This window comes from Sus scrofa, chromosome 9 (genome assembly GCF_000003025.6).
Source record: "Sus scrofa isolate TJ Tabasco breed Duroc chromosome 9, Sscrofa11.1, whole genome shotgun sequence".
In the NCBI taxonomy this organism is placed as follows: Eukaryota; Metazoa; Chordata; class Mammalia; order Artiodactyla; family Suidae; genus Sus; species Sus scrofa.
Genome location: NC_010451.4, coordinates 108,722,541 through 108,854,483, shown reverse-complemented (window position 1 = coordinate 108,854,483; position 131,943 = coordinate 108,722,541). Strand labels below are relative to the sequence as shown.

Genomic DNA, 131,943 nt, shown 5'->3' with positions numbered 1-131,943 from the left:
GCAGGTTAAGAACCCAACTCTTGTCTTCCTGAAGATGTGGGCTTGATGCCTGGCCTTGATCAGTGGGTTAACTTAAGGATCCAGCATTGCCACAAGCTAAGGTGTGAGTCGCAGATGCAGCTTGGATCCCACATTGCTGTGGCAGTAGTGTAGGCTGGCAGATGCAATTCGAATTCAACCCCTAGCCTGGGAACTTCCATATGCTGCTAGTGTGGTCGTAAAAAGAAAACAAAAAAAGAAGATGAATTAAATCAAAGTAGTAATTTACTCAGATGGATTCAGAAGGATTGAATTAACATGGAGTCTACAGAGTCTTCACTTAGTGCAGAGGAAACTTATACTGGGGATGCTGGGCTGAATCCACTGGGCTAACTGGTGTGCTTACTAGTAGGGACCTAAAATTGAGGGTACTTTGCTCATTTTGCAGAACCTATGCCCACCATGACTTTGCTTCACAAACGTTTTTGAGATGTTTTGAATGAATAGCTTGTGTTATTTGTTCAGTAAAAGCATGAATTATCCTTTAGCTGAAGAATTGTAACTAATTTTCAGGTTTTTTATTTCCCTCTATCAAACACATTTCAGAATCCAAACATATGATACCCAAACTAAACTGTTTGTATTTTGTAAAAATTAATAATAAACTGCTCTGTCTCAAAAGCTTTAAAGATACATATCTAAAGCACAGATTCTTGGAGCATTGGTTCCAAAAGTGTTCTCTCTCAAGCAATAGCATCAATATCACCTAGAGCTTGTTACAAATTCAGATTCGCAGTCCCCACCTCAGACCTACTGGTTCAGAAAGAAGCTTCCAGGTGATCTTGGTACACATTAAAGAGGTGAGAACATTTTCTTAGGTTATCAACCGCATTTTTAGGAAAAGCTCTCCTCTATGGAAAAAGATGTTTTTTGTTTGTTTGTTTGTTTATTAACAGCCCGGGAAAGGTTGGGCATATTTTGGGTGAAGTAGTTTATTTAATCCAGTGTTATTCAAAATATACAAAGAAAGATTGTTTTAAATATATTTTATTACCATTAAAAATACTGATCAGTCTTTCCTATCTCTTCTTTCTTCTGTATTGCTACATGGTAGACGTGTTGGATTTTATGTCAATACTTTCAAAAATGTCTCTAGCCTAGAGGCCAAGTTTCATAAGGAAATTGCAGTGGTGAGTAATGATGTCTATTTTTACTTAAGGAAGATAAAGTAAATGACCATTTATTCTAGGAACAAATGAAATGGCACAGCATCATGCAAAGAATTCCCTCTCTTTCGTGTTTCTTTTAATAGTGTCTTTTACTCTCAGTAATATTTCTACATTTTTTTGTAGTGACCATATAGTTCTTTATATCTGGTTACAGATTTTAGTTTGTGCTCTCGTGAACCACTGTCTGCTTGTTTTAGTCTCACAATCTTTTTTTTTTCTTTTTCTTTTAGTCAATTTTTGTAGTTGGATTTTCAAATGATACTTTAGGCTGCAGACAAATTGATCTTCACATATTCAGATAGACAGCAGCTTTGTCATCAACCAATATTTTCTTAGTTTAGCAGGGTGGTTGTATGACTTCATCTCCAGTAGAATCAGCATAGATGATATGTTTTTGTTTGTCTGCTCTGTACTCTGAGTTATATCTATTAGTTTGTGTTTGTGGACTTACAGTTTTCCCATGAATTTTAATTTGGACCCTGTTCAGAAGTTAAACTATACTGAGACCATGCATACCATCATAAGATTCTTAGTTTTTCAACAAACAACTCCTTTCTGGGGGCAGAAGCCTGAATTTGCACCAAAATGATTTGCAGCTAATAGACAAGTGGCCTCTGTCCCCTTAGCTTTGCCACAAACTGTATGAAGTGATGACGAAACTTGGCGACCAGCACGCTGACAAGGCCTTCACCATTCAAGGAGCTCCCAGGTAGGCCATGTCTGTCAGAGCAAAGTTCATGTCTGTGCACCTTGAAGGCCAGGATTGCAGTCTGTACCTGCCTCTTTTATTCATGCTACAGAGACTTAAAACCAAGGAACCTTTCCATCCAGAGATAGACACCAGCCTTAGTTCTGCGCTTTTACATTGACTTTTAACCTTCAGATTTATCCCCAGGGGTTTTTGTCACAGTAGAGTTGCTTGCTATCTACCACACTCTGCTTTCTGGCAATGGTATCAGTTTTTCACATGTAATTTCTCATTGGGCATTGTTAACTTTACTTGGGAGGAGAAAGGAATTCCCCAAACTCATAATAGTTAGTCCAATACTTGGTGTTGACACCTTTAATGCATCTATTTTTGGGTAAAAAAAAAGGGGAAATAGATGAGACTCACCACCATCTTACCTCCTAACTTGACCTTGCAAGCAGTGTGTTGTTTTGGGTTTATTGAACATTGTTTTGGTTTTATTTTGAGTATGTCAGTCACGTAAACCAATGGCTCAGCGATCTGTAGGTGAATGGTCTGCGGTGCCAGGGTTTGGCTTCTTACCAGCTTTCCCCCTCGATTTGGAAGTCCCTTTGCAGACATTATGTACTCAAGTAATGAAGGCTAGTGAGGTTTGGGTTGGAAGTTCGAAGCTTTCGGGTTTATGACTCTGCAGTTAATTTGCTTTGTCTTCCTTGAGAGAGTTCTTTTTATCTATTAGTTTGTGTTTAGTTTAGCAACCTCTCTGATTAAAGATCTCCTTTTTTAAATCAATAGAACTGAAAAGGTGCTATTGAACTAAACAGCTTCTAAGGTAATATGCAGTTCTGATAGTCTATACTTAACGATTTTAACATCAATCAATGTAATCAATCAACACATTTATAAAGACACACATATTCCTACACAGGCACCACCACCTCCGCATGTTAGTGTTTGGATCTTTCTGGAAATAGCCAGTTTTCCTATCTGATGCCATTTGGTCTAGCTCTACTTGTAGTCTCTGTTCAGGCTGCTATGCTAAGGGAGCATTAAGTATATAATTTTCTAAGAGAAGGAACGTTGCCTAAAAGAACACAGGGAAGGGATAAAGCTACTGTTTCCAATACAATGTTTTCAGTGTGGAGCTAGAAACAGAGAGAATTGTCCTGAGACTATGGAAATGGCATTTGGGTGATGTAGAAATGAGGTGCATGGAGAAAAGCTGTTCCCTTATACAGAGATGAAAGGGACAAATGCACCTGGAAATTTCGATGTTGCTGAATAAGATAAAATGAAGAGAAAGTGGGGCCATGGCCACTTAACAAATGTTCCTTTCATTTTTTCCAACATTCCTCCGCAGACCCAGGTGGTGAGTGAGCTCAGGGGAACCTCCATTCAGCATAGATTGGGGGCTGTGCTTCCTGACAGAGGCCATGATTGCTGGCATGGCCCCAATCATGTGGTGTGTTCCCAAGCCTGTTCTCCTTGGGGACCCATTCCCTCAACCCCTTGAATATGTAGACCATGCTCCTGTGTATGTGCTCATTTATTCTGGGGTGCAGACCTTCTTTCCTCAATCTGTAGAGTTTAGAAATTCCTAGAGAGCAGGATGTGTCTTGAGTGCTGTCTTAGCATTTGGGCTGATCACAAGCATCTGGCCTGGGGCCAGAAATGTGGCCGGTTCTCAGTAAACGTCACAGACTCTCATCCATCACATAATTTGTTTGCACATTTCCAGATGTCTGAGATGAATCATTGTTTCATCAGGTGTTGAAGAGAAATAATGAATTAATTTCTCAATGTTATCTGAAAGCACTCTTACAAAATCTTAATGAATGTCATCCTGGGGATGCCTTTAAATTTAAATCCAGATTATAACTCGTGGGGTAGGTTTTTCTATAGATTACGCCATAGCAGAATTCTAAGTCAAAAGTGAAGTTAGTTCAATTAATTCAGCTTCTGTTTGGAAGATCCTTGCAGAGTCTGTTTGTACAGTGGAAAGAACAAGGGTTTGCATCACCAAGGCCTGAACCTAGATCTGCTAAATTGCCCAGGGACTTTAGGGCTTTTTATCTTCTCCGTGCCCCATTTTACTTACCTGTAAAGTGGAGACAATGATGCATGGGTCTCATGACAATTAGTGGTAATAGACAAACTGGGTCTGGCACATGGTGGACAATAAATGGTACCAGTTATCCCATCATCATTAATAGAAACCAGAATCAACCAGAAGCAGGAGAAGATAGCAGACCGTACCTGTGATGCCTAAGGGTTTCTGGGGGAAGGAGGGCCCCTGAGAAACAAGCACTGTCCCTTAGGAGGCGCCTTGCTTACTCTGCCTCCATCCAGCGACTCGGGTCCTCTCCGAATTGCAAAGACACCATCGCCGCCTGAGGAGCCTTCACCCATCCCGAGCCCGACAGCCAGTCCCAATCACACACTGGCCCCTGCGTCTCCCGCACCAGCCCGGCCTCGGTCACCCTCGCAGGTAGGAAGAGGTCACGGGTATTGGGGGGACTGGAAGGACTCGCCCTGAGTTGACCCACCTGGGATAATCCCATGGGCAGGGATATTGATGTGCGTTTCCAGCTGGGGAGACTTTGAGTCTTGGGCATCGTGATTGTCACCAAGGATTCAATTTCCTTGTCTTATATGAATTTTTTATTTCCTCACATACTTTCTGCTTAAGTGTGTTGAGGCGTCTTTCCAGGCTTCCTCGGGCTTGCATGGTCTCTTCTTCTCCAAATCCTGTCCTTTAAAGCTATTTAATCTTATCTTCTTCAGGAAGCCTCCCTCCTCTAGGACTTAAGGTAACACTGAGGCCAAGAAAGACCATGACCTTTATGTCATTTTATTTTTTTCTATTGCACACAGTATATTGTGCAGGCACTCAGTAATTAAGTGTATGGAACAGGAGTTCCCACCATGGTGCAGTGGGTTAAGAATCTGGCTGCTGTGTTTCTGGTCACTGGGGAGGCACGGGTTTGATCCCAGGCTCAGCACAATGGGTTAAAGGATCTGGTGTTGCTGCAGCTGTGGCGTAGGTGGCACCCGTGGCTCAGATTCAATCCTTGGCCCGGAAATTTCCATATGCCATGGTATGGCCATTCAAAAAATAAATAAATAAAAAGGTGTATGGAACTAATGATTGAAAGAAACAGGGCCAAGCAAAGATAAACATAGAGAAAAATTGCCACCCTTATTGTCCCTGCCTTTGGTGAAAATGAAATTCTGTGGGGAAACTTGAAGTCTCCAGTCCAGTTCAGGCTTTCTTGTGTACGACTGGAAACTAGGGAGCATTGTAAGAGGATTTATGGATAGATCTCTAAAGTGCTTACTTTCCAAAATACTGGAGTGCAGAGTGAGAGGTGTGCTGCCAGTGGTAGTCTCTGATTCCAGGGAAAACTTGCTTGGCTTTAGTTCTAAAATTCCAACATACTGCTGAAGTGAGAAATCGTTTTCAGTTGACTTCACAGAAGGTATTGCCTTAGTGTAACTTGAGAAGCACAGGTAAGTGGCCCTGAGGCCTGTGTCTGGTACTTCTGTTAAGACGGATGGAGCCTGATAGCCTGACTTTTTCTCACTGGACCAATGCTCATCAGAGCTCAGAGGGCCACCCACACAGGTGTCCTTTGCCTGAATCAGGTGGGCTTAGTTCTCTCTGCAGACCTACATGTTAATCAGTGATCAGTCTCTTCCCCTGGCTCTGTTCACATGACACTTCTGCACATTTCCCATGTCATTTTTGGCTGAATGAACTCCTTTTTGTTTGTGTGTGATGCTTTGTAGACAAGGAAAGGGCCTCCTGTCCCACCTCTCCCTAAAGTCACTCCGACAAAGGAACTGCAGCAGGAGAACATCATCAATTTCTTCGAGGACAACTTTGTCCCGGAAATCAGTGTGACGACACCTTCCCAGGTGAGTGCCCAATCCAGAGCTGGTATGTTCATGAAAGTACCAGGGTAGAGGGACTCTTAGGGGTCAGCTCTTAAGAAAGGGGCAGATGCAAGAGCCAATAATATAATTTCAGTTGTTTTAATTACTTAGTATGTCTGAAGTGTACTCAACTGGGAGAAATGTATATTTGAAAAGACACTTTGTCTATTATTAAGAGTTGTGCATCCTTACTATAGAAAGTTAGGAACGTATGGAGAAGTGTAAAATGAAGAATTTTAATAATTCCTTAAATCATACCATTCTGACATAGCCACTAATACACTTTGGTTTATTTTCTTTTAGTATTTTTTCTAGGTATACATCAACTTTGCAGTAGAAAATTCAGATTGCATTGTTACCTATTCCCGACTTTTCTGCTTAATCATATTGAGCATTTTTTTTTCATGTCATAATATTGTCTCTTCAAAAAAAGTGTTTGACCAGAATATTCTATCAGATGGAGGTAACCAACCCTGATTGCATCCACAGGTTACTTCCACTTTTTCTATTTTTTCACTCGAATTTTGGTGACTATCAGTATATTTTAATTCATGTTTGCACCTTTTATTACTTCTTTCATATTGCTCCTTGGTAGAGAATAAGAAAATGAAATTCGAGGAGGTGACTAATAAGTCTTTTGACCTTCATCAGGAGTAAATGTATCCATTTACATGACTCGGCACATGGAACCATCAGCATCTCCCCTGCTTTCAGACATCCAGGTGCCCATGTTCCACCTATAGCTGCCTCAGTAGGCTGTACACTTGTGCCAACTTCGTTGTCCTGTTGCCTCAAGGATAGGGTTGACTTCCAGAGCTGCTCTTAATGCCACCAAAGCCATCACTTTGTTAAGAGTGAACTTCCCCCAAGAAGTCATACCAATATCACTTCCTCCCAGTGTTCTCGGGCTCAGAAATAATGGTAACGTTTTGCAAGGAGTATGAAGGCAACACTGTAATTACTGAGTATGTCAATAACAACACTGCATACAACATCCTGATTATCACTTCATTCTGTCCAGTGTAACAGAAATGAGGAACTGAAAACAGGGAGCTCAGGAAATGAGAACTCAGAAGCAGTGCAGTAGCAAGTCACAAGTTCTCATTGCTTTTGGGGACATTTATGGATCGACACAATGCTTTTAGCTGTTGGTTTCCTTCTGTTATTTGAATGAGTTTCTGAATTTGGTAGGCTAACTAGGGCTTAAAATGTGTGACTTAGTAGCTCCTTTGGGGAGTGGGAATTGTGTGTTTATCAGTGCATGAACAGATTAGATCCACGGGTACACAGATGCTGCCAGGGATAGTGAGTGGTCTTAGAGCCAAATGATCTTACCAGCCTACATCCTGGCCTTGGCACCAAACTTGAGCAGTTTTCATTCCCAGGTTGTGCTCTCCCTTTGTGTTTCTAAAAGCTTGTTCTCTTTTTGGCTCCATCCGTTTTCAAAGTAAGAGTATTTTAGGGTGGGGATACCCTTACTTTCACCCGGACCCTCCAAGAACAGCCTGTCCATTCCATCAGCAAGAGAAGGTAGTCACCAAGAAGCCATGTGTACTTAGCTGAGTAATCTCCATTTAGCAACTGAGGTCACTGAAGTAGGGAAAACGTGACACATAGACTAGTTCTGAAGCAAAGATGGGGTTCAAAAATGTTCTTTCTGAAATTTTTTTTTTAATTTGCAATTTGCTGTCTCACATAAGGTCCTCCATAGTGGGGGAAAAAAGAATCAAAGCACTTTAGAAAATTACAAATGCCAGAAGAAGTCCCCCTCAGTACTTCTAAGAGCATTAGCTTCTGCTGGTATGGTTGAGTGAGAGTAATGGGCAAAGTCAAGAGTTAGGGGAGAGGGTAAGGAAGCACCTTTCAAAGCAGAAACGTCTCCAGCTGTGGCCACTGCAGTGACACAAGTAGTTGGTAGAGCCCCTTGCCCAGCGGGGCTAGTCTGTATGCATGACCCTAAGGTGGTTGGGAAGGGAAGGAAAGGGAAGGAGGAGCCGGTTCCCACCAGTATCTTTTGTAACTTACTGGCTGTGTCACGTCCATCAGTCAATCGGGTGATTTTGAAAACCACCAGAGACATGGGAGTGCATTTTATGGGTTCAGATTCATGTATATTGTTTTCTTTTAATCTGAGGGGTTTATTGTCTTTTTCTGAATCCAAGAGGCAACATGGCTCTAAAAGGTGGACCCCATAACTTGAAGCATCTCCATTGACTCAATGGCTAGGAGTTTCACGTCACAATGGCAAAAGAGGGGGCAGAGCAAGGATTTTTTTATTTCAGTCTGCTTGCTTTCTCCCTTATTGAGGGATATAATCTAGCTTTATTTATTTTTTCTTTATTGAAGTATTGTTTTACAATGTTGTGTTAGTTTCTGGTCTACAGCAAAGTGATTAAATATATATATATTATTATATATATTTATATATATATATTTATATTTAATATATATATATATATTTATATTTATATATTAATATATTATATATATATTTAATATATATATTCTTTCCCATCGTGGCTTGTTACAGGATAGTGAGTATGGTTCCCTGTGCTATACAAGAGGATCTTATTGTTTATCTCTTTTATATATAGTAATTTCTATCTGCTAAACCAAACTCCTAATTTATCCCTCCCCTCCTCCTTTCCCCTTTGGTAACCATAAATCTGTTTCTGTCTATGAGTCTGTTTCTGTATTGTCAATAAGTTCATTTGTATCATTTTCTTAAGATTCCACATGTAAGCAACATCATATGGTGTTTATCTTTCTCTGTCTGACTTACTTCACTTGATACCATAATCTCTAGGTCCATCCATGCTGCTGCAAATGACATTATATCATACTTCTTTATGGCAAGTAATATTACATTGTATATGTACCACCTCTTTATCCATTCCTCTGTCAATGGCCATTTAGGTTGCTTCCATATCTTGGCTATTATAACTAATATAATCTAGCTTTATTTAAAAATACACAGATGCTGACTTGTCCCAAGGCATCTTGACAATTTCCTTGTTGCTCATCCTTCTATAAATATAGACAGAGCCATTTGATGTTCCTTCAGCCCTTCTAGGTCACATCTAGTAGAGTTTCTGATTCAGCAGATCTGGGTGGGAGCCAAGTGTCTGCATTTCTGACAGGTTCCCAGGTAATGCTGGTGCTGCTGGTCTTGAGATCACACTATGAGAACCACTGTTCTAGGCCATCAGTGTTTCCATGTGGTACAAATATGTGGCCCTGAACAAAGTACCACGGCAGATTAACAGATTTCTTCCAGGAAAATATCCAGCTGAGCCAAGTGTAGGTCATAATGGACCATTTGTAACTGCTTCATTTAAAAATAGTATAGGGTAAGTGACAAGTCCTACTGTATAGCACAGGGGACTACATTCAATATCCTGTAATAAACCACAATGGAAAAAATATAAAAAAGAATATATATGTAAATATATATGTAGAACTGAATCACTTCGCTGCACAGTGGAAATTAACATTGTAAACCAACTATGTTTTAGTAAAATAAATTTTTAAAAAATGGAATAAAAATAGGGTGACTTAAAATGTTCCATATTTCAGGTTGTTAGACTTAATGTGTGCTTCCTTTGTTAAGTGTGTTGATCGGATTACATGTCAAGCTACAAACTACAAATGATTGGGTTATCTTATCTGGGCAATAATACTTTTGAACACACACAGAGAAATGATGAAAAACATAAATAGAAATGCCAAGAGAAAATGAGATGCCAGTTGCAAGGAAGCAGAACGTTGAAAACTGGAAAACAAATGTATTTGAAAAGGTGTACTTACAGAATACATACATTTATAGTAATATAGAGTTGACCACTTGGATTTTATTTTCTTTTTTAAAATGTTTAATGGTCATTTTAGATTTAATAGATAGGTTTATGTCCCCAGTTTTCCATTTTTATCATGAACTTAATGGGGAAGAAAGGCAGTTGGAGTGTCCCACCCAGAAGCTCAAGGTGTGATGAATGAAGCGTTCCTCATCTCTGCTGGATTTGTGTGTTTCATACACTATCTTAAGTGTGTCCTGGGGTTGGAAACAGAAATTCATTGGGCCTACAGGGCCCTCTAATGGTCCAAACCTTAGAGGTAGTGTGTATACTGGAAATATGTATCTCCCAGAATCTTCTCTGAGAAATAGCCTTATCTGCTTACAGGAAGATGCCTACTTGTCAAGACCAAAGGGCTGATTTTGCTTTTCTGGTTTTCTGTTTAAAAAAACCAGACCTTCCAAAGGACAAACCCATCCCTCCCTACTTTTTCCTCTTGTGAATTTAAATAGGAAGAAATTGTGTGTGTGTGTGTGTGTGTGTGTGTGTGGTGTGTGGTGTGGTGCGTGTTTTTTTTGTGTCAGTTTTCCTGTCAAGTGGCAGTGAAGAAGAAAAGATTGCTTGCTTTGGGATTTTCTTTTCATAGCAGATACCCCAACTATTTGGCCTAAATCTTTTCTCAGTCATGATGTTGTATCTTTTCTCTCTTTGATAATAGCTTTCCCATTTACAAATCTACAGAGATTATCTTTTGAACATCCCAGTTTTTTCCTCCTGCCACCCTGCTGGGCTGGAAGGCAAACAGCGGCACAGCCTTCAAATCCAGTGACTGTTGGGATTAAGTCAGCACTGTTTACTTCCAAACTCTTAGCCATTCTCTAGCCTGAGGCTGCATCTTATATTTTAAGTTCATGAAATCATTCTATTGTTTCTTAGCCAATTTCAAATGGATATAGATTTTCCAGTTAGCAAAAGAAGTTCATGAAATGGCCCTTTTTATCTTCTCAATCCTGCCTGCGACTGTCTTTATATGCACCTTTCAGTTCCTGGGTGTCTGTATCCTAGTTTTAAATACTGCCTTGGCTTTTCTTTTCAGTGTAGCATATTTCTGGACCAGATGCTTCTTCTTTTTCAGTTTTTTTCCAAAGTAAACATGTTAACATTCTTTTAAGACATTAAGAATAAGATGAAAGTCAGAAGGAGGAAAAAATAGTGCTTTCAAGGTCAAAGTCAGTCAGTATGGGTTGATGTTTATTTCTTTACATATGGATGTACAATGGTTGAAAAGTTTAGCCTTAACATAATTGCCTTTGTACCTTTGCAGAAAATTAGTTGGCCATGTGTGTATGCTGAACTCTATAGTTTTCCTTTGATCTTTTTTCCCATCTTTTTGCCAGTACCACACTGTCTTTTGACTGTCCTTTTATACTGTCTTGAAACCAGCTAGGGTTAGTCCTTCAACTTAGGTATTCTTTTTCAGAGTTGTCTTAGATATTCTGGGTTCTTTAATTTTCCATATGAATTTTAGAATCAATTTGTTGTCTCAACAGACTGAGGTTTACAGATTTGACTTTTCTTCTTTGCTTAAGTAGGGTTTTAGTGCTATAAATTTCCCCCAAGTACTGCTTTAGCAGCATCTAAAGCGGTTTTGTGTTTTTGTTTTCATTCAACTCAAAATATTGTCTAATTTCCACTCTGACTTCTTCTTTGACTCCTTAGGTTATTAACAAAGTTCTATTTTTGTTCAAATTTTTGTGGATTTTCTAGAGATAATTATGTTACTTACTTCTAGTTTAATTCCAGCGAAGTCAGAGAGCATACTTTGTATGACTGAATATTTTTAAATATATTGAGACCTGTTTTATGTCCCCAGAATATTGTCTGTCATGTTTCATGTTCACTCAAAAAGAATGTATTCTGCTGTTGTGTGGAATGCTTTATAAGTGTGAATTAGGTCAAATTGGGTCATAATAGTGTTGTCTATATTTTCTGTAACCTTGTTGATTTTTCTCTACTTGTTTTACTGTTGAAAGTGGACCATTGAAATTTCCCTTGTGGAATTGTACATTTCTCTATATCAGTTTTCTTGGTTCTTACTTCATGTAATTTGAAGCCATATGGTTGAATGTACAAATGTTTAGGAATTGACCCCTTTTATATCAGGAAATGAACTTCTTTACCCCAGATAATACTCTTTGAATTGGAATCTACTTTGATGTTAATAAAACTATTCCAGCTTTCTTTGGGTTAGGTTGGCATTGTGTATCTTTTTCCATCTTTTTACTTTTAGCATATTTGTGTCTCTGTGTTTGAAATTAATTTTTTGTAAGCAGTATCTGTTGAATCTTGATTTTTAAAAATCCAGCGTGACAATCTGCCTTTCTTTATTATCTTTTTAGGGCTGCACCCTTGGCACATGGAGGTTCCAGGCTAGGGGTTGAATCGGCACCATAGCAGCTGGCCTACACCACAGCCACATCAATGCAGAATCCGAGCCTTGTCTGAAACCTACACCACAGCTCACAGCAATAATGGATGCTTAACCCATTGAGCAAAGCCAGGGATCAAACCTGCATCTTCATGGATCCTAGTCGGCTTCGTTTCCACTGAGCCATGATGGGAACTCCCAATCTCTGCCTTTTATTATATTATTTAGAATATTTTCATTCAAGGTGATTATTCGTATGGTGAAGTTTAAATCTAGCATCTTGGTTTTTTTGTTTTATACCATTTATTTTAGCCCTTCTACCTCATTTACCTGCCTTCTTTTGAATTCATTTATTGTTTTAATTATTCTCTTTTATTTATTTTGTTTATTAGCTATATCATTATTTTCTTATTTTAGCAGTTGATTTAGGGCTTAAAGTATACATTTAATTCATTACAATCTACTTTCAAATGGTCGTATACCATTTTGGATACAGTATAAATACCTACAAATAGTATACTTTATTCCTTTCCTTCTGGTTTTGTACTGTTTTGTCATGGAGTTTATTTTACTTAATTATGTATTTCTTTGTTTAATTTTTTGGCTGTGCCCACAGCATGCAGAAGTTCTTGGGCCAGGGATGGAACCCAGGCCACAGCAGTGACCTGAACCACAGCAGTGACAGTGCTGGATCCTTAACCCACTGAACCCCAGGGAACTCCTGGAGTTTAGTTTTTAATATGAAGTAACTTCACATTACTTTGTCATTATTTTTGCCTAAGCAATAATTTATCTTTTAAAGAGATTTAGATAATAACTAAAGTCATATATACTTACCTACATAGGTGCCATTTCCATTTCTGGTGCTCTTCATTCCTTTGTGTAGCCCGTAGTTCCATCTGGTACCATTTCTTCTGCCTGAAAAATGTTATTTCGCATGAGTTGTAGTTCAGATTTGATGGTGATAAGTTTTTTCTGCTTCTGTATGTCTGAAAAAACTCTCCATCTCATTTTTGTGTTTTAAAAATATTTTCGAGAGGCACAGAATTCTAGGTTGGTAGTTTTCTTCTCTTGGTGCTTCAAAGATATTGCTTCACCATCATTTTGCTTGCATTATTTCTGGTGATAAATCTGCTCCTGTTCTTATGCTGTTCCTCTCTCTCTCACATGTCTTTCTTTCTGGCTACTTTTAAGAATTTCTCTTTAACACTGGTTTTGAGAAATTAGTTGTGATGGCTTCAGGTCTGCTCTGTGTATCTCCCATCCTCTTTGGCCAGTGGCTGACTAAAGCATCTACTTTTTGTGGTGAATGGCAGGAATCCAAACAAAGCCAATCAACTATGCAAGTGCATTTCAAACCTTTGCTTGTATTATGTTCATTAACATCCCTTGGCCAAAGCATGACACGTGGTCACCTCTGAGTCAAGGAATAAGGAAGTAAACTCCTTTTATCATGAGGCCAGGGCAAGTCTAGGCATAAGGATTATGCTCAAATTGTACATTTGTACAGGAAGAAGTCCAGTACCTTAATTGTAAACTTAAGATGTCCCTAGCAGAATACACTTCATAAAATACAGCACAGATTATTATAATTGATAGTATTTCCCATTGGATATTTCCCCCATTGTGGCTTTCACATCTAGTCTCCTTAGATGCCCATCCCAGGTCACCTCTTCCATACTTTTGATGCTAAAACCATAGCTGAGATCAAGCTGCCCCAAAAATTCTGAATGTTGGACCACATCCGATCTTCTCCACTGGTGATGCAGGTGTAAGGAATGATAAAAGATGAGTTTTCTTTTGTTATGTTAAGGGAAATTACATGTCACTTTTTTTCAACATGGAATGACAGCATTCAGTGTACATCTGTGTCCTTTTATAAAGGAATATTATGTAAATAGGCACTTACTTTTTTCACTCTTTTGTAGCTCTATTATATTACCCTTTGGTAGTGCCTTAAGGAATAATTCTCAACTTTAAGGGTAAAACTGAATAGAAGTTGAGCCTGAAGAAACTAGTTCCACATTTTGAAGATCACCAAACCGGTATGATGGGTATTTGATGACAGTCCTTTTACACAGATATACATCATTACTAGCAGTAATTAGTAACAGCACGGCTTCCATTTCCATTTTGAGTATCTCCAATATATTATGGTCAGTGCATTTCTCATCTTTATTCCTCATGGTCATTTTACTAGGTATTATTACTCTGATTCTATGCGTGGAGAAATAAAGGCTCAAAGAAGCTGAATGAACTGCTCAGAGAGAGACTTCTGGCAAATAACAAAATTGGGGTGCAAACCAGATGTATTTCAATCAAAGTCGAAGTATAGCTCATAATAGTCTAGTTTTTTTTTTTTAATCCTGATCTCTAGATTCCCATTTGAGCTTCCTCAAGAGGGTGCATTTGGCTCATAAGGGACTAATGGACATATTCATGTGCTCTAAATCTTTATAGAGAACTTGTAGGACATCAGGAATTCCTTTGCAGGCCTCAGAGGTCTCTGAAATGTGAGGTACCATCTCTATAGCAGCCTAGAATAGCATTGGAGTCAAAGAAGAGTAGATAACCTCATGTAGCCCATTCTCCCAAATTGGTGCCATTTGCCCCTTGATTTATTTTAAGGATTAGCAGGGCAGGTAAAATGCAAGTTTGGGGAATATAGAATAGTAATTCTTTCAGGCAACAAAATGCATTAACATAAGTTAATGTTCATGTGTATTAAGTTTTTTGAACAATGCCTAGCACATTCTAAGTGTAAAATAAGTGTTTGCAAGATTTTAAAAATATCATTTGTACCAATATAAAAGTTGATGAAAAAGAGAAGCCATGCAGATTTTGAATAGGGGCTAAGGGAATCAGTTGACACTTTTGTGATTGTAATTGTTGAAGAAAGAGAGATCTCAGAAGAGCATTATCCCTGGGAAATTTTAAAAGCTTATATGAGGAATGATCATGCTGCAAATCCAAGACTACAGCAGGATATATAAGCAGATTGCCTTCTACAGTGAATGTGTATATATGTTTTAAAAAAAGTATTGTTGTTCTGCCCCTAAGCTTTTCTTACATTTTTAAATTTTTAAGATTTTTGTCCATGATCAACATTAATTAAAATAATTCCTGTTCTTTAAATTTTTCTCTAAACATCTCTATTCTCATATAATACTTTATCCATTGTTGTGATCTTGTAATTTCTAAGCAACAGATGGTCAAAATTGAAGCTTATCTCAATACCAAACACGTTTAACTTGATTTGTGTGAAAACTGACCCCAGTTATCTCCACTGTGGTATTGTTTATGAGGGTGTTATTTCAGCTCTGACCTTTACTGTGTAACCTGAACTTGGGTTAAATTAACTTTAGGCCCATGCTATTTCTGCACACTACATGAACTAATGTTAGTATTAATATTGTAATTTGTTTTGCTGTTATTGTAGCAGGACTTTCATTCTCTTTTTGGCTTACTGTTTTTTTCTAATCTAAGGATGTTATTGGGGTAGGAACTCGTTTTGCAGTGAATATTGGGGGACATGTTTTTTTCTCTTTTGATCCCACATAAACACAGTTGGGACTAAGAGTATTATGGATGAAGGATGGACCATATGCTAACTGATTCTGGGGATAGGGTACCTCTGAGGGGAAGAGATAGGTGGGATGTGGTCAGAGTAGCTAATGATCCTTTCCTTTTTACATTTTATCTTCACAGGGAGCATCCCAGCAGCGGTGGCTTCAATGGGTCCAAGCCTTAGCCCATTTTATTTATCTGGTTCTTTGTAATTATTTTTATGTTAAAGTATAGTTGATTTACAGTGTTGTGTCAATTTTTGCTGTACAGCAAAGTGACTCAGTCGTATATAATATGTATTTCTTTTTCTCATACTACCCTCCATCAAGTGATTAGATATAGTTCCCTGTGCTATACACATCAGGACCTCATTGCTTATCATTCTAAATGTAATAGTTTGCATCTACTAACCCCAGACTCCAAGACCATCCACTCCCTGCCTCTCCCCCTTGGCAACCACAAGTCTGATCTCTATGTCTGTGAGTCTGTTTATGTTTTGTAGATGGGTTCATTTGTGCCATATTTTAGATTCCACATAGAAGTGATATCATATGGTATTTGTCTTTCTCTTTCTGACTTACTCTGTACTCACATCCATGTTTCTGCAAATGGCATTATTTCATTCCTTTTTATGACTGAGTAATACTCCACTGTGTATATATAACACATCTTGGAGTTTTCTGAGCTGGCAGAGAAGGAGATTCCTTAGATCTTGGTGGCATTAGGATGCATTTCTCAGACATTCTTTTTATTGCCTGGACTTGGAGCTAAACAAGGATAGAACTGGAGTCTGGGCCTTGTTTGTGAGCATCTTAGGTTGTACTTGGCCAGAATTGGTTATGTTCCATCTCATCGTATGTAACTAGTGACTCTGGGAGCCCATGGAGGAGCCACCTAAATGGAAAATCCGCTGAAATTCGAAGATTATACATGGATTAGGTCATGAAGTCTTATCAGATTCAAGCTAATGCATGTTTTGTGTTGTTCCAACAGAATGAAGTTCCTGAGGTGAAGAAAGAGGAGACTTTGTTGGATCTCGACTTTGATCCTTTCAAACCTGATGTAGCCTCAGCGGGCTCTGCTGGAGTGACCCACTCACCCATGTCGCAGGTATAAAGTAGATGCTGTGATGTTTGAAGATGCTATTTCATAAACTTGAATAAACCCAGTAAAGCCACAGATACATTTCCCTGACCCTTCTCCCTTTGATATGACTATTCATTTTTCTTCTAGCTTGACAAAGATTTCCTAATGGGAAGGAAGGGAAGAAAGAGGACTTTATCAACGTCATTTACTCTCAACCTCCCCTACCATTAGGTTTCTCTACCTGCAGAGCTGGGATAACCATAGACTGCAGTTTACCAGGATTAACCCATATCAGATTGGTTATCACAGTGCCTCCTTTACACTCAGAAGTTTGGGTGATGCATTTTATGGCTTCCCTAAATAAAACCCTTTCTTTTGGCTTGGGGTTTAATCTTCTTTCCGTCTTCTCTGCTTTCCTTTCTCAGGCTTTTCACATTAGAGCATGTTTGACCTAACCATGGGATTTTGCCCCAACATGAATCTTTTTTAGCTTTGATGGATCTGCACTTGGTGAGGGTATCTCCATCTTCCACATTGTAGAAACTTCCCTTATGTGATCTCGATTATGGCCTGGTGCCCAGTTGGCCTTGCTTATCCAAGCTTACCCCTGCTCATGGCTGCCTCCATCTCAACATTTTCCCCATTTCAGTAGTTATTATGATGGCATTACTTATCAGAGGGATCCTGGTGGAGGGTGCTGTAATGACCTGCAGGGGATTCCTCTGGAATAGAGTTACTTTACAGTTGTCTATGCTCATGCGAGGAAATTAACTCAAAATTTTGGCTCCCTGAAATTGCTTATGTCAGTATTTTTGATGTGGCTGGGGCCTCACATTTGAGTTTAGGGAAGTTCAAGGATTCTAGAATATACTTCACATTATTTAATCAAGGTGCACTGCCAGACTCAGTTTAGGAACTAAGAGCCAGCTCAACTTCCTGGTCTGGAATCCTTATTGTAAAGCCTTACAGTAAAACACTGGGGCACACTGTGACCTTCAATAGATAAAGCTTTTCTTTAAACCATACTTTGTTCCAGAATGTAATTGGATTTCTAAAGACCTCCACGTTGTGGTACAGGAACAGTAAAAAATCTGAGGTTTCAGTAAAGCAGGCAGTTGAGTAGATTACACCTGTCTGAAAGATATTTTTGTGAAAAAAAAAAAAGTGAGTCTTTTAGATGAATGTTTCAGGAAGTTTTATTAACTCCCTTTTAGGATATTTATGATGTGCCTTAAAGGCTCCAAGTTCTGCAATTAAAAAAAAGTTTAGATTTCTTTAACTTAATTTCCCAAATTTGATTGACCTCAGAATGTTAACATTCTTTTTTTTTTTTTTTTTTTTTTTTTGCTGAGACAAATAGGAAATTTATTCTATACTTTATCCCATTTTGTATGGCTTTCATCTTTACTTTTTAGTATTATCTATTACATTTCAATTTTTCTTTAAATATTAGCTTATATTAAAATAGTGTATTTTATGCAACTAAAATTTATAAAGAAGAAAGCCTTATATACCATTAAATATTTTATATAGCATAATAAAAAAATAACTGGTAAGAATAACAAAAATAATATACCCTCTGAAAATAAGTAAAATATAAAATGCATAAATTGGTTAAAAAACAGTGTAACTATATAAATATGTCCTCACAATTTGTTACATCTTATTGATTCTTTAATATAGGCATTACACCATTCTAGGTAATGTGATAAACAAGACATTATAGACCTTACATTGTACAATGGAGAGCAGTGGTTATTAATAATATAATTGTAGAACTGTATTATTTAATTATAATTATCCTAAATTCTTTGATGGAGAGGAAATCAGAATCAGATGTAAGAAGACTTCAGCATTCAAAGAGTGACATCAAATGACCCCCTTCATGGTGGATTATGCACTTGTTTAATATGAGATACATTTCTTCTCCAGAGATTACTTGTTTGTGTATCAATTGTAGATTTTGGTTTGCAGTTATTCTAAAGTTTTGATATAAGAGTCTATATGTATATGAGATTGTTTTAAGTTGTTTTTCTCGTAATTGCAAGTTCATCTCCAGTGTCCTGCATTTGTGCCCACCTCTTCTCATGATTTCGGATTTTGGCGGTATAATTGTGCATGGATGTTTTTGTATCTTTACTGTATATATACCTTTACTGGTGAGCCTTGTCATTTGTGGTATTTTTGTTTCTGATTGCAGCCTTTACTTTTCTGCCTAGAGAAGTTCCTTTAGTATTTGTTGTAAGGCTGGTTTAGTGTTGCTGAATTCTCTCAACTTTTGCTTATCTGAGAAGGTTTTGATTTCTCCTTCAATCTGAATGAGAGCCTTGCTGGGTAGAGTAATCTTGGTTGGAGGTTTCTTCCTTTCATCACATTGAGTATATCATGCCACTCCCTTCTGGCCTGCAGAGTTTCTGCTGAAAAATCTGCTGACAGCCTTATCGGGGTTCCCTTGTATATTATTTGTTTCTTTTCCATAGCTGCTTTCAGGATTTTCTCTGTCTTTAATTTTGGTTAGTTTGATTAATATGTGTCTCTGTGTATTCCTCCTTGGGTTTATTTTATATGGTACTCGTTGTGCTTCCTGGATTTGAGTGAGTGGTTCCTTACCCATGTTAGGGAAGTTTTGGGCTATTATCTCTTGGAATATTTTTTCTGTCCCCTTCTCTCTCTCTTCTTCTTGCACCCCATAATATGGATGATGGTGCATTTAACGTTGTCCCAGAGTTCTCTGAGACTCTCTTCATTTGTTTTCAATCTTTTTTCTCTTTTCTGTCTCACATCTGTAATTTCCACTAATCTGTCCTCCATCTCGCTTATTCATTCTTCTGCCTCCTGTATTCTGCTGTTGGCTGCTTCTAGTGAGTTTTTTATTTCAGTTATTGTATTTTGCATCTCTTCTTGTTTAAGTTTTATATCGTGTATCTCTTTGGTCAGTGTTTCCTGTAGTTATCCATCTTTGCTTCCAGTTTATTTCCAATGTCTTGCGTCTTCTTCAGCATCAACAATCTAAAGTCTTTTTCCTGGATGCTGAGAATCTCCTCATCACTTAGCTTATTTTCTGGGGTTTTTCTTTTCTCCCTCATCTGAGTTATAGTTCTCTGTCTTTTCATTTTTATAGGTTTTTGGTGTGGTGACCTTCTTACCGATAATAATAGAGTTGTAGCCTCTCTTACTTCTGGTGTCTGCCCCCTTGTGGCTGAAGTCAGTATGGGGGCTTGGTGTAGGCTTCCTGATGGGAGGGGCTGATGCCTGCCCTGCCCCGTGGTAGGTGGTGGGGCTTAGTCTCTGGATGGGATTAGAGGCAGTTGTGTGCCTGAGGGGTCTTTAGGTAGCCTGTTTACTGAGGGGCGGGCTGTGATCCCACCTCGATTGTTGTTTGCCCTGGGGCTTCTCAGCACTGGCTGAAGGTGGGGCCATATTTTCCCAAATGGCCCCCCCAGAGAAAGGCACTGCTGCTGAATATTCCCAAGAGCTTTGCCTTCAATGTCCTTCCTCACAACAAGCCACATTCACCCCTGTTTTCCAGGTGTCTCCAAGAATGGGTCAGGTTTGACCCAGATTCCCATGGAGACTTGCTTTGCCCTGGGACTCAGTGCACGTGAAAGTCCATGTGCGCCTTTTAAGAATGGGGTCTCTATTTCCCTCAGTCCTGTGCAGCTCCTGTGCACAAGCCCCACTGGCCTTCAATGCCAGATGCTCCAGGGGCTCTTTCTCCCCATGCCAGATCCCGCATGTGAGGGTTTGATGTGGGGCTCAGAACTCTCACTCCTGTAGGTGAGTCTCTGTGAACCAGCTGTTTCCAGTCTGTGGAGCTTCCCACCCAGGAGGTATGGGGTTGTTTATATCATGAAATCGCCCCTCCTACCTCTTGATGTGGCCTCCTCTTTTTCTTCTGGAGTAGGGTATCTTTTTTAAGGTTTCTAGTCCCTTTGGGTGGAGATTGCTCAGTCTTTAGTTGTGAATTTTGTTGTTTTTAGGTGAGAAGTTGAGCTCCAGTCTTTCTATTCCGCCATCTTAATCCTTGAATGTTAGCATTCTTAACATTCATTGAAATGGTCTCTAAAACTTACTTTGAGAGATGTTAATGGGATCATTGTCAACAAGTTTGAGGATTCTGTCTAGGTGGCCAAACAGAGAAGAACATGAATGTATATGTCATGCAGAATATCTCCTTTTCAGAGCTTTCTCACTGTGTAGACAGCCAGGAGAATTCATGGGACTTCTTCTGCCTTCCCTTCCAGCATTGATTACCTTACTGGCAGGAGGAAAGTTTCCACAGTAGAGTCTGTGATGTCAGGGGTGAGATTCCATAGCATTTCTGTCTGCAAATTTGACTCAGTAGAGAAATCTCTTTTATATCTGTTCATGATTAAATTAATCCAAGGATCAGGAAATTTAAGACTAAGATTCTTTCAAAATTAAATACACACATGAAAATTGGTCATGGTTACATCTTCAGATGTCTTAGTTTCTGAAGAAAATGCATTATTGCCATCAGGGAAAGCTGTGTATGGCCCTCTCTTGGTCCCCTGGGCCAGGTAATAAATTACTCTGGCTTCCCAGTGGCTGTAATTGAGTCACCTCACTGCAGAGTCGTCCTGTGATTCAGCCCTAATCATCTCTCTCCTCTTTTGCTAAGAAGACAAAGTCAGGCTGAGATAACAAAAAGCACAGAGCTGTTAAATTTTTCTGACTTCTCTCCCCTCCCTTCCCTAACACCTGACCCCATGTTTTATAGTGATGTCTTGCTGCTCACAGAGTAACTCATGTGATTTCTGCCATGTGAACATGAGCTAACACATCCTTTCATGATCCTGAGAAGTAATAAACACATTTCACATTGCGAGCCTCCTTTGGAGAATATACCTGCGCTGTCTGCCTTATGCCAGGATGATGCTTAGAAGCTTTTAGGAGCTTTGATTCTTAAGGGGCTGAGAAGAAAGAAAACATAAACCATCTGGATAATCAGAAAAATCAGAAAATGCATGTAAGATGCAGAAGGAGTCCATGGACAACTATCTGGCTTTCAGGAAGTTCCATGTGGCACAGTGGGTTAAGGATTCATTGTTGCTGCAGCTGGTGCCAAGGCACAGGTTGCAGCCGTGGCTTGGGTTCACTCTCTGACCAGGGAATTTCCACATGGCATGGATGTGGCCAGAAAGGAAAACAAACAAACAAATAACTGGCGTTCATTGAAGCTGTTCTGTACTTACTCATTCTACAAGTAGGTGCTAACCAGAGAACAGCCAGGCTGCCCAGAGCTGCAGGGAAGGGCTGTTAGAGGAGACAGACCTAAACAGGTCTCCTCTAATTGAGAGGAGGAGATCTAATTAACTCATTAATTTAATTGAGTGTGTGTGTGAGTGTGTTTGTGAGTGTGTGTGTGTGTGTGTGTGTGTGTTAAGTTGGTCTAGGTCTCTAGTTAGTTCAGTCAGAACCACGGGGCCCATCTTCTGTGCTACAGAACCCAAACAAGACATCTGTAATCCCACCTGGAAACTGTCATATGCTAAAGATGGGAGTGCCAGGCTCTCTAATTGTCTCTTCACATTTAGAGATCTGAAACAGGTACACAACTGTGCATCTGTTCTATTCACAAAGACAAGGATGTGGCTTTATTGGTACTTTTCAGTCGCAAAGGAAGTAAGAAAGAGAGGTCGCCCCCACTTTCCCCACACACAGTGGAAGTCACTTGAACCATCTGGATCCATTGCCCAGGATAAATAGGCTTCATAATTAAAATGCCCATAGAAAGTGTAATTCAGCCGCATGTCTTAGGGGGCACCCTGCTGATTTGCATGATTGCCAATTAACTGAGCTGTGTATTCTTGTCTAATCCAACATATTGAAGAACTACTTTTCTGGAGTTTATTTACCATCAAATGGGTCATTCTCTTGAATTTGGTGGGGGAGGGGAGGGGAAACAGCAGTAGCAATGGTGTAAGATCTGCATTTCCTCAAAGATGTGATAAACTAGTATATGGTCACCTTGTTTACTTCATTTTAATTGTGTGTGTGTGTGTGTGTGTGTGTGTGTGTGTTAAAGTAAAACCATTCATCATTTTCAGATACAGCTTTTCACTCACAGATCAAAAAGCAGATTGACTACACCTGTGCTGTCCAATATGGTGGCCACTAGCCACATTTGGGTATTTTAAATCTAAATTAAATATAATAATGTAAAACTTAAAATTTGATTCTGTGCGATCAGTGGCTACTGTATTGAACAGCCCAGTTGTGGAACATTATCATCACCAGAGAAAGTGCTTTTGGACAGTGCAGTACTAAGTATTTCAAAAGTGTTTATGATTTTATTTCAAGAACTTTGATCACCTCGGTATTTTTTACATGCTTGGGATTTGTCTGTTAATGGTATTTTTGTTTCTCTGTTTGCTTTCAGACATTGCCCTGGGACCTATGGACGGTAAGAGTATTAAAAACTCCGTATTTTGGTGTATGTGGATCGCTAGACATTTGAAGACCTTGTTATATTTTATTTCATTTGTGATGGAAAGAAAACCCAGATTTTTTTAAAATTAGAGTATAGTTGCTTTACCGTGTTGTGTCATTTCTGCTGTACAGCATAGCGACCCAGTCATTCATACACGTGTGAGTGAGTGTGTTTGTGTGATATATACATTCTTATTCTCATGTTATCTTCCATCATGGCTTGTCCCAAGAGACTGGATATAGTTCCCTGTGCTGTACAGTTAGACCTCTTTGCTTATCCATTCTAAATGTGATGAGAGTGTAGTCCCCTATAACAGGCATCAGCTCCCTGGTGGTTCTGAGCATATCCTGCACATGGAAACAGTGGTGGGGAAAAGAGAGTCAGTACCAGACCCCTGGACAAGCAAGAATTCAGTGTTGTGTTCCTTTGCGCATCTTCCAGTGGTTATTGGTAGCCGGACGAAATGTTATAGTGAAGGACATGCATACTTATTACTCCTTTTAAATAGGATACATGAAAATATGGATGAGGAAATGTAAAGGGTGAGCTAGTCTACACAGGGAACTGATTTTTGTTATTTTCAATGAAGCTTACTCCATGAGGATCTGAGCTTTAGAGCCAGACAGTCCTGGATTTGAGTCCAGACTCTACTTCTTATAATGATATCACTTTGAGCAATTTCTAAAACTCTGGACGCTCACTTTTTCTTATCTGTAAAATAAGGGTCATGACACCTACCTCAGAGGGTTGTGTGAAGGTTAAAAGAGACAATATTTGTAGGATAGCCCAATGTCAGGCATTTATCAAAAAAAAAAAAAGGTAGATAGCACTCCTAATGTTGTTTATTCACCTCATCTGATGTGTAAAGGTGAATACTTCCAGAATTTAGAACTGAGAACAAAACAGAGTTTTGTGGCGGTGATATCTGTACTGTGAAATTAAGAAATGGCTACACCCCTATAGAGCCTCACACCCGTGGGGAAGGGCCTTTTCTACACTGTCTTAGAAAAGCCCTTGGTCTTGTGGTCTTATGAACTCAACTTGAGTTTCACGTTTTTGTCTTTTTTAGTGAGACAGGAACAGGAAAGTTTGATAGATCTAACCATTCATGATCCTGGTCTTTTGAAGTGACACAGCTACTTTCTTTCCTTAAAACAGAAAGATTAGGGTGGAGGGATGTACTGGGGGCTTGGGGTTGGCAATGTCTGGCCAATGGGGACCTGCTGTATAGCACAGGGAATATATTCTGTGATAATCTTATATGGGAAAAAAATCTGAAACAGAATGGATGTGTATACATGTATAACTGAATCACTTTGTTGTACAACAGAAACTATCACAATATTGTAAATCAGATATACTTCAATAAATATTTAGAAAATGAAAAAAGATTACCTAAAGCAAAAACATGAACCCTCCCAAAACAGAAAGATGACTGTCCCTTTCCCTTCCACAGGAGCTTAAAGCATCATGGAAAGCTCTCAAGAGAAGAGCTAAAAAATGTTGGAATGAAAACACCTTTTACAGAGAGCTGGTTTTACTTACATATTCATAAAAAGGGATACATGAGTTGACATTCAGAACATTGAAATTCTAGCCTCAACTTTGTGCTAATATTTTTTTAATTAAAAGAGCAGTGCTAATTTTTGTTATTCCAATATTTGATATCTTTAGTTGAAGCTCTAACATGCCTTTCCTTCCCTAGCTGGGAAGGGTAGGGAAAGGGTGAAGGTACCATCCAGAAGGAATGTTGACTAATTCAGAGGACACACCTGCTAGGAAAGGTAACAGTGACAAGATGGTAAAACAGTAGCTTCCTGAACACAATGGCTTGTGTTTATTGATTTTCTTAGTTCCCCAGTGTTACTTCTTTGTGTGCAGACAAGTCTTCTGGGTTAAGAGAAGGGCAAGGACAGTCCTTCAGGCAGTCAAAGTGTTTAGTCCATCAGGTCATCCTCCATCCAAACACCACCTCAAAGGCAGAACCAAGGGCAGGATGAGTTTGGGAAAGATTTTATTCTGAAGTTGTATCAGAGCATAGGATGCGGTGTAATTTTGTGGCTGCTAATGCTTGCTCTTGTTCTGGCATTCTCAGGCTTATCTATTTGAAACATTTCACTTCAGAGTCTGCTAAAGCAAAAGTCCTGTAACAGCTGTAAAACATCTTTGTTGACATTAGAAAATGACAGAGGCTTTCTTCATGTTCCAATTGTGTAGTCTTAACAATAGTGGAACAAAATTCATTCCTATTAAAAATTGCAAAATTTAATTTCAAACCAGTAAAAACCAAAGCCTTTAGCAGAATGTTGACTTTGGACATCATGGGATTTTAATATGCTGGGAAACTTACTTCTATTGCCTTATGATTGTGATTATTATTATTATTTTTTTTTACTCAAACAGACAAGCACTGATTTGGTACAGCCGGTATGTAAATATCCAGAAAATTCTGGATTTTTTAAATTTAATGTGCATTGTATACTTCGTATAGTATCTATAATGAGCTTTTTTCTCATCACATTGCTAGTCAATAGATGTAGCCTTAAGCTATTTAATTTAAATATTCTCTAGCTTTGTTGAACTGGTGCTACCCTACTGAAGAGCTTTGTGTTTCTCATCAAATCTTACCATGATCTATTTCATCTTATGTTTTTGTTTTTTTTTTCCTTTGCTCTTCTGCATACTCTAAAGACTGATTCTTCAAAAAGTCTTTCCCTGTGTAACCTGATCATGGAGGAAACTCCAGAGAGTGGGTTGACCGAAGAAATTCAAAGATCTCAGATTGATTTAGGTGCAATTATTTGGGGCACTGATGTTAGTACAGACAGTGTCAGCCAGGAAGTTACCCATGGTGAGTCGCAGGAAGACTCTGCATGTCTCTCTGAAGCAGAGCAGGACTTGGGATTATCCACCGTCATGCTTCCTTCTGTTGACCTTGCCATTGCTGCTTGTGTGGAGATGGAGCATCCTTGTGATTTACCTGACTCAGAGACACCAGCCATGGAAACTGGTGGCCTGGTCAGAGAAAGTCAAGAAGATGTTAAAAAGCCAGAAGAAGAGGAAGAAAAGCAGAAGACAGAAGATTCTATCTGGGCAGGTGTGGAGACATGTGAAAAGGTAGAGGCTGAAGCTATTGGTGTCAGGGCACTAGGAGGTACAGAGAAATTTGAAGAGAAAACATGTGAAAGTATAGGAAACAGGATAGTAGGTCTTCTTAAGACAGTAGGAAAGCAAGACCAGGAGACCTTAAAAGTCAGTGAAGAGGAGACTAGGAAAGATCTAAGTGCTGAGTGTAAGGAAAGGATAAAGACCAATGAAAAGTATCTTGAGCAAACTGACATAATAGAAAAAGACATGAAAAGCGTAGATCAAGCAGATGAGTTTAGTGACAGAGACCAAGAGCTAGATGGAGGGATTCAAGTAGTAATAAAGAATTTTGAAATCACAGATGGCTCTGGAGCTAAACCTGCCAGTCACACAAATATTTTGAATCTGCCTCCCCATACTGACTTTGTATCTAACACTGAAGATGCCAACCCTGGGGGACGGGATTTAGCTGGAAAAGACATAAAGAAAAATTTAATAGACCCTCCTAACCATGATATAAAGGATCACTCAGCACAGGGCAGTGCAGATGTTGAAGATATTCCATGTGAGGCTGTGTTACATGCTCTTGGACGTGACAGAGATGGAAATCAGGCTGTGGTTTTATCAATAAAACATGAAGCAGCAGCTCATTCTAGGACAGACCTTAATTATACCCTGGAAACTAATACAAACAGAAGAGACTGGTGTTTGTGTAAGGTTGAAGATGCATTAATAAAGGGACCTGAAAGTACAGTGCCTGGGAACCATAGCCATACCATTAACTTGACAAGAATTGCAAAAGCAGACTCTTGGGGAACAGATCCAGGTAGAATCTGGCAGCCAGACTTGGATTCAGCAGTGAGTAGTGTGGATATATTGGAATTCTCTGGTATACCAGATGGTCAAGAAAGTGGATCTGCCAGTTGTCTTGATTCTATTAACCACTGGCCTATCAGAGATGTAGGAGGCATAGATAATTGTTGGGAGCATTCAGGTATAGTTGGGAGCAAGAAAGAGCTAGGCATGGACTTACTAGCAGATGTAGTGGGGGAACAAACCATTACTAGCTGCTGGGAACAAAGCCAAGAGTTAGCTAGAAGGTTGGTTCTGGGAACCTCCCATAATACTAGCACCGAAAGTTCTACTAGTTCCCAAGACAATGACACCAACAACTCAGATTTATCTGAAGATGAAATTGCTAACCAGAGATATGGATTGTTGTATCAAGAAATAGAGGCTGATAAAGAAGAGGTACTTATCCCAGTATGTAGTATAGACTAGCCAAAGACTTCTGTAGGCTCTGTTTTTCCTAATGTTTCTCATCTATTTCATGCATCACAGTCTTCTCTGAGGTCTGTCTCATCTCCTTAACATATTTTCATGTACCTCTTGAAGTCTGTGCAAACCAGACACAAATAGGTTGACCAAAAACAAACAAACAAACAAAAAGGAAACCCCAAACAATACCACAAAAAGAAAGATTACATTAGAACAAATGAGAATCTATTTTACCATCCCATTTACTGTGTTTATTCTTTCTGCTCTCATTTTTACTGTTCAAGCACTAATATGTATAGAACAGACTAATTTACTGTTCCTAAAATGATGCCACCCCAATGAAAACACATGAAATGTTTCTCTTCAGGCCCGCTGCAGCTATAAAGATTCCTAATAGCAGTTCATCAAAATACTGGAAATACTTCTAGCGTCTATTGATGTCTAAAAAAGACCTATTTTAACCCCTCATGGCTCTTATTTGAAATTATCTTATTCACCAAGTGGGCTTTGGTCAGTTCTGAGCCACATACCAGCAATAATGGTAAAAATAATCCTTTTTTCGTCAGCCTATTTAAAATAATACAGTATGGCCTCTTCAATTTCCTAAGCACTTTCATGCACAGCAGCCTTTTGTATTATTTTAAAATTTGTGGTGGTCTTTACTTTCCAGTTTGTCTAATAGACATTTACTGATACCACAAGAGTAATGACAAAAATAACATACTCTTGATTTCCATTTCTGTTTAGGCTTCTGGAGGTTCATTTAATGGTTTCACCCAGGTAAGAAATTGATTTTCTGGCAAAATACATCTGTTGAAAATGATGCAAAATTTTAGAATATGGACCTCTGGTCACTGGAATAGCATAATGTTTAAGAATGTTGACATAAAATTTGACCCCACTTCTTGTGAATTAAGTATTGAAAACAGTAATAGTAGCAACACTGCAGGGTTGTTGTGAAAATTAAATAAGATATGTATGCAGAGCAATTAGCTCAGCAGCCTTGCACATACTAAATGCTCCATGACCATAGTTAGCTATTATTAATATTATTAGATACTCCTAGGGTTCTGATGATTTCTCTACCAGGAATTAGAAATTGTCCTTATTTGAGAGCGCCCCTAGATTCTACTGTTCGAAAGAGGAGATAGGATTGTTTTGAATTAATGAACTGTATCTTTAGAAAATATAAGAGATTTTTAGGAACTTCCCTCTGAGGATTCATATAAGGGCCATACTACACAGAATCATATTTCTTCACTGTTTCTTAAGAACAGAGCCATTGAAAGGTAAGAAACCATAGGTTGGCTCTCGGCAATAGGAAGTATTTTCCTTAGAATGCTGAGAAAGAAGGGCCACACATGGACTGTCCCATACACTGCATATGTCCCAACGGGTGGACAGTTGTAACCCATGTGAAAGGCAGGCCACATGGCTATCAAATTCATGGAATAAACCTGTTCAAGAGAGACTTCAAATATATATTTGTCTGTGATGAGTGCTTTGTCTCAGAATTTAGCCATGAACAATTTTGAATTTTAACATTTAGAATTTTTTTTAAATGTTTAAATCTGTGGCTCAGACCCACTCAATTCTAACTTGGTGTTGGACATGCAGAGAGAAGCTGCAGATTGAAGATGCCTCTGAAGACACTGCCCTTTGCTTTATGTTTCTCTTTGTAGCATCAAATTCTGCTAGCTCATATTTATATTTAGAAAAGCTGCTGTCAAAAATTATCTTTGCAATTTTTGCTTTTTTGGATTTAAAATAAAAAGTGACTTTTAAAAAAATTTTGTAATCTATGTATTGACACAATTCATGGGAGCTAATTTAAATGATAGCTCTGTTGCTTTTTTTTTTTTTTTTGCCAAATTAACAGAAACCCTAATAATTTTGAATCTTCTACTTTATCCCCAATTTTCAGCCCCAGGACACTTCATTATTCACAATTCAAACAGACCAGAGTATGATCTGTAACTTGGTAAGTCGATTTTAGTTTGTGTTTGGGGAAGTGGTTACCACCGAGTGTTCCAAGGTCGACCACTGTGGGTTATTTAGAGCTTGAACATCCAGAGTGTGATTTCCGTAGAGCAGCCCCCTCTTTTCTAGCACATAGGAAGGAGTGCTTCTGAAAAAGCTCGGTGTGACTTTGAATGTGGTTGCTTTTGTTGATAAAGGCAGTGATGCCAGCAAAAATCAAGGTCTCCTAATTAGGGGCTTCTGTGGAATACAGTATATCCATCAAGAGCATGGATGTTTCTGCGTGACTCACACTACAGGATTGAAAATGAAATGGATTCAAGAATTCTTGCTTCAGAATAGATTCTTGCTTTTCCTTGAACCGAAAGCTACCTCATTTCTTATCTTGTCCTTTCATTTTGTGAGTTGTAGAAAGAAGTGACGCATGGTAGAAATGGGATTCCTACTTTGCTGCCAAGTGAGATGAGATCAATGCTTAGCTAGGGCGTGAGTAGGAAGCAGAAAGCTTACTCCTGGTGTTAGAGGAGATTCTTACAAGATTGGGCATCACAGGAAACATTTGCAGCAGCTGCTTACTAGTAAAATTGAATGAGGAGGCCTGGAGTGATGTCTCAGTGACACACTACAGAGAATTTGGACTTTTTGAGGATTAGTTCATGAAGGTTCTTTGTAGCTGACTGGTTTTCCCATGGGAATGGCATTGAATTATTCCAGCTTCTGGCTTTTCATTTGGAAATTTAGAATCGGGTTTAAATAGAACAGGTTTTTATTTTTTAGGTGATTTCACTTCTAAGTAAGGATTTCTGTTCTGGGGAAGTTTATTTTTGAATAAATTTAAATTTCATTAGTTTGACATTTTTCAAAGGTCAGTGGTTCTCTGAAACCTTGCCCATGGGTTTGTATTTTTGCCTTTCGGGTAACCAGGCAAAAGGCAGAGTCTGTGAGGCCGGTAAATAAAGATTTAAATGTTTAAAATTCAAATTACATTGGTCTTAATAATGGAGCGAGAGACTTATGTTTCATATACATTGGTGGTTTTCAGTCTAGGTGATGGAGTACTGATTCTGGAGGATGATATTTTTAATTATCATTTGTGAATGGGCTAAGAAAAATGGAGAAATACAAGAAAAGGCAATGGCTCATAATTAAATTCACACCTATTATTGTTGCCACAGTCCTGGCATAGAATCCAGTGGTCTTTAAGTTTCTCTGAACACCTCCCTGCCCTGCACAACTGGTTCTAGGAACTTCCATTGCTTGCCCTTCTCTCTCTTTTTGTTTTTATAGCTGCACTTGCAGCATATGGAAGTTCCCAGGCCAGAGGTCGAATTGGAGCTGCAGCTGCAGCCTACACCACAGCCACAGCAACACTGGATCCTTAGCCCACTGAGTGAGACCAGGCATAAAATCCACATCCTCATAGACATTATGTTGGGTTCTTAAACCCGCTGAGCCACAGTGAGGACTCCCCTTCTCTTCTCTTTATATGTGTTCTCTGAAGCATACACCTTTTTTCCATTGGGGAGCTTAGCTTTATCATGCCCAGCATTGTAGATGCTGATAATGTTGGCTCTGCCCTGTGAGGAACTAGAAAATCACTGTGAACCTCTCCCACTGAGTTGTGATCATACAGCATCTTTCCAGCAGCAAGATGATTTCCCAACATTGGTTCATTGACCAGTTTGAGCAAAGTGGAAGCTGAAGTTGGTAGTCAACTACACATCTCCCAGTCTGCATCTATGGCCCCACAGGACATCCCTTGAGTTCAAGTTTAAACCCTTTTGAATCTGCAAACCTTGCTCTGGGCTCATGGCCCTTTGAAGTTCTCACTAAATCAGCTCTCCCAAGTATGAAGAGGCAGGACCATAAGGCAGTCGCCATATTAAAATGTGACTATTAATCCCTCTCTCCCGTCACATCTACTCTTCCTCTGCATTGACCTACATTCCAGCTTATCAGAGGATGCCAGAAAATGTGCACCAAAGCTATACTACTGGTTTTGTTCTAAAGCAAGAATTCCATTTCCGAGTATCAAAACCATTGTGGCATCTTGCTGCCACTAATAAATACAGGCCTGTGCCTCTCCTTTGAATGTATAATGATCACTACTCCAGCAAACAATAAGAAGTCATTACCAGCACCCCTGGATGTGTGTGCTGTGGTATCAACTCATTTGCAGTGTCTGTCAGGGGAGGCTTCTTGTAGAAAAAAAGTGGTTAGAAATAGACACAACTTCTACAGGACTGCTTAAAGATCTTTCCCCAATGTTGATAACTTACCTTCTTTCTATTTTGACAAAATAGTTTCAATTTTATGTTATCTTAGAAGGATTAGAAAAGTGACTTCTATTTCTAAATTTGAGTTGCTGATTTTTATGCATAATCATGCTATCATGTTTCTTCTTTGCTCAACATCTAGTGAGTTCTATTTGTCCGCCCAGAATTTTAGTTGTTAACCTGTGATGCTATGTTATAATATTTGATGTGATATCATAATATAGTGGAAAATTCTTTGGACTTCCAATAAAGACTCCAGTGCAATTTTTTTTTTCATTTTAAGTTATCTTTGTGTTTGGTTTTTTGGGTTTTTTTTTTTTATAATGTACACAGATATATTTATTTGATACAAGTTTTGAAACTTGGTTCCTTATCCATCACTGCAGACTTTAGTTCAGGGGGACAGCATCTGCATATGGGTTTCTTGGTCTTGGTCAGAGTGCCCTTCCTATCCTTGTTATGTAGGTCATTTGGTATCACAGAAAGTTATCTTGACTTCCAAAATGGTAAGGTCATGCACTGAGAGCTTGCCTGTCTTTTTGCAGCCATGAAAACGTTTTGCATTATGAAGACAGTTCCTTTGGAATAATGCAAGTGAAATCTTTTCCCGTAAAGATCTCCCAAAAGTAGATAAAAGTGAATTTTATCTCATTCTTTCTTAAAAATTGTCTCAGATCACCCTAAATGTTATAAAAGCCCATAAAAATATCAAGTCTGTGTCCACGGATCTACTAAAGTGTCCTTTCATTGAATTGTGAGTTTTGAAGAGAAGGGTGGTGTGACTTTGGCGTGTGTCACAAAGGAGGATATGGTGGGGGCACAAGACAGATATTTTGCATATTTAGCCAACAGCAGGCTATTTTTTTTCATTTTCTATAATCTCAGCATAACTTCTTCATCACTTACCTACAGCACTTGTCTTGTCCACCAACCTCAGTGGACTTAGGGGAGAACTAGGTGGCTTTTGACAGCTTATGGCAAATGTCTGAGAGAGGTTGCTGATCTCTCCAAAGTATATATTAGAAACTCACTACTCCTCTAGGAAAACGCTTTTAAACTTTCTTATGGTTTCAGTGCTCCGATGGAAAAAAATCTTAACATGCCTTCCAGTGGCCATCCATTTCATGAAATCATCATGCTAAATAAATGTGCTTACTCCTATGAATCTATAAATTGAAAGAGAGGAAACAATTGCACACCCTGCAGTAACATGCATTGGATTGTGGTGTTTTTTAATAGTCAATTGCTATTTAGTCTTTCTAATTTTAAAACTGAAAAACGTTTGGAGCTAAGAGATTTCAGAGGCTGGCTTCTGCCTATAATTGGCATCAGAACGGTATAGAGGTCATAGTAGGAGGAAAAGACCTCACTCTTGTCCACACAAGAACAATAGTCTAATTGGTACTACAGAGAATACTGCCCAGTGGTTCCTTTAACGGGTTAGTTCATTATATGAACAAGACTGATGGTGAGGGATTTTTGTTGGAGGGAGAAGTGGAAAGAGGACTGAACAGGAATGGATGAGGCAGTATCTCTGGTTTATATCTATGATTTGTGGTGGCTCCTTGCCAGGTGCTTGGGTCTGCTCCTCCTAGTCAGAGAGGTGGCATAGTAACTTTATAGTGACCTATGCGTACACATTATTTGGATCTGAATATTGGGATGACCCTTCATTTTTTTTTTTTGGCTGTACCATATATCAACAGAGTGGAGAAGTCCCAGAATTGTATTCCCCTGTGAGCTCTTCTTTCCACCTTTCAAAGGAGGGAGTTCCTGGGATAGCCTCTCTCTCTCTGCTCAGTAGCATAAAGTACCTTTTTTAAGACCTCCTATAGATGTCATAAGGAAGCAAATACTCAGAATGCTGAAAGTAAGTCAAGTCAGTAACCAAAATGGTAAGTAAGCCTTTGCCCAATATCAAGGGAAATAGCAGTACTTGATGATAGTAATGTGAAACTTCGTAAGAGTTTATTCTTAGTCTTTTCATCTCTGTAAAGACCCAGGATGCCAAATGTGAGCTTTTCCCAGCAAATATGTAATGAAGCGAATTGCCTCTAGGATAATGAAGAAAACTATAGTTGTCTAGTATTCTGTCATGTGATCTATTCACATGTTGAAACTTCTTTTCATCCTCAAAACAAATCACCAAAGGCTGAATCTGAACAGGCTCCACCCACAGAGCCGAAAGCAGAGGAGCTCCCTGCTGCTGTACCATCTGCTCCTGGACTGGACCTTGGACTGGACACCCGGGCTGAGGAGCCAGTAGAGGGGGCAGCGGTAAGCATCACCTCCATCCTACCCTCCACCCGTCTCCCCTGCCCCAGCCATGCTCATCTCATGATCCCATTTCTCCCTTCTCCTTCACGCTTCACTGGGACCCAATCACCTCCATATCTGTCATGCCTCCCCAGGTCATGTGGCCTTTATTCCTTTGGCAGTGAAAGTTCATTCTTTAATTTTTTTAAAAAGGAAGATACCGAGAGACCTGATCTTACTCTATCATATAGTCATAGGCTTGGTTCTCAAAAAAGGGTGCCTTGATTCTTTCTAGTACTCTCCCATTCAAGGTGGATAGGTTGTAAAAACTCACAAATAACCAGACTCATTAGTGCTGTGCTTCACCTCTGATGGCTAAAAATGGGCCTTCAATTAGGGACCAGCCTGCAGATGATACAGAAGGGTAATCACTTTGTTGGTTGTGTCTACATATTGATTCCTTGCAATACTAATTTTGTAGATTGGTTAAGATCTCATGAGGGATCCCACATTAAAAATCCTTGAATTGCTGAGGTTTCCTATGTGTACAACCATTTGCTCAAAATCATGTGTAATCCTGGCTATTTTAATAAGAGGATATATTTCGTGTGAAGGAGGAGACTCATCTGTCTGCCTGGAAACTTTTTCTTATCTTACTCCGATGAGCCCTGTACCACACCACAACCACGCCACATCGCAAATTGGGATGGGCTCTGTATGCACCATATTGCGTTGGATAGTTTAACACTCATGCAAATGTAGAATGATATCAAGGAAGATTTAATCCATAATATCCATGGAGAGTGACATAGAGTTTATTTACAAAATGGAGTTAAAATATCTCCCAAGAATTTCAATCCCGAGACCATTTACTACAGCTTTCCCAGAATCTGTACAAAGAAGGAAACCATTCTCCCTAGTCCCCAAACAGCATTGCCTAGATGAGATAACTAGAGAACTAAAAGTTATATCTCTTGCTGTTGGTGCCCTAGATTGTTTTACTGGGAAAAGTGTAGGTTATCTGTCAAATTTATCATTTATTAATAGAAAAAAATAAATAATAGGGCAAGCTAGTGATGCAAAATGCAAATTAAGAATGGCTCAAGAAAAAAGATCGTATTTTCCATGTAAAGATACAGAGTTGGACCAAGTTCTCTAAGGAAAACAAGAAATGTGTTCTGCTAGATTGAGTCCCTCCTGGAAGGGCTTCTTGCACTGACTTTAGACTGGGGAGTGCTAAGGCTCTGTGTTTCAGTATCCTGAGTTTTATTTCCTAAGTCTCTTTCCCAGATTCGCGGGTGATCTCAGTAACTCAGTGCAGAGGAGACATTATTTTCTTTGGGGGTGAGCTTAGCTTTAAGATGATTTAAATAACCAAGGATGGGAAAGATACAATTGGATTTTTGACTACTGTTATAATTAAGAAGAACCTTGATTTTTAAAAAGAATATGGACGACACCAAGGAGTTAGAAAGAAATTGGCTCGGTTCAGATATTGATTTCCAAATTGTCTCAATTCTGAAATGTTCTCATTAAATTTCTATTTTGAATAGCAGCACAGACTCCATCTTTACCAGTGCTTTTAAACCACATTGATTCAATGCCCCAGGCTCTTCTGCGTAAGGCTTAATGCCATAAGGCCCATGGTTTTGAGCAAGGGCATTCTGAAGTTGTGCAATAGGGCGGAGGTGGAAATAGGTGAGCTAACATGTTAAATACAGGCTCAAATGTTGAGTCTTCATGGTCTTGGCTACAAATCTCACACCCTTCCTTACTTAAACTTAAAAGTATGTTTTTGTTTTTTCAAAATCTAATTTCATAGGTTTTAGATTGGTTAAATGTGTATAAAGATTTACAGGAGACTTTTCATCTTTTAAATCAGGGATGTACATATGGTATGTATAGTACAAGCATCAACCATGACTAGAACCAGCTTCCTAATGCTGGGGAAGGGGATATTTGGAAGAATTCTTCATTTAAAAAAATATTTGTCTCCTAAATCTTATACATGAACTTTAGAGAATAGAAAATGTAGATTCTTGGTGAAATGCAAGGCAATTTGGGGAATCTTATGGAAGCATTTAGGCGTCTGCTGAGACACAAAAGTGATGCAGAATAAGGTAAAGAGCACACCGTGTGAGCATCCTTTTGTGAAAAGAAAAATTTTAAGCAGTTCATTTCTCCATCCTCAAATGGACTAAAAAGTAACAGTAAGAGAGGGTGGTTTACAGCAGTGCAACTTGCCTAACGCTTGTCAAAGTGGCTACCTCTCACATTTAAACACATTTTTTCTTTTTTCTCTTTTGGCTGCCCTGTGGCTATGGAGTTCCCAGGCCAGGGAATCAGATCTCAGCTACAGTTGCAACCTACACTGCAGCTATGGCAACCCTGGACCCTTACAACCCACTGTGCTGGGCCAGGGATCAAACCTGTTCACAAGCATCCAAAGATGCTGCCAATCCCATTGCACCACTGAATCAAAAAGGAATTCCCCCCTTTTTGAAAATTGACACATTTGGATGCAGTCAATTTTTCCCCGTGTTGTTCCTTCTACTTAAGAAAATAACATCATATAGAATGTATTTTTGTTCTCTAATTTTGCTTTTACAGCTTCTTCCTTCGAGCCATACTTAATATTAGAGTTATTTTTTCTGAAGAAAGGTGTCTTCTGTTGTGAGATGTGTGGTATTTAGTTGTAAAGACATAAAAATCTGCACTATGACCTGAGCATTAATTAACAGGCAGCTATGGCTGTCATCAGTCAGGATGGGGTTGATGTGACCTTTTGGGGTCAGCATTTTTCCTGCTGAAATGTCACCACACGTTTTTATTTTCGGTCTTGACAGAATGCATTTCATTTGAGGTGAAATTTGCAGTGGTTAAAAAAAAAGGCAAATGTAATTTCAAAAACAGAAATTTCAGCAGTGGTTCACGAAGAAACTCCAGGCTTTCAAAAAAAGTTTAATAGTTACATTTCATTTTTGTTTGTTGTTTTACTCCCCACATAGCTAATATTGTCTTTAGTTTTTCCCTGCAGCACCAGATTTTACCAGTATATTTGCAGGATGCATTTTAAAAACTATCACTTGTTACCACTATGTCTTCTCTAGCTCTTTCCACGTTATGTAAGGACTGGACATTTTCTTTAGGAAAAAAAATCAATATTTGAGTTGATATGTATCAGAAAATTAGGTTTAAAAGCAGATAAAAATGATTTTTATCTACATTTTTTTCATTTTCTTGCAGAGAGTCCCTTTTAACTTTCTTTGAATTTCTGTCAGCTCCAATATTTTGCTCAAAATGATGTGAAGCAGACCAGTGCCTTTCCCCCCATTATTTTTAAAGAAACAATGTGGTATAATTACATTTAGGGTTAGCTTAATTTCCAAAACATGAAAGTGGGAGAAAGATCAAGGTAAATATTTTTAGAATAGTTTTTGAATCCTAGAAGAAGAAGCATTAACCTATTATTTGGGGTACTACTTTTGAGTTTTTTGTATTTTGTTTTCTAAACATTTCACCAAACTTAGGTTGATCTGTCAAGACCAATTTAAACCAACAAATATAAATGTGAATACACACACAGAGTTATGTAATGTAGTACAGTCTATCAACTTCATCTTTCCAGGAATATTTCTATCTGTGAGTAGAATGCATGTGCTACCTTCCTCCTCCATTCAGCTGGCATATATATATTTGAGTCCTCTCTAGATGTCAGGCTCTTTCTGGATCTGGGGCCTTCCATCCTGGCTGACACAGACTGATGCTGGAGGAGGCTGACATTGCACAGAGTCAGGGCATCCTTCTGTGAGGGGCATGAGCATGGGAAATGGCAGTGAGTTTTCTCCTGTGCAGCATGAACGTGAGAGCTCAGGCTTCCCTGTGCCTCTAGACTTGAGGTCCCACATGTCAGAGGAGGAACAGGAAGGCCAGAGGAAGCAAGAGGAGCTGATTTCTTGTCTGCCCTTCATTATCATAGAATTATATCCAAATGCAAAGTTCTCACTCTGAATCATGCTTTAAATTTAAATAAATAAAGTTTAAATAGATTTAAAATTGAAGTTCTTTGGTGGCTCAGTAGGTTAAGGATTTGGCGTTGTCACTGCTATGGTTTGGGTCACTGCTGTGTGCAGGTTTGATCCCCGGCCCAGGAATTTCTGCATGCTGTGGACATGGTCTAAATTAATAAATATATTTAAATAAATATGCATAATTATATATATAATTATATGATTATATATGCATAACTTGGAGATGGATGTACATTTTTACCTTTCTCAGAGAAAAAAATCTCACAGGAATGGTTATTTTCTCTGAGTTTGACTGCATTTCTGTTAGCAGCTAATTACATTCTCAGTGCCCCCCAGGCCACACAAATAGCTACCTTTTGTGTGTCCCATATTACCCAGCACAGATCTGGGTATATAATACATGCCCAGTAGATTCTGAGTATTGATTTGTTGATTGGTTTGACACTATAATCTATAGGTTCTGAAAGAGACTACATCCCAAGTCATTAAAATATGAATATTACACAGTCATTTTCTTTCCTTCCATTCAGATAATTTAATGCTCATATTTAGGAAAAGCAAGCTGCTTATTGTAATCAATGCAAGGCCAGCTTTCTCCTTATGCTGCACAGTTAGCCTTGTGACATCTGAGCCCTAGTTGCCACAGATGGAAAATGGGGTTAGTGACAGTTACCTTCGAAGTTTCCTGTGAGGGCTCTGAAATAATCTGTGTCAGTAATTTAGTGTCTGGCACATAGAGCTTCTTCCTCAGTCAGTGATAGTTGGATAATATCATTATTGTCATCATCTTCATGAAAAGTGGTTTTCCCCAGGATAAGCAGAAGTAGGTGCCGACCGTGCTGTGGGGAATAAGAAGGCAACCCATGTCGAAGATAACAGCCTCCCTTTTTGCCGCATGTCAGAAATATTAAAGGACTCTTATCTTGTTTAGACGCCTGTCGGCACAAATTTCCTCTTGATTCCCAAAGAAGCTGCATCCCATCAAAACCCTTTGCCCTTTCTAAGAAGATTTCCTTTCTTCTGAAGACCTTCATTTCAGATCTGTAGATAGGGAATTTTCCTACCTTCACTACAAGAAAGATGTGGGCATTCGAGCATGCATCCTCCTCCTCCTTTTGGTCAAAGAAGCAAAAAGGTAGATGAGCTCCAGAGATAGGTACAAAGTTGACCCGGGTGGCTGGTCCAAGATCTTTCTGCTTCCCATCACACCAAGTCCTGGGGGAGATGGAGTTGGCCTGGCTGAAATGAAGGTAACAAGGTGGTGGGCAACTCCCCACACCTCAGCCTCACACCTCACAGAGCCGGTGGACTTGGCTTGGGCAGTTCCATCTCTGGAAAATGGGGCCAGTGTTGTTTCCATTAAGTATTCATCAACCACTTGCCAACCACTGAGCAGCATACACGAGCCATCTTCCCTGCTTTCTGGGCTCTCCTATTCCAAAGCCCCTTCTCAAACAGACCCAGTGAGGATTGTATGATGTTATTAATTGTTCAGTGTGTTATAATTATATATGAACATAAACATAGGGTTTCAGATTGTTCTTCCACTTTTGAGGAGCCATTAGTAGATGATGAATACCTAGTGATTTTTTTTTTAATGTGTTACTTTGGGCATGTACCTTTATTTTTAGTTAGGGGTAGGTCACATAACATAAAATTAGTCAATTTAAAGTGAAAAGTTTGGTGGCTTTAGAACATTCCACCACCTCTGTCTAAACTCCAAAACATTTTCCTCACCTTAAGTTAAAACCTTTTACCTGTAGTCTCCTCCCCTAGGTTCTGGAAATTGCCAATCTTCTGTCTATACGGATTTATCCATTCTGGATATCTCATAAATAGCTTCACACAACATGTGACTGTTTGTGTCTAGCTTGATGTATAATACTTTATGGCATATACCAAACCTAGTGCTTTGACTTGCTGGGTTTTGTTTTGGTTTGGTTTGGTTTTTTTTTTTGCTTTTCAAGGCTGCACCCGCTGCATATGGAAGTTCCCAGGCCAGGGGTAAAATCAGAGCTACAGCTGCCTGCCTACACCACAGCCACAGCAGCACAGGATCCGAGCCACATCTGCGACCTACACCACAGCTCACGGCAACGCCAGATCCTTCACCCACTGAGCAAGGCCAGGGATTGAACCCGCACCTCAAGGTTCCTAGTCAGATTTGTTTCTGCTGTGCCACCATGGGAACTCCTGACTAGGGTTAAGTATCCAACATTGCCTTGAGCTGTGGTCACAGATGCGGCTCAGATCCTGTGTTGCTCTTGCTGAGACTGTGGCATGGACTGGCAGCTGCAGCTCTGATTCAAACCCTAGCCTGGGAGCCTCCATATGCCGCAGGTATGGCCCTAAAAAGCAAAAAAAACAAAAAACAAAAAACCCAGGTTTTATAAAAGTACATTTGCAGACCAATCTAGCGACATTGGGTTCACAACTGGGCTGAAATCTGTCTTTGCAGACACCAGAACTTTCTACAACCAGTCCTTAGACTTGGTGTCTATTCCTGGTTTGTAGCTGAAGGGTCCACATGAAACAGAAGTGCTTGTGAGGCCCCAGTCTTGAGCTTCTCAGAGGCGACGTGTGTCCTGATCCTCCCCTCTGGCTGCAAAGCGAATATCAAGGAGCATATATTGGAAAGATCCCTGAATTCAGAGGCTGAAGCACTGGCTCCATGGCCAACCAGTGAGGTGGTCTTAGGGAAATCACTTTACCTTTCTCTGCCAGTTTTGTCATCCCTCCTTTAAGAATTGTGTTTGAGGAGTTCCTGCTGTAGCCCAGCAGGACTGATGGCATCTCTGGAGCACCGGGATGCAGGTTCAATCCCCAGATGATCCAGTGTTTCGAAAGCTGCAGCATAGCTTGCAACTGTGGCTCTGTTTGAGCCTGGGAACTCCACATGCCACGGGGTGGACAAAAAAGAAAAAAAAATCATTTAAGGAGTTACCCTTGTGGCTCAGTGGTTTAAGGACTCCATGTTATCTCCAAGAATTGTGCTTGATAAGAGATATATTCTCTTCTCACCCTCAAATTTATTCCATTAAACAGCTGAGGATTTCCAAATCCTTGTGGTAATAAGAGCACCTTTATTCACATCTTCTTTTTCCACCTTCTGACGGCTAGGCAAACGGGGTCGTCATGGATCAGCATGGAGTAGGTGGTTTTACTTTCCAATGCCAGGGACCCGTCAAAGGCTGTCAAGTCAGAGGGTCTTCCAAGTGTGACTGTCAGCTGCCTACCCTTCCTCAAGATGCAGGCCTCCGACCGCCATCTGGTTGCCCAGGGAGGTGCATGTGGTTTTCTTAGCGGGGTCAGGATTGGGAGTTTTGCCAACAGAACGTGATGACATTGGGGTGGTGTGCAGGTCACTGTGTTTTGGTCTGGTCTCTGGGTGTGTTTGGCAGCCCTGTGTCTGCCTCTGCCAACCTGAGCCTGGACCTGCTACTCACGAGAAGGCAATCTGAGCAGTAGCAGCAAATGCCCCAAGAGACCATAGCAGACAGGGCGAAATGTTTATTGTGCAGTAGAGACATTTTCCTTAAACAGCCTCTTTAACAAGCTCTTTGCAACCCCTGCTGAGGCTGTCTTCTGTCGATACTTTAGAGACTAATAGCTTGCTCCTGCCATCTCTGAATGTGTACAGTGCACGATATTGACCTTTGCAGATGAAGCCACGTTTCCTACCTGCATGTTCCATACACTTGGCCAACAAATCTCTAATTAAAACTTTTAATGTTTTAATATGTATCACTATTGGACAGTCTGCCATGATTCTTAAAGGCCAGATCAACCAAAAGTTCATTAACTTTGGCATTCCAGCAGGGGATTATAATTTTTAAAGAAAGTATGGAGCTAATTCTGACAGATGTTGCCATGGCAATACCACTGCTGGCACCTGAGTTGCACCCAGACCAGGCTGCTAAAGATTTATATGGGGACTGCGGACAATACCAGAAGAGTAGATTGAAAAAGATGATTGAGATGAAGGCCAGGGGAAACAAAACCACTAAAATCCTTTGTTACAAAGGAAACACATAGTATCTAATGAAGTTGTAACCCAGCGCCTCCTGGACGGAAAGTAGATGAAAAAGATGATTGAGATGAAGGCCAGGGAAACAAAACCACTAAAATCCTTTGTTACAAAGGAAACACATAGTATCTAATGAAGTTTGTAACCCCAGGCCCTCCTTGGACGGGAACACCATTGGCGGTGTGGTGTCCCCAGGTGAGCTCACCCCTGCAGTCAAGGGAAGTTATGACCTGCCAGGTTCAAGTATAGTTTATATGAAGAGGAGTATCCCTTCCAGCCTCCGTCTTAGTAGAGGAATCATTCTTTGGGGCCGTAATGACCCAGCTGCCTTTTAAGCTTTTCTTAAAATGGGTCCTGTATCAACTGTATACCAACAAAATTAAAAAAAAAAATTCTATGTAATCACACCAAAAAAAAAAAAATCCAGAAGACTTTTGGAAATTTTGAAATAAATAAATGGATCCTGAAGAAATCTTGTGTTGTCATAAAATGCTTGTCTCTTCAGGCAAGTGCTCAAGTGGGATCCAGAATAAGGACTGGACAGGAAAAAGCAAGGGTGGCCTGGAGCCAGGCTTCCCACTGTGATGTTACCCTCCTTTTGTTCCTTTCCAAAGGCACTCAGGAGTCACTCCAGCTCCCACGCTTATTTGTGGAAGAGTTAGAACAAAAACCCAGGGTCCAGTTCATTTCCGGTGCCACTTCCACTCCATCACATTCCCTGGGTTAGGGGAGCCCTCTGGTCCTTCCAGCCTTGGAATCATATTAGTTTCTGATTTGTGAACATAGCTAGGACTATGTCCAAGTGCCCGATTTTTAACTGTTCTCAGTTGTCATTCTGTAGTGCACTGGATAAAACCAGGAGATTGATGGATCTTTTTCCACATTCCCTTTCTGTACATAGCTTTCTAAACAGAGGAATCTAGGGGTTCCTGCTGTGACACAGTGAATTAAGGATCCGACTGCAGTAGCTCAGGTCACTGCAGAGGTGTGGGTTTGATTCCCAGCTGGGTACAGTGAGTTAAGGATCCAGCGCTGCTGCAGCTGTGGCTCGGATTCAGTCCCTGAGCTGGGAACTTCCATATGCCACAGGTGTAGCAAAAAGTAAAAAATAAAAAACAAACAACAATAGAATCTACAGGACTATTGGAAAAAAATAATGTGGACAAATTCTATCCAATCAGATGCTTGTCAACAGCGTTATCTTTGTAATCATATAATGTGTATCAGATAAGAGGAATTTCACTTATTTGTGGAGTCTAAAATATGGCACCAATGATCCTATCTACAAAACAGAAACAGATCACCACCAAGGAGAGCAGACCTGTAGTTCTCAGAGGTGGGGGGAGAGGGGATGGATGGGAGTTTGGGGTTAGCAGATACAACCGGTTACATTTAGAATGGATAAGCGATAAGGTCCTGCTGTACAGCACAGGGAACTGTGTGTGATTGGGTCACTGTGCTGTACAACAGACATTGAAGAAATGTTGTAAATCAACTATACTTTAATTTAAAAAAAGGAATTTTATGACATGTTTGCTTAGCTGCCCAGATATATCATGTCTATTAATAAAAGTTTTGTTTATGATCTGTGAATCTTGTCTTAAGATAGCATTCCAAGAGTGTAAGTGAATGCATTGGCTGTTTGCAAGAACACGCCTGCATTCTTCAGCAGTCATTGCTCATTTGGGAGTTATCAGTAGGAAAGTGACAGGTCTGTGGAGGTGCCAGGTCTCTGTGGAGCTCTGATTTGAGAGGTACTTTGTCTTCTTGGATGAGGGTGTGAAAAAAATACAAAATTTAGAGTTAGACTGTTCCATTCCTGGTTTACTGATGGGCGAGTCACTTCAATTCTGAATATGAGCTGGCTTGTGTGGGAAATAGGAATATATCTTGTGGAATTTTAGGCAAATAATATGGAAAAAAATGTAAAACACCTAGGATAGTACCTGGAGTCTTGTTAACCTGCCTCCAGGACACCATTGCCCAGAAGGACTGGCTAGTTTTTGTCACCCATTGTGTCCCCCTGCTTTGCAGGATACCGGAGCTGATGTCACATTGCATTCATCTCAGTCCATTTCCGGAAAATCTTGCTAAGGCAGTTAGGTGTTTGAAAGGACTCTGCCATGTATGCCACGACTGTATTACTTTCCACCAAGAGGATTGCTGAGACAGAAGATAAAAAGGCAGTAAGATTTGTACAGTGTGATAAAGTGAGAGCCACTCACTTTATTAAAGAAGGGTCCATGCAGATCCCTGTGATTTCTCTGTGATTAATGTGCAGACTGATGATGGTCAGGGTGCAGGCGCTTCATGGTCCTTGTGGATACAAGATACAGCCCAAGGGCAGGTAGAACTTTGTCTCTCTTTGCATTAGATGTTTTCCACCATAAATCTGTTTGGCCAACAGATAGTACAGTTTGGGCAGAAGTAAGAAAGTGGTATTTCCCTTAAAATTCGAGTGAAGGGAAATTTTCTTTTTTTATGGATGCACCTATGGCATATGGAAACTCCTGGGCCAGGGACTGAATCCAAGCCTTAGCTGTGGCAACACTGGATCCTTTAACCCACTGTGCTGGACTGGGGATCAAATTGGGACCTCCACAGTGACCTGAGTCACTGCAGTCAGATTCTTAGCCCACTGTCCCTCAGCAGGAACAAATTTAGGAACATCAGCTATCAAGGGCATATGTGTTTTCAGCAGTTTCGTTCTTCTGCTGTCCCTGGATAATGATTTTTAAAAGCCCAATAGCAGCAGTAATCATTGTGATTTTTTCCTAGAAGGTATAACATCTAATGGTAGCAAGAAGAGTCTAGAAAAGACTAAATTTGGAGTTTAAATCTGCATTAGCTAACAAATTGGAAGGAATAAAAATAATCGTGAAAGGATAACTCGTAACTGAAAACCTTTTCATCTGTCCTTGATTTGTCTAGTGTTAACACCTAATCTGAACAAATGGATGTTTTTTGCCATTGAATTTTTATGTTGTTCTATTACTGCAGCTAGTAAATGTGCATTGGAAATATTTTGGGAAGAGTAGAAAATGTGGGAGAAAACCCAGACATAAAAGGAGGATCGAGGCAGCCTTGTTTTTCAGAACAATGCTGGACAGAGGCAGAAAGATTCAAGAGGGAAACAGGGGTTGACAGTCCTTCTCTGTTTCTGTAATGTTCTTAAGGTCTGTGAGACCAAAGTGTTCATTTCAGCTAAGAAATAGGACTTCGTGGGCCTGAGAAGAATGGAGGAGTGTTCATGTCTTCCCTTGTCCAAGTAGGTCATTCAAAGTGTTTGGCTTTTCCTCTCTGTAGTCAGAGTGCCAATTTCCTTGGCATTGTGTCTTAACTAGCATTGTTAATTTCAATATTTCAGTGATTTTTTATCTTCCATCATACCTATCAACAATTTTCCATATGCTCCATTCCTTTTTTAATGACAGCGACCAGGCTGCCATGCTGAAGCTGGGCTGTTATTAGCGAATATCAGAGCAGACAGCTAGAACCCTTGGTCTCCACCTGCTGGTGGCCAGCCTCACAGCAGCCAGACTGTCAATAAATCAGATCCAGCCAATGATGATGCCTGTTACTTATCAAAGGAAAGGTGATATATCTTGTACCGGTAAATCGAATACAACCAAATTGATACTTATCTGGAACGATAGAGATCCATGGACTCATTATTAGCATTCTGTTTGTGCAGAGTTAAAAATTACTTTTCGCAACACCATCAATACTTTACAGAAATATATTCTCTTCAGGAGATAGATTATTAGTTCATTTGCAAGTAAAACCCAATTACTAATAGCATGTGCTTGGACCATGTTTATAAGGAAGTATTTACGTATAATCACTTGGAGGAGTAGCCTGTTAAATAACATAATGGCTGCTTTTTTGATCTGTAACAGAATGTCTGTGTGTCCGTGTGTATGTAATGATATTCACTGCTCCGCCTCCCCATGCTCTCTGCATGATATAGGGTCCATCTGGTTTGAAGCTGTTGAAACCAGGGGGTATGTTCACTTTTTCCCAGGTGTGATTTTTCCAGACAGATGGAAAGCATATGTTATTTAGAATTAACACGACACAATTTGCTTTCTAAGTTCTTTGTATGCACATTGTCTTTGTATGCACATTGTCTTTAACTTTCTGATGTGGAAGAAACTTTGCTCCTCAGGCTCCTGGAGAGCGCTTCTTGATTTCTCCAACAGTAAATCTCGGTCTTGGAATTAAGAGGCCCTCCTAATTTATGTTCTGAGTTTTACTCCCTTAGCAATGGCAACAATGACATACATAAAAAGACACATGGGGAGTTCCTGCTGTGGTGCAGCAGGTAAGGGTTTGATTGCAGCAGCTGTGGTGTAGGTCATGACTGCAGCTAGGATTCTGATCCCTAGCCCGAAATTTCTATATGACATGGGTATGACTGAAAAAAGAAAAAAAAAAAGACCTGTGTTTATGTAAAACATGAAATGCAATTCTCTTCCATTTTTAAATTAACCTTTTTGATGGGAAGTTTCATTTGCCTAAATATAAATCCCCATGTACTTGTTACGCCACTTCAGTAACAACACCTATAAGTCACCTTAAACAAGAATATTACAGTTCATGCAAAAGGATTACTTTTCTGAGCTCACATGCTGTAATGACAGAGTAGGAAGAGAAGAAACGTCATGGTTGGTGGCTACATCTTGGATCATGGCACGATGTGTGGAAAGCCAAACTCTCATAGGAGAATGTTCTCCTAAGAGAGAGAAGTAAATTTCTAAGATATGAGCAGTACTTGTCCCTGTAACAAATAACTATAGCTGCTAGCATCTAAAGTAAAATGTTTTAAGAAATGTATTCGGTAACAGGTTATTTTATTTACTTTTTTTGAAGTAGAGTTAGTTTACATTGATGCATAGTTTCAGGTATACAGCAAAATGATTTAGTTTATATATATATATGTTCATATATGTGTGTGTGTGTGTGTATATATTTTTTCTTTTCCAGATACTTTTCCCTTATATGTTATTACAAGATATTGAGTATAGTTCCCTGTGCTGTACAGTAGGTCCTTGTTGGTTATGTTTTCTATTTAGTAGTGTGTGTATTGCAACAGGTTTTTTTTTTAATAAATAAAAGTACTTTTGAGTCAGAAGTTTTTTTTTTTTTTTAAATGCCCAAGGACTGTAGGTGAATGGCTCAGAATCTCCATGTCCCGTTTCTGAGGCCCACTTAGCATACACCCTCCATTGCCCTTTTCAGTTATTCTGGGTTTGACAGTTAACACCTGCAACATCAGAGCTTTTCCTAACATAATAGGACACACTGGGTAGAATTTATTCAACAAGGAAAAGGAATGGCTAATGGTAATCACATCCGCTAGCAAGATCAGTTTTTGAAATATGCTTCCCGGGGTGTATTATATAAGATCAATTTACAGTTCTCTCTCTTTCTCAGTCTTTCTGATTTTGAACCTCTCCAATCAAGACTGCCAAGCTGTCAGAGTTTGGTTAAAGACTTGGATTCTGTAGTCAGTATGTTCAAAACTAAAACTTCTGATGGCACTGTATTCCCTTACTGCAAATTTTAAACCCTACTTAAAGCTCTTCTGACTGCATTCCACGTTAGGGGAAAAAATTCTCTTTTTTTTTCTGTTTTTCCTTTCCTAGTAAAAGACTCCAAATCAGGTTTGATTTTGGATTACAATGACTAATTGTTGATAAAATGATTTTCCCTTCATTCTCAAGAGGTCTCATTGAGAAACTTCCCAGTATTTTTTTTTTTTTTTTTGTGAATGTTGTTTAGCTTCTGGGACCTTCTCCCATGAAGATTTGAAAGTTTATACTGAGATGCGTTTTTTTCTGAATTCTGACATTGTGCAATAAGGATGAAGAATGCTTTTAAGTGGCTTTTTCCCATGAAAAAGTGCGAGGCCCAGGTCCCTTCCATTTTGTCACCTAGATGTCCTCTAAGGCCTTGCTGTCACCTGCTTTCAGCTACCAAAGCTAGGAAGAGCTTGTGGAGGGGACCACTCATACCTTAAAAGCTATGTCTCAGGAGTGGCAGGTGTCACTTCCATTCAAATTCCATTCCATCTGCTAAACCCAGCTGCAAGGAAAGCTGTTAGGGGCTTAGGAGGATGTGCAGTCAGAGTACTGAGGAGCAGATGGCCGACTCTGCTGACCCTGAATCCCAGCTTTGGCACGGGACAAGGACAACCTCAAAGTCTGATGTGCCTCAGCAGAGGAGAGAGACACAGACAGGTGGAGTCTGACTCTCACTGAGGCCGGTGAAGAGACACACGTCCTGTTTGGTTTCTGGTTTACAGATCATCCCTGGAACCGATGTCGATGTGACTGCTGGAACCTTCGTGCCAGCAGCCGAGGGGGCCCCTGTGGAAGAGGTGGAGACAGATAAGGTGGCTCTTTCTGCTGGAGAAGAAGCAAGTTTGGAGGAGGCCAAGATTGATGCCGAGGCCACGGAGGCTGTAGAGAGTGACATATCTCAACCGGAAGAAACAGAAGTAGTGGCTGTTCAGGTGCGTGTGCTAGGTCCTGGGGAGATGGCACCAGCTGGAAGGCTCTGTCTGTTGGTTCATGGTGATGCCTCTTTGGGATATGGAATAGTGGATGGCTTGTGGTCAGTTTGCGGTACCCCACTCCACCAAAATGAAATATTCGATTCTCAGAAAGAGTGGTCTCTGCATTCTCTCAATATCAGCATGGTCAGGCTCCACGTGGGCCCCATTGCTGTGAAGGACCAGGCTTAAGCCCAGATAGGGAGACTGTGGGGTAAAGTGCCGGAGAAAAGGAATGAAGCCCAGGTGAGGAAAAGGATGAGAATGGAGGGATGAGAAAGAGAGTAGGAGAGAACCATAGGGGGATCCTATGGGTTAGGTGAGAAAATAGCCATGAAATGCTGGGCCTGGTGGCCAGGCACATGGTGAGAAGCCATTATTGGTAGTTAAGTCAGATTACTTTTATTACTGTTGTGTGGTTGTTATTATCCGAGTGCCCAAACGCACTGTCAGGCTCTGTTCACCAAAAGCCCATCCCTGGGTTGCACTTTCAAAAGGAAATGGGTCAAGACGGAGTTATCCCAGCTCTTCAATTCTGAGAGACACAGTCCAAAGCCACAAATGCCAATATTCCTAATGTGGGGCCTCGAACCCAGGTGCCAAAGCAAGGACAGCCCCTCTCAACCTCAATTTCTTCTCTTCTGTGTTCTCAGTAGAAACAGTGGCGAGTTGGTTTAATGTTAGGCTCTGCTTTGTCCTGATTATTTCACTCACAATAAATTTCCAAACATTGCTGCAGAGGTAACTTAAGCTGAATGTGAACGAGGCCTTTCAAACAGTGAGGAGCAGTAGCATTTAGAGAAATAACTCACAACCATATTCCATTTTTTCCCATAGGTCGTCTTGTCACCGTGTCTGGATTGTTTTGTGTATATTGTTAGGCTTGTTGCAAAAGTGTATTCTTTTCTCCAAATTGAAGAAGGGACGTGCATAGGGATACAGAACTTGACCTCCAGGCTTCCATTATGCTTGTGAGGTTCCCCTCAGTGCTCATTTTTGGCAAAAAATAGATGCGAGGTCCTGATCCTTTGGTTCGTTTTTGCCCCTGACAGTAGAGTACTTGGAGTGGTTGGTAGGAATTGGAATCCCTCACACTGTCCCTGCAGTGGGGGCTCTGATGACCATCACTGAGCAAAGGCCAGATTGCTTATCTCCAGACGCAGGCCAGACCTTTACCAACAGTGTGGTTTCAGGAGAAGAGCAATCACGGGAAGTCAGATGTCAGCCTCCAGTAGGTGTTACTAGTCAGTGGGACAAGAATGGACCCCTGCAAAACTAAGAGCATCCTTGGGAGTTCCCTGGTGGCCTAGCAGGTTAAGGATCCAGCACTGTCACTGCTGTGGCTCAGGTTGCTGCTGGGGTGCATGTTCGATCCCTGGCCCAGGACCTCTGTATGCTGTGGGTGTGGCCAAAAAACGAGCATCCTTGGAATCCATCAGGACTGTCCCCAAACCGTCATGACTCACCTTCTCTCCCCGAAGTCTCCTGTCCACTTCTTAATCTCCCTAGAAACCTCACTCTTACCAAACTGCCTGGTTGTTGAAGGATCCGGAAATCAGTTCCCATAAGGGTTTTGTCTCAGAAGAGACAGACAGGAGGCATGACAGGAGGGAGGCCCTGCCAGGTGCAAGGCCCTGAGGCCAGATGGTTTGGGGAACTGCAGGCATTGGCTGAATAGGGCTGGTGGGGAACTTGGAGCCCAGGAGGGTTCTGGGCAGCTCAGGGAGGGCGCGGAAGTCTTCTTTCCAGCCTCTGCTCTACTTTTCTTCCCCAGGAGAAGGTCATCCCTTCAGTCGTCATAGAGCCCGCCTCCAACAACGAAGGGGAGGGAGAACACGAAGTAACCCCGGGCGCAGAGTACAAGGAGATCACTGATGACGTGGCTCTTCCCGGCCCCGCCAGTGAGACACCTGAGCTGGCCTCCCAGCCGGCACCTTCGGCTCCCTCTACAGGCCTGGCCTCCCAAGAGGTGCCTCCAGGCTTCCTCTACAAGGTCTTAACGTTTCTTATCTTCTAATCTGGTTGCCCTTGTCCTTTGCGTGGAGGCCTTTGGTGCGAACCTTCTGTTTTCCGCTTTTTACTATTACTTCTGTTACCTCTGTTTTCTGTACTGCTTTCGCCTTCATCCCAGCATCACACTGTAACATGGCAAGATGGCCATGCTGCTGGATTGCAAGGACCACAGTCATATGTCTTTCCGTATTTTAACATCCAGTAATTAAAGAAAATTCAGCAGAGGGCAAATGGTATGCCCCTTGGTAGTGAATGGGGTGGGGGTTGCCTCCACTCAGAGTGCCCTCTGGAGCTCCTCATGGAGCCCAGGGCTTAAAACCATCCCTGTGCTCATCTGCTCCCTGCTGGATGCAGGAAACCCAGCCATTGGGTCAGCAGTCAGCTCTGGCACCTGTTTTGGTGTGTGGCAGAGTGGGAAGTCAGTAAATATTTCCAAAGTGAATAAATCTGTTAATGGGTTCTGTGATAAGGAAAACATCTTAATGAGAAAAGATTTTGCTCAGAGGAGCCAAGAGATGGCCACTTAGAGTTTTCATAAAGCAAAGGGTCCTTACCAAAAAACCCAATAAAGTACCTAAAAGCACTGGCTTAAGCCAGAGGTTAAAGGCCAATAATCCTACCTAACAGAATATAGTTGGAATTTTAACTTGGGTATATAATCCTGCTTTTCCAAATTCAGCTTTTTCTTTTAAAAAGTGTTAAATTTATCTATATTTGGGGAGATTTAATAGTAACAATCAGAGAGTATCTTTTCTTCTCTCCGTGTTGATTAGAAAGTAACTGCTACCTTGTCACCTCAAACGAGGACAGGTGGGCTCAATGGTTTGATGAATGAACGAACATGGAGAAAAACTAGACAGGTGGCTAGTGAAGGAATGTGCCCCCCTGTGTTCTGTTTTAAGTGGAGGGCAAGACATCAAGGGGTCAGGTGCCAAGCAAGGCCAGGCCTGGCATGGTCCACCCCGACTGCCCTCACTAGCTACAGTGTGAGCTGGGTAACTGCACTTACTTTCAGAGGTACTTATGTAACTAGTGCTAACTAGCTAGTTACATAAATGATGCTTATGTAACGTGCTAACTAGCTAACCACCATGCTAGTCATATTACCGTATATAAATGTATCAAGTTAACATGATGTATACCTTAATATTTTCCCCTTTTTTGTCCTTTTTATGGCTGCATCCGTGGCACAGGGAAGTTCCCAGGCCAGGGATTGAATCTGAGCCACAGCGGGGGCAACGCCAGATCATTTAACTCACTGTGCTGGGTGGAGATCAAACCCAAGCCTCCCAGCAACCTGAGCCGGGTTGGATTTTTAACCCAAACCCACTGCTGCATGGTGAGAACTCTCTGTTATACCTTAAATGTATACAATGTTATATGTCAAAGATGTTTCAATGAAAAACAGAAAAAGAAAGGAAACAGATTATCGTGGTTTAAAGGGTAAGATAGGGAAGGAATTTTATTTATAAAGAAATTGATTACAGGGTTTAATTAACAACAAGTCTCACATGACATGCAAGTGATTGTTTTTCCAATTGTTCATTCTTTTTCAGAAGCTGGAGTTAACTGGAACTTTTCACTTGGTCAGTTTTAGCTCAGTTTAAAAAAACCAAATAAACAGTAACAAAGCATTGCTGATAATAAAATGCAGATCTCTCACAAACATATAATGAATTGAAATTTATTAATGCTCCACATTTTGGCTCTCATAGAGGTATTGCTTTACTAAATATACATTCAAGTGGCCTCAGTATCAGTCTGTAGGATTCTGATGTTTTAAGTAAACGGAGATTAGGATTTCCTCTCTGTCTTCCAAGGCCTTCTGCTTTGGGGTGTGACACACATCTTCACCTTTTTTCTCCAGCTCTGAGATGCTACTAAAGAGGGCCTGCTGAGAAGCCACCTGGGAGACTTTGATTTTACATCTCCTTTTCTTTCTAAAATCAATCAGTTCCTTTACTCTCTTTCGCAGGTGGAAACACTGCATGATTTCGAGGCAGCAAATTCTGATGAGCTTACCTTACAAAGGGGTGATGTGGTGTTGGTTGTGCCCTCAGATTCGGAAGCTGACCAGGTAAAGGATGAGAGTGGATGGTCCTGCAGGCTCTGTTGGTGTTTCCTAAGTCAGTGGGGCACAGTGACCTCCTGAAGACATCTCCACTTTTTTGAGATAATGCGTGGAAGCTCTGGAAAGGGCTTAAGACTACAGCGCATCACTAACTAGGTTTTTTAGGACACTTCTTTAGGGATAATACTATTTTGTTTGTTTTTTATACAAGCAGATGACAAAGCATAAATTACTAATATCAGGTAGAAGTGTCTAGGTGTCTCAGAACCATTAAAAACCTCATTTATAAACATAAAATATACAAACATATATACTTAAAAAGATATTATTAAATATAAACGTACTTTTTTTGAATTAACCATTGCTATCTTTTCAAGAAATTAAGAGGAAAAAAGCTAGCCTTTTATATTTGCCAACATGTGTGCCATTTCCAGAGCTCTTATTTCTTCCTGTGGATCTGAGTTTACAATTAACTTGACATCCTTGTGCTGGACTACAATGCTCATTAAACCAATTATTTTACTTTCTTTTGTTTTTGGCCATGCCTGCAGCATGCGGAAGTTCCAGGGCCAGCGATCAAACCTGTGCCACAGCAGCAACCTGAGCCGATGCAGTGACAATGTGGGATCCTTAACCTGATGCACCAGAAGCAGACTCCTAAGCCAATTGTTTTATTAAGTGTTGGCGGTTCACATTTTTCCAGTAGTGTGTTGGACTCTGAAATCCCTGTCTTTTCTTGCAGGATGCAGGCTGGCTGGTAGGAGTGAAGGAATCAGACTGGCTTCAGTACAGAGACCTTGCCACCTACAAGGGCCTCTTTCCAGAGAACTTCACCCGGCGCCTGGATTAGGGCTGAAAGCATTGTAGAAAGAGCCTGATCACTGGGTTTTTAAACCTTTATGAAAACCTGAAGAGTTCACTTTTGCTATTACGCTCTTAACGATTTACAGAGACTGATGCCAGACAAAGCTGGGAAGGATATATCCGTGGAGCATGTGTGCAGACAAATGTAAGAGGGAAAAAAAAAAAAGGAAATTAAGGAAAAGGTCTTCATTGGTTCCCACGTTATTGCGAACAGATTTTGTTTGTGCTTTGTTTGAGCTGTGGAAACTCGTGTACTTGACCCCCCACCAGTTCTAAAGTAGCTTCCTCCAGACCTGAACCTTAATTTCTCTCCACCAAGTGTATTGAGTGGCTGCCCTGCAGAAGACGTGATGTGTTATCCTGTAATACGAGATTATCTTGTTCCCCTGCGCAGGTGTGAGCACGTGCTCTCTCTCCCTTTCACGTTTACTGTGTTTAAAACGAATCCGCTGAAAAAGTTTTCAATGTTCTTTTCCAACACACCTCTCCTTCTCTATATATGGACACACAGTCACACAAAGCTAGTTCCCATCCCTCCTGAATCTATGTGTATGCACAAGGCTACATATACATAGTTGCGCTCTCTCCTTTCCATTGTAGCTTTCAGCCTCTCCAGTGTCATTGATACATGCATTGCTCTTATTGTCTGGCATTATTACAGTAGCAGTTTTGCCTCTGGGCAAAACCTGCCATCCCATTGCCAAAAGAGTCGACAGTATCTGTGTTCAGAATGTGCATTTTTCAGGATGCGATTAGTCATCGCATGTCCGAGCTGCTGCCCCTTTGGAGAAAGCAGTCTGATGGTTAGGGTGTCCGGCTGCTGTGGCCGGAGGTAGGTGAGCTGGAATCAGCAGCTAAATTGTCTTAATTTCTGCCTTTCTGAGGTTGGCTAGATGATGGGGCATTTAAATCCATCCCCAAATAACGTTATTTCCAAAAGCTCCTATGTATTTCCACCTCTTTCTATTTATGCAGCTCATCTTCACAGATTGTCCAAAAATAAGATATAGTGACATATGCTGTATCCACCAGTCATCTGTAATGATTATGTTTTCAGTGCTGTGTCATTCCAAATAAACCTTTGGTAATCTCCAGCAATGACCTTAATTCCTGCTGAGTCATTTGTTTTAGGAAGATTGCTTCAGTCGGATGCACTCCTTGAAACAGTCTACCTTGGAGTTGTTATTTGTGCAGAGATATGCTTATTCCTCCAGGTTGTGCTCCATAGCCCACCTCCCTTCCCCAAACCCCTTTCATCTCAGTCATTGCTGGTCACTCGGTGGTCCTTGCTGCCCAGCAATCACTACAGCACAAATAACAGCTGCCGACAGAGGCCCCTCCGAGATGCTGGCTGTGGCTGCCCTATCTGTGCATCACAGAAATCTCACGATCTCCATAATCAGCAATTCCTTCTCCCACCAGTCTCATTTTTTGGTCACTTTTCTTTCTGACATGTTTATGTTTGTAGGTACGTAAAAAATAGATTAGATAACATAGAAAAGTCAATTCACTGGGCCACAGTTCTTAGAAGAAATTTCTTAAAGCCCTTTCAGTTGATCACTCTTCTCCCAATATAATTGTATACACTGTAAGCTGATCAGAATGGGTGTTAGTAGACTTTTAGGTTTTGAATCTATTAGTGAGTGATGATTTCAGTTCTTCTGGTGGATTACCAACTTGGACATTTTGTGGATGTTTAAGTGTTAATAGAGAAATAGCTATATTGACCCAAGACTTTTCCAGGGGCTAATTTCCAGGGAAGCTGGATCACCATGAATGGCCTTGACCCAGGGAGCCCGCTCCCAGTGTCCTCTTCATCTTTTAAGATTTCTCTTGCAAAGCCAGTGGCACTCAAGACCTTTGTGAACTTTAGATAGTTCAAAGAACCTTCAAAACATCAGGTAAAGGACACTTGTGATTCTAATTAAACGTACACCTATCTGGCATTCCTGCGAATACCACATGAGACTAAGTGATGTACATAGTTGCAAGACAATTTGGATTTTTAACAATATTTCAGTGTCACCAAAGCCCTGGAGATGGGAAGCACTGCATTCACCATGCTGTCACACTGCTTTTTCTGACAAAGTTGGGACGATCTGGACTGCCTGGGAGAGAAGGTGCTGGTTCAGATTTCTGAGTCCTCTTTACCACATTAAAAAAGCCTAAACTCAGGCTCTTAGAAAAATCCCAGCATGGCCCCAAGACCCATTCTGATGGCCCATTTAAGAAAAAAACACCTGGGAAACTGCAGAAGTTATAAGATCACCCACCCTGTGGTGACACTAGACACCTGGACACTTCAGTGGATAGCAGGCATAAAAGAGACCTTCAGCTTCCCAATAATCAGACCAAGTCTGATAATATATATGCTAAGAAGATACAGCTTAGTAGCCATCTGGTTGATAAAGATAACATAGCCCTGGTAGTATTTAGTGAACACATGTAGCCCTGGGTTACATTCTCAGGGACTTGCTTACAGCAGACATGAGGTCAGTCACAGCATAGCTCATATGGCCAGGAGGGGACAGCAAAGTGCCTGCCACTGGGGGATGGACTCACACAGCCCAGGGGAAGCAAGCTGTGGAACGCTGAGCAGCAGAGAGGAGCAGTGCACCAGGTAAGCAGACAGATGTGTGAACATGGGTAGGTAAGGTTGGCATACCATTCATATCAATACAAAATTACATTCCTCACAAAAGATACTTGCCACAGATAGGTAAGCTCACAGACTTTTTCACAGATACATAAGCTCGAGGGAAACACATCTAACAGACTGAGCATCTGTGGAGGAACTCGTTTAAGGAAAGAAGGGGGGAAAGGAATAAAATAAATAACAAACTATAAAACTGTATAACATGGCTGGTACAGATTAATGATGGCAGTGTGCCATAAACTGAGAAATAGGACCCCCCCCCCAAAAAAAAAGCCCAAACAAGAAAAACAACGAGAAGTCAGGTTAAAAATTAAGCGGAAGCAAAAAGAAATCAGAAAATATATACCATGGACACACTCAGAGAACCCTACTTCCAGGATAAGCCACCAGAACCTCACATTTGAGCTTGGAGCCTCAATTTTCTGCAACCCATCTCCCCTCAATCTCAAGTGCCAACTGGCAACTTAAAGAGTAACCCAAAGGGAATTTGTTCATTTTCTTCAGTGGCTGTGGAAGACACAACTTATTCCCTCTTAAGGAAAAACATTTGTGTACAGTGGCTACCAAATGACATTTAGCTAGATCTGACCATTGTGCACTGGTCATGGCATTGACCTGTCCTCAGGGGAATATTCTTATCCAGGCGATCATAGTAAACCCAGAATGAGGGCGCTCCTGCATTTAAGAACATAGGAGTCAGGCCCTGATACACACCCTTGAGGAGCTCAGTAATATGAAGACGAAGACGAGAGAAGGCAGGATAATTTAGGTTTTAGCTGAGATATTTTCCGAAGCATAGGAAACTCTGTATTCCAAAGTTTCCAAATATAGGAAACTCTCTATTTCCAAAGCATAGGTTCCTCAGAGACAGGCATATTAAGTATGTTGTTGATAATCTTTCTGGCTTTTAAAAATCATGAAATACTAAAATGTTTTAAAATTATTGAAACCTGGAAATGGTACAGACAGATTCTGAATATCCCTAAGAGAATTCTATTTTGAATGCATATTTAGATTCACTAAAGTTCTTCTCTGTTTGGAGGTAGAGCTAGAACCAACTACCTATGAGAATGTTACGGCAGCCGCCCAGCAGCCCTGCGCCAAACTTGAGGATGTGGCTCCCATCCGAAAAAGAGAAAAGATCAGCATCCAGTGCCTATTGTCCCTTCTTGGTTATGTGAGGGCATCCCCTCTCTTAGATGGAGCAGCTAGACATTAGTGGTCAAATATCCCATTCTACCTTAGGCTGACCAGAATTAACCACTCTTTACCAGCATAGCCTCTCTGCCCATCATCCCTGCCCAGTGCCTGTCTCTGGACAGAGGTAAAGAAAACCCAGGTGTACAGGCCCCGCCCTGATTTTTCAAATCCTAAGATGCTTGCTCTGACATGCCCTCTATTAATATTAAGCAAGTTTCTAAGCCACAGTTAACAGGTAAATTGGATGAACCAGCCATCTATTTCTCCAACCAGGGTGAAAGTAAACAGAAAAAAGCAAAACTGATTATGCCTAGGCTCTGAGGCTAAACACTTGGCCTAAGTTGAATGAATACTAGCTATGAACTCCTTTTCTCCCACAGGCATGGTAACAACTCAGGGTGGTCTTAACATCTAGAGGTCTGTTTCCTTTGCCCCCACAGCTCTATTTGAGGTAATAGCAAAGGAAATGATGAAAGATCAGATTCGTTTTACACCATAATCTTCAGAAAATCCCTTTTTGAAATCTTTGATCACACAGTCTAGGACCATGGGTTTAGATTTGGGCGAACCCTTGGTGTCTTTCTGTGGATCTTGTCTACGGCCTGATATTATGAGACCTTCTCTCACCTTGTGGGCGGTATCCCCAGTAGCTTTGCCTCTGCCACTCCTGAAAGCAAGACAGCTCCCACTCAGCTTGCTCTATGACTGGGGAGAGCACCTGCTTTGTTGCAAGTATCTCTGATCCATCTGGGCCCCAGGTCTTGGGAAGGCACTCTCAGACAAGTTCTAATGTTTTGGGCAAAGGACAGGGGACCTCGTACCTAATCCTCCATATACCCTGAACTGAGCCGGGGATGACAGGTTTATCTCCCTGACTCAGATCCTGGGCTTCCATGAACTGACAAAATGGGCAGTCCCATGGCTGGTTTAGAATCTGGGCCGGGAGTTCCTGGAGGCCCAGGGGCAAGGTCAAATTAGACTATGTCCTCAGAGGAATTTATGGCCCAAATGGCGGGAGCACAGAGGTCTCTGGCTTATGGGCTTCTGGGTTAGGTCCCACCCCATGTGGCCACCCTGTGCCGGTGTCGCGGACAAAACAAGGGAGGGTGCCCCCTTCTCAGAAGGTGGCCATTCAGATGTCCGCCTGACCGCCCCCCTCTCGGGAGTTTAGGTGCCTCTTAGCAATTGGCTGGTTCGTATAAGCCCCGAACTTGGATTGGACTCGCAGGGAGGGAAGAGAACCCTCAGAGTCCGCTACAGCCATAAGCCATATGAGGTCACCACGGAACTGCAGGTTAGGACCCACTCGGACTCCGTAGCCACTAAGACCGTGGAGCCACAAACTCGAACCTGAAGCGCAAGCGAATCAGGCCGCTCATTCACTCTCTCACACACTCAGAGGTTATCACAATGCCTCCCACTCCCTGGGAGTCCCTAACTAGTAGCTCGATCAAGCACAACTTTCAATCGGCTACGCCTGACAGTTGCTCCACCCAGCAAGAGGTTCCTCTGCTTCCAATCTGGAGCACTAGGACTACTGCTCAGGCAGGCACAGCTTCCGACCAGGAGAGTCTCCCTCAGGGGGCGATCAGTCCCCTCTTCTGCCCACTGGGGCAGGACCTGACTGGGGTTTGCCCCGGGCCTTACCTTGTCCGGATGCCTTCCTGGTGAGTTGGTCCATCTCTCCACTGAGTCCAGTCGGGGTTCGGTCACCCGGGAGTCAGGAATGCCGCTCACAAAGGAGGACCCTGAATACCGTTGGGTGGCACACCGCCTTGTTCAGTTCGAGGCTCCCCGGCTCCCGGGGAGGCCTTGCCTCTGTTCCGGTGGCTCAAGGGGCCTGAACGGTTGGAATCTCGCTGGGGCCTCCAGAAATGTTACAGCAGCCACCCAGCAGCCCTGTGCCAGTGTATCAGCTCTGGCGACAGCCCTTTGGCTTTAGTGTACCAGCTCCAGCAGCCCTGTGGCTGCAGCGTACCAGCTCTTTTACTTGGGGAGAAACCAAGCGAGCACTTGGAGAATTGGAGAACTCAGATTTATTACGACGGCAGGCTCAGAGGAGACCGCTCTCTGGAGTCTGAGCCCGGAAGAAGGGTTTCACAAGGCTTTTATGGGCTACCTCTTCCGGGTCCATGCTTGGCTAGTCGGACCATAGTGACGTCAGGCGAGGTAGTAGATGCGGAAGCAGATGTGTGGCGGAGGGGTGGTTGGGGCAGTTGGCTAGACTTTGCTTAGTCATCACGGCCGGGGTCTCTCCTTTCTACATTTTTATTCGGACATTTTCTCCTATAAGAATAAGCACAATTCAATTTTTGGTGTGTACTGTAGTGTGTGCGTGTGTGTGCGTGCGCATGCGCACATATGCACATGCACAAGGGTTCTCTCCAAGCTTCTAATGGTTGCATCCTGTCTAGGCAGGCCAGTGGCTATGCATTGCCTCACAACACACTTAGGCATTTGTGGCGTTTTTCCAAGGAACCCTCTCAGAATAGAAGTTTTCTAGAGCAGTTTTAGGTTAAGAGGAAGCAAGCAACATGCATTCTTATTGGATTGAAATTAAAATGATTTTTTTAGTTTCTTTTTCCATTTTCTTCATTCCTGCCACATCTGTTATTTCAATATTTGGGGCGTCTATTCAATTCAGAATCACAAATTATTGGAACCAGAAGAGACCAAAAACATCACCCACTCCTCATTTCAAGGCTGGGAAAATGGGAGCCTTGCAAGGGGGAAATCACTTGATTAAAAATACCAAGCATATGCTGAATGCAACTGACAAACACTGGTTTCCTGCCTTGCATTCCAGGGCCCTTTCATTCATCAGGGTCTTTGCTGTTAAAAGATGTCCCTTAACTGGGTCTCCTAGGCAGGGGAATAGAACATGTATGGTATACCTCCCATGACCAGCAGGGGGTGCTATAAGCTAGTGTAAGTGAATTCATCCAACTATGGCACTTAGTTAAGCTGGAGGCATGAATTGAAAACGAAGCACAAATATAGCCACATTACAATTTGTATCAAAATCAAACAGTCCAGTGAGGAGAGAAATTAATTCCTGAATCACAAACAGCCAAGCTAGTTACTTAGGGCACAGGCTCTGGAGACTAGCTGACTTGGCTTAAATTCTTAGTGTGTCTTTTTTTCCCAGGCAACCTCAAATAAATTACTTAACCTCCCTAAACCTCTTTTTCATCTGCAAAATGGGGATAAGCAACTCCCCCTTTATGCTTGCAAAGAAGAAATAAATATGTAGAATGTTTCAATAAAGGGTATTTTTTATCATTTAACAGGTCAATGATTTCTGTTATGACCTTAAAGAAAATTAATCTTTTTAAAAGGCCATTAGCCATTGACTCAAAAGTGGTAGAAGAAATTTCTTTTACTTTTTGAGGTCCACCGCTATGATGAAAGTAGGTCCTTCATGAATATCTTATGTTGTTTACTAGTGTGTGAGAGTTATTTTTGAGTTTCTGTAATCTTTCTAAAATTTTCTTCATGGTCACTTGCATATTATGATTTTAAGAGAAATCATATACAGAAAAGATAGTGGCACAGGTTTTGTAAATTGTTAAATGTAGGTTTGAATCCAAGCTCCATCACCTGCTTCATAAATGACCCCAAACAGGTGAAACTTTTTAAGATTCTGGTTCTCTCATCTATCAAATGTGGTTGAATAGAACTACTTTGAAGTAATATTACAAGTATTAAAATGTTGTAAGAATTAAATTGTGCTTAGGACTGACTTAGATAGTATTTACTTAAAAAAAAAAAAACCACTTGGCACAACCCCTGGCACAGGGTGGATGATGTAAGTTGGCATCATTATTCTCATTTACAGCAACTTTTCCAAGGACAGACAGCCTTCCAGAGGCAGTTCTTGGATTCAAGCTTTCATTCTGTCTTTTCCAAAGCAACATATCCTCGCAGAATTACAGGGTCTCATGTCAGACTTTGCAAAAGTCCCTTTTTGGTGGCTTCATCCTGAGAAGGACCGACTCCCCTTTCTCCACGGTTTAGCGGAGTACACTGTTGTCTGTCTGAGGAACTGGGCTCCCAGGCAGAGCTCCATGACCAGAATGTTCCCATGAGAGGGAGTCTGGAAGGCTGGCAGCTACGTGGAGTTGATCTGAACCAGCAGGCCCCCTCCTTTCCCTCTGAATCTGCCAGAAACTGTCCCTTTAAAATTAAGCCTTCTGGGGAGTTCCCTTGTGGCACAGTGGGTTAAGGATCTAGCATTGTCACCACAGTGGCTAGGGTCACTGCTGTGATGTGGGTTTGATCCCTCATCCAGGAACTTCTGCATGCTGTGGGTACAGTCAAAAAAAAAAAAAAAAAAAAAAAAGAAGAAGAAGAAGAAGAAATTAAGCCTTCTGAGGAGCCAGCAACTAAGCCCTTAATTTCTTAAAAATATCCTAAATGATTAAATGTCTTGGGTGAGAGAAAGAAAAATAGACTGAAAGGAAATGCAGGAATACAGAAAGGGGAAATCCTTTTCATAGGAGAAAAGCTAGGGTTTGACAGAGATATATTGTTCAGGAAGCTGATGGGAAGACATACATAAACCTGAAGTTTAAATGGAAGCTGACAAAGTGAAATGGAGTCTTCAGACGCTGAAGGTGGTTGGTACTGCTCTATACTGTACCTGTGTGGGCAGCAGAGGAGATGTAAGCAGATTATGAAACAAAGTCTCTCCAGCTGGTTACAGTTCTCTGTGGATCTGCAAGGCATAACACAGCCCAGATCACCCTCCTTTCTTCCCACCAACTCTGGCCAGACAACTCTCTGGGGTTATTGAGGATTCCTTCTGTGAAAGGCAGTGGGAGAAAAGAGAGAATAAATACTGAGTTTGTAGCATTAAGTCACACCATCTCCCCACTAGATGGCTCTCATGGTTAGGTGTCCTAGCATAGCATCTTTATTGCACCCAAAGAACTTGGCATAGCGCCTTGCACATATTGGGAGACTCAGGAATATCATTCGGAAAAATGAATCAGGTTGGAGTTCTCAGGTGGCCATGGGTACTGTGTGGTCTGTGCTAAGCTGGAGGACCTTGCAGTACTGTCATCACATGGAGAGGATGTGCTACTAGTTGGCGAGGATGCTCATTCACAACAAGGCAAGGGAGCCAAATGGAAAGTTTGACTTGGTTGTCTCATCCCAGCCACAATGGTTTGAGACTATTCTCAGCAGTGGTTCCAGGCTGTCCTGGAGGAAAGCATGGTTCATGCAGACATGCTGTCACTGTTCCAAGTGTTAACTCTGGTGGTCTTTGGGGCTTATAAGTTGCTTTCCTCTGGTTTTTGACACATGCTCTCCAATTTTGTCATAAAAAAAAATCCAAATTTGGCGTTAATTTACCCACCTCCTTTTTTCCCCCCAGTGTGTGTGGTTGGTGTAGGTCATCTAGATCAACCTCAGCTCTCCAGGACCAGAAAGCTGTCAAAAACAGCCCGCCTGGAACGCGTGGTATTTGGTGTAACAATTTCTTCTATGTCTGTGTACTGATATCAAGAAAGACCTAATAGAACCATGCGGCATCTGGGGCACACTTGATCTGAAAACACTGTCAAGATGGAATCGGGCATTGCATTGAACAAGGTTGAGGCAGACAAGGTACCCAAACGTCCACCTTGACCCTCACCATTCACAGTGTAGGGGAAGAAAACTTGGCCACCTACTCTTGTGCCCTCTGGGAAGTGCACAGCGGCAGACATTAGAGCCATGCCATTCAATAATTATTCATTGCGTTTTCATTCACTATTGTGAGTTAGGAAACCACAGTTACCACCTGTATGTGTTTGTGCAGTTTTCAAGATAAACTTTTATGTGCGTGACTCTATGCGAAATTGCCAAATCCTACATTTTCTCAAGGAGGAGACTTTGCATAAGTTTGTGCAAATAACCAGGCTAAAGTGTGCAGGGACCTATTCTTTCCACAGGGGGCTTTCCCAAGGCACTCATGTTTATTCATCTGAATCAACCTCCACTACTTTTATTTTCTGCCAAGATATATACACCACATTCTCTGTGCCTTCATTTGTAAGAGTCAGTTTGCATTACATTAGTGTTTTTTCTGATCCACTTATCTCCTTTGATTAAAATAATGGATATCAGATTAAATGCTATTCATTTTCCTAGAGGCTAAAATGTAACAAACGCACCATGATCTAACCACAAGCAGGGCTGACTGCCGCCATAAATTTATCAAGTACATGGCCTGTAATGGTGATATTTGAGTTTACACAAAGCTTATAAACTCTGCTATTGATTGAGTCCAAGTCCAAGGCGACTTTGGATTGGAGTTTAGAGAGTAGTTTATTTTCTGGCTTAAGATTTCATTTATCCAACAGTAAATGTTTGATTGACATTCTGAGCCAGGCAAAGTGCACAGCAGAAGTTGTAAATCTCTTATGCTCTGTCAAAGCTGGAGGTCACTTCTTTAGAGCCCCTTTTCTGTTGCTGGGCTGCCATTCCCCTGAGAAATGATAGTCCCCAAATTAAATACATCTCAGAGTTGTAAGTCTCTTAGGAATGCTGGTTACATCTAGGTCAGCTGATGGTTTACAAATTGTTGTTCTGCCATGACAAAACGAATGTGAAACTAAGTTTCGATAAGCTATTCCTTCAGAGAGAAGTTAACAGCACTGAATAAAACTTAGGATCATCAACCAATAATGGGAGATCCTAGCACCAGGGGAGACTGACTCAAATTCATCTGGATTCTCCCAGGAGGTAGATGGGCACAACAGGTCTCTGCTGGTATCAGGGCTCTGGGTCCTTGAAGAGTTCAGGCGAAGGATATCTGCCTTCTGGTCCCTTTGTCACTGGTCACCATACCTGTTGACTGAAAAAATATGTACAACCTAAAAGTTGAGAGTTATGTTTTATTTGGTGGACACAACTGAGGCCTTAAGCCCAAGAAGTAGCATCTCAAGTAACCTGGAGAAAACTGCTCCCCAGGCTCTGTCTTGACCACTTTCTCTCCCCTCTACTCTACTAACTTTTGCTTTTTATAAAATGAAATCTTATTTTTCTCTCCTAATTCTAACTGATTCTGTCTGGAAAAGGAGACACAGTGTTAATGTCAGGGTGGCTTATTGGGCTTGAATGTTTTTTTCCCTAAATAGTTTGACACTAAATAGTACAGATGGTGCCCAAAATATGCAGTCTCCCTATTAACACTGTGTTATGATGTTCTTACTTCCTTTATTTCTGTTTTGTCCAGATGTAGATGCAATGATTAGACCATATCAAGCCAAATGCACAATTCATGGCACAGGAGAGGTTTCTTTCTGCAAGGTTGTTTGGCACCTTTATTGCCTGAGAACGTGATCTTCCATGACCTTTCATGGAAGGTTGCTAGAAAATCAGCCTTAGGCGATCTTCACCTGGAGAGCAAGCAGAAAATAGATTTCCCACTTGGACTCTGTGATTGCCCTCCTTTGGGGCATGAATTTCTCAACCAGTCAAAGGAGATGAGGGGAAAGTGAGGAGTTAAAGAGGGTGGATTCTGCCAAGGTCTTCTGTTTTCTCCTCGAGATCCTCTCTTTATGCTTTCTGCCTTGGGAGGCTATCCCCTATGGATTATACTAATGGACAACTTTATTAATTTATTTTTTTTTCTTTCTTTCTTTCTTCTTTTTTTTTTTCTTTTGAGGGCCATACCCGTGGCATATGGGGGTTGCCAGCTAGGGGTCGAATCAGAGCTACAGCTGCCAGCCTATACCACAGCCACAGCAACGTGGAATCTGAGCCGCATATGCCACCTACACCACAACTCAAGGCAACCTCTATTTCTCAGATCCGGTGAGGGATTTTTTTTAAATTAATTTCCAGTGAAATAAGTGGGATAGGAAAACCAGTATTTTATGTTATCACTCATATGTGTAATCTGAAAAATACAACAAAAGAATGTGAATAACAGAATAGTAACAGGCTCACAGATATAAAGCTCAGAGAAAAAACTAGTTACCAGTGTGGAAAGGGACGTGGGGAGAGACAAGACAGGGGGTTGGGTTTAAGAGATACAGACTACTCTGTATAAAATAAGTAAGCCACAGAAAATAGGGTTATTTTTGTAATAACTTTAAATGGAGTATAATCTATTAAAATATTGAATCACTATGTTGTCTACCTGAAGATAATATAATACTATAACTATATTTGGGATAAAAATAGAATTACTATGTCACCCAAAAAAATAATGTTATATTTCTTGATGATTTTACTTTTTGTTGGAATTGCTATCCTTTTGTTTATGGTTAAAGTTTGACAGATACAACTGAAACAAACAAACATATTTACTTCAATGGCAGAAAGCATGCATTTTCACTTCAGGGTATTCAGGTATAACTTTTTATATACACACAGTGCTGACACTAAATCAGGCTTTTGAGGGTCAGACATTTATTTGAAAAAAAAAAAAAACCTGTTCAAGATCAGTTATAATCAAAGAATGACAACCATGGAATACTATATTCATATAAGAAGAAAAGGACACGGAGGCCTAATATAATGGTCCCTGGGAACCTACAGTATCATTGGAGCCAAGAAAATGAGCACACACTTCCCTTATCATGACTGTGACCACATCCTTCCCAACGTGGAGCAACCTTGGTCCAGAATCCAGACCTCAGCCCTGGCTAGACCTCAGCCTCAGCCTGCAGCACTTCCTGTGCTTCTCAGGTCATGCCTCACATCAAAGGGAAGAGGAAGAGAGTCTGATGGCTATCAATTGTACCCCTTCAGTTGTTAGTAACTGTGCCTTCAAATGTCTGGTTTGACATCATTTCCTATTGATGTGAGTTCTAGTTTAGAGACTATGTATGTTGAAATGGCCCAATTATCTCAGAGAGAAGAGAAGGCAAGGAGTATGATTTCATTTCCCAGAGATTTTCACTAATTTTGAAAAGCTCAGGCTAAGGTACCAACAATGAACATAATGGAATTCATATCCATTTAGCTCCTACTGGCTGCCAGATAATGTGCTACATATCATGTGTTCAGAAGCTCATGTGATTATCATAAAAACGCTGCAAATAAGTGTGTTTCATGGAAGAAGGAATTGATGCTTAGAGAGAGGCAGTAATCATTCCAAAAAAACAGTCCAATATCAATTTCAAACAGCACAACTAGTGCTGTTTCAATTGCACTAGTGGGACACTTTGAATACCCTTAGTGTTTATTAACTTTATAAGAATATGCTTTGGCATTTGTGAGAAAATATAGGTTGCCCCAAACCTACCACCCAGCCCTGGTCAGGACACAATGTATACTCACTCAAGAGGTCATGGCTAGCATGCCACCTTGGGGCACATCTTGAAGAATTCTATTTCTGTACTATCTGCCCTAGAACCCTTCCCCTCTGAGGGCAAAAGCCTAAGAAAATCTTCTAATGTGTTTTGTGGATTTGTTTTATCAAGAAGTATCATAGATGGGGTTGATAAAGATGGATCAAAATTTCATAGCCTGGACTTAAACAATTATAAGGTGTAGTGAGGATAATATTTTGGAAATTTGTAGCCAGAATATTTTTATTCTCCTACATAAGTTGTGTCTCCTGCAGCCCTTTTTTTATTAAGACTGAACTATGAGATTTACCACCCATGGAGGAGATGGTGGATGTGCCCAGAACAAACTCACTTTTTGCTTCCTTTATTTTATCTACTCTTCCTAGGTTTATTGAGATATAATTGATATACAAGTTTGTGTGAGTTAAAGGGGTACAACATGTACAATCAAGATTGGTAGGTTAAGCTCTGCTTATTGTACCAGCCATTTCAGAGGAAGAGACCAAATCCCAGAGACCAGCAGGGCAAAGAGCTAGAAGCTGGTGAGAGAAAGGAGGGCAGGAGGATGTCTGCAAAGAATTCATACTCCACTTATCTGTAGTGATGCCATCTAATGAATGAGAGGAAGGAAGAAAGAGAAGCAAATAAGATAAAGAATGTACCCAAAGGGACTAAACTAACCTGTAACAGACTGCTCTAAAATGAGTGAGACTATTTTAAATACTAAGGATGACTTAATATTTAAATGCCTTCTTCCAATATCAGAATGAGGAGGAGATACAATATGTTGTAATGTATAGTTATATACAATGATGTTCCCATACCACACACACATACAGTGGTAGCATGTTCTACCAATGTGTCTTGCTTAAGGGTCCTAGGACCTGGGTACCCTTCCCATGCCCACCCCTCTTTCTCCAGGATCAGGTATAAATCAGCCTCAAAAGAGCGCCTTTTTCTAATTCTGCATAAAGGTGTGTCTCTTTTTAATTAGTAAAAAAGAGCCTTATGTGCTATGGGATGGCCGGATTTAGAAGGTAATAAGTTCATCAGAGTCATGTAGACAAGAAATAGTGTTTTAAATAAGTGAATTTGGAGTTCCCATCATGGCTCAGTGGTTAACGAATCCGACTAGGAACCATGAGGTTGTGAGTTCGATCCCTGGTCTTACTCAGGGGGTTATGGATCCGTGTTGCCGTGAGCTATGGTGTAGGTCACAGATGTGGCTCAGATCCCATGTTGCGGGTGTGGCCCTAGAAAAAGACAAAAAAAAAAAAAAGTGGATTCTATGAAGTTTCCTAGCCCTAAGGAAAGACAACCATGAGGACGAGTAGCCTCGTACAGTGGGTTAAGGATCCAGTGTTGCTGTGAACTGTGATGTAGGTCGCAGACATGGCTCAGGTCCCACATTGTTGTGGCTATGGTGTGGGCTGGCAGCTACAACTCTGATTTGACCCCTAGCCTGGGAACTTCTATATGCCTTGGACGCAACCCTGAAAAGACCCCCCCAAAAAAATTATCAGAAAAGAATGGTAGAGTATGAAGACCTTGAGCTCACCTCCTCCCACAGGCACACCAAAATTTCAACTATTTTCAGAGTAACTATTGATGAGAAAGATCTAAAGACTAGCAGAAAAGACCTTCTACAACTTAAGATATAAAGGGGGAACAACAAGTGGATAGAAAGGGCCAAGATGAAGTATGGACAAGACCCATACTCCTGGGTGGATGGTCCACAAATGGGAGGATAATTACAGCTGCAGTGGTTCTCCACGAGGAGTGAGAGTACCAAGCCTCACACTGGGTTCCCTAGTCCTGTGCTCCTTGGAGATGTAAAGAGGAACCCCAGAAACTTTGCCTTTGAAAGCCAACAGGGCTTAGCTTGGGGAGAGCCAAAGAGCTGTGGGAAATAGACTCTACTCATAACAGATGTACACAAAATCAGGGGCACCAGAGTAATTTGAAAGGAGCCTGGATCAGGTTCACCTGCTGATCTTGGAGAGCCTCCCCAAGAAGGTTTTCATTTAGATTTGATGGAGATATCAAAAGTTTTATAGACCAGAAAAAAAAAAAAAGGAAGAGCTTGGCTCCATCAAACTAAGTTTACTAGAAATGATACAGGAACTTCTCTAAGTAGAAAAGACCACAGATAAAAATATTAACATTAAGAAAGGAAAAATCTTATTGATGAAATGTACAGTAAAAGTACAGTAAAAGTGATAAAGCCCATGTAAAGCTAGCAGGAAGGTTAAAAGTAGTCAAATCATCTCTATTCATAATAAACAGTTAAAGTATGAGAAACTAAAGAAGTAAGACGATGTCAAAAATAGTAAATGTGGAGGTGTGGAGGAAAAATACAAAGTTGTTAAAATGTGTTTGAACCTAAGAGATAAGCAACTTAAAATATTCTATATACAGGTTGCTATACATAAACCTCATGGTAACCACAAAGCAAAAATCTATAATAGATACACACACGGGAGAAAGGAATCCAAACATAACACTAAATACAGTAATTAAATCAAAAAGAAGAGAACTTAAGAACAAAAATGAACCACAAAAACTCTGTGAAACAACTAATGAAATAGCAATAAGTACACATGAATCAATAACTACTTTAAATGTAAATAGAATAAATTCTCCAAACAAGAGACATTGAATAACTTATATTTATACACCACAACATTGTGTTAATAGCCATATATCTGCAAAAAAGCAATTCAGCACTTAAAACATCAGAATGATAAGAGTTGTTGGTCTTGGTAATATGATCACAGGCATTTTATTATCATCTTTACACTATTTTTCTGAATTTCTTCAATGAGCATTTTACCAGCACGTGCCACCCATGAGTTGGGTGATTTTCGTTGAGTCACATCACTCTTCTGAACCTCATTTTCCTGATCAGATGAGAACTAGCAACATCAATATCCTGCAATTAGTGTGAGACGAAAAACATTTAGGAAAAAGAACCTAACAAATAGAAAGAAAATGCTCATTAAATATTTGCTACTATAAATGTCAATGTTTTACTTTTGGGGTCAAGGGTTTTTTTAATGCTTCCCTGTTTGCCTTTAACTTGAAATCACCATTTTTTCATTCAAAAGTGATTAAATTTTAGCTAAGAAATTTCAGTGTTTATTAAACACGCAATATCTTACAATACCATAGCTTAGAAATAAAATAGTGCCTAGGTGAGTAGAAACCATTCCAGTTTCCACAGAAATGAAGATGCTTCCAGGGCCCCCTCACGTTCATGCCAAATAGCCCTCCAGAGACCACTAGCCTTATCTGGAAAGCAGCAGAGCAAGCACAAGCCCCACAGAAAACAGGAAGCTCAGACCTGAGCAGCCTGCAGCTAGCACTAAAAGCCCAAGGACCTGCTAGACCCACCACTTCCTTCCCCTCCCATTTCAGGCCATGCCCTCTTTCCACTGACTTGGGGCACCCAGCCACTAGGTCCCACGTTCGTGCTTTCTCCTTGAGTTTATAGAGTCCGGCAGGCAGACAGAATGTCAGTGCTGGAAGCATTTACCTTCCTCTCCTTCTGGGCTCGTGAGTTATTCCTTGAACTTTCAAGTCTAGATGAGTGAACAAAGGAATTCTTTGATGTTTCTTACATTATCAGAACTTCATTGGAAATTCTCTTCTTTTACTTGCAGTTGGGCTTAGCTTATCCAGAGTGGAGCAGTCCCAGATATCTGTGTCCGCAGAAGTAAAGAAAAGTGTCGACATAAATTGCAAGATAGAGAGCACGAATTTTCCAACAGAAGCTGTTCACTGGTACCGGCAGAGAATGAATCAGGCTTTGGAGCATCTGATTTTCGTGAGCTCGGTAACAGTCCCAGCTCAAAGCCAAATAGGTGGAAAGAGCAACAAAGTTGTAGCAAGGAAAAATTCTCAAACGTTCACTTCAACCCTTACGGTAAATTTCATAGAAAAAGAAGATGAAGGCATTTACTACTGTGCTGGCTGGAACTCACAGTACTAGAACTGTGGAGACAATCCATACAAGATCCCCTCCCTGGGTCCGTGCCCAACCACATCCTTGCCAACAGTAGCAACCACACGCCAGGCCCTCACCCGAGCTTCCAGCCTCAGCCTCTCCTCTTCTGCAGCTTCCTGAGCTCTCCAGAAGTCCTCTTGGATCTTGCTTGCCCATTACCTTCCAACCGATCCCAGGAGGTGTGCTTTCAAAGCTTTATTTGACACTATATCACTAGGAATTAAAATCTTGTCTGGAGAACGAGGGCACACAGACTGTACCACTGTCCCTCATCTCAATATTGAGAGGCTTGTATATGTGGGCAAGGTATAGGTTGAGAGAGGGCATTGCCATGCTCCACCGTTACCATGTTCATGAGACTGTTATCAGGTCCAGAATGAGAAGCTGATTTCCATAGCTTGCTCTGTCTCAGGCAACCACTAGCAATGCAGTCCAGTTCTTTTGTGAAGGTACCTGATTATAAACACAGGGTGATTTCTCTGAGTTGTAGTTTCCATCTCAGTTAATTAAAAAAAAAAAAACAAAAAACACAGGAGTTCCCGTCGTGGCGCAGTGGTTAACGAATCCGACTAGAAACCATGAGGTTGCGGGTTTGGTCCCCCTGCCCTTGCTCAGTGGGTTAACGATCCGGCGTTGCCCTGAGCTGTGGTGTAGGTTGCAGATGCGGCTCGGATCCCCGTTGCTGTGGCTCTGGCGTAGGCCGGCGGCTACAGCTCCAATTCGACCCCTAGCCTGGGAACCTCCATATGCCGCAGAAGCGGCCCAAAGAAATAGCAAAAAAAAAAAAAAAAACAAACCACCAAAAAAATATATATCCAGTGCTTGCGCACATGGCATATTAAATAATGTCAAAGAAATGTTCCAGCGTCTAATTTTTTTGGAGTCTTACAGAAAAATAAAGGTCAGATTTCATACCCAAGTCCAGGATCGCCAGCAGGTCACAGAAAGATAGACATCAGGGCTGAACACAGCAGGGGTGTCCTTATATTTCTGAAGCATGTTACTACAGCATGGAATTTAAGGAACTGGTTGTATGGAGATGAGAACTATTCCTGCCCCAGATCTAGATGTGTGCATTCATCTCAGGCTTTTCTTTCTAGATTGTGAGCCCTGTTACCCCTTCTGCTCAGCACTCAGAGACAGGAAACACCCATGAAACCAGAAGTGCTCACATCTGTAACAGATCATGAAGAAACACAGAGAACCACCCCATGCTATTCACTGCTTCTCCTGAGACACCAGAGCCAGCCTAGTTCTCTTGCCATTGGCCTGAGACCTCCTATCAACAGAGCCCTCACTTTCTTACCTCCTCGCTGGGATCCAGTCTGGTGATATGATGGCACTTCTGGAAGCAGTCGTCTTCTCCTTTTTCTGGGCTGGTGAGTTGCCCCCACCCCCAATGAGTCTACAGGAAAGACTAAAGAAGCTCTTTACTGTTGCCTGTTTACATGTCAATTGTTTATGAGAATTTCTCTTTTTTGCTTGCAGTTGGCCTTGGGATGTTAAGGTTGGAGCAACCTGAAATATCAATTACTGCAGCAAGACAGAAGAGTGCCCTCATAGCTTGTAAGGTGTCCTCTGAAAATTTTAACGACGCATACATTCACTGGTACCGGCATAAATCAGATCAGGGTATGGAACATCTCATGTACCATGTAACAGTCTTTACTCTAAGCCACTTAGGAGAGAAGAAAAACAAACTTGAGGCAAGAAAAATTGCTTCCACTTCCACTGCCACCTTGAAAATAAATTTCTTGGAGCAAGAAGATGAGGCCACATATTACTGTGCAAGCTGGTTTTATCCACAGTAGTAGAATTTCTTAGATAACATCCTCAAGAACACAAGAACCACCTCTAGGTAGGTGCCACCCACATCCTCATATGGGCAACCGCAGAGGCTGCACAGCTGGGAGCCCTGCCTGAGCCTCTCATTACAGAAATCGAGTTTTGCACTTTTTTTTTTTTTTTTTTAACAATCCAGAGATTACTTGTAAGTTACACATCTCAGACTCAAAGAGGAAATCATCCAGTGCCAGGAAACATGCTGCTGATATTACGTCTTATGTAATCATCACAACGTGGTTGCCATGTAATGTTCATTTTGTTTCCACGTAAATACTAGTAATTTGAGGCTTAGCAAGATAAAATGACTTTTTAAACCCCAAATCCCATGTGTCATCAACACTCTCAGGCCATACTGGGATGAAGGTGGGATGAGGTTCTTGTACCATCTTCCAGGACAGGGGTTCATGTTCACTGTCACTGAGGGTTTGTGGAACAGCCTGGCCAGCGCACTTCCTTTGGCAAGGCCTCTGATCTCCTGGGGACATTAGGTGATCAGACAAGAGGTGGATATTCCTCTCAGGATCTTTTTCCCTGGGAGTCTGCTGAGAGGCTGATGAGCATCACAGAGGCCATTTATTCAGAGATGTTGCTCTTTCTCGGGCATGGTTCTAAATCCTTTGAGTATCAGTTTCCCAAGCTTGGGACAATCCGTTGACATTGATCACACTTTATACATGAGGAAACAGAGGCATGGATATGTACTTTCCTTCGTTGTCACAGTTACTGAAGGGGAGTGGAGGGCTGCTTTCTGACTTCAGCGTCTGTGTCTGTAAATCATGGTGTTTTCTTGTCTCTCAAACACAGGCAGTAGAAATGGCATCTGGTCTGCGGCTCCCACATGAAGAGAAACAAACTCTCATTCACTAAATTATTGCTAAAACTAATCAATTACTATTCTATGCTGTCTGGATTGAAGTGTTGTCTTCCTGGAATAGGAATTCCATGGCTGAACTGACTTTCAAAATATAAAACAATAGCAAAACATAAAAACAAAATATAAAACAACATAAAAGCAACGCAAAAAATCAAACAAAATCCAGAATAGAAGTTTCTCATTTTTCGAAATAACATAAAGAAATGCAAAATAATTATTTTCCTTTAGGGCATCTTTTATTAGGATACCTCCTAATAGGACTTCTACTCCTGACCCCTCTGGAATTCAGCCATGCTTATATATTGACATATTGTCTGTGACTGCTTTTGAGGTGGAAAGGTAGAGGCAAGTAATGAAAAGAGATTCTTTATGGCACACAAACCTTGAAACATTTGTTATCTGACCCACCATAAGAAAAAAAATTTCAAGCCCCTGCCATGCAACATGGGTTTAGGGAATGAGTCTGTAACTATTACTAAAATTCAAGATGCAATAAAAAAAATGATACAATTTATCACATCAAAACTAAAACAAAGACTGATTAGTGAAAAGAAAAAGTTAAATCAAAGGATGAATGATGAACCATTAGAAAATATTTCTAGCCTGTTCAGCAGATGAAGGACTATTATCCCTAAAATGGAAAATATTTCAAAAATGGAAGAAAAACTTTTAAAATATCCTATGGGAAGTGGCAAGAATACATGAAAAGCAAATTCATGAGGCGAGATACAAAAAGAGCTCTTAAGGCTTTTAAAATATGCTCAACTTTACTTATCATAAGGTAAATGTAAATTAATACCATATTGAGATACCATTTCTCACCCATGAGGCTGGAAAGAATTTAACTCTGACAATGTATTTGGTTGATTAGGCTGAGGAAGGCAAAGGGCACCATTATACATTGCTGGTAAGAATGTAAAATACTACTTTCTGTAGGGGAATTTGGAAGTATATATATATATATATATATATATTCTGAAACTTCATATATATTTACCCTTCAAACTAGCAAAAAACACTTTTAGGAATTCACCCTGAAGGAACATCTTCAATTATATAAAGATTCATATGCTTGAGGTTTTTCACTGTGTAAGCTACAAAACATTAGAAATTATATAAATATCCAAACACAGGAGATTAGTTGGATAAATCATGGAACATGCACAAAATGCAGTATTCTAACAGCTATAAAGTAGAGAGATGCAAAATATATGGTAATCCTCTATATGGGCAGTTAACAATTAGAAATTTAAAAAATAGTAGCACTTAAAATTGCAACAACTATAACTAAAAACTTTTAGAATACTTGAGATAAATTTAATCAAAAATGTGACATCACATCCAAACCTGTTAAGAGAATTCATCAACTGTGAACCAGGACAAGTAGTTGTCTCCGTGTGATACGACAAAAAGCAATTGATTTCTCTTCTGTTTCTTTTCATTATGATCCATATCGAGTATATGCTCATTTTATAATAGCAAATAACAATGGCTTTTGTTTTTTATTGTTTAAATTTTTATTTATTTTTTATATAATGTTCTTTATTTTTTTTTCATTATAGCTGGTTTACAGTGTTCTGTCAATTTTCTCTGTACAGCATGGTGACCCAGTTACATACACATGTATAGATTCTTTTTTCTCACATTATCATGTTCCATCATAAGTGACTAGCTTTTGTTGTTAAGCTATATTAAGGCACTCCTAGGGCATAGCATCTCTAAAGTTCCCATTTAATGGTCACAGTCAAAAAGAAGAGAATGTGAAATATCTTCTTTAGTTGGCTTATCTAAAGTAAGAGTAGGGTCATACTCAAGTAACCTCTCTCTTTAGCTTACATGTGTGATCGCCTGATACAGTGTAATGAGGGTCAGTGACAGTAGATTAGAAGTTACCCGTGAAGCTTATCATGTGTGGACCTTAAGCCTCTCCCTCCCTCCTCCCTCTCTTGCCTCCCCTGCTCTCTCTCACTCTCATTATCTCTGTTAGACCAGCAAAGGACTTTAGTCCTTTAACAAGGAAGGCTCCCTTACACCAACACCATTGGTTGGTAAAAATCACTCAGTAATGAGAAAAATCTGCTGATGAATTAGCAGACTGATTTCTGCAGGATGTTTTGAGAATTATTCTGAGTGCTTGCCCTGCAGTCTATGGTCTTACCTGGTGTGTTTCAGCACCACTTCCTCTCGCTGAATCGGCCCTCCAGTTTGCTCTGCACTCGTCTCATTACTCAATCACCTCTCCTGACAAGAGCTGGCAGCATGTGGCTCCTGCCCCAGGTCTTTGTGGTGGCCTCCGTCTGGACATGTGAGTGGCTCTACCCGAGGGTATCTCATTCATTCCAAGGGACAGATCATGGACAATCACATCAAATCTTTCAGGAGGACAATACCCACATGGTCATTCAAACCAGGCTGACAAATTTCGCCATTGCCCTGAATTTGTCAGGAAGACAATGTAAACAACAATCCCCATGCTTTTCATGAATAGAGAACAAAAGTATACTATGTAATGAACATCAAAATTTCATTAATTTTTCCTCTTGCTTTTCTTGCAGACACAAGTGGAGATATTCTAACAACACACCCCGTAGCATCCATTACCAAGAAAAGGGGAAATACGGCATTTCTTGAATGCCAAATAAAAACAGATACGTTAAAGAGGAATGTATACACACACTGGTACCGGCAGAAGCCCGACCAGCCCCTAAAACGAATTCTGTATATTTCCTCAAATGAAAATATTGTCTACGAGCAAGGGATTAGTGAGGAAAAATATGAAGCAAGAAAATGGCTGAGCAATTCATTGGTGAACCTCAGGATACACGGAGTTACCGAGGAAGATACAGGTCTGTACTACTGTGCTTGCTGGAATACACTATGGGGAATGACTCCACTGCCGTTGAGCAAAAACCCTCCCATGTCATTGCACCTGTGCAAACACCCACCTCCTCCTTTCTACCTCCCGCAGAGGGCTTTCCTCATGCACATGTGTCCTGAGCAAGGTCTGAGCAAGTTCATGGAGCCCACATGTGAGGCTTCTTCCAGTTAAGTCACTTTATTGTCCATTCTCACCTCTGGGGCATAGGCTGGCTTTTGCAAGTTCCCCAGATTGTCTCTGCTTCACCATCTGTGGAAGCCTCCTGGGAAGGAAGCCATAATCCAGTGCTCAATGTAATGTGTTGGCTTGGAACGAATGAATGAATGAATGGGTGATGGGAGATGCAAGTCCTTTTTAATGACGTAGGACTGGTTTCAAATTCCTGTGCACCCCCTTACTGATAACACAATCTAGGAGAGTTGTGGAATCCTTTATTTCCGTTTTCTCCATTTTAGGTGGGCATGGCGCCAACAACCACATAGGTGGCTTAGGGCGGAAGGAGGTTCACATAGGCAAGTTTCAGCACAGTGTGCAACAAGTCAGTGTCCTTTCCTACTAAGATTAAACCACTTCGTTGAGCCATTGCAACTGAAAGAGGAACATAGGACCTCTTTAAAATCACATCTTACATTGTCCTCCAAGCAACAGTACAGCATATAGCTTTAATGCTGAAAAATTAAGAATTGTGTCTAGGAAAAGATAGGGTAACAAACCAAGGGAAATTTTTTTCAGTGCCTAGTATCCTAGGCAAATAACTACAGTAATGGTTAGTATTTACCCAACTCTGAATTTTCTGTAAACTAATGATCTGTATAATATACAAACTTCCGCAAAACGATGTTGGGTTTTTACCTCATTTATTACTATATACAACATTTTCCTTCTAATTCTCATGACAGCCATACATAGCCACCCACATGCTCAGAAAATGTGGTGAAAAATCTATAACTTAGGGAGTGAAAATGAGCCCAAGGATAAGTGTATTTGAAGCAAGGAAAAGTAAGAGAGGGAGTTCCCATCATGGCTCAGCAGTTAATGAACCTGACTAGGATTCATGAGGATGCAGGTTCCATCCCTGGCCCTGCTCAGTGGGTTAAGGATCTGGCATTGCCATGAGCTGTGGTGTAGGTTGCAGATGTGGCTCAGATCCTGTGTTGCTGTGGCTGTGGCATAGGCCAGCCACTGCAGCTCCAAATCAACCTGGGAACTTCCATAGGCGGAAGGTTCGGCCCTAAACAGCAAAAACAGAAACAAAAACACAAACAAAAAAAAAAAAGAAAGAAAGAAAGAAAAGACAAGAAAAATGAGAGAACATTGCTCCCCAGGTGATATTAACTTATAAGTGTTTTTGATGAGGTTGTCAGGCATCTGAAAGCTTCTTTGTACCAGGAACATGATAAAAGTAACACTACAACAGATCTTGAGAAAGACTTTCATTGGTTCTAAAGCAAACCTTCCTCCCCCATCCCTGCCTCCACAGAACCAGGGCTGCCACTGCACCTCTTGTTCTCTCCGGATTCACACCCTACTTTTACTCATCACTAATAGTGCGAACCATGTGGATTTTCCTTGTGTCTTTGGCTTGGGTTTGTAGGTTGACTTTTCTCCTTTCTTGAATTTTCATTGTGTGTGTGTCCAGAATCAAAATTTTAAGTGCCTTTGGTTGCCTTCCTTGCTTTTCAGATGGAGAAACCAAAATGAGAATTTCTCAGGATCAACTCAGCTCTACCTGAAGACTAGACAGAACAGTGCAGATAAGTTGCAAGCTGTCTGGGGTTCCTCTTAAGAATGCCATTGTGCACTGGTATCAACAGAAAGAAGGGGAGCCCCTGAAATGAATCCTTTATGGCTCAACCAACAGTTACCAGCTAGATGAGCCTAACTCCAGTTTGGAGACAGTTACGAAGGACAAGGGGATCTTTTACCTGGTGATCAGTAACGTTGTCAAGTCTGATGAAGCCACCTACTACTGTGCCTGCTGGGATCTCACAGTGTCATAGAGTCAGAAGGCACCTGTAAGAAAACTTTCTCTCTTACTTAACCCCAAACTCCTCTCACACTTGGGCAACCACAACAGACTCCCTAATTCTTTTAATTATGGGTTCATAGTTGTGAGAACAGTAAGGGCTCTTGGGACAAATTTAGTCCAGTGCCCACACTTCAAATGAGGAAGCTGGGGCCCCAGAGATGGCAAGTGACTTTTGCAAAGCTGGTTCACCATGGATGTAGGGCACACCTGCATTTCAGATTCTCAGACTAGTGCCTTCTCCTGCCGCTCTAGGAGTTCACATTGAACTCCTTTCATCACAGTTGCATTTTTCTCAAAGGGAGCTATAACAATGATGGCATGCCTTCATAAGTGATGTCCCAAGAACCCAATCAGATCTGACTTGGATGAAAGTTATGTACCTTTTAGAAGGGAAAAAGTCAGCAGTGGATGAATTCCCAGCTTCACCTACCTCCTTGTTTTTTGGATTTTTTTTTTGTTTGTTTGTTTTTGTTGTGGTGGTTGTTTTTTGCTGCACCCTTGGCGTATGGAAGTTCCTGGGCCAGGGATCGAACCTGAGTTGCAGCTCTGACCTACACCACAGTACCGGCAACACTTGATCTTTAACCCAATGCATGGGGCCGTGGATTGAATCAACACAGAGAGAGTGCTGAATCCTTAAACCTGCTGCATGACAGTGGGAATTCCTACCTCTCTGTTCCCCACCACCAGCCCTGATGGATACTTACTCCTATCCATTTCTGCAGCTTCCTATCTGTTCTGAAATCCTCAATAATTGGAATAGTTTTCCTATTACATACATCAAGCATGGAGGCTGGTTTCTTCATGTAAATTCTTTGCCATTTACCTAAGAACCTGCCCAAATAAGACCTAACTTTCCTGCTCTTCCGTCTGGGATCTGGGATCAACCTTAAATGGATGGTTGTGCACTTTGTCCCAAGTTTGGCAGCCCTGACCTGTTTTTCTCAGTTTTTACTGGCTAGACTTGAAAAATGACATGAAGAACAGTAATAGAAACAAAATCTATCCCCTTACAATATAGCTAAAATACGTCGCTTCTTGTATTTCTAAGAGGTAGCCAGGATAAAATGATTGACTCTAATCCCATTCCTTTATTGTTGGAGGCTTGCCAGATATGCATGTATACAGACCATAGTGAATCAAAGAAACTAGACGGTGCTTGAAAAATGATGCTAATCTAGGCTTGCAAAATATATAAGACTTTCCCAGATCCCTGGGGGAAAGGGAGTGAGATGGGAAATGTACATTGTACGAGTGGCTGCTTGAAAGCAAGTTGCCAAATACTCCAGATGTCGCTGATGGAAAGCCATTGAGATCCTTGTTCTCATGACCAGAACCCTAAGAGAGTTGGAGGAAAGGGCGTAATAGCCTTGAGCATAAACAATATAATCTTTCTCTGGAGGGTTAATCATTTATAGCATCTATGAATGCAAAGGGTCTGTGCCTTGCATATCTGTAGCTTTTATCAGTAACATTGTAAATGACATATGTGATTCTGTAGGTACAATGAAGTAGAAAATAGCAAATAAAAGTCATGACCTGGCTCAGAGGGTTGCTATTGCCTCTCGAAGGTGGTAGCCCCCTGATCCCCACTCTATTTCTCTGACTCTTATTTTTTAAATCTATGCCACCGCTGACTTGGGACCTGAGTTGACAAGGAGGTCTCATCACTTTATTTCCCCCCAAACTTTTCTTTTTCAGTAAAGGGCAAAGTTCTGTGATTTAACACCATGACAAGGATATTTTGTCAAAAGATGATGTTTTCTTGACTTTCCATATCTTTGGTTTTCTATGAGATTGAGGAAAAAAGAAATGAGAGGATGTGACAGTTCTTGAGGAGTCTCCCATGATATGAGACCTGAAAGGAGAAGACAGGAGACCCTGGGAACTTTGGGTTCATCTGGTCGAAATAAACCACAACCCATACCAGACCCTGTGGTGTGCTGGCTGAGAATGGAATTGGCTGTGAAGACAGAGCCCCAGGAGTTCCTGTCATGGCTCAGCAGAAACGAATCTGCCTAGTATCCAGGAGGACGCAGGTTCAATCCCTGGCCTCACTCAGTGGTTAAGGATCCGGCACTGCTGCGAGCTGTAGTGTAGGTTTTCAGATGTGGCTCAGATCCTGTGTTGCTCTGGCTATGGTGTAGGCTGGTAGGTACAGCTCCGAATCAGTCCCTAGCCTGAGAACCTCCTTGAGCCGTGAGTACAGCCCCCAAAAGACAACCACCACCACAAAAAAGACAGAGCCTCAAACCAAACCTCTTAGATCCAAGGCAGAGAACTCCCAACACCACCCCCCAAATCTGACTTAGTGCAAGTGTAGAAACTCATATTTTCCAGCTGACATGTGCAGGGTAATAACCACTTAATCCTAAATAATTATAATATGAGATTCATAACTTTTGATTATCGGCCAAATTCAGTTGTTGGTGGTCAGCTGTGAAATCATTATCACACCTGAAGAAGTGGGGGCAAAACTTCAAGCAATTTATTTGAAACTTGTTCTTTACTTCACTTGCTTCTCATTTGTATTTTTATGAATTCATTCCTCACACTGAAGTAGAATTTAAGTTGCCTTGGTTGGTCACCTCCGAACGTGGTAAGTTTGCATGTGTTACATAAAGCAGGCTTATAAGCAAAATTATTGATTTCTTGGTCCTACGCAGCACTCAGATTTTTCCATTCTTCCAAGAAAGTGAATTCTCTGTTCCCAAACGTCTGTATCATCGCTTCTAGACACATTAGCTCATGCTAACTTTAGAAACGTGCTGAGAAAGAGATATTATCACCTCCCTTTTAAAGATGAGGAAACTGATGCTCTGAGATGTACTGAAAGACACATCGCCAGGAGTGGAAGTGGTAGAATGTGAATCTGATCTTTTTCTTCACATTCAACCTCCTTAATGTAATTTGATTTATCACATGTGAATTCTTTAGAGATCCTGACATGGCTGTTAATATTTACTGCACCCGCCCTTCCATCCAGCCCCACTGTCACTACAATAACCTGGGTCTTCGGATGCCTCTCGGTGGCTTATGGCAACCGTCTCTGAAATGTGTCTGCTCTGCTAGGATTGCTCCCCTGACCAACCCATTTTTCTGCTCTTACATTATCTTCCTAAAGCACAGATCTGATCATGTTGCTTTCCTTCCTAAAACCTTCAGTAAGACCTCATCATTAACTCTTATTTTTTAAAAAAAGCTTATTTGAAATACTGTCAAAGGTAAACATTCTCCTTGTGAAACATTAGGTATTAAATAAAGGCATCTCCTCTTCCCTTTCCAAGTTCGCCTACAACTAACGACCCAACTAGTTTCCTACTTGAAATAAGGAATCCACCAATTCTTTGTTTTCATTTTTTAAAAGTTTTTGGTAGTATCGTTTATTTACAATGTGGTGATAATTTCCGGTATACAACGAGGTGATTCAGGTATACATATACCCACATTCATTCTTTTTTCAGATTCTTTTCCCATATAGGTTATCACAGAATATGGGGTAGAGTTTCCTGTGCTATATAGCAGGTCCCCACTGGCCAATCAAGGAATATATTATTTCAAAAAGAATCCTACAAATTTCTTATTTTATCCTAGGAAAAACATAAGTTATCCTAGAACTTATTTTCTCCTTTGACATTGCCTTTGTAAAACTCCTGTTGCTCAGTGCTAAAAATGGCTTTATGAAGAAAGCAAAACTTTTCACATTTCTCAGTATATCTTGACATAGTTACATTTTCAGTTACTGAAGAGTTTCCTCCTCTCAGAAATATATCCCCCAAACACTAATGGAGCAGGACTGGTGTTTGTGAGAACAGAAAAGCCTGCTCTTTGATGCAGTCTTTGAGCAGTGTCAACACAACGGAATACCTGGAAATTAAAAAAAAAAAAAAAAAAAAAAAAAAAAAAAACCTTATTTCTCTGAATACTTTTCCTGGTAATTTAGAAACGTGTTAGTTGACCAGCTGGCACTGATCTTTGCTTTTTCTGCTTTTATGATTCCCATTTCCTACCACTACTTTTCCATGATTACTCCTTTGTGGTAGAAAGACACTTTGGTCCATTTAAATGGATGGACCTGAGGAAAATTAAATATCAGATGCCATGAAGCCTATATTCAAGGACTTTCAAAAGAACCCAGGAGATAAAATTACCAGAAGAAAGGTTTAAAACTGCTAGTCATGTCATGAAGCTAGGAGAAGGCTAAGGTTTTTATAGGAGCTTTAACCAGTGTGATAGCTCACGCTGGATCAAGATATTTGGAGAGGGGACTAAGCTCATAGTAACTCCCCCTGGTAAGTAACATTTTTTTCTATTTTAACTTAGTAATGAAAATGTGACAGATGTTTTTTGAAAAAATAGTCTAGGATCCCTTTTATCTGAGTGCCACATTCCTGGCCTCAGCATATGGAGAGTAATTTTGCACCTACTGGTCATTGTACCTGGAAACAAAACTATCTTGTAAATGGCCTTTTCACTTCCCTGCTTGTACGCAGTTGAAATGCTACTTTTAGAAATTTGACTTATCAAAAAACAGTAGACTCAGGCTAGAAATTAAAGTGCTTTGAGGACCATGTCTGTAATCCATTACTGTTAAGTTGTTGGTTCAAAATGCTTTTCTTGTAGATGGACTTTTAAGGGAGAAACGCTTTTCTTATTTATCTCTTTTCTGTAGTTTTAGATAAACGCTGTCCTCTTTTCTCCCCAAATCCAGAAAAATTTATATTATTGATTTTCATCTCATCTTTAACAGCAGTGCAAAATAATTCCTAAAGTGAATAATATAGAACATCAGGACTTTGATCCTGGGTCCATCACCATCTGTATGATCATTCTTTAGCAAATAAATTTTGATTCACTGGTTATTTATACTTTAAAAAAATATTCACATTATGCAAAATAGTTGGAAAAATTAAATTTTTATATTGAACTTATCACTGTTAACAGTTTGATATATTTCCATTCATTTATTACATCTGTGTAATAACTATCTCAAATGGATGTTGTGACAATTAAAAGAAATTAAAAATGAAAATTACATACCACAACTGTCGGAACATGGCTGATGATTTAAAAAAAGTCAATTCCTTCTCCAGAATTCAAATTATTATTCATTTACCCATTGGAATTCTTTATGATATCAGGAGTACTTTTAAATGTATTAATTACCATCTAGTCTTAGGTCATTTTAGAACAAATTGTCACTACTTAAAAATTTGCTCAGTTTCTATATAATGGTTACCTGCTTCTAAAAATAGTTAAGATGTAATAAACATTATCTTAAATATCATTAGCCTGAATATAGTGACCTCTCATTTTCCAGTTGCACTATCTGTAAGTAAAAAAAAAGTTATTACTATTATTATTATTGCAACTTGAACATATACAATTATATGGACAGAGATAAGGGTCAAATATCCAACTGCAATATTTGATTTATTTAGATTAAATTTATAAAGTTAAATATTAAATTAATACAAATATCAGTTGAGAAATACTGCTTTTTTGCCCACGTAGTTTGTAAAAAATTTTGTTGAGAACCTAAAAAGGCATTTAAAACATCTACCTTAGAGCAACTTTCTAAGTCATCTCAGAGCCTCACTATTTTGTGATCGCCGTATGATGATACCATTGTATATTTTACTCAAAGAAAAAATTACCCATTTATGAAATAAAAGGAAAGCATTCCTAGAATTTATTCTGTTTTTCTATACTCATGCAAGGTAAGCAAAATTGTAGAGATTCAATCCCAAGTAATATTTACTAAATAATATGAATACTCCAAAACCAGCTTTATCTGCTTTCATTTCATGTTGACACATTGTCTACATATGCTTTTTGATCAAAGCAGAGTATTAGAAGAGCATCTTTTAATATGACAGTTTGGGAGTTCCCCTTGTGGCTCAGTGGTTAACGAATCCAACTAGGAACCATGAGGTTTCAGGTTCCATCCCTGGCCTTGCTCAGTGGGTTAAGGATCCAGCGCTGCCATGAGCTGTGGTGTAGGTTGCAGACGCGGCTCAGATCCCGTGTTGCTGTGGTTCTGGTGTAGGCCAGTGGCTACAGCTTCAATTCGACCCCTAGCCTGGGAACCTCCATATGCTGCAGGAGTGGCCCTAGAAAAGGCAAAAAGACAAAAAAAAAAAAAAAAAAAAGACAGTTTGCACAAGGACTGAAACATAGTCAAACCCTTTTTTATGAGGGATAATTTGGGGGAAAGAAAGCCTCATCTTATGTCCTGGCACTTTTAGTCTGAATTTTGTATGTTTTTCAACTATATCATAGAACTAGGATTTGCAAACATATTCTCCTATTTCTCATGTCATATCATAGTTAGACCTTACTAAATTATCAATCCTCAGGGTGTAAAAGGTAGCAATCTATAATGCACAAACGATTTGTCATCTATTCAAACTTCTTGCTTCCAAAGTCTATTTGAGAAGACCTGAAACAGAAAACACACATACAGGCAGAACACATAATAAAAATAGAAGATCAAAGTCACAAAGGGAAAAGAACAAAAAAGGCCATGATGATCTAGCAAGGAGCATGGGATCAGATTTTATGCTCAAAAATAGGAGCGTTATATGTGTCGGGTCTAGCTCGATAAAAAGAAGTCAATAAAAAGGAACAAAGAAAGTAGGAAAATATGTAGTGGAGTACATATTTTTTATTAAATGATAAAATGGAGCATGTTTTGGTCTCATGAGATTAAAATATCACATTGGACCACATAATCAACACAAATTTCTAATAGTCATGATGATGATAATAATTATTACTATAATCTCTTATTTCCATGCTATTATAAATCAAATCACTTTTCAAATCTTGTTTTCTTTTGGTCTCACTTCAGCATTGGTAGGGATGTTAAACTGATTTACATTAAGATCATTGCTTTCAAATAAATAAGGCTTGGGCTTACTTGATTTGTTTAGCCATAGAACTTGTTAGGAGCAAAATGAGCCAGAAACAGAACCCTGGTTTCTTGAATCAGAGGCTGTTATACTTCCAGCAGGATCTAAAGAAATCAGAGGAGCTAAATTTGTGTAAAGTTTTTGATATAGATTGAATCACTGTGGCCTGATTACGTAAAAGTCTTCGGAGATGGAACAAAACTTGCTGTTACAGGTAGGTATCAGAAGAATGCAATATTTTTTTAAAAGTTTTTAGAAGGAGGGAAGAAACAATTACTTGGGAATAATGGTTAAGGATATTTAGAAAAAAAAGCAGGAATGTGATGGTATCTAGAAAACTTAGAAGAATTTTAAAGCAAATACTTATAGTAAAGGACAGCAAAGATACTAGTGTAAATACGGTAATAGGAGTTCATTTGTGTGCATGTGAACTTACAGAAAGTGCTCATATGTATGTGTTTGGCCCAAGGCTGAAGTGTGTTACTATAGGTAAGTTTTGTGAGTTGATACATTTGCTCTTCTAATGGGGAAAGTGTGTTGTCAAGGAGCCTGGGCTTTGGAGTCAGGCTGACCTGGAGCTTCAGGTCCATCACTTATGTCTTATCACTTATCACTGCTTATGTGGACTTAGAGATTCTCTGGCCTCAGTTTCCTAATCCATAAAATGGGATAACAGTAATCCAGCAGTGGTTGTATTGGAGTTGAATGAGATAGTTTGAATTGGCGTAATGGCTAAAATGTGATGGGTCCTGGATAGATGTCCTACACCTACTAAAAGAGAATTGTATGCAGTACAGAGAGTTATTGAAGCCTATAACAGTGACAAAACAGATATTCTCCAATGTATATAGTTGCATTTCTAACTGTTCAAATGAAAAGTGTTATCACTGGCCCCTCATGCAAAAAGATTGAATTTAGGTGTATTTTGTTCTCCTTAGCGGACTTTTATCTCACTTAGCAAGAAAAGTGAGATTAAAATGTGTGTTTTTAAAATTTCTGTTGTTGTTCTATGTTCTGAAACATAGCTTATGAATACTTTATGACATAGAACAAAAAAATAAATCTTAATCCCTTATCTTAGTTGATATCATTTCTACGTCAATATTTATTGGTTCTAAAATTTATAGCCAGTAACTTTGGCTTCATCTTTATCAGAAAAAAAATAAATTCATAAAGAAAATGGTCAGATGTAAGGTCACTTAAACATAGTTAGAAAAAATAAATTAAAAATCTTATTTAAATATAAATGATCTGTATTTATTTTATTAAAATGTGACAAGAAAAAAAGTAGAACATATAAATCAAGATCAACAAAATACATATACAGTTGGAGAAATATTAACTGTCATTACTATTATGAATAAAATACTATTTGCACTAAAAGGGAGATGTATAAAATTAAAATAAGCACATTGTAACATAATTATATTTACAATATGAGTAAAAAATCAACATTGTTTGTTTGTTTGCTCCCTGATTTAGTATAAAAGTCAGGAAATTTGCTGCATAGGCAGAAATTCTCAAGAATATTTCCCCCCCCTTTTTTTTTTTTGCTCAAAGGAGAAACATAGTTCTCTCTTAAGAAATTTCCCATTGAATTATTAAAGTAAATACAAACTAAAAAAAAAAGTATCAGTAAAGCATTAACGTTTCAGCTGAAAATTTAATTGGAATGGATTCTAACATTTATAATTTCAATCACTAGGTTAACAATAAATATATAGTCAAGTAACATTCCAGCATTCAAGTGACATCCTTTGACGTTATGTCTGCAAGAAAACTCAGGAACCATAACTTTTAACATTAAACTAGGGAGTTCCTTCTGTGGCACAGCAAAAAAGAACCTGGCTGGTATCCTGAGAATGTGGGTTTGTGCCATTCAGTGGATCAAAGGATCTGGCATTGCCATGAGCAGTGGTGTAGTCGCAGATGCAGCTCGGATTCCAAGTTGCTGTGGCTGTTGTGGCTTAGGCTGGCAGCTGAATCTTCAATTCAACCTATTTGACCCCGAGCTTGGGAACTTCCATATGCCCTGGGTGCAGCCCTAAAAAATAAAAAAAAAGTGAAATAAAATTAAAAATAAAATTTAAAAATAAAATAATTATATATACACTTTATTCAGCATGTGTAAACAAAGAAATAGTTGAGCTCACAAGCAGTACAGCAGCCTAACAGGATAGGCTCAAATTTGGGGGGAGACACTCAGAGCCCAAATATGGTGAGTTTTTAGGAATTCTTGTCATGGCTCTGTGGTTAACGAACCCATCTAGTAGCCATGAGGACGTGGGTTCGATCCCTGGGTTAAGGATCCGGTGGTGCCATGAGCTGCGAAGTAGGTCACAGATGCAGCTTGGATCCTATGTTGCTGTAGCTGTGGTGTAGACTGGCTGTAGCTCCGATTCCACCCCTAGCCTGGGAACTTCCATATGCTGGAGGTGCAGCCCTAAAAAGACCATACAAAACACACACACACGCACACACACATATACTGAGTTTTTAGTGAGTTTTTAGTCATGTTTCAACTTCAAATGAAATTCCAAAATAAAATGTGTTCTTGATGAACATTTTCTAAAACAAAACAAACTCTTGTAAGTACATTACTTGGTAAGATATATTTAAGAGCATTTCTGAAAATAATATATTTTAATAGAAATATTGGAAATATTGATATTTCACTTCTAAATTCAAGGCACTATAAATAACTTGGAAGTACAGCTTTAATATTGCCCTCCTCAAAAATCCAGTGTATTTCAGACATGGAATTGAGAAGTTGTACAAAATAAGAAATCAACGAAGAGAAATTCTTCACTTGAGAACTGGGCATGGACTCCCATTGGAAGCTGAATTTCAACTTGATAGATTGTCAAGTGAAGATGGATGTAGATTCCCATTAATACAAGCAACTGCATGTTGTTTAAAAAATGATATTCCTTTCCTGACATTTATTTATATAGGAATTAAATATGGTGCCTTTCAGAATCAGTTAAATGAAGAGTGAGTTTCCACAGAGCTGCAGAACATATGTGGAAAAGAGAGCATAAATTACAAAACATGATGAGATAGGAAAGGGAAGTTGTTTAGAAGTGACCAAAGATTCTGACCTGTAAAGAAACCATCAAAGTTACCTGGTCTTCTCCCCCATCCCCATCCCTGCCACCACTCTCATCCACCTTAAAACGGCCTCTGCTATGATAAAACAAAAGAGGTTTAAGAAAAGTGATGTGTTCATGAATGTTGCAAGTATAGATACAGGGCAGTTTTAAGCCATATTCCAACTGAGCAAATGGACAAGAAGCAAAGATAAGGTGTGAGCCAGCCTCTGCTCCTGAACAGCTGTGACTCTGGGAAAGTTATATCACCTCTCCAACATCTCTTCCTGTTGAAAATGAGAACTATAATAAGAACCTCACCACCTACTGTGGATGAAAGGCTGTGGTGAGAACTATTTCAACGGCAGCTTTGCTTCCTTTCACTATACCCTAGGTTGTTCCAAACCACACAATATTTATGCTTCTCTAATAATTCTTTTCAATTCTATTCCATTTCCCCCTACAGATAGAAACCTTGCTGCAGACATGTCCCCTAAGCCCACTATATTTCTTCCTTCGATTGCTGAAATAAACCTCCATAACACTGGGACACATCTTTGTCTTCTTGAGAAATTTTTCCCTGATGCTATTAAGGTATATTGGAAAGAAAAGAATGGCAATACGGTTCTGGATTCCCAGCAGGGAGATGTCATCCAGACTAACGACACGTACATGAAATTCAGCTGGCTGACGGTGACTCAAAAGTCAGCAGACAAAGAACACATATGTATCGTCAAACATGAGAATAACAAAAGAGGAACTGATCAAGAGATTCTTTTTCCTTCAATGAACAAAGGTATGTGATTATAAATTTAACATAATCTCCCAGAACTCTTGTTTTGTTTTTTTAAAAAGAAAATACCCCACCCTTTCTGTCAAGTATTAATGAAAAACAAATATAAATCATTCTTAATTTTTTTTACATTTAATGGTGGCATAAATATCCTACTATTTCCCCATAGAAATAAAATTATATTGCCTTTGAAACATAAAAAAGAAAAATATTTACTAAACCATTTTCAACTCATTTTATTTGTTTATTTATATATTATTTTATTTATTTATTTATTTATTTTGTCTTTTTGCCTTTTCTAGGGCTGCTCCCTCAGCACATGGAGGTTCCCAGGCTAGGGGTCCAATCGGAGCTGTAACTGCTGGTCTATGCTAAGCCACAGCAATGCCAGATCCGAGCCTCGTCTGCAACCTACACCGCAGCTCACGGCAACGCCAGATCCTTAACCCACTGTGCAAGGCCAGGGATCGAACCCACAACCTCATGGTTCCTAGTTGGATCTGTTAACCACTGAGCCACGACATGAACTCCTCAACTCATTTTATTATCTAAAATATAAAGGTCACAATGATGGATTTTAGGGTTGTTGTATAGATTAAATGAAACAATGTATGTCAAAGTAAAATTTAGCACTAAAAAAATGACAAAGAGATTTTATTTTTGATGCTCTTACTGTATCAGTAATAAGAATAATTATACATCTTTCAGGAAGGTTCTACTAAGCAAGCAAAGTCACTCTCACTTCAGCCTCACATTACTCCTAGTATAACCCAGTAACAATGAGTTATTAAATGACAAAATAATGTTCATATGAGGGAGCCAGACTACAGTTCAATAAAAAGTAGAATAATTTGACTACCATGGTTTTATTATGTCTTAGGTTTTTAAGGTTTGTACTTTATATGCCACATTAATGTAAATTTTTGTACTTAAAGATTGGATGAATCTAAAATGTACAGACTTACTCCCATGCTACATAATGAATGCATTTCCTGCCATCAGTCAATACCTCTCAAGAAACTTTTATTTCAGCCCCAGCAGTTGTTTCTTAGAAGTTTTTGTTTGTTAAGATGAAAGATAAAAATATGACGCGGAAGCACAAATCAGTAAAGCGATTTTGGAGGACCTCAACCTAATCCAGCACAAGGTTTTGAACAGCTTTGATGGTGAAAGACAATTTAGGACACTCACAGATTTTAGGAATAAAAATTGTTACTTTTGTTTTGACCCCAATCCATGCGTGGTAATAAGGTATTCTTCTTTATCTTATAATGAATGCATTCACTGGAAGGAAAAGAAAGGGGTCTGTAAGACCTATGAAAGTCACTTCTTAAGTATATTTTAACATCTAACGTGAGTGTACTAAGATTTTCATTCTAGGGATTGACTTGAAAGTCTATACAGCTACAGCCTTCCTCCCTGCCTGAGAGTAGATTTAAAATCTTTCCTGAGCTGAAGGCATAGAGTGAAGATGCAGTCATCTTGGACACATCTTACCAACAGGTGCACAGAGTAAATAGATCTAAGACACAGACGCTCCTCACAGACACAGTATTCTGGCAGCCTAATGCTATGGCAGTGTGATGCTGGGATGCTGAGTGTGGTTCCTCGGCCATGCCGCTCTTGTTGCTGGGGGTCCACACTGTCTCTATAAAGCCTGGCTGCAGAACCAACACTACATGCAATGTTTGCTTTTAGCCTTTTTTTTAATAAAAGTGCAAATTCTCTCCAGATGTCTTTCCATTATTGAAAACAGGTATTAATGTAGGTCTTTTGTAAAAGCGAAGTGGCATAGAGCAAATTTTTGAAAAGTGAGAGATGCCTGTATCTTAAACCCATTTTTTAGAGAAAACCAAAAACAGATCTCCTACAGGGCATAAAATGCCATACTCAAACCATACCATGTAGACAAGAACACATCTAGGAGAAAAAAAGATAAGCCATAACAACCACTGTTGTCTCTACTTTCCTCCATCAAAGAGTCTATTATTTTTAAAAGACATTTTGTCTTTGTGTGAATGTTTGCCTTTTTTTTTTTTCATTGTAGATAAATACAGCACTCACCTTAGGTTTTATATAGTCAGATAACTAGAAATATGATTTGGTCTATCTTTCTATCCTGGAAAGCATTGCACTGAAATGCTGAGCTACCATAATAAATATTTCATCTCTTTTAATCTCCTGCAATGTTCCTTTGATGCCGACTGCCATCACTGCTGTGACTCCTGGCAAGTTACTTACCCTCTAATCTTTACTCATCCTTTGTAATATGCATTCTCCCCAACATACAACTCACTCCAGGGTCTCTGGGAGTTAAAGGAGATAATTCATGTCAAGCAGTTAAGCTAGTGCCTGGCCCAACCATATTCACTCAATAGCTATTAGCCTCATTAATATTTTTATCCGTATGCTCACAAACACCACAACTACAGAAAATCACATACATGAGTTGGGGATATCGAAGATATGCATGATTTGGAAAGGTATGGCTGTTTTATTTTGACTAGATGGGAATTTACATAAGCCGACCCCTTCAAACATGAGACTCTGTTGTGGATTCTAGGACTTGATGAATTTCTTTTGGGAACATCCCTCGATGTTAGCAGTGGGTAGTGAAGATGTAGAGCACACACTTTTACTGATTATTTTTCTCTTTGACAAGTATTTCTTGAACACTTTAATTGGGGTAGACACAGCACCGAGCTGTAAATCCAGAAAGAAAATAAGTCGGTCTTGCATATTACCCTTGAGTCATGATTTAAAAGAAGAAGAAGAACAACAACAACAACAAAACAACAATAACAGTTCCCACCGCTGCACAGTGGGATAAGGATTTGGCGCCATCTGTGCTTCAAGCATGGGAATCGATCTGGGTTCAGTGGGTTAAGGATCAGGCGTTGCTGAAGCTGTGGGTCACAGCTGTAGATTGGATTTGATCCCTGGCTTGAAAACTTCCATATGCTGTGAGTGTGGGGGAAAAAAAAAGAACAAAGGTATACCCTCTATGAACTTCAACATCTTTATGTGCAGAAAACAATATGTGAATTAGATCTACTGAGTTATATTGGCTCAAACCATCTATTCCTGGATTTGTAGGGCTCTTATTTTTAATGTTTCTCTTTTCTCTTAGCAGATTCTCCCTGTCAATCTGTGTGTACCTATATACCAGAGACACATATTGCCAAATAATAGATACAGAGAATTCATTAATACTTGCTTTTATTTCTTATAGAGGTCACTACAGATGTTTGCCTGAAAGATACAAGTGGTAAGTTTTTATATATCTTTGCCTTTATGTCATGCTATAGCATTTTTCTATCGTGCATAAACCTGACTTTTTAATTTCATGGCTGAAGATAGAAAAACCAGATTTTCTGGATGTTACAGAATAGATGGTGATATCTTAAGTCCATCCGTCTTTTCTGGGAGTGATCTTAACACAGTAAATGTTGGTTGGGTATGAGATGATTGTAAGTGAGAGGTGCAGCGATAGACTCTGAATTATTTCAATACTGGCTTCATTCATTTGTGTGGCTTGTGTTTTTAATGACTGACAAAAGGTGATATCAAGTTGTGGATTTTTTTGTCTTTGGTGATTGATAGCAGATAATAATAGGAACTGATACTCACTAGAGCTTCACATACAGAAAGTGTTTGCTGTGCTGTGCATGCATATTCTGTTTACTTCTCATAGTACTCCTATACGAGGTGGTACAATATTCTACCCACCCCCCCAAACACACATCATACAGATGAGGGCAATGAGCTACAATTAATTAAGTCCCTTGTACCAAGTCACACAGCTGGATCTGGGGATTCAGTCCAGTGCATCTGAATCAGTGGTTCACACACTTTCTCAGTTCTCTATTCCTCCTCTAAGATATAGATATAAAGCAAGAAATCCTAAATCTAAGGCTCTCAAGACGTGATGGACATAAGGGTGGGGGTATAACTGCTCGGGTTTCTGATTATCACAGACTGAACTTTAACCCAGTTCTTTTTCTTTAATTTTTTTTAAAATATAGAATATAGTTAATTTACAATATTGTGTTAACCTCAGTTCTTTTATTATTGTTGCATGAATGTGGATAAATTACTTACATTTTTTTTTGAGCAATACTTTTCCTCATCTGCCAGTCGGGAACCTACCTCAGTTATTGAAGACATAAGGTCCTAAATGTGGAATGTCTCCCATAGGGTATCCATTTGGTTGGCACAGAATCAGTACTCAGTGGTGGCTCTTTCTTCCTGGGTGGAAGATTCTAAGTGAATTGAGAGGCACTGGCTCTGGCCCTGCTGATCCTTCCTTAATGCTCAGTATTGGGGTCCTGGAACTCAGCTAACACCTTAGCTGACAAAGGGCAGTGAGTCAGGAACACATCATCTCCTGATCCCTTTCCACACCAAGTGTTAATTATTCTGGAGTTTGGACTCTGTAAAAATGAAGCATGGAAAAGGGAAATGTCCATGGGAAGAGACTCAGCCTTGTGATCCATTGAGTAGCCAGACTTATCCATCTTAATTGCTATTTTTTTGCTTGATATTTTATAATTCTTGCAAAACTTCAGGGGAGAATAGGTGCAACGATCCTATAACATCATAGCCAAAATAAGAGGCATTCAAGAAAATACAGGTGACTGAGGCATGAGCTCCTAAAGTTTCAAAAGATTTGGGTTAACCACTTTATTCCATTTTATATAATGCCTTTTTAAAAAAAACCCACCCCCACCCCAATGTGAAAACCACCAAAAATCCATGGACTGTATTCTCTGTGGGAATTTCATTGCATGCACAACGTGTAATGGCTCACATGCTCCTAACTGTAACATGTCTTCCATCATTATGTCTTAACCTAAAGGAACTGTTGAAACTAATCATGTGACTTCTTCTAGGTACAATGCAACTGCAGCTCACAAACACCTCTGCCTATTACACCTACCTCCTTCTACTCCTCAAGAGCGCCCTCTACTTCGCCATCATCACCTACTGTCTGTTTCGAGAAACAACAGTCTGTAGCGCCTGGAAGAGGTCCTGACAGATGATGCACCAAGGGCTCAACTTTCCTTCATCATCATCTCTACAAGTGTCTGTTGAGGATCTAGCAGCACTTCCTTTCTGGGTTTGGCTTCTTTCAGAGAATGTGTACATCTTTCTGTTAGGTCATCATTGTGTAAGGATTTTTCAAACCACTGGGCAAACAGACCCTTGCACTGCATAACAAGGAATTCTGCCATGACTCGGGCAGGGCTGAGGGCTGGTCCCAGGAGCCTTTCCCACCACTGTCCCTCAGTGTCAGCAGCTCCTCCGGCTGCCTGAGTCCTCTTGCCTTGTGAGCACACACAGCACAGCGCACAGCTCCCCGTCTCCTCCCTCAGGGCTCCACCCAGACCACAGCCCTGACCTTCCCTGTACACATCTGGAGCCCCCAGCTTAGCTGCTTGAATTCTGTTCTCTGGTTTTCATAATAGGCATAATCAATTAAAAAGATATTCAAACTTCACTTTTGTCTGTGTGTATTTTAATTTCATGAAATCTAAGCAAGGTAGAAAGAGCTTGACAACCGAGGGATCAAATTCGGCCTCGGTTGTGATAATGGTCCACACCACGTTTCTAAGTCTTTTTCCTGAGACGGTGGGTATGGTGCTTTCTTTGGGGCACTGGCTCCAAGGGGAGCTACAGCCAAATGAAGGTGCATGGTTCTTTCTCTTCCAAAGGTCACTGGAACCAGACTCGTTGGTTTGGGATGTTCCTATGGTGACAGTGTAACACCCAGTGTGACTTACACTGTGTGTGCTTCGATCTGTACTAGTGTCTCATAAGCTCACTCCTGATGCTCCTGAAAACAGCATGTACACCACAGGAGCACTAGGTGGAGGCTTAAGCACACAGACTCTCAGACTCAGACCCCAAAGGGCCTGGGTTTGAGCCCTGGGTCTATGTTAGTATCTGTGTACGTCGGGCAGCTATCTGTGTGGTGAATTCATGGTGCCCTGTGTGGGGGGTCCTGTGTCCTGGACCATGTGGATTAGATGAGTTAATGATGCTTGGTCCATACACATCCTCAAACTTAGCTTCTACTCTTGACAGCTCTATTGTAAAGTAGTAGATTCCACACACAGAGAGAAGCACCGAGATCATAGCTAATCTCATTTCCCCACAGACAGGTTAGATGTGGATGGAAGGACTCAGTTTCTACCTTTCAGCAGAGAATCCCATTATCTTCTAAGACCCCTTGGAGAAAGATATAATTAGACTCCACTGTTTGTAGATTGGAGAGGTTAAGCCATCTGTTCATGCTCATTATTTCATAAATAATCATCATTTAAAGCCAGGTCTCTCTGAACTCACAGCCCATATTTTGTGACCTAGTACCACATGGCTTTCCCTTGGCTCACTGTCTACTGGGAAAACAAAAACAAAGCAAGCCACAAAAAAACAAAGCATGCACTACTTCTTTCTTAAAATCCTTCTCCAAGGAGTCAGTGAGAATTTTCTTAAGGAGTGGTGGGTGTGTCTGCCTTCTCATGTCTGCACTCTGGAATCACCATGGCTCCTTGCTTAGCTGTCAGCACTGTGGAAATCCTGCCTTATTCTGTGAGTGTATCCCAGATTTACAACTTCTTTTTCTTTCTGGTGAAGTGTTTGTTCATGCCCCTTAATGACTTTTTAAGTTGAGTAATAATTCCAGTAGTAGGAGAGGACCCTCATTTGTTTGTGTTTCTGTGTATTTCAATAGGCTGGGCATAAAACAAAATGATCAGTTCATGATAGAAGGAGAAAAAAAAAAGTATTCATATTTTCCCATTTTCTATATTGTATCCTTTCAAAGGTAAATCTTTTATGTTTTGAAGTAAAACAATGTCTCATTTAAAATCAGGAAAGCTGTTTGTTTCTTTGTTCATAATCAGCTCTAGCGTCTATCAAACAGCTTCTTTGGCAAACCAGCTAGAGTTTCCTCTCAGGAAACAAAATAACAGCAGCATGATACAAGAAAAATGAAATCTAAAATTTGGCCATCATCTGTGATTTGGAACTATTTCTGCATTGGGAAAGCACAGAAGGCAAGATGGGAAATTTGCAAATCCCTGAAAGTTTTGTGCAGCTGATTTCACTGCCAGGGCCCTGCTAGGCAGGGTCTCCTGTGATTTCCAACTTCTTAGCAACTTCCTTCCCCAGCTCGCCCTGGGCTGCCCTGGCCTGGAAGGTGCAGAGAGGGCAGAGGCAGAGGTGGGGTGGGGGAGGGCAGGACGGCGCTGCTGTGGCTGAAGGTGCTTCATTTTCTCAGGCTTCTTTTGTTCATGTGTTCTGTCAAATGTGGTTGATTTGTGCAAAACTACTTAAAGTCAAACTGGCCACCACTGGTTGGCGCTGTGAAAGGGGAGCTGGGGTGTCAGAAGGAAATAAGAACAGTTAAACCACAACCAACCTTGCTCATGTTCAAAGGGCCACAGCTAATGGAAGAACGCATGTGAGAGCTACCACACATACCCTAGACTGGGGGTCAGGGCTCCCACTGTTCATACACAAAGGCCCTCCAATTAGTTCCCACATGAGTGGGAACCCTACATGCAGGATGTTCAGATGCTGCACCTTCATCCACGCTCATGACCCTGTTCTGAGGGAAACAGCAGACACGACTCCTTGTAGCACTAAGATAACCCCGACCTTCCACCAGCCACCTGTGCTCTTCCATCATGTGTGACTGACTCAGGAGGCTACTTTTTGGTTTCATTTCTCAGTGAGATGGGGTGACACAAGTCTCCTTCCCCTGAGCCCAGTGACAAGGACAGACTGTAGATGTGGGCACAGTGATGTGACTTATCTCTCACAAGAACAGAGACACAGAGGCCCTGGGCTCGACTGTGCAATCGAATGTCATGTACAGATCACACAAGTCCTCCTACAGGGACAAAACGACCTCAGAGTCAACCTGAGCAGGCTTCATAGAGAACAGTCAACCAGGTGAAAGTATGAGGGTAAATAGCAGAGGCTGGTCAGCACGTGAGCAGGAAGAGCACATGTCCCACCCCACCCAAGCCAGCAGGGGCCAGAGTGGGTTCCCCCTCCTGGACCCCATCTGTCCAGTCCCAGAGGGAAGCATAGCTCCATTGCTGAGGTCAAGGCTCTAGCTCTCACATCTGACCTCAGGGCACATTCAAGTCACACACTGCACTCCTTCTGGCCTCTGCTCTGAGAGCCCACATCCAGGGGCCTGGCCCTCCTGGGAGGATGGGCCGCATCCCACTGGTCCAGCCCAGCATCGGGGGAGAGCTCTTTTCAGATTAAAGTAACACACTGATGTCCAGCTCATGGTATAGACTCCAATCCACTCCTGCAACAGGACATTCTCACTGTGAGGACACAACTGAAATCTGGAGGATTTAGTCCAAGGACAGACCCTGAGGCTTTTCCTCTTTTTTTTTTTTTTTTTTTTTTTTTTTTTTTTTTTTTTTTTTTTTTTTTTTTTTTTTTTTTTTTTTTTTTTTTTTTTTTTTTTTCCCTCTTTTTCTAAGTAAGAAACTCACCCTGGCGGAGCTTGAGTTTGGGCCCCCAGCTTCCCAGTGAGCCTCCAGCTGCATTTCTGTCTGTGGCCCATTCTTAAAACAAGCATGATTAGAATTGATTTGATCCACACAAATGGCCAGTTTCCACCCCAACCAGCAGCACTAGCACTACACACAATTGAGTATTTCTTGTGTGACACACTGAATAATGAAGATAACTGACATGCTGCTCTATGATGAATTTTCCTGCTTGGATAAAATAGCTCACCTTATAGTTGAGTTTATTTTAATTCAAACTAGCTAAACACAAAGGGAAAATGATAGCAATGATTTCATCGTACAGGTTAAAAGAAGCGTATTCAGGCAATTTTAGACCATAACTCCTAAGAGAAAGATACTATTTCTGATAACATTTCATATGTATTCAACAATCCCTCATGTCTTCCTTTTGTAATTCCAACACTTTAGGCCAACTACCTAATTCAAAACAAGAAAAATTAGACTAATTTTAACAATTAGTTGAACATAACAATTGATATGTTGGAATTTGTTACTTTTTAAAATTATACAAAGATTAAATGCATGAGTTTAAGACCCACAAAGGAAAAGTAGGGTCTTAAAAAAATATAAAAGAAATCTGAGACATGACACAAAAAACTTAATTCTGTAAATCAAAATAAAAATATCTTCTATTGGGAGTTACCTGACGGCCCAGCAGTTAAGGATCTGGTGTTGTCACTGATGTGGCTCATGTCACTGCTGTGGCACAAGTTTAATCCCTGGCCCGGGAACTTCCACATGTGCAGGTATGGCCCAAAACAGCAAAAAAAATTTAAAACACCCAAAATACATATTTTTCCTATTAAAATGTGTTATTCCTGTATATTAAGAAATCTTTTGATTAGGAATAAGGCACCAGACTTGATTTCTGCAAATATTCATCAACAAATCAGCCTCAGCCTCACTGAAAACAGGATGGGTCTTGACATTATCTTGCCAGCCACAGGCAGGCTACCAGTGTATGTGGTTATGGTGCAACATCTGCGAGGTATCACCATCAAGACATTCTTTATTAGCCATTCAATAACATCAGCATTGATGTCGCCACTCAACTTTCAATAAGGAGACCCTCTCTCTGGTCCTTTATTTCCTTCTGGTAATTTTCAATGAAGGTTTTTCATATAGAAAAAGAAAAAACAGGGAAATATTTGAGATGTAGCGTTAAAGGCAAAATGCTACATTTGCCACATGTGTTTATAAAGAAGACTGTGTACTGAATATGGGCTGTGTTTTAGATGTGTAAAGAACCATGGATAAAGCCACAGAAGAATTTATTTTAAATGCTTTAGCATTTGGAAAAGGATTGACTATCACATGCCCATTTTTTTTTTTTTTTTTTGGTCTTTTTGCCATTTCCCCAACTGCTGCCATGGCATACAGAGGTTCCCAGGCTAGGGGTCGAATTAGAGCTGTAGCCACCAGTCTACACCAGAGACACAGCAACGCGGGATCCGAGCCTCGTCTGCAACCTACACCACAGCTCACGGCAATGCCGGATCCTTAACCCACTGAGCAAGGCCAGGGATCGAACCCGCAACCTCATGGTTCCTAGTCGGATTCGTTAACCACTGAGCCACAAAGGAACTCCCACATACGCATATTTTTGTTTTGTCTGAATACTTGCAGAAAGCAGGGGCCAAAGCACATTACGTGCCACTGATGCAGCCCAGAGCCTCCACCTGACACTACTTATTTTTCTTTCCACTGTTGTTTTTCTATGTCGATGTCACTTCAATGGTCACCTTCTTTTCCACTTAACATTTTACCATAGCTGTGCCAGACATCTACAGATAGTATAAATGATAGACTCAGAATAGTCTTTCAGCAAGTATTCTATAAACTTCATACTTGGCCCGCATCGCATCACCTCAGCACCACCCAAAAGCCTTCATTTTGGAACACCTGAGTCTTGAATCTTGATTACAGTTAAGCACAGTGACTTTCAGTTTGTGCTACAGAACTGGAACTCAGGCGCTGGGTCTGGTAGTGCGTGCTCAGGGGCCCACAATTTCCCAGCCCCACCCAAGTCCCCTCTCCTCACTGTTCCCACTACCCATGCCTCTGGGCCATCAGGGTATACTTAGCCTGAAAAATTAGCATAACTTTACATGTCAAGAAGGTCCCGCATACAACTGGCATAACTGAGAAGGAGTCTGCACTTCAGTTGGAAGCCAATTCTCCCTTTGTTCTCAAAGTTCATTTCAGATGGATTCCTCAGCTGATCCTTCCCAACGCTGTCTTTACCATTTTGGAGAATACGATGCTGGGACAGGATGACTTTGTTCTGCCCTCTGACCCTCATGCTCCCTGATTCAATTTATGATTATTCCTTACACACACATACAACACCAGATTCACTAAAACTGCAACATTCCTGCAGTGTATATGCTGGGAGTTCCTACTGTAGCTCAATGGGTTAAGACCCCAACGTAGTGTCTATGAGGATGCAGGTTCGATCCATAGCCTTGCTCAGCAAATTAAGGATCCGGCATTGCCCCAAGCTGTGGCTAGGCTGAAAGCTGCAGCCCGATACAACCCCTAGCCCAGGAAGTTCCATATGCCACAGGTGTGGCCATAAAAACGAAAAGAAAAAAGAAAAAAAAGTATATCCTAAGTGGAGCCCAGCAGTCATCTCCGGAAAGCTGTCAAGTTTCAAGGTGAAACATGAATTCCCATCATTTCTTGAGCATTTTCTCTGCATCTGGGACTGGGCTACATGTTGTGCTCACATGATCCTATTTACTCTCCATGGGATCCCATGAGGTCCCTTTCACAGAGGAGGAAAAGGAGGTGAAACAACTAGTGCAAGACTACGCAGCAGTCATATTACTTTGGGCATCTAAAATCCTCATCTGGTGGGGCCTCTGGAGGAAATGAGCCAAGGCTAGCTCAGATGGCAGGGGTGTTTTTTTAGCTGGGATGTCTGTTCTGGGATCATCCCTTTCTCCCAAGCAGGCAGCACACTCACTGCTCTACTGGTATCAAGCGGATAAAGCATGAGATTAGCCTTTAGCCAGTCCTGGTTCTAAATTCCAACCTAATTCCTTAGGCATGCAGCCTTGGAAAAGTGACTTTAAAACCAGCTCCAGGGGTAACGAATCCAACTAGTACCTTGAGAATGTGGGTTTGATCCTTGGACTCTGCTCAGGAGATTATGGAACCGCCTTTACCGTGAACTGCAGTGTAGCTCCCAGGCAGCTTGGATCTGGCATTACTGTGGCGTGAGCCGCCAGCTACGGCTCTGATTTGACCCCTAGCCTGGAAATTCCATGTGTTGTGGGTGAGGCCCTAAAAACAAACAAACAAACAAAAATACAGCTCCAGCTTTCCCCAGTTCTAAACCAAGGATAATATTTATCCCCCAGGGTTATTTTCAGGATTTAATAAAATAATGAACAAAAATCAATTAGCACACTGCTAAAATGTAGTCGGTGCCCAGCCAAGGATGGCTGTATTGCTGTTATCATTCCACCGACATTCTTCAGCATTTCTCAGAACTTTCACGTTGACCACCCCCCTCTTCCCCCTGCGGTCAGACTTCTGTCTCCGCCCTCCTGGTCCCGCCCTCCCTGCTTCCCTCATTTCTTTCCCCAGTTGCCTCCTTGCACCCTAGAGAAACAGCAGCTCTGGCCCTGACCTGGCCTCTATCACCTGCTCAGGTGTGGAGTTCTGGGCAATTTGAGCACCCATCACCATGTGCTCCTCCACCTGGGCAGGACCCAGAGCCATGCTGGGCTGCTGGCCCTCTCTGGGCCCTCCTGGTTCCTGGTAAGTGTCAGCCCCTTCTGAGCAGGTGGGGTGCACTGGGAGGCCATGGGCTCAGCCTGCCCTCATTACTGCCATCTCTTTTGCAGGCCCAAGAGATCAGGCTGGTACAGCTGCCCGTGATAGTGTCGCGTGTGGGGAACTCTGTCACCATGCCCTGCCGGATCAATACGTCCGTCAGCTACATCCATTGGTATCGCCAGCTGGAGGGCCAGGCCCCTGAGAGGCTCCTCTATCTGGCCACATCGCAGCGGGATGTGCAGTGGGATTCCGTCCTGCAAGGCAATAAGGTCACCGCTAAGAAGGGCAATGATGACAAAAGCTGTACCCTGTCCTTGATGAAGCTGGAGAAGAGTGATGAGGGCCTGTATTACTGTGCTGCCTGGGATTCCCACAGCCCTGCTCGCAGTCTGGGACCCAGCACAAAAAGCACAGGCGCCCATTGATTGGCCCAGACCTGGCAACTGCCACCGCCTCTGTGTCTCTTGGGTCACCTTGCAATCATCCCTCAATATCCTGGCCTGAGTGACTCCCTTTCTATGGGTCCTCTGCAGATAAATTTGAGTGGGTGCTGGATCCAACCCAGGGAGGGAGATGTCCTGTCCGAAGGGACCTTTCATCTTTTGTCTTTTTTTTTTTTTTTTTTTTTTTTTTGCCTTTTCTAGGGCCACTCCTGAGGCATGTGGAAGTTCCCAGGCTAGGGGTCTAATCTGAGATGTAGCCTCCGGCCTACGCCAGAGCCACAGCAATGTGGGATCCGAGCCGCGTCTGCGACCTACACCACAGGGCCAGGGATTGAACCTGCAACCTCATGGTCCCTAGTCGGATTCGTTAACCACCAAGCCACAATGGGAACTCCCGAAGGGACCTTTTGAAAGAATATCCTGCTCAGCATTTCTCCAGCATTTGGAGGAGAATCTGAGCTGCTCAATCTACCAGCCATTAGTCACATGTGGCTATTGAGCCCTTGACATGTAGTTAGTCCGAGAGTTGAAGCTGAGACGAGCCTGTATGTATACAACACAAACTATATTTTGAAGACAGAAGCAAAAAAAAAAAAGGACTATCTCCTTAACTATTTTCATATTGACTGCTTGTTGCAATGGTATTATGGCTATCTTGGACTAAGTAAAAATAGTCCTAATATTAATTTTAATTGTCTTTGTCCCCCTTTCTAATGCAGAAGCCAAAACATTTAGGTTTTTTTAATGTCTTTTTGCCTTTTTTAGGGCCCCTCCCGCGGCGTGTGGAGGTTCCCAGGCTAGGGGTCAAATTGGAACTGTAGCCTCCGGCCTACGCCAGAGCCACAGCAACGTGGGATCCAAGCCGCGTCTGCGACCTACACCACAGCTCACAGGAATGCCAGATCCTTAACCCACTGAGCAAGGCCAAGGATCAAACCCGCAACCTCATGGTTCCTAGTCAGATTCATTAACCACTGAGCCATGACAGGAACTCACAAAACATTTAATTTTTAAATTATCTTTATTCATTTTAGGATCATACCCATGGCATATGGAAGTTCCCAGGCTAGGGGTCAAATCGGAGCTGCAGCTGCCAGTGTATGCCACAGCAATGCCAGACTTGAGCTACATCAATGACCTATACCACAGCTTGCAGCAACACTGGAATCTTAACCCACTGTGCAAGGCCATGGATCAAACCTGTATCCTCAAGGATACCAGTCAGGTTTGTTTGTGCTGATCTACAGTGGGAATTCCTAATTTTTTTTTAATTATAGTTGATTTACAATGTTCTGTCAAATTCTGCTGTATAGCAAAGAGATGCAGCCATACACACACATATACTTTCTTCTCATACTGTCTTCCATCATGTTCTATCACAAGTGATTGGATAGAGTTCCCTGTGCTGTACAGCAGGATATCATTGCCTACCCATTCTAAATGTTATACTTTGCATCTATGAACCCCAAACTCCCAGTTCATCCCACTCCCTCCCTCCTCTCCAAAAAGCCAAAACATTTTAAAGTTGTGGCCTGAATTGACTCACATTTATTCCTGTTGGACAGTGCTGGAAGAGACTGGCAATATAAGAATCTGCCCATCTCCCTTGAGGAATGCACACATGAAGTGCTGTGCAAATGATTTCAAGGGGGAAGGACTCTCTGGAGATTTGGCACAAAATGCTTGAAAGCGGAGCCTGGAAGTGAACTCCTGATTTCAGTCTCTGAGTTGCTGCCTCACCCCTTGTTATCATTTTGCAGGGGAGAAGCCAGAAGTTAGAAGCCCAGGAAACAATACTAGTAATATCTCAGTGTCCTCATCCATTGGCACGCCTGGCACTCAAACTCATGCTGTCAGACAATGGTCATCGTAGTGGATGACAATGGGGATGACTCATCTCTCTGGGGATGAGCCATGGAGCCCTCTGCCCCACATTCCTTGAACGTCGCTATACGTGGAATTTGGAGTAGAGAATCGAAATTCTCTCTTCTGTAAAATGAGGTGGTTGCACTGTGAAAATTATGACTCTGATTTCTGCATTCAAGTAAAATCATACAAATCAGGTATCACTATGTCCACTACCTTCTTATGGAACCTGTTCAACTTCTTGAAAAGAAAAGAAGAAAAGAAGAGAAAAGAAAGAGCTGTGTCACTTATTCTCCAGCCCTGAACAGGAAATCCCTCACCTGCTATATGTGGAGGAGAAATAAAAGCTCTTTGAGGTCTGAGCTGAATAGAAATCCTTTTCAACTGAAAATTCAAGGTTTATGTACAGCTTAATAGCAACAATAAAATGATTAATATGAGAAAAGTCTATGATTCTGAAAAATTTCGGTGTCACAGATTCCTTAGCTCATTGTCTACATCTCTGAGCTTCGATTTTGAACTTAGAGATGTGTCGTTCAGACCTTCTCTGCTTCTGGAAGAGCCCCACAATCTACCCTCTAGTGGAGGCTTAATTCAAGGCTAAGATCCCCTGGTAAGTGTGAGAAGAGATGGGGCAGACACTTACTTCAGCTCTGGGTTTGTGTTGTTCCTTTACTTCATCTTCTCCATTGTCCTAATCAAACTCTTTCCTCTTCTTGCATCCATCCCAGTGCCTGGCTCCACAGGGGAGAGAATTCTGTGAACTGGGGACAGTGAGGGGTGTGGCTAACAGGAGGAATTAGCTCATCACTCACGTCCTTATACAATTGCATTGTCCACAGTCCCCAAGAAGAGACAGCCCAGTGCCTGTGCTGTGAACCTTGACACTGCCCTACTGGGAACCCTACTCTCCCACCCTCACTGGCTCCTGCTTTGCCCTGATGAGCTAGCTCTGTGAGCTTGAGCAAGATCACCACACTTCTAGGTATCAGTTTTCTCATCTCTAAAACAGAATTCAACAGTGCCAAAAACTTCTCTCTCTCGGAATTATGCCACTTAATTGTAGTTTCAACCTCTAGGGTGACAGACTAGCTCTTTTCTGCATGAACATCCTACTGAGAAATATTTAGAGACCTAGAGTTTGTCTTTCTTGGGTGATCTCATTTTCAGGGTAATCACTGCCAGAATCCTAAACCGTTTTCCTTAAGAAAAGGCCCCAAGTTTTTTTTACTCTGATTGTCATTTGCTTTGGGGAGAATTCTAGCCAGTCTCTCTCAAGTGAGGTATTCAGCAGGGAAAGGCCTGGCTGTGTATTCTGTTGATGCCCTGGGTCATGTTAATTAAAGGCAGAGTGACATAGTAGAACAGTAACAGATCTTTATAAATTTTTGAATCCAACTATTTAGACATGAATTTTCCCTATCACTTTGGCACAGGAAAAATAGAACATTTGCACCCAGCACCTTCCTTGCCCATGTTTGCTGTGAGGTGGGTGGGGCTCTCTCTGAAAGACAAGGGTGGGTGTGGCTGCTCCACAGCCTTGACCCTGAAGCTCCATCACACAGAGTGTGTGCTGGGGGGCAGGGCTGAGACCCTGTAGGTCCTCATGATGGGGAGTTCTCCTGTCAGGAGATGCCAATGATATCATTCAAGTCAGGGAACTAAGCGCATGAAAAGGGTGTACCCCCCAGTCCACACTATGCCCCCAATAGTAGCTTTGTGATCTGCCTGCTTCTTCCAGGAGACAGAGAGGGAGGAAGGAGAAAAAGGTCATGGGATCCACTGACCTCCTGTGTTATGCCCAGGTTGTGCTATGCATCTCTTCATACTGATGCTGAGACATGGATGTTTTCACTACATTCTCACAGTTAGGGACACTGAGTATTAGATGGAAATACATCGGGAAAATCATGGGCAGATTTGGAATTATATGCAGTACTGAATGACTTCATGTTCCCTTCAGTAGCACACTGTATGGTCTTGGTTGTACAGAAAGAAGTGTAAGTTTCAACTCTACTCCCTGAGCAGCCTCACGTTCCATCCTCATCCCTGTGGGGACTTGTTTCCTGCCTCAAAATGCCGTCAAAAATGCCGTCATTTAGATAAAACAAGCTAATAAGTATCACTGTTTTGGTAAGTGTAAACACTATTGAAGTTAAGAATTACAGTTTTATTTTAACAGCTTTCATGTGTACCAGTGGATCCATCACATAGATTTATCTCTATAGGGAAGGCTTGCTTGGTGCAGTAGGGGGAGTTAACAATGGCAGAATGGCTCTGGAGTGGACACAGGGACCCCTATCTGGGTCCTAGCAGATGGACAGCTCATCTGTCCTCAGAGGACCCCTCAGCTGCTTCTAGTAATTTCTTTTTCTCCTAATCCAAGATGACTGGTTTAAGATTATGTAATAGCCTAGAAGACAGTTCTTCTTTCGCCATATCAGAGAACCAGATTTTGTTTTCAAATTTTAGTTCAAATAAGGAATCTATATTTCAAAGAAAATAGAATTCTACGATTTTTTTTTTTTAGTCTACAAAAATGATGTCAGTTTAGAACTTATTTTCTCACTTTGCATTACTTTAGTAAAGAGTCGTGTTGCCTGCCACAACAGAGAAATGCAAAACCACAAGGAGGTACCATCTCACACCAGTCAGAATGGCCATCATCAAAAAAAAAATCTACAAACAGTAAATGCTGGAGAGGGTGTGGAGAAAAAGGAACCCTCGTACACTGTTGGTGGGAATGTAAATCGGTGCAGCCACTGTGAAAAACTGTATGGGAGTTCCTTAAAACACTAAAAATAGAGTTGCCTATGATGCAGCAATCCCACTCCTGGGTATATATCTGGGGAAAACTATAATTCAAAAAGATTCATACACCCCAATGTTCATAGCAGTACTATTTACAATAACCAAGACATGGAAGCAAACTAAATGTCCATAGACAGAGGAGTAAATAAAGATGTGATATATATACACAATGTAATACTACTCAGCCAAAAAAGAATGAAATAGTGTCACTTGAGGCAACATGGATAGAATCTAGAGATCATCATACTAAGTAAAGTAAGTGAGAAAGACAAATACCATATGATATCACTGATTTATGAAACAGAAACAGACTCACTGACATAGAAAACAAACTTATGGTTATAAAAGGGGATGGGGGACTAAATGAAGAGTATGGGATTAGCAAATACAAACTACTATGTATAAAATAGATAAACAACCATGTCTTACTGTATAACACAGGGAGCTGTAGTCAATATCCTATAATGAACCACAGTGAAAAAGAATATGAAAAATAAAGTGTATATATATATGTATAACTGAATCACTTTGTTGTACACCAAAAACTAACACAAGATTGTAAATCAACTATACTTCAATTTGAAAAAGAATAGTGTTGCCCAGTAAATGGAGAACTTTGTTCACATTTCTCAGGTATACTTGTGTTGGAGTATTTGTATTTTCAGTTACTGAAGAGCTTCCTCTTTTCAGAAATACACCCCCAAATCGCTAACGAAGCAGCCATGGTGTTTGTGAGAACAGAAAGGCCTTTCCTTGAAAGCAACTCTGAGCCGTTTCAGAAGAGCAGAACACCTGGGAATAAAAGTCTTAATTCTTTGAATACTATTCCTGGAAATTTAGAAAAGCAGGCAGTTAACAGTTGGTGTCAATCAGTTCTTTTCCTGCTTTTAGACTTTCATCTTTCTTTCAGTGTTTTCAATGACTATTTTTCTGTGGAAAACCGATATTTGGGTCCATTTATCACAGGAAAACTTAGAAAATATCAGACACCATGGCATCTACTTTCAAGGACTTTCAAAAGAACCCAGGAGATCAACTAACCAGAACGAAGGTTTTAAACTGCTGGTCACCTCATGAAGTTAGGAGAAAGATGGAATTTTTGTAGGCACTCTAAGCAGTGATAACTCAGGCTGGATCAAGATATTTGGAGAAGGGAGTAAACTCATAGAAACTCCCCCTGGTAAGTAACTTTTTTTTTAGTCTTCCTTTAGCAGTGAAAAACTGACAGATGATTTTTATAAAAAACAATTTAGGATCCCCCTTATCTGACTGCCACATTCTTGACCTCAGCATATGAATGGCAATTTTGCAGCTACTAGTCACTGTATATGGAAATAAAACTATTTACTTCCCTGCTTGTAAGCCATTGAAATTCATCTTAGAACACACACACACACACACACACACACACAACTCAGGCTAATAGAGTTCCTGTCATGGCTCAGTGGAAACAAATTTGACTAGCATCCATGAGGATGCAGGTTCAATCCCTGGCCTTGCTCAGTGGGTTAAGGATCCAGCATTGCCTGTGTGTATGCAGGTCACAGATGCAGCTTGGGTCCTGAGTTGCTGTGGCTGTGGTGTAGACCAGTGGCTGCAGCTTTGATTCAACCACTAGCCTGGAAACCTCCATATACCGTGGGTGTGGCCCTAAAAGACAAAAATAAAATAAAATAAAACAAAACAAAATAAAAAACAAAACAGGATAAGTATTAAAATATTTTGAGGACTATGTTTCATTTATACTTCAATATTCTTACAATATTATCATGGTATGTTATTATGTTGGTATAAGTTACTGTTTCAAGTTCCTATCCCTGTAAACAATCTATTAAGTGGGAAACACTTTTCTTAATTTTCTCTTCTCTATAAAACAAAGTGAATAATCTGGACCCTTATGTAATGTTAGAAATATTAAGTCTAACTTCTTATATTCTGAATATTTACCCTTCTGTAGCCTGATCTTTTAAATGGATTATTTGATTTCCTAATTAGTAATAATCATAACCTGTATTACTACTCATGTGTGAAAACAATGTTTCTGACTCTAATCATGGCTCTGAAATGACCTCTTCCCCCTAAAAGTCTCTGTAAGTCATATTGTTTATGCATTTATTAAGTACTCAAAATATGAATCTTAGGGTGTCTCTCAAGAATGACTCCATTGCCCACAATTTCCTTTCTGTATTGATATCAAATTAGCTACAAATGTTAAAGCTGTTAAAAACTATAGCAGTTGCACTTCATTGCATTATTGAATTGTGTGACTCACAGCTGCATTTGCACTCATGATGGGAGTGGAAAATACCAAACCAAATACTGCAGAAATACCAAACTGAACAGAATTCTCTGATGAGCAGCACAGGATTTTACTTCAGTGCCCTAGAGATAAGAAGGATATTTTTAAATCAAAAAGGAGCAGTTTTTCAGCAGTGAATAGCTCAAGATAACATCACTAAGAATTCATACTCTGCAACAATGTATCTGGCCTAGGAAATGACAACTGGATTCTGGAAAGAAGTTACTTTAGAATCATTCCAGATGGGCCCATCTCAAAACATATAAATCACAAAATACTTGTAAAATATGGTGAATATACATGTCTTAAACACTCAAGTCTATTGTTCCTTTTTTTTTTCCTCTTTGGTAATTAAGGAATGATTAACTATTACAGTCTTGGCAAAGACATACTTTATACATGAAAATCTTTTAAGAGAGGAGATTGAGAGGATTTAGGCAACATGGTGAGGAAAGATATAATCAAACTCTCCAATGTAGCTGAAGCGAGACAAGAACAGACGAGCTGCCCAGTCAGGGTGGTGTCGGTTCTTTGACTCTTGATCACATTTTTACTTAATGTGGTTTTGCCGAGCATCATCTCTGTGTAATGTTAGCATGGCCAATTTTTGTATATTTATATAAATATTGAAAGAATAAGCACAATTATAAAAACAGGCACAGTTCTGTTTGATTTCTGAATGTTTTGCTTCTATCTCACAGAACTGCAACTGTCAAACATAATTTCCAGTTCCCTATGTCATAGTGGAGTTGGACCGTATTAAAATATCCACCCTTGGGGCAGAATAAGAAACAATATATAATGTGCAGACTCTTCATCATTTATTTAAACTGCTTGTTTCCAAGATGTATTTAAGACCTAAGATAGAAAACACACATACAGGCAGAACATGAAATAAAAATAAAAGTCACTAAGGAAAACAGAAGGCAAAAGGCCTGTGATGATCTAGCAGGAAGTACAGGGTAAAATTTCATGCTCAAATGTAGAAGAGTTATGTGTCAGTTCTATCTCAATTTAAAAAGTAAATAATAGCAATTAGATAGAAGAATAAGCACTTTATTGTGAAAAATTATTAAAGTTATATTTGGGAAAAAATAAATATATAAAAGAAGAGAAAAATGAAAATGGGGTGTTGTACATAGTTTTTATTAACTGGTAAAATGAGCACACCAAAGTTTCAAAGATGGTATGTTTTCACACCATAACATTAGAAAAGGATTTCAGTGCAGAAAGTTTAGGAAGGAAGTGAAGATAGGATACTGTCTTCAATATCATCTTATAAAACAGAAGAAATGGTCTTTAAACAAACCCTTTTACACTCTCAGGCCATCAATGCCATGGGCACCGACATTTATTATTCACAGATGGTGACCCTCAGCAGACAGGGTCAAGCAGGTAAGTTTTCGAGGTCCAACATGACTGTAATAGGATTTGAGGATCAGGTATCCTGCCATTTTTTTTTTTCAGTCATTCTTCCTTGAAGGCCCACTGCCAGGAGCTGCAAGCTGACCTCTGTCCATGAGCTGGAGAGAAATCACTCTGAGGGTGAACTTTCCAGTAAAAACTTGGAATGCCAATAGATTGTGCTGTGGATGGGGGCAGGGGAAAGCCATTTGTTTTGAACAACACAAGTGGAGCAATTCTGTATGTGGACTGCCTTCATTAGGTTTTAGCCAGTGTTCCCTTTGATTTTCTTAACCCTGGAAATGCAGCAGGTAAAACTAGATAAAATTGCCTTTAATTGTGTGTGTGAAAAGCATATTTCCTGTGATGATGGCTTTGAGAATTCCAGGCATATTGGAGCACAGTGGAATGCAAACGAAGGAAGGGTCTTCATAGTTGATTGCCACAGATCTAGTTTCAACCTCCAAATACTAAATTTCCATTAGTAAGGGCAAACTTTGGTCCCATGATATTAAAATATCATATTGGAGCAACAAAAACAGCTCAAACAAATCGCTAATAATAATGCTAATGATAATAATCATAGTTATTATTATAATCTCTTTTGCATAGGATTTTTAATAAAATTGCTTTTTCAGATCTTTTTCATATTGGTCTCAATTCAGCACTGATAGGGATGTTGAAATAATTTACTCTAACATTATGTTTTCAAATAAACAAGCCCTGAAATCTTTAATTTACTTGATTTGCTCAACCACAGAACTTGGTAGGAGCAAAATGACCCCGAAACATAACCCTGGTCTCTTGAATCACAAGTCATCATAGTTCCATTAGGATTTTAAGAACTCAGAGAAGCTAAATTAGTCTAAAGTTTTTGATATGGGTTGAATCACTGTGGACTTCATACAACAAAATCTTCGGTGCTGGAACAAAACTTTTCGTCATAGGTAGGTATGAGGAATGCAGCCTTTTCAAGGAGATGGGGGCAGGCAAGAAACAAATTTGAATTATAGTTAAAAATGTTTGGAAAAATGGGAATGGGAATGGGGATTAGATGTCGAAGTTTAGGAGAGGTTTTAAAACAAATGCCTAGAGTAAAGGAAAGCAGAGACAACATGGTGCAGATATAGTAGGATTTGGGTTTGTGTGCATGTGGGCTTATGTAAGAGGGCTCATGGATAACTCCTATAATCATCATGAAAGTGTTGGGCTTAAGGCTGATGTGCGTTATGACAGGTGAGTTTTGTCAATCGATACGTGTCCTTTTCTGATGGTGAAAAGTGTTTTCAAAAATCTAGGCTTTGGAGTCAGGCTAACCTGGAACTCTGGGTCCATAATTTACTGCTGCTGAGAACTTGGTTGATTACTTTTGGGTCTCAGTCTCCTAATCTGTGAAATGGGATAACAGTATGTATCCAGCATGGGTTGTATAAGAATAAATTGAAATAGTGTGAAGAGTTTACTTGGCATGTTGTCTAACACATCAAAAGTGCTGGATAGGTGAATCTACACTCTATTCAAATGAAAGGGAAAACTGTATCCCAGAGGAGAGTTGTTTGCAGCCAAAAATATTGACAGAACGGAAATTCCTCAGAGGATACAGCTTTACTTCTAACCACTCAAATGGAAAGTTCTCTTATGTTCCACTCACACTCACACAGTATTGGTAGGACTTCAGTCTACTTGACAAGAAAAATGATATTAAAATGTGTTTGTTTTTATATTTGTTGTTCTATGTGCTTTAAAGCCTAATCTTTTAATTTAATTGGTATCACCTCTAATATCAACATTTATTGGCTCTAAAATATATTCAGTAAGTTCTGGCTTCATGATCATATTTACCAGAAAGTTTTAATGCATACATTCAATGACTGAGATGTAAAGGCAATTCAATATAGAGATTAAAGTCATAATATGATTTTCTTATTTAAATATGAAATAGCATTACTTAATTTATAAAAGAAAATGAGAAGAAAAAATACAGAACTCTAACTCAATATAAGCATTAAGTATATGGTTGGAGAAATATAGTGCTTACTATTATAATCCATAAAATACTATTTACACTGAAGTGAGATGTATAAAGTCAAGCACATTATGACCTAATTATATTTACAGCATAAGTAAAAAAATCACCACTGTTTGCATATGGATTTAGTAGAGAACTCAGAAACTTTGCTACAGAGGCAAAAATTCTCAAGAATTTTTTTCCTTTCCTTTTAAATAAGTCCAATTTTTCTTTTCTTAAGAAATGACCCACCCAATGATTAAACGAATTCCAAACTAGCTCAAAGAGAATATTAATATGGTATTTGTGTCTCATTAGAAAATCAAGTTGGAGGAGTTCCCATCGTGGCTCAGTGGTTAACGAATCCAACTAGGACCCATGAGGTTGTGGGTTCAATCCCTGGCCTTGCTCAGTGGGTTGAGGATCTGGCATTGCCATGAGCTGTGGTGTAGGTCGCAGACCGGCTTGGATCCCGAGTTGCTGTGGCTGTGGTGTAGGCCGTGGCTACAGCTCCGATTAGACCCTAGCCTGGGAACCTCCACATGCCGTGGGAGTGGCCCTAGAAAAGGCAAAAAAAAAAAAAGAAAGAAAATCAATTTGGAAATGTTCTAACACTTATAATTTTAACCATTGGATTAGCTATAAATGGATAATCAAGTAACATTCCAGCCTTCACGCGACATTCTTTATAAACTGTAATGTTTTCTTTTATATTTTGACATTGTGTCTGCAAGACTATACGTCTCAGGAAGCATGCATTTGACCTTTCTTTAAATATATACACTTTATTCAGCAGGGAAAACAAAGTAAATACTGGAGCTCTAAACAGTTCAGCAGCCTATAAGGTAGATTCCAATTTGGGGAAGACAATGAGAGACAAAGTACAGTGCATGTTGGTCATGCTTAAACTTCAAGTGAAATTCCAGAATAAAATGTGCTTTTGGTGAACATTTTCTAAAGTGAAACAAAAGTCTGATAAGCACTTTACTTGATAAAGTTTATGTAAAACATATCAGAAAATTACACATTTTTAATAGAAGTTTTGGAAAGTTTGCTATTTAGTTTTAAATTCAAATGCTGTAAATGATTTACTCCTCTATTCAAAAGTCTGGAGTGGTTCAGATGGGAAATTGAGATGCTGTATAAAATTAGAAATCTATAAGAATTGCATCACTTCAGAACTGGCCGTAGGACCCACATTTAGAGCTAAAAGTTCAACATCACAAATTGTCAAGTTCGCATGGATATTTTTCCCATTACAAAAAGTGGCTGTTTAAAAATATGATAAAGTTCCTCCTGATATTTACTTGTATGAGGACAGAAATAATTATGGCTCATTTCAGAACCAGTTAAATGAAGAATGAACTTCCACAGAGTTGCAGAACAAGAGAATGTGTTATGTGGCCAAAGAGAGCATAAGTTAGAAAACACAGGATCAGAAAGGGAGGTAGTTTAGAAGCCATCAAAGATTCTCACCTGTAGAGAAGTCATCAAATTCCCCTGATCTCCTCCTCCATCCCTGATCCCACCACCCACCCATCCACTTTAAAACAGACTCTACCTTGAGAGAACAAAAGAGATTAAAAAAATGTTATAATTAAGCCTTGCTATGGAAGTTAGAGTCATGGCCTATGCTATGAGGACATGTCTTGCTCATGGTTAAAGCCTTGCTATGGGGCAGTTAAAAGTCATACCCCATCCCTGCATATGGAGAAAATACGAAGGCCAAGGCGTAATCCAACTTTGCTACTTATTAGCTGTGACACGGGCAAGTGACACAAAGTACTGAACTTCTTTTCCCCTTGAAAATAAGAACAATGAGAAGCACTAATATTCTACTGTGGCTGAACTCCATGGTGAGCACTAACTCATGGCAGGGTTTCTTCCTCTTACTACTCGCTAAGTTTTTCCAAACCACACAATGTTCATGTTACTCGAATAATTCTTTTTCATTATTGTTTCACTTCCCCCCCACAGACAGAAATCTTGCTACAGACATGACCCCCAAGCCCACTGTTTTCCTTCCTTCAATTGCTGAGATAGAGCACTCTAAGGTTGGAACATACCTTTGTCTTCTGGAGAAGTTTTTCCCTAATGCTATTCAGGTTTATTGGAAAGAAAAGAATGACAACAGAGTTCTGGAATCCATGCAAGGAAACACCGTGAAGACTGATGACACATACATGAAATTCAGCTGGCTGACTGTGAGTGAAGAGTCCATGGGTAAAGAACACATATGTTTCGTCAAACATGAGAAAAACAGAGTAGAACCTGTTCAGGAGATTCTTTTTCCTTCAATTAATGAAGGTATGTGAATATAAATTATATGTAATCTCCCAGAACACTGTGTTTCAAGGAAAATATCCCACCTTTTCTGTAAGCATTAATGATAAACAAGTAAGTCTTTGTAAAATGATGTTTCATTTAATTGTAGCATGAATGTCCTGTTATTTCCCCATAGAACTAAAATAGGATATTCTTTGAAACATCAAAAAGAAAATAAAATGTACTTAATCTTTCTCAGCCTCAGTTTCATCTTCCACAATATTAAAGTCACAGTGATGTTTCTTAGGGTTGTTATATGGCTGAAATGAAAGGACATGCATGAAAACATCTAGCAAATTAGCACACAACCAATGTGCAAAAGCAGATGCCATTATAGATGATCTTGGTTGATGAGGAAATAAGAACCATTATACTTCTTGCAGGAAGGGTCTGCTCAATAAGGAAAGCCACACTCACTTCAATCTTGCTCTATTCAAAGTATAACTCAGAAAGGAGTATTAAATGACAAAATTGTGTTCCGATGAGAGTCAGATTACCGCTCAATAAAAAGTAGAGTAATTTGACCACTGTGGTTTTATTATGGTCTTAGGTTTTTGACCTTTGTACTTTACATACCAACTTAAGATAAAATTTTGCAAGTAAGATTGGGTAAGGGTTACCCCCATTCTACATAATGAATGTATTCCTTGCCATTGGTGAATGCCTCTCAAGAAACGTTTATTGCAGCCTTAGCACGTGCCAGTTCTGGAGGAGACATGGGGATGAACACCCTGGGGTGAATTCCTGTCCCAGGAGCTGGCACTACACTAAAGAGAATACATTCTTTTCCTGTTGACTCAGGGTCACCCGATTCTGGCATGATGTCCCAAAGGAGCCCCTGGGTGCAGAGGCTGTACACATCCACTCAGGGAGGGCAGGGAGCTCGGTGTGCCTTGGCCCTGGCAGTGGTGACTGTAACTCACTAGACTCAGTACTTGGTGTCCTGAGTATTAAATTAACAGAGCAAAGGCCCCAGGATGCCCATCAAAAGGAGTCATTTTCGGAGTTCCCGTTGTGGCTCAGTGGTTAATGAATCTGACTAGGAACCATGAGGTTGGGGGTTCAATCCCTGGCCTCGCTCAGTGGGTTAAGGACCTGGCATTGCAGTGAGCTGTGGTGTAGGTCTCATATGTGGCTCGGATCCTGCATTGCTGTGGCTGTGGTGTAGGCTGGCGGCTACAGCTCTGATTAGACCCCTCCCCAGCCTGGGAACCTCCATACGCTCTAGAAAGGACAAAAAAAAAAAAAAAAAAAAAAAAAAGGAGTCATTTTTGCTTCTCCTTGTGTTAAGATGCACTTTTTAAGTATGGGAGACAAGTGTGTAACAAATGTGCAGAGACTTTGCTGTGTACCAGTGCGAATTTCTGAAATAAGTCTTTATCTGCTCCGATCTTTAGTATGTCCAGTGATCAATTAAGATTTGAATGCTTGCCTTGGCTTTGTCTTTGGGCTGAGGTGAAGAGCTAATGCAATTATGTCAGTGAAAACACTTGCTTTCCAAAACATTAGTGGATGTGTTTGTTTATTTATTTATTTATTTACTTTTTCTGGTGACACCCGAGGCATGTGGCAGTGCCCAGGCCAGGGGTCAAATCGGAGCTATGGCTGCTGGCCTATGCCACTGCCACAGTAATGCGGGATCTGAGCCGTCTGTGACCTACACCACAGCTCATGGCAAGCCCATCCTTAACCCACTGAGGGAGGCCAGGGATCGAACCTGCACTCTCATGCATACTAGTTGGTTTCCTTACCGCTGAGCCATCACGGGAACTCCAGAAGTTTTCTGTTTTCCATAAAAGCTAAGAATGTGATATGGAAGCACAAATCATGAAGTGACTTTTGAAGCAAGAGAAAACTAATCTGGTCCAAGTTTTTGACCAATCCTGACTAAGAAAGACATCTTAGGATGCACAACCGTTGACAATGCAGAATTTTCACTTTATTGTTTCTACCTCAATCTATTCATAGTAATAGAGATTTATTTATCTTTTAATGAATATGGTTACTATAAGCCAAACAGATTTCTAAGACACATTAGGATCAGTTCTTGATATTTTAACATCAAAACACCATGTCATTCTTGGCATTTACTGCAAAGTTTTTAGATCTCAAACTCAATTTTTAGATTATACTGAAAAAAGATCTGATCGAGGGCATAACATGACATAGCAGAACCACATCTACACTGACAAGAACACATCCAGAAGAAAAAGGATAAAAATTAAACAACCATTATGGCTCTGATTTTTCCTACCTCCAACAATTCCTTATCTTAAAAAGAAAACCTTGTCTTTGTATGCTTGCCTTTTTTACTTTTTTACACTGCAGATAAACACAGCTCTCACCTCAGGCTTTAAAGAGTCAGAGAGCCATAAATGCGATTTGGCCTGTTTTTCTATATCTGGAATTTTCTATCCCAGGAATGGCACTGAAGTGCTGAGCTCCTGTAATAAAAAGGTTATTTATTGCTAAGAATAATTAAGCTATCTGGAAAATAAGATGTTTCTAGTATCCACTGTGGTGGAATTATGTTCTCTCTTATAGATTATTTTTTCTCTCTCTTTCTATGGGTTATTTGACAAAGCACTTCCCACGTGATCTATCTCATTTAATCCCTACAACGGAGCGTTTGATGCTGGCTCTGCCATCACTGGTATGAACGTTATTTACCCTCGACCCCTTACTCCTCCTTGGTAACATGCAGTCCCTCAATATACAACCCCCTCCAGGGTCACTGGGGGGTAGAGAAGACAGAGCATGTGAAGGACTTAAGGGAGTGCCTGGCCCAGATCCATTCACTCCGGAGCTCTTAGCCTTATTGATATTGTGTTCATTACGCCCACAAACACCACAACTGCAGAAAATCATGTGCAGGAGGTGGGGGTGCTGCAGATGTGTGATTTGGAAGGGTACGGCTGCTTTCCTTTGCTTAGATGGGAAGCTGCCTGAACCAGACTCCTTTGAATGTGAGAGTCTGTGGTAGGTTCTGGGACTGGATGAATTTGATTTGTTAGCAACTCTTCATCTCCAACGCGTGTGCTGAAGACTCTAGAGCAGCCGCTCTTTCTGTTGATCTTTCTGAAAAGTATTTCTCAAATACCTACTTTTCAACAGGCACTGTGCCAGGAGCTATGAACCCAGAAGGAAAACAAGGTGGTCTTGAATATTTACCTCTAGTTGTGATTTAAGAAAAAAGAACGAAAATGTACCTTTGAGGAACTTCATCATTTTCATGTGCTGAAAACAATACATAGATTAGATCTACTGAACTACATTGAATCGGATGAAGTTTCCTGCAGTTGTGGCGCTCCTATTGTTAATGATTGTCTCTCTGCTGGCAGATCGTATTATATGTATGATATATATGTGTTACACACATGCCTACATCCATATGTGTTACACTCATGAATATCTATGCACACTATCAAAGAAGGGGCATGAAAACTGACTAATACTTGCTCTCATTTCTTGTAGTTGTCTCCTCAGCTGTCATGCCTACTGATTCTCCAAATGATTGCTTGAAGGATGAAAGTAGTAAGTTTTTGTACATGCTTGTTTTTACGTTATGCTTTAGTCATTTTTTCCTCCTGATCAATTAACTTATGAACTTCTCTGGCTTAAAGTGGAAAAGACGGAGTTCCCGTCTTGGCACAGCAGAAACGAATCTGCCTAGGAACCATGAGGTTGGGGTTCAATCCCTGGCCTCACTCAGCGGGTCAAGGATCCAGCATTGCCGTGAGCTGTGGTGTAGGTCACAGACGCAGCTCGGATCTGGCGTTGATGTGGCTGTGGCATAGGCCGGTGGCAACGGCTCCAATTAGACCCCTAGCCTGGGAACCTCCATGGTCCTAAAAAGACAAAAATAAAAAAAATAAAATAAAGATAAAGTGGAAAAGACTAATTATCTAGAATTGTGAGTCTAACCATTTTCATAGTTTTAATGACTATCTACTGCCTCTCTGTCAGCCAGTTATGTGCATACCGGCTCATACTTATACACACATATATACATATATACACAATCTCAATAATAGGCGTGAGGAGAGTTCCCACTGTGGCTCAGTGGAAACAAACCCAACTAGAAACCATCAGGTTGCAGGTTTGATCTCTGGTCTCGCTCTGTGGGTTAAGGATCCAGCGTTGCCATGAGCTGTGTGTAGGTCGCAGATGTGGCTCAGAGGCCACGTTGCTGTGGCTGTGGTGTAGGCTGGCAGCAGTAGCTCTGATTTAACCTCGAGCTTGGGAACTTCCAAATGCCATGGGTGTGGCCTTAAAAAGCAATAAATAAATAAATAAATAAATAAATAAATAAAATTAAAATAGCCACAGGCAATTAATTAATACTTGCTCTCATTTCTTCTAGAAGTCTCTGATAGTGATTCTAGAAAGGCCTGTGTAAGAAATGAAAGTGGTAAGTTTTTGCATATATTTGCCTTCATGTCATCTCCTAGCATTGCTCTTCTTCATGATCAAATTACCTTTAAAACTTTCCCATTTGGTGGTAGGAAAAAAGCAATTATTTCTGGAACGGTAGAGCTCACACATTTAATGAGTGTATCTCCTATCTCTGTGGGCAGATTTGACATATATGTGTGTTGTGTAATATATACATACACACACACACACACACATATATATCACACTGTCGAATAAATTGGTATGAACAATTGACTAATGCTTGCTCTCCTTTCTTCTAGAAATCACTAATTCTACAAAAGCTTGTCTGAAAGATGAAAGCAGTAAGTTTCATATATGCCTGTCTTTATGTCATGCTAGAGCACTGTCTTTAACTTATAAATATTCCTGGTTTAAGGTAAAAAGCCAGAATGTCTGCATATTTAAGAATAGACTGGTAATATTTTAAAGTCGATCCATCATTTCCTAGCAGTAATCTTAACACAGTAAATACATATGAGATGACTGTAAATCAGAGTTGCAGTGACAGACTCTGAATTATTTCATCAACGAGCTGCCTTCATTTTGGTGGCTTGGGTTTCAAATGACCGAGCAAAAATGATACCAAGTCGCCTCTGGATTTCCTTAAGGCTTTGGACACTGCTAGCAGCTAGTGAGCTAAACTGACACTTACTGAGAGCTTCGCTGTATGTGAAGCTCTTCATTATATGCAAAAGCCTTGTACTGTGTTTCTTATATATTATCAGTGTGATTTTCATAATACTCCTATGAAGATGTATATAATTTTGCCCCTTTTTAAAAATTAGGGCAATGAACCAAAATTAAGTCCCTGGTACCAAGCCACACAGCCAGATATGGGGTTTCAGCCTGGGCCATTTGAATTTCTCCTCAATTGTCTGTATCAAGACATTGATACAGAGCTAGAAATCCCAATGCTCTGGCCTCGAGACAAGAGGAACACATGGGTGGGGTTGTAAGTATACGAGCTTCTGACTATCACAGGCTGGACTTCAAACTCAGTTCCCTTATTGTTCCCTGCATGAAAATGGGTAAATTACTTCTATGTCTGAGCAAGACTGGTAGAACAGGGAACAAAGACACTTAAGTCTGTTCTTGAAGAAAAGCTCACATGTGTATATCATGAATTGTCTAGAATAAGGTATCCATTTCGCCACCACAGAGTCAGTACTAGGTGGTGGCCCTTTCTGCCTGTGTGGGACGTTCTAAGTGAACTGAGAAGCACTGGCTCTGGTCCTGCTGATCCTTCCTCCAGGCCCAGTGTCGGGGGGCCTGGAACTCAGTGGCCATCTGACCACGGGCAGTGGGTTATGAGCACATCACCTCCTGATCCCGTTCCACACCAAGTGCTAATGATCCCGGAGTTCTGACTCTATGAAGATGAAGCATGGAAAAGGGACATTTCCGGGAGAACAGACTCAACCTTGTGGTTTGTTCATTCAGGAGCCACACCTGCCCCACCATCACTGTTGGTAATTATTTCTTGAAAACATATGTTTCTTATAAAATTTCAAAGGAGAGTAAGTGCAATTGTCTTATAACATCACAGCCACAATGAGAGACATTCAAGACACAGAGGTGACTGAGGCATGAGCTCCTAAAGTTCTAGGGATTTTGGATTAATTTTCTTCCATTGTGTACAATGCTGTCTTGATTAAAAGTTCCCACCCCACTGTGAACAACACCAGGAGATTTCATGAATCGTACCTTTCTCAAGAGTCTCACTGAAGTACGTGTATGGCTCAAGTGCTTCCAAATCACCAATTACATTTTTTATTTATTTAACTCTTGATGTCCAGGGTATGTATTGCACTCGGGGATGCAGGACTGCGGGGAAGCTAAGAATGTGTTTTTAAAGTCATATTGCTGGGATGCTGGATTGAAATGTGGTATCTCACACTTTCTAAGTGTGTGACATCAGGCCAATTCCTCCTCTCTGTCCTCAGTTTATTTGTTAAACGGGACTGAGAATAAAAATCTCATTCACTATTGTAAAAATTAAGATTCAGGTTTTGCCTGCAAAATTCTAAGCGTATGTGGCATTGGTTAGTGGTTAGTGAATACTACCTATTATTAGTTCTTAAACATGTGGAAAGGGTAAAGAAAATGCTAAAAGCAACTTATCACAAGTGGTTTTTTACAACTGGACTCACTCGTTAAAAACACGACCTTACTTTTCAAGAAGGTTCTACTGAATTTAGAATTGAATTTTCAATAAGGTTCTATTGAATTTAGCTGAAGTTGTTTTGAAGACTTGAGTTTTGAACTGGATTCTGAGTTGTCCTGATTGGGCTGGTCGAGGTGGTAGTAGTTTGCTTTGGGGCTTGTAATGTGGGGCATGAGGAGTAACTAATTGTGACCCCTCCCATCACTATGACCTAGCCTTTCAACAGAACAGATAACTCATCAAAATGACTTCTCTTAGATACCCTGCAGCTGCAGCTCGAGAACACCTCTGCCTACTACACCTACCTCCTCCTCCTCCTCAAGAGTACCCTCTACTTCGCCACCGTCCTCTCCTGTCTGTTTAGGAGAACAGTCTGCAGCAGTGGGAAGACCTCCTGACAGATGATGCCACCAAGGGCTCAACTTCGCTTCAGCATCATTGTCTCTACAAGTGTCTGCTGAGGATCTAGCAGCACTTCCTTTCTGGGTTTGGCTTCCTTCAGAGAATGTGTACATCTTTGTATTAGGTCAACATTGTGTAGGTTTTTTCAAACCACTGGGCAAACAGACCCTTGCACTGCATAACAAGGAATTCTGCCATGACTCGGGCAGGGCTGAGGGCTGGTCCCCGGGAGCCTTTCCCACCACTGTCCCTCAGTGTCATCAGCTCCTCCAGCTGCCTGAGTCCTCTTGCCTCGTGAGCACACACAGCACAGCACACAGCTCCCCGTCTCCTCCCTCAGGGCTCCACCCAGACCACAGCCCTGACCTTCCCTGTACACATCTGGAGCTCCCAGCTTTGCTGCTTCAATTCTGTTCTCTGATTTTCATAATAGGCACAATCAATTAAAAAGATATCCAAACTCTACTTTTGTCTATGTGTACCTTAATTTCATGAAATCTAACCAAGGTAGAAAGAGCGTGACAACCGAGCCATCAGATTCACCTTGCTCGTGATAATGGTCCACACCACGTTTCTAATCTTTCCCGAGACGGTGGGATGGTGCTTTCTTGGGGGCACTGGCTCCAAGGGGAGCTACGGCCAAATGAAGGTGCAGGGTTCCTTCTCTTCCAAAGGTCACTGGAACCAGACTCATTGGTTTGGGATGTTCCTATGGTGACAGTGTAACACCCAGCATGACTTACACTGGGTGTGCTCAGACCCGTACTCGTGTCTCATAAGCGCTGATTCCTGATCCTCACATTAACCCATGAGAACACCACCCACACCACAGGGGCATCGGGTGGAGGGTTAAGCACACAGACTCTCAGACTCTGACCCCCAAGGGCCCGGGTTTGAGCCCTGGGTCAATATTAGTATCTGTGGGACCTCAGGCAGCTGTGTGAACCCTGTACCATCGTTTCCTCAGCTGTGCAATGACGTCACAGTGCCCTGTCTCCCAAAGGGTATGGATTAGATGGATGAATCATGCTTGGTCCGCACACACCTTCAACAACATTAGCCTCTAGTGTTGGTCGCTCTGCTATGGAAGTAGGAGATTCCACACAAACAAGGAAACATTGAGAATCATCTCTAATCTCATTTCCCTGCAGACAGGTTGGGTCTGGATGGAACAAGGACTCAGTTTCTACCTTTCAGGAGATAGGCAAGCTCATTATCCTCTATGATCCCTAGATAAACGTGCAATTAGAGTCCACACTTTGTCAAGTGTAGAGGTCAAGTATTCTGCTCATGGTCACTACTCTGCAAGTAATAGTCACTTAAAGCCAGGTCTCTCTGAATACAGAACCCTGTATTTTTTTTTCTTTTTACCTAGTATATTATGGCTTTTTCTTGACTTTAATTCTCCTTGGAAAACGGAAAAACAAAACAAAACACAAGAAAACAAAGCATGCATTGCTTCTTTCCTAAGGCCATAGTGCAAGGAATCAGTGAGAATTTTCTTAAAGCCTCCTGGGTGCATCTCTTTTCTTCTCATGTCTGCACTCTGGAATCACCATGGCTCCTCCCTTGGTTTTCAACACTGTGGAAATCCTGCCTTAATCTGTGAGTGTGTCCTAGATTTGCAACTCTCTTTTGGGAGGTGTCATGGGTCGGACTGAGCGTCTCGGGCAAAGCAGGGCAGTAGGTGGTGCTCTGACCATCCTGACACCCTGGCTCCCCCACCAGACTCAATGGACTCTGGGTCCTCACAATCTCCCTTTGGAAGCCTCTAAGTGTGACCAGGTGCCTCTCTGGGGTGGGAGGCAAGCATACATCTTTTTGGTCCAGTACTCTTCCTCCACAGCAGGGCTACCACGTGGTATGGATGGAGGAACACTGGATCAGAAACTAAACCTCATACCCCTCATCATTAGAGCCTAGGCCATTTGGTCTTTCTAACCAGCTGTGTTTCTTCTTGTCAGTCATGCTGCCTAATCCTTCTTTAGAAGAAGATGTTCGAGTGAAATAATTTTAGACTTTGTGAGCAATTTCAATTTACAAACTTAATGACTAACATCCTAATGAAGTAATAATTAATAGCCAGTGCTAAGTGCCTGTTAACTTATTTAATTCTTACAAGTAGCCTATGAGGCATATATGCAATTATCTATGCTTTACAATTGGAAAACTGGAGAAGGGGATACGAAGGTCGCCATAGTGAAACAGCTAATAAGACACAGAGCTGGGATTTGAGCAGATACTAAAAGAAGTAGAAAAGGGAAGTAGAAGCTTCCTTTTGGGAAGAAAATGAGAGCAACCAGATACGAGAAAGATAAAATCAAATTTAGATGGACTCCTTGATTCTCATGCATTTGATCAAACGTCTTTAGGGCAAAGGCCGGGCCTCAAGTGTTAAAACTCTTTATGAATTTGGCAAGTGTGGAAGCCAAACGGAGAAACTTGCAAATCTCTGAAAGTTTTGTGCAGCTGATTTCACTGCCAGGGCCCTGCTAGGCAGGGTCTCCTGTGGTTTCCAACTTCTTAGCAACTTCCTTCCCCAACTCACCCTGGGCTTCCCTGGCCTGGGAGGTGCAGAGAGGGGAGAGGCAGAGGTGGGGTGGGGAACAGGGCAGGAGGGCGCTGCTGGGCTGCTGGGGATGATGGTGTTTCATTTTCTCAGGCTTCTTTCGTTTACCTGTCTGTCAAATGTGGTTGATTCGTGGAAAATGCCCAAAGTCAAACTGGCCACCACTGGTTGGCGCTGTGGAAGGGGGAGCTGGGGTGTCAGAAGGAAATGAGAACAGTTAAACCACAACCAACTTTGCTCACGTTCAAAGGGCCACAGCTAATGGAGAACACACCTCGCCCCCTGCCCACCACCGCCACTGCATGCACATGTGGGAACTACACACATACCCTAGCCTGGGGGTCAGGGCTCCCACTGTTCATACACAAAGGTCCTCTGATTAGTTCCCACGTGAGTGGGAACCTTACACCCAGGATATTCAGATGCTGCACCTTCATCCACGCTCATGACCCTGTTCTGAGGGAAACAGCAGACACGACTCCTTGTAGCACTAAGATAACCCCGACCTTCCACCAGCCACCTGTGCTCTTCCATCATGTGTGACTGACTCAGGAGGCTCCTTCTTGGCTTCATTTCTCAGTATCGATGGGGTGACACAAGTCTCCTTCCCCTGAGCCCAGTGACAAGGACAGACTGCAGATGTGGGCACAGTGATATGCTTTATCCCTCACAAGAACAGAGATACAGAGGCTCTGGGCTCAACTGTGTCATTAAATGTCACATACTGAGTCACATAAGTTTCCCCTAAGGGTCAAAAGGACTTGAGTCAACCTGAGCCAAGCTTAATGGAAGATTCTAACATCAGATAAAAGGGTGAGGGTAAACTAGCAGAGGCGTGCTCAGCAATGTGCATATGAAGAGCAGGTGTCCCACCCCACCCCGCCCCACCCAGCAGGGTCCAGATGGAGGATCCAGGCCCTGGACCCCATCTGTCCAGTCTCAGAGGGAAGCACAGCTCTACTGCTGAGATGAAGCCTTTAGCTCTCACCGTGTGACCTCACAGCATATTCAAGTCACACACTGACTAGCTGGGACTTGTTCTCATGACAACAGTAGGTGTCCAGGAAAGCCAGCAGAAGTGCATTAGGCCGCTTGAACATGTCACTGGGGAGGAAACAAACAAACAAATCCCCCCCCCAAAAAAAAAAACCCACAACGTGAGAGCTGTGAGTTGAGTTATTCAATGTCTTACTCAGGACCAGAGCCTGGGAGCTGTGCCCTCCGGAGCTCAGGAAAACTGCTTTGAGGTGGTACAAGGAGAAGTCAGTATCTATGAGATTTTGGTGAAGGGCTACATGCAATTGAGCACGCATCTGAGTTTTTGCTAGTCACAAGAACTACATCTTAATGACTGGCTTTAGTGCTTTATTGCATATGCAAAGATGCAAGAATTTGGGTTCAAAATTTTTTTCCTGAAAATATCCAACTCCCTACGTTCTGTTCTGCCAGTTTTCCCAGAGCATGGCATCCCTCATTCCTCATCTCCACCCTTAACTCTTCAGGAGGTAAGATGTGCTAAAGATCAGGGACTGCAATTGCTAATGACTCAGTCCTTAGCAGAGCCAGAAGGTGAATGACATTCTTTGGTTGGCAGTGCCCCCTCATGGTCATGCATTGCACCAAGGGTTGGGGGTCACTTCACGATCATTTTGTCCAGTGGTGCCAGGAAGTCTCCTTGCTAGGTCAGGTCAGGATTTCATGGATAGGCCAATCAGTGGTATTTCGGGACTAGACCCTATTAACAGTAGCCAAAAATCTCTAGGTCGCCTGTCTTACTAGTGTGTTATGGTCCAGGAAAAGATTCCCTTTGGTTGCTTTTTCCCATATCTACAGGTACGCTACTACAATCATTGATCTCATAAAGAACTATATTATTAGCTTAATCCTTTTAAGTCTCCTAGTCATCATTATCTTATCAGGGGTTCAGTCACACATATGGTAATGCAACAAATCTTGTCAAATACGCAGAATATAGGTCATATAGCTAGTAGCTTTAATAGGGTGAACCAAATATTTAGGCCAAGAGCTTCTAGCATCGAATCAGTTTCTTTTTTCTTTCCTTTTTTTAAGGGGCCATCAAAACTGAGAGAGTTAATCACTTAAGGAAGAAACCTGACTTTTCATGTGGGTCATGAAATGTGTTACCTTAAAGGATTTATCTGGTGTGAAAAAGCTGCATTCAGTCTGAATCATGATGGCACAGGTCCTCCTGAGACATGGTAAGGATATCGAGGAACATTTGATTTTTGTAACACCACTTTTCTCATCACAGAGGTCTCAGAATTCAGTAGAATAATAGCCTAAGTATTGTCATTTATGGCCTAGTGAATGAATTCTGATAAAGCTTCAATATGGCTGGTTACATCCTGCACTCCTACTGAAGGTGCAGAAATGGCTAAGTGGTCATACCATTGAAATACAGATCACTTGGGCCACTGGGTTTATACCGACGGTAAATTTGTTGGGTTGATACCTAAATTGGCATGACAGTGGCCTTGAGTCCACAGGAATCCTATGGTACGTCTTCCAATGCCTCCTGGAAGAAGCCAAGTTCCTTCATTAGTTCCTCAAATCCATTGAGTTCCATTAGGAGCAACTCAGTGTATCTCCAGTTCTGTGATCTAGCCTCTAGCTGTATTGCTCTCTCTAAGGATAATGATGTATTGGCATTTTTCACAAGGCGCCAAGCCCCATTATCTACTGTTATCAGGCTGATTATCCTTAGCATAGTTTAACTGTTGCCAACATAAGGGAGCTTTTCAACTTAAATGACCATAGCCTGGTGTTGACCATATAAATCCGCCCCATAATTGGGGGAGGTTTCCTCCTAATAAAGTGGCAAGTTTATGGGTTTTGACTAAATTAAACTCTTTTGTTCTGGTTGAGCCTAAGTAGCAGTTAAAGAAGATTCATATTTAGGGTCAGTGTCGGAGCAGGTTTATGGATCAGCTAAGTGAGGGCATCCCATCGAGTCATAGCAATAGTGGCCTGAACAGAACTATAATGTCTTTGTTCTACAATACATTTACTGAGGGCCATCCAGTCAGAGTCTTAGAGAGGAGAAACCCACCAAGGTTAACAAAAGTACTGGAGGTTGGTAATGAGACACAAACTCAACCACTGGATCGAATTCTAAAAACTGCATAGGTTCATTCTCATAACAGAAAACATGTAATTCCATGCAGAACTCCAAGAAATTAAGAAAACACTATATCAGAGTTCCTGTTGCGTCTCAGCTGGTTAAGAACCAGACATAGCGTCCATGAGAATGAGAGTTTGATCCCTGGTCTCGCCCAGTTAGTTTAAGGCTCCGGCAATGCCACAAGCTGTGGTAGAGGCTGCAGATGCAGCTCAGATCTGGTGTTGCTGTGGCTGCGATGTAGGCTGGCGGCTGCAGCTCCAATTCGACCCCTAGCCCGAGAACTTCCATATGTCACAGGTACAGCCATAAAAGAAAAAAAAAAAAAAAAAGAAAGAAAAGAAAACACTATAATGATCATATGAGTCAGGTTTGGCATCTTGGACACCGTCCTGTTCTGACATTGTCTTCTCACCCTGGTGCAGGTTATTTTCTCCCCGGTTTGAGCATCATTTTAAGGTGATTCTGAGTTAAGCAGTCATAAATTTTTTTTTCCTGAAAATATCTAACTATCTTAAGGCTTATTTTACTAGCTTTTCCAGAGCACAGAGTGCCCCATTCCTGACGTCCACCCTGAATTGCTTTCAGGGTGTGTTTAACGTCAGTGTCTGCAGTGCTGATGACTCAGTCCTAGTAGAGCCAGATGGTGAGCAGCATGTTTTAGCTGGCAGGGTCTAGATCTGGAACTGGAACCCCCTAACTAATGGGGGGAAACTGGCCCCTCCTGATTGAGGAGCTAAGGGGTCACATTACAAGGAGTGAGTGCAATCTGGAAAATGTGTAGTGAGCACATTTGGCCCCCTGCCTCTCGTGAATGCAACTCTAACCCCTGAATCCGAGCACTCCGTAAAATAAATGGCAGCAAGCAGACTGGAAAAGGAAATCATGAATTGAGCCCTGCAGAACCAACGGTGAGTTTTATCTTTTTCCCCCCCTCAGGTATGGACTCAAACACAACCTGAAGTCCATCTGTACACCAGGTGCAGATTGAGGGAAAGGGGTCAGAGAGCCCTGCTGTTCTGTTTTTGTTTGTGTTTCTTTTGTCTCTTCCCATCCCTCCCCACCCTGTTACCCCCCACACCAGGCAATCACAGTGTCTGTGACATCAGAGGTGGCTGCATGGGAGACTAATTCTGAGGGAAGGGGACCATCTCTCACACAAGGGAGGGAACCTGTGGTCCCAAGAGCACATGGAGAATCTTGCTGGCTTTGGTTTTCTCTTTCACCTCTCCCTGCTTGGTGTTAAATGCAGACAGCGCTGCAGGAAATGCCCAGCACAGCAAGTGTGAAGCCCACTCACCTCCTCAGGCGACTGGAGGGAGAATTCCTGTGAGTGGGAAAATGTTGCAGAGATTGTAGAGAGAGGAGATTAAGGAATAAATCTCACTTGACGGTGTTTGACAACTAGGTTCACCCCTTAGCTGCACATGCATAAATCTGACCCTAAACACTTTGCCAACTGATCTCAGGGTGGATCACCAGCCATGTCCTAGACTGGCCACTAGGTGGTGCACAAGGTGCTGTGGGAATAGAACCACAAATGCTTTGAAAACTGCAGAACTGCCCAGCAAAGACAAGTGGGCAAGTCTGCATCCATTAACCCCAAGCTCCCAATCCATCCCACTCCCTCCCCCTCCCCCTTGGCAACCACAAGTCTATTCTCCAAGTCCATGGTTTTCTTTACTGAGGAAAGGTTCATTTGGGCCATATATTAGATTCCAGATGGAAGTGATATCATATGGTATTTGTCTTTAACTTTCTGACTTACTTCACTGTACAGCACTGGGAACTATGTCTAGTCACTTAGGATGGAGCATGATAATGTGAGAAACAAGAATGGGTACATGTATTTGTAACTGGGTCACCATGCTGTACAGTAGGAAAAAACTAATAAAAAGTATTGGGGAAATAAAAACATAAATATGGAATTATATATATATTTAAAAGATAAGTGGGAACTCGCATTCCCTAACTGAGTCAATTCCCTGCTAACAAAAACAACACTGACCATTCTTCATGGTATTTAAACACTGCCTGCAGCTCATAACGCAATATTCAAAATGTGCAGGATACAATCCAAAAATACCCGACATATGGAGAGCAAGGAGGATCTCAACATCTCGATATGAGAAAACCAAGTACACAGAGCTCAATCCTGAGCTATCACAGACATTGGAATAACAGATAACTTAAAGTAGTTTTATGCCCATGGAAGACAATGAAAAGACAGAGAGACCTAGAGACAGGAAATAATACAGGTAAGAGAGGTATAAATGGAGAATTTGGTAAAGAAGGATGGGTGGTAGAGACAGACAGGTGGAGAGCTATAAAAAGATAGAAATAGAGAGGGGGAGAGAGAAAGAGGGGAGGTAAAGAGAAATAGAGAAGGCGAAGGAGACCGAACTGGAAGGAGAGACAGAGAAGCACAGAGGAGTGGACAGCCACAGGAAACAGAGATCTGTGCACCTAGCAATGGAGAGCCAGAGCGCTCTGCAGACAGGGTGGTGGAGAAAGCAGTGGGGAGATGGAGAAGCAGAGTAGTAGAGAGAGAAAGCAAGGCAGTGCAGGAGGCAGAGCTGTAAAACAGTGATAAGGGCCGTCTACATCCACACATTGTTAGGGGCTGTGTAATGGTAATTTGCTGATGGTAATATTTACCCTGCATTTATGGGTTGTGACACTCCCATAAAAAGAGAACGTTCCTGCTTGAGTTCTGTGGTATCTTGAGATACAGTTTGTACCGAAATGGTGAGACAAAGGTTTGATTTTTTAAAAACTTCTCTTGAACGATAATGAGATGATGCCTTAGCAACTTCCACAGGTCCCTTTTTTTTTTTTTTTTTTTTTAAGTATTACCAATGAATTTGTGCGTGGTTGTTTTTTTACGTGTTTTTAAATTTTTGTGTGGGTGCTATTCTTTGGTTGACATTGTCCTCTCTATGGCCAGCGGGAGCCACTGCAAGTTGGCCTCTGTGTCCTTTGACATGACCTCAGTGGTCTCTGACAGATTTTTTTGTTTTCAGCCAAGGCAGGATGACATGGGTTTATCTTCTTACATCTCCTGCCGCATCCTAGATTCAGCCCTTTCTCAACGGAGCACTTGGATGTTTAGTAAGAAATGGAATACTTATTCTAGCAAGGCTCGTGACTTCTGCCTTGTTACTGCTCCCAAGTTTTTTCACTGGATGACAAAAGAGAGGTAGTTTTTAGAGAAAAGCAATTCAAATTATAGACCATGTGTTTTTCTTTTTTACTAAACTCTTTAAAAATTAGATTTGCAGTTCCTTTATGCTGAAGTCTTGATATCAAACAGTATACACATAAATTTATAAAAATGCGTAGTTCCCGTCGTGGCGCAGTGGTTAACGAATCCGACTAGGAACCATGAGGTTGCGGGTTCGGTCCCTGCCCTTGCTCATTGGGTTAACGATCCGGCGTTGCCGTGAGCTGTGGTGTAGGTTGCAGACGCAGCTCGGATTCCCGTTGCTGTGGCTCTGGCGTAGGCCGGTGGCTACAGCTCCTACTCAACCCCTAGCCTGGGAACCTCCATATGCCTTGGGCGCAGCCCAAGAAATAGCAACAACAACAACAACGAAAAGACAAAAGATAAATAAATAAATAAATACATAAATAAATAAATAAATGTATAAAAATGTAAACATTGTAATGACTGCTACCAACACTAACCCCAAGGGATGAAAAATACGACTTTTTTCTTCTTATTCTTTTTCTTTCTTTTTTCTTCTTTTCTTCCAGGGTCTTTCCCCGCATCCTCGTCTTTCTCTTTCTTTGGGAACTGTGTGTTCCCTGAATATATTCAGTGCTCATTTTGCCCTCTTCATAACTGTGGTGTATAGTTCTTCTTACATTCTGGTGGAATATCTTTTTTCTTATTACTTTTTTGTTTTAAGAATTTTCTTTCCACTAGTGTGATGGCAGTTTTCTCCACTGTTATTTTTAAACCACGAGGCTTCTGTCCCAGCAAGTATTTCCCTGGGTCCAAGGCACCTGTGCTTGCTTCCTGTAGAACCACCTGGAGTACTCTGCTTTCAGAGCTGCTCCAGTGGGACCCTTGTATCCTCGGCACAGGTGGTCCCTGAGGCATTGGGAGGGGGGGTTGGAGGCCAGCTGGAGTCCTGTCCTTTCCTCTCTCCCCAGCTCTCCGTCAGGACCCTAGAAAATGAATCAGCTGAAAGAGAGATGCCAAAATAATGACCCGGGGGGCATTTTCTGCATCCCTCTCTGAACATGTTTGCGCATATATCCAAGCACATTGATACAGGCAGTGGGTGAAAATCTGCCTGTATATCACTTAAATTCCACCATGACTTTACGCATCCTGTTTGATCACCTATCCATCCATCCGTCCATCTCAGAATCCAAGTACATCAAAAATATATCTACTTCTTGAGGGGACGTCTGCTGAATAAAATACACAATGCCCAAGTAAATTTGAGTTCATTTTTTTGGTCTCACAAATAGAATCACACTGTGTGTATTCCCTTTTAGCTCATTTGTCATATTTTGTTTCTACATTTACTTATGTTGCTGT

At 40.8% G+C, this 131,943-nt stretch overlaps 1 protein-coding gene, 1 long non-coding RNA gene and 2 gene segments (V, D, J or C); 3 read left to right on the top strand and 1 right to left on the bottom strand.

Annotated features, from left to right (window-relative positions):
* Positions 1–53,766, top strand: part of AMPH (amphiphysin) — a 170,858-nt gene extending 117,092 nt beyond the window's left edge. Inside the window, 14 exon segments of the mRNA NM_001244203.1 lie at positions 1,094–1,169; positions 1,835–1,917; positions 4,246–4,384; positions 5,686–5,814; positions 16,615–16,731; positions 23,111–23,134; positions 25,565–25,588; positions 28,274–28,306; positions 29,451–29,507; positions 33,934–34,059; positions 48,404–48,613; positions 50,427–50,645; positions 52,641–52,742; positions 53,479–53,766. Coding sequence (NP_001231132.1) covers positions 1,094–1,169; positions 1,835–1,917; positions 4,246–4,384; positions 5,686–5,814; positions 16,615–16,731; positions 23,111–23,134; positions 25,565–25,588; positions 28,274–28,306; positions 29,451–29,507; positions 33,934–34,059; positions 48,404–48,613; positions 50,427–50,645; positions 52,641–52,742; positions 53,479–53,586 — 1,447 coding nt within the window. The 3' untranslated portion in view covers positions 53,587–53,766.
* On the bottom strand, positions 65,100–111,299 carry LOC110255504. Its single transcript, XR_002335916.1, has 2 exons — positions 111,248–111,299; positions 65,100–70,724 (listed from the first exon to the last, which is right to left on the bottom strand). It is a non-coding gene; the product is annotated as an uncharacterized LOC110255504 (long non-coding RNA).
* LOC102158411 lies at positions 70,161–122,149 on the top strand. The segment is given in 8 exon segments: positions 70,161–70,301; positions 70,409–70,719; positions 111,243–111,294; positions 114,333–114,662; positions 118,155–118,214; positions 119,047–119,091; positions 119,378–119,419; positions 121,540–122,149. Coding segments are annotated over 8 exon segments (1,023 nt in total).
* Positions 71,941–94,674, top strand: LOC102158125. The segment is given in 6 exon segments: positions 71,941–72,131; positions 72,241–72,552; positions 82,611–82,670; positions 88,848–89,177; positions 92,407–92,442; positions 94,067–94,674. Coding segments are annotated over 6 exon segments (927 nt in total).